The 143319-nt window shown below is 35.4% G+C and overlaps 14 protein-coding genes, 1 long non-coding RNA gene and 1 pseudogene across 42 annotated transcripts; 7 read left to right on the top strand and 9 right to left on the bottom strand.

The window, feature by feature from the left end:
- Nucleotides 1-6657: 6657 nt before the first annotated feature.
- LOC108212271 (G-type lectin S-receptor-like serine/threonine-protein kinase At4g27290) lies at nucleotides 6658-8243 on the bottom strand. The gene is made up of 4 exons (XM_064090706.1): nucleotides 8132-8243; nucleotides 7891-8048; nucleotides 7466-7676; nucleotides 6658-7361 (listed from the first exon to the last, which is right to left on the bottom strand). The coding sequence occupies exons 1-4, from the start codon at nucleotides 8199-8201 to the stop codon at nucleotides 7171-7173; spliced, it is 630 nt and encodes a 209-aa protein (XP_063946776.1). The 5' UTR covers nucleotides 8202-8243; the 3' UTR covers nucleotides 6658-7170.
- A 91-nt stretch (nucleotides 8244-8334) lies between these two features.
- On the bottom strand, nucleotides 8335-9654 carry LOC135151382 (G-type lectin S-receptor-like serine/threonine-protein kinase At4g27290). Its single transcript, XM_064089805.1, has one exon. The coding sequence runs from the start codon at nucleotides 9652-9654 to the stop codon at nucleotides 8335-8337; it is 1320 nt and encodes a 439-aa protein (XP_063945875.1).
- A 10956-nt stretch (nucleotides 9655-20610) lies between these two features.
- LOC108215223 (G-type lectin S-receptor-like serine/threonine-protein kinase At4g27290) lies at nucleotides 20611-23927 on the bottom strand. 2 transcript variants are annotated; one of them, XM_017387620.2, is made up of 6 exons: nucleotides 22318-23927; nucleotides 22075-22241; nucleotides 21642-21852; nucleotides 21283-21520; nucleotides 21058-21208; nucleotides 20611-20966 (listed from the first exon to the last, which is right to left on the bottom strand). In XM_017387620.2, exons 1-6 carry the CDS (start codon nucleotides 23753-23755, stop codon nucleotides 20670-20672), a joined length of 2502 nt encoding a protein of 833 aa, XP_017243109.2. In that variant the 5' UTR covers nucleotides 23756-23927; the 3' UTR covers nucleotides 20611-20669. The 2 variants fall into 2 exon arrangements, with proteins under 2 accessions (XP_017243109.2, XP_017243110.2); XM_017387621.2 differs by having other exon boundaries at nucleotides 22075-22232; nucleotides 22318-23926.
- Nucleotides 23928-39100: 15173 nt separating this feature from the next.
- On the bottom strand, nucleotides 39101-42161 carry LOC135151269 (uncharacterized). The gene has a single exon (XM_064089132.1). It carries the CDS (start codon nucleotides 41865-41867, stop codon nucleotides 39108-39110), a length of 2760 nt encoding a protein of 919 aa, XP_063945202.1. The 5' UTR covers nucleotides 41868-42161; the 3' UTR covers nucleotides 39101-39107.
- A 4343-nt stretch (nucleotides 42162-46504) lies between these two features.
- On the bottom strand, nucleotides 46505-54016 carry LOC108211345 (uncharacterized). The gene is made up of 14 exons (XM_017382919.2): nucleotides 52509-54016; nucleotides 52213-52347; nucleotides 51962-52119; nucleotides 51413-51623; nucleotides 51078-51315; nucleotides 50839-50989; nucleotides 50434-50738; nucleotides 48369-49672; nucleotides 48143-48268; nucleotides 47900-48057; nucleotides 47512-47722; nucleotides 47175-47412; nucleotides 46952-47102; nucleotides 46505-46860 (listed from the first exon to the last, which is right to left on the bottom strand). The coding sequence occupies exons 1-14, from the start codon at nucleotides 53788-53790 to the stop codon at nucleotides 46564-46566; spliced, it is 4965 nt and encodes a 1654-aa protein (XP_017238408.2). The 5' UTR covers nucleotides 53791-54016; the 3' UTR covers nucleotides 46505-46563.
- A 4216-nt stretch (nucleotides 54017-58232) lies between these two features.
- LOC108210687 (calcium-binding protein KRP1) lies at nucleotides 58233-58820 on the top strand. The gene has a single exon (XM_017382075.2). It carries the CDS (start codon nucleotides 58392-58394, stop codon nucleotides 58746-58748), a length of 357 nt encoding a protein of 118 aa, XP_017237564.1. The 5' UTR covers nucleotides 58233-58391; the 3' UTR covers nucleotides 58749-58820.
- A 3585-nt stretch (nucleotides 58821-62405) lies between these two features.
- LOC108210685 (receptor-like serine/threonine-protein kinase SD1-8) lies at nucleotides 62406-65793 on the bottom strand. 2 transcript variants are annotated; one of them, XM_017382072.2, is made up of 7 exons: nucleotides 65241-65792; nucleotides 64974-65108; nucleotides 64685-64839; nucleotides 63628-63693; nucleotides 63448-63513; nucleotides 63250-63297; nucleotides 62406-62755 (listed from the first exon to the last, which is right to left on the bottom strand). In XM_017382072.2, exons 1-7 carry the CDS (start codon nucleotides 65704-65706, stop codon nucleotides 62591-62593), a joined length of 1101 nt encoding a protein of 366 aa, XP_017237561.1. In that variant the 5' UTR covers nucleotides 65707-65792; the 3' UTR covers nucleotides 62406-62590. The 2 variants fall into 2 exon arrangements, with proteins under 2 accessions (XP_017237561.1, XP_063946630.1); XM_064090560.1 differs by lacking the exon at nucleotides 63628-63693 and having other exon boundaries at nucleotides 65241-65793.
- Nucleotides 65794-66290: 497 nt separating this feature from the next.
- LOC108210686 (mavicyanin-like) lies at nucleotides 66291-66885 on the bottom strand. The gene is made up of 2 exons (XM_017382074.2): nucleotides 66681-66885; nucleotides 66291-66565 (listed from the first exon to the last, which is right to left on the bottom strand). The coding sequence occupies exons 1-2, from the start codon at nucleotides 66883-66885 to the stop codon at nucleotides 66291-66293; spliced, it is 480 nt and encodes a 159-aa protein (XP_017237563.1).
- Nucleotides 66886-68467: 1582 nt separating this feature from the next.
- Nucleotides 68468-73029, top strand: LOC108215368 (LRR receptor-like serine/threonine-protein kinase ERECTA). 25 transcript variants are annotated; one of them, XM_064089586.1, is made up of 15 exons: nucleotides 68473-68755; nucleotides 68837-68871; nucleotides 69313-69396; nucleotides 70345-70421; nucleotides 70506-70550; nucleotides 70715-70821; nucleotides 71020-71091; nucleotides 71193-71264; nucleotides 71339-71410; nucleotides 71859-71930; nucleotides 72015-72086; nucleotides 72177-72248; nucleotides 72420-72490; nucleotides 72621-72689; nucleotides 72727-73029. In XM_064089586.1, the coding sequence occupies exons 1-15, from the start codon at nucleotides 68724-68726 to the stop codon at nucleotides 72756-72758; spliced, it is 984 nt and encodes a 327-aa protein (XP_063945656.1). In that variant the 5' UTR covers nucleotides 68473-68723; the 3' UTR covers nucleotides 72759-73029. The 25 variants fall into 25 exon arrangements, 24 of the variants coding, with proteins under 24 accessions (XP_063945658.1, XP_063945657.1, XP_063945656.1 ...); XR_010290134.1 differs by having other exon boundaries at nucleotides 68474-68755; nucleotides 72621-72889; nucleotides 72928-73029; XM_064089584.1 differs by having other exon boundaries at nucleotides 68474-68755; nucleotides 72621-73029.
- Nucleotides 73030-74235: 1206 nt separating this feature from the next.
- On the top strand, nucleotides 74236-78507 carry LOC108210644 (probable NAD(P)H dehydrogenase (quinone) FQR1-like 1). The gene is made up of 4 exons (XM_017382021.2): nucleotides 74236-74396; nucleotides 77456-77549; nucleotides 77789-78051; nucleotides 78124-78507. The coding sequence occupies exons 1-4, from the start codon at nucleotides 74374-74376 to the stop codon at nucleotides 78353-78355; spliced, it is 612 nt and encodes a 203-aa protein (XP_017237510.1). The 5' UTR covers nucleotides 74236-74373; the 3' UTR covers nucleotides 78356-78507.
- A 4008-nt stretch (nucleotides 78508-82515) lies between these two features.
- LOC108211138 (transcription factor bHLH123) lies at nucleotides 82516-85886 on the bottom strand. 2 transcript variants are annotated; one of them, XM_017382656.2, is made up of 7 exons: nucleotides 85380-85886; nucleotides 84623-85295; nucleotides 84415-84483; nucleotides 84233-84298; nucleotides 84021-84086; nucleotides 83824-83880; nucleotides 82516-83117 (listed from the first exon to the last, which is right to left on the bottom strand). In XM_017382656.2, exons 1-7 carry the CDS (start codon nucleotides 85661-85663, stop codon nucleotides 82968-82970), a joined length of 1365 nt encoding a protein of 454 aa, XP_017238145.1. In that variant the 5' UTR covers nucleotides 85664-85886; the 3' UTR covers nucleotides 82516-82967. The 2 variants fall into 2 exon arrangements, with proteins under 2 accessions (XP_017238145.1, XP_017238146.1); XM_017382657.2 differs by having other exon boundaries at nucleotides 82821-83117; nucleotides 84027-84086; nucleotides 85380-85816.
- A 10436-nt stretch (nucleotides 85887-96322) lies between these two features.
- Nucleotides 96323-98362, top strand: LOC108212272 (uncharacterized). Its single transcript, XM_064089806.1, has one exon. The coding sequence runs from the start codon at nucleotides 96323-96325 to the stop codon at nucleotides 98360-98362; it is 2040 nt and encodes a 679-aa protein (XP_063945876.1).
- Nucleotides 96444-96558, bottom strand: LOC135151816 (small nucleolar RNA R71; annotated as a pseudogene).
- A 5198-nt stretch (nucleotides 98363-103560) lies between the features above and the next one.
- Nucleotides 103561-106019, top strand: LOC135151084 (uncharacterized). Its single transcript, XR_010289555.1, has 3 exons — nucleotides 103561-103697; nucleotides 104172-105054; nucleotides 105680-106019. It is a non-coding gene; the product is annotated as an uncharacterized LOC135151084 (long non-coding RNA).
- A 383-nt stretch (nucleotides 106020-106402) lies between these two features.
- Nucleotides 106403-109196, top strand: LOC135151383 (uncharacterized). Its single transcript, XM_064089807.1, has 5 exons — nucleotides 106403-106472; nucleotides 106621-106995; nucleotides 108675-108728; nucleotides 108815-109062; nucleotides 109161-109196. The coding sequence occupies exons 1-5, from the start codon at nucleotides 106403-106405 to the stop codon at nucleotides 109194-109196; spliced, it is 783 nt and encodes a 260-aa protein (XP_063945877.1).
- A 31515-nt stretch (nucleotides 109197-140711) lies between these two features.
- On the top strand, nucleotides 140712-143022 carry LOC108211557 (indole-3-acetic acid-amido synthetase GH3.6). Its single transcript, XM_017383188.2, has 3 exons — nucleotides 140712-141150; nucleotides 141238-142166; nucleotides 142262-143022. Exons 1-3 carry the CDS (start codon nucleotides 140822-140824, stop codon nucleotides 142852-142854), a joined length of 1851 nt encoding a protein of 616 aa, XP_017238677.1. The 5' UTR covers nucleotides 140712-140821; the 3' UTR covers nucleotides 142855-143022.
- The last annotated feature ends 297 nt before the right edge of the window (nucleotides 143023-143319 follow it).

The raw sequence follows: 143319 nt of genomic DNA on the forward strand, positions 1-143319 counted from the left end.
GAGACATGCTTTACAATGAGTACAACTGGTAGCATGGCTCAAAAGTACTTCGAGCTGATGAAAGATGATGTATTAGAAACAGTGATTTCTCAAGGCATTGGTGTTAATCAGGAGGGGAATTCTCAAGCTCTTGAAGAGATTTCTATCATTCATATAGATGAAATTCTAGAGCAATGCAACACCTTGCAAGGAGCAGAGATTACAGGAGAACGGAAGTTTGTACTCCCTAAAACCTCTAGCGAAAAGCAGTTGCCGTCAGTTGTTCAAGCACCAAAATTGGACCTTAAGCCATTGCCTTCCCATCTCAAGTATGTCTTTCTTGGAAAAGACGAGACACTACCGATTATAATCTCATCAAAGCTCACATCTGTGCAAGAAGAAAAAGTGGTGGAGTTGGTTCGTAATCATATCAAGGCTATTGGTTGGAGTTTGGCAGATATAAGAGGAATCAGCCCCACACTATGTGTTCATAGAATTCACTTGGAAGAAGGTGCCAAACCTGTGAGGGTTCCTCAACGGCGACTCAATCCTCTTATGATGGAGGTTGTGAAAAAGGAAGTCATTAAGCTGCTAGACAATGGGATCATCTATCCTATTTCTGATTCTAAGTGGGTTTCTGCTGTTCATGTTGTTCCTAAGAAGTCTGGTATTACAGTGGTAGCAAATGAGGAGAATGAGTTGGTGCCTCAACGTACAGTGACTGGTCACCGTGTTTGTATTGATTACAGGCCTCTCAATAATGCTACAAGGAAAGATCATTTTCCCTTGCCGTTCATTGATCAAATGTTGGAAAGGTTAGCCGGTCATGAGTACTATTGTTTCTTAGATGGGTACTCTGGATATAATCAGATTGCTATAGCTCCAGAGGATCAAGAGAAGACAACATTCACTTGTCCTTTTGGTACTTTTGCCTTTAGACGCCTGTCTTTTGGTCAGTGCAATGCCCCTGGAACGTTCCAAAGATGCATGATGAGCATATTCTCTGATTATGTGGGAAAAATTATTGAGGTTTTCATGGATGATTTCAGTGTCTTTGGAGATAGTTTTGATGATTGCTTGAAGAATTTGGGGGTTGTTTTGAAAAGATGTGAAGAAACAAATTTAGTGCTCAACTGGGAAAAATGTCACTTCATGGTAACCCATGGGATTGTTCTTGGACATGTGATTTCTTCAAAAGGTATTGAGGTCGATAAATCTAAAATTGACTTGATACGGTACCTGCCCACTCCGTCAAGTGTAAAGGAGATTCGGTCTTTTCTTGGCCATGCTGGTTTCTATAGAAGATTTATTCAGGACTTCTCTAAAATAGCAAGGCCCTTAACTAATCTTCTTCAAAAGGATGTACTTTTTGAGTTCAACGATGAGTGCAAGGTGGCATTTGAGGAGTTAAAACTAAAGCTTACATCATCTCCTATCATACAGGCACCTGATTGGGGCTTACCTTTTGAAATAATGTGCGATGCCTCAGATTATGCTGTTGGAGCTGTACTTGGGCAACGTAAGGACAAGAAGGTGCATGCTATTTATTATGCTTCTAGAACTTTGAATGATGCACAACTCAACTATGCTACCACTGAGAAAGAATTGCTAGCTGTAGTCTTTGCTTTGGAAAAATTTCGATCATACTTGTTTGGTACAAAGGTGATTGTATTTACTGACCATGCAGCTCTTAAGTACTTGTTGGCCAAGAAGGAGGCAAAGCCACGACTTATCCGTTGGATCTTATTACTACAAGAGTTTGACATTGAAATCAAGGATAAGAAGGGATCCGAGAATGTTGTAGCTGATCATCTAAGTCGATTGGTGAGGGAGGAAGAAGATGTGCCCCTGACTGAGACATTTCCGGATGAACAACTTCTCCAGATTCAGGTAAGTGCTCTTAATGAGGTCACACCGTGGTATGCAGACATAGTGAACTATCTGTTTGACAAAAGTCTGCCTACTACACTGACTCGTGCACAAAAAGATAAGATTAAACATGATTCGAAATTTTATGTGTGGGATGATCCGTATCTCTGGAAGCATTGTCCAGATTTAATAATAAGGAGATGTGTGCCTGATAATGAATTTGAATCTGTGTTGAAGTTTTGTCATAATTATGCATGCGGAGGACATTTTGGAGGAAAAAGAACTGCACATAAGGTGTTAGAGTGTGGTTTTTATTGGCCTACAATGTTTAAAGATGCTCAAGAATTTTGTAGGACTTGCGACAGATGTCAGCGAGTAGGGAACATTACTGCTAGGAATGAGATGCCCATGAATCCGATGTTTAATGTTGAAATATTTGATGTTTGGGGTATCGATTTCATGGGTCCATTTCCGAAGTCTAATGGTTTTGAATATATACTTTTAGCTGTTGATTATGTGTCGAAGTGGGTGGAAGCTAAAGCCACCCGCACTAATGATTCGAAAGTGGTTTCAGATTTCTTGAGGACTAACATTTTTGCTAGGTTCGGGATGCCAAGAGTTGTTATCAGTGATGGAGGGTCCCATTTCTGTAATAGGACCATCGAGGCACTATTTCGCAAGTATAACATCTCACATAAAGTTTCTACACCTTATCATCCTCAAACCAATGGACAAGCAGAGGTGTCTAACAGAGAAATCAAGAAAATTCTTGAAAAGACTGTAGGATCTACACGGAAGGATTGGAGTCAACAGTTAGATGATGCACTTTGGGCTTATAGGACGGCATACAAGACACCCATCGGTATGTCTCCTTATCGCATTGTTTATGGTAAGCCTTGCCATTTGCCAGTGGAACTTGAACATAAGGCATATTGGGCTATTAAGAAATTCAATATGAGTCTTGATGAGGCGGGTTTGCATCGCAAGTTGCAATTGTCTGAATTGGAAGAACTACGCAATGAGGCTTATGAGAGTGCTCGTATTTACAAGGAAAAGACAAAAGTGTTCCATGACAAGATGATTCACAGGAAGAATTTTGAGGTTGGACAGAAAGTTCTTTTGTATCATTCTCGGTTACGTCTTTTTCCTGGAAAACTACGATCAAGGTGGATTGGCCCATTTGAAATTGTTGAAGTGTTTTCACACGGAGCTGTGAGTATTAAAAAAGATGATGGAAATGTGTTTAAGGTGAATGGACATCGTCTTAAACCGTATTTGGAGGATCCTTCTAATTATATCAAGGAGAGTGAGACTCTTAATGATGTGATTATCTCTGGTGCTTAAATTCCGCGGCATGATGTCTAGCCAAAGACGTTAAAGAAAAGCGCTTCTTGGGAGGCAACCCAAGCATTTTGTACGGTTAGTTATAATTTTATTTTAATTATTATAGTTCTTAGTAGTAAAATTATTAGTATTATATTTGTAGATTTGAACTTTTTATTCCCGCAAGGTGCCTTGATAATTTTTGTGAAGTGTTTCAGGAATTTTTAGTGATGGCTTGGTCTGGAAATATTCAGGAAAAGAAAAAAAAATTGAAGGCAGATTTTATTTGTTTCTGGAGCTCAGCTTCAAGTTTGTTTGAGGAACAGAATCTGAATACCGCCGTTTTCATTAACCAAGACGGGCGTTTTCATCAACTGTCCAGCTCTCGAAATTATATTTTTTTTCCTGACCACTTAAGTTTTTCTCGCGCGCATCCATTTCCAAGCAGATTGGCTGCACCGGCAATTATATTTAATAAATCGGGGGTTTTGAGCGTCTGTCCAGCGTGTTCAAATTCTTCTCCCAAGCGGAGGCATGTGCAGGCCCATCAAGCAAAGCCCAGCGTCTCTGAGCTTGGCCCATGTTTGAGCCCAGCGCCCACTTCAGCTTTCTTGTTACGATGCATCATTCTTCATGGCTTATCTTAATTCAGTACATGACATCCAACGGTCCGGCCCAACTTCTGGCCCATCAATCCAGAATCCAGCCCGGTCCAAATGGTGTTTTTGCTCCTTTCTTTTGAAGCAGCTCACGTGAATTCTGTCCAGTGTGTATGCATAATTCTTCATGGCTTATCTTAATTCAGTACATGACATCCAACGGTCCGGCCCAACTTCTGGCCCATCAATCCAGAATCCAGCCCGGTCCAAATGGTGTTTTTGCTCCTTTCTTTTGAAGCAGCTCACGTGAATTCTGTCCAGTGTGTATGCTTATGCAGGTAGAAATAAAAGAATTGTTACCGGAAGGATTTGAACCCTTGGCCTCAAGCCTGCAAAACAAGCTAATAACCACTCGGCCAACTACAACACTTGAAACATATGTCACTGCACTTCATTATAATTATTCAGGGCAGTTTTCTTAACTCTTCTTTTAGATATTAATTAATCTATTATATTATATTATATTATATTATATTATATATTATTCATCGAGGACAATGAACCATCCAAGTGTGGGGAGGTGTTCTCAAGAATATTATTATTATTATTATTTATATATATATTTTTAAAAATCTAAAAAAAAAATATGAAAATTTTAAAAAATTTTGTATATAATTATCTTGTCTCAAAGCATGTTTAGTGAGTACTTATACACATATTGTAGACTAATTTGCATGATTAATTCTGAGCATCATGTCCATGATAAAAATCATTCAATGCATGATAATTCCTTGTGTGTGCTTGCGAAAATTTTAAAACTTGAGATGCATCTTAGTCAATTTCTATGAGTAAAGCATGCTTTCACCTTGTGAGATTTTGAGCTTAATTTATGATTGATAATATTTTTATCAATCTAATTCTTTTGTTGAGTGGTGTTCATCATTTGGCTTGTTGCTCTAGAACTTGGTTTGAACCTTATTGAGATGAAATGTTATCTGTATGCATGAAAATGATAAAGGCACTAGGATTAACCTCATCTATCCAAACAGTACCCGAGAATTATATCCTTAGTGAACCCTCTTGAGCTTGTATCCGTTTTTTTTTTGTTTATCGCCAATCTATGAATTTTGAGCCTACTTGTTTATTCTTGTCTTGATGACTAGTAGAGCATTTTTTGATTCATTGGAGCAGTGGTTAACATTCAAGTGTGGGGATTTCTTTGTCAAAGGGTGAAAGTTTGATGGGAATCAAGAAAAAAAAAAAAGAGACATGGAAAAAAAAAACAAAGTATCAAGTACTCCTTTGAGATCAATGAGTGGCAATTGCAATGTCATATGAAAAGGACGATCCATGTGCACGTGCTGGTATTAAGCACAATTGTACTAGAAATTAAGGGGATCAAATTAATTCCTCTTATTTTTCTTGGTGACTTTTCACTGCCCTTGGTTACTGGAGAAAAACTTGACTTTGAAAAAAAAAAAGAAAAAAAAGAAAAAGAAAAAAAAATAGCAAGTGGAGAATGTGTTCATTGGTGTTACAATGTGAAAGAGGGGAAGTACGGAATATGTACTTGGGCTTTAATGCTTGTGAAAGCTTGATCACCTTTTACATGATTCAATTCTCATGTTGAGTGCTTAATCAAAAGTGAACATTTTGCTCTATTAGTTATCGAGTTAGCCACTTGTTAGCTTATTTCTTTGATATCCTACCCCCTACCTAAGCCTCGTTACAACCCTTAACAAAGTCCTTTTGATTTGTGCGTGCATATATACAGAGTAGTGGAGATTTGGTAGACAATCAAGTTTATGACAGTGCATGTCCATATTGATTGAATTTGAGTGAAACATTTACACCCAAACACTTGTGTGAATTGAGAGTAATGTGAGATTTTCTACCCATAGCATGCTTACTTATTGGATGCGACTTTGATGTCTATTTCATGATATTTTTGTCTATATAGACACTGTGTGCATACTTGGATTGTTGTGTATAAATGGTGCATAAGTGATAGTACTTGTACTTCCACACATGTTCAGATTGTTATGTAAGTGAGGTTTGCATATGTGGAGTACTATGATGATTTCTTTGCTTGAGACTTGGTGATTAAAAATATTTGATTTTGTGGGTATATCTTCTATAAACCCTCACGAGACAACACTCGTCCTACTAGGGCTGCCTAGGGGTTTAACGGCTTGTTGCATACGCTCAATGCAATCGTGTCATCTACGAAAGTGATGTTAGTAGTTAGTAATATTTTTATTCTTTGTTTGCCCGAGGACGTGCAATATGCTAAGTGTGGGGATATTTGATAAAGTATATATTTATATATATTTTAGATGATAATTGTTCTCATATTAGTTATATTTTGCATTCAATTGGACATATATTAATTATATTTTAATATCTTATTGTAGGGAGCAAGGAATTCTAAATTGGAGAGGATTTGGAGCAAATTAGAAGAAAATTCGCAACTATTGGGCTACCCGCATTCGGAATATTGTTTGGGCCATATCTTGAGTTTTAGAAGTCGGATTTGGGCGATTCAACAGCTCACGCGAAGATAATATAATTTTCTATCATTCTAGATGGGTCCAGATATCAAAAGCCCGCTGAAACAGCCCAGGAACAGGGGAGAAAGTCAACTGCGAATTTTGACCTTTTGGAAACCCATTCAGTTTCGGAATTGCCTTGTATATTCCTATTAGAATAAAAATACTTTTGTATTAGGTTTTATTAGATAGAGAATTACATACGTGCTACTGAGGAGAGCCACGGAGAAGAAGAGAAAGGATCGGTATTCTGTATCGATTTCTATTCTTTTTATGATTCTTATGTGTTTTACTATGATTATGATTGGCTAAACCTCGATTGTTGGAGGGCTGTTTTGAAGCCCTAAACTTTATGACAATGATATTTTGATTTTCCGAGATATGTTCTTGATTGCACTTATATATACGTCAATGCTTATAGATATTCTTGAATTAACTGTGGTATGTGGACATCCAATTCAGTTATGTGATTGATATATCTGTAAAGTCAATTAATCTTTCTATGTGGTCCATGGGATTAATTGTATCAGTGTGTAATCTGTTTAGCCTTTCTATGTGGTCCATGGGGTTATGCGGATAGCAGAGCTTGTTTCTATGTGGGCCATGACAAGTTCTCTATAAGTGTCTTTCAGTACATATCATAAGGGTTTCAGAGTATGTCATGGGTTTAGTGGTGGATTAATATGCTTTCCAACATGCTTCTTTAATTGTTAAAAACACATTTGCTTTAGTTTAATAATTAGTTTAATTAATAGATAAAACAAAATCCAATCGTTATTTCTTTGCAAAATATAAGTTAAGTGAGCCCTTGATTCCTGGCGTTGAACGATACCCTTACTTATTCTATATTATTATCGGCAGAAAAAGGGTTTAAATTGAGTCACATCATTCATCTCAAGATCGAGCAAAACATTGCTGGCTTTAAGATCCCTGTGTATGATCCGCAATCTAGAATCCTGATGAAGATAGAGAAGTCCCCTGGCGATGCCATTAATGATGTTATACCGAGTAGGCCAGTCAAGCGTGTATCTTTTCGTCTTATCTAATCAAAAGGTCATTAAAGTTAATCCAGTGTTGTGAAAACAAGGTGAAAATTATATGATTCAAAAATGAATACATGATCACTGTAACAGAGATGAAGTATACCAAATATGAACGAGTCCAGGCTTTTATGGGGCATGTATTCGTACACCAACATTCTTTCTCCCTCCTGCACAGAGCAGCCGAGAAGCTTTACAAGATTTCGGTGCTGAAGTCGAGCAATGCATGAAACTTCATTTTTAAACTCTTTCAGCCCTTGCCTCGAATCCTTTGAAAGCCTCTTTACAGCTATTTCTTTTCCATCGTCGAGCATACCCTAAAATAAATCAATGAGAAACTGTCATCTTCTGTAATGGGATAAAATGACATTTTCTTTCGTCAATTACTCTAATCAAGAAGCAAGATCATGGACCACGAGCTACACATCATATAATTTATGTTTCTGATTTCGTAAACAGTAATTTTATTTGTTGGGTTCTATACGATTAAGTTGACTTTTATCCTTGATCAGATGCTGGCATGACAATTACCTTATAGACAGGCCCAAAGCCACCTTCTCCAAGCATGGAGTATTTTGAGAAGCCATTGGTTGCAATATCTAAGGTTGTGAAGTCAAACAATGGCAACTCTAAATCCTCGGCACCCATCTCATTGCTCCCACCGTTTGCAAAATACGGGTTTTTTATCCCTGCAATTTCCATGTGCAAACTCATACAGTAAAGTAAAAGCATAAACTTGAAAATTCGAAAGAACACTGAATTATTGTAATACCTTCTCTGTGCTTCTTCTTCTTTTTGTTCCTGATTACCCACAGGCATACACACATCATTGTTACCGTCATCAGAATAGCTATCAAAACGAACCATACTTTGGATCTCCCTTTTTTAGCTTCACAATCAACCAGAAAGTATATCAATTTACTAGATTCAACAAAAGAGGGAAAGACATATATGTAATAAGTAGTGCTGAAACAGCTAGTAAATGAAAACACTCAGAATACCTAATTCAGATGCAGCCATTCTTATGTAAAGATCTTGACCATTCTCTTTCTGATATCTAATATCAATAAGCTCATTAAACCATAACAAGCATCCGCTTCCACTACCTCTAACATCTGAATTTGCATAAGCTGTGCATGAGCAATTGGTCAAGCACACTTTCTCGCACTCACCAAGGCTCATATTCTTATCAAACCAAGAACGCTGAGAATCTGGTAATTTCAAGCCTGAATGTTTAACAAATCCATCTCCATTCTGACAACTCAGTTTTTCTTTCCTTGCACAGCCACTAGACCAGTCTGCAGCATCCCATCCATTTTTATCTTTTGGCTGAAAACCATTGAAGCACATACACACAGGAGAAGTGTTAATGTTACAGCTCTCATAAGCCCCACATACGCTATAATAATCACAATCATCTATTGGTGCAGAAGAATAAGGCTGCCAAATTTGAGATTTTTCAATCCATACCCATCTTTGTATATGACCAGATGGATTCAACACCCTCCTTGTATAAACTGAACTATTAACAGCTTCGTAAATATAATATAAGTCCTTATCGTTAGAAACAAAATCATACTTGTAAATTGGGTTGGGGCTCAAGTTGGGCGTGCCAGAAAATCTAAGGCCATTCCAAGGCCCCGCACGTGAATCTATAGCAGAACCTTTCCTTATCATTTGCTGTGGAAATCCATTACGTTCAATATAATTTGTATATTCACCTGGAGATGGATCATCAAGACTCCTCCAAGAAGTGAGGTGTCTTTCTAGCCCAGTTTCCAAATTCCACCCGAGCTTAGCACCCGGTAATTCAGTGTCGCCAGGTTTATCAAAACTTTGCCACAGGTACTTGTCACTCTCACTTTCTTCTCTAATAACAAGATTCCCAGAATCCAGCAGCTGCACGACAGGATTATTCACAGATGCCGTGGAGTTTGATGACCAAACCACATCATCAGAAATATTGAGAATGACAAGATTTCCGTTGCTGTTAAGTCTCAAGAGATTTAATGAAGTATTAAGAGGAGCTTTCCTATTGGCAATCCACACAATTGTCTTTACGGCTATCTTCTTGTACCATATACCCACATACCGATTTGCAGAACTCCCTACAGTTACAAAGCCAAGCTCAAAATGACCACCAGATGAGACAATAGTGCTTCCATCATCTCTAAGGATTTGGTTGGGTCCTATTATGTCTCCGGCTGCTGCTACTTTACAGTTTAGTGAAACAGAAAATAACAAGATGCAGGATAAAAACAGCTTCAAAACTGTTGCAGAACTGCAGCCTTCCATTTACTTTGTACTCCCTCCGTCTCAATTTATAGGTCCACTTTGGGAAAAAAATTTGTCCCAAAATACTTGTCCCTCTCTTCTTTCAATACAAATTTATCTACATATTAATTGTGACTGTTTTGAAACTCAACATTATTCTCATTTTTCAATGCACTAAATCTCTATATTTATTGTGATTTTTTTGAAAATCAACTATATTCTCACTTTTCAATGCATTAATTAATGATACATGAGATAAGATTCTATCTAACCAACTTTTTTCTTAATATGCATGTTTATTCCAAAATGGACCTATAAATTGAGACGAAGGGAGTAATATTCTTTCACTTGTTGCTCAGAGAGATATAAAAAATCAACCGTTGTCTCCTTTATTAATGTCATTTATGTAATATAAACATTGAATTCTATCGTATGAAATTTCCAAGTGTTTCCTTTATTTAAGACTGCTATCTGTATGACTTGAATCCTACAGCTGACTGTGTAATATTATTGTGAAGTCACCATGCTGCACTCAGTAAAATAATACCTCTATCATTTCTCAGCACCAAAACTTAGACCAACAGATTAATGTCATATACTCCCTCTGTTTTTTTTATATGACGCTTTGACTTTTGGCACACATTTTTAAGTGCTTTGACCGGGTAGTTAAAAATATTATTTTTTGAATTTTTTTTTCTAAATAAAAATTTTGATTATATACTATTATTCAGAAAAAGAAATTTTAAAAAATAATATTTTTAACTACCCGGTCAAAGCAATTAAAAGTGTGTGCCAAAAGTCAAAGCGTCATATAAAAAAAAACAGAGGGAGCATGTAATATGAACATTGAATTCTATCTTATATCTTATGAAAATTCCAAGTATTTCCTTTACTTATGACTGTTATCTGCATGACTGAATCCTGCTGTTGACTGTGTAATATTGCATTCTGATTCGTCCAAAAACTTCAAGATCACTTATTACAAATTTGAATCAAACTAATTAATCATCAATTAACTTAATTTATTTATGCCGTTGAAGTCGAAGATTAAAATTATTGAAAAATTATAATATAGGAGGATGGAGCTCATCCTGGCTTCCATATGATTACTAAAATTTGCTATTTGGCTCATAGTATCATGGTAAAATATGATTTTGCTATAAACCAGTGATTCATGTAATTGTAAATAGTGATTTTGAAATAAGTTTTTTGTTCGCATGCTAATTTGGTTGGTATTTGAGTAAGACTATGGGGCCGTTTGGGTTAGTTTAAAAAAGTGACTTCTTGCTTAAATTAAAGAAGTGGAATAGAAGTGAGAAGTAAATAAGTTAATAAAGTGTTTGGAAAAGAAGTAGAAGCTCTGATAAAGAAGTTAGTATTCTTAATTTCTTAAAAGTGCTTCTACTTATATATTTACACAAACGGATCAAGAAAAGTAGAAGCCAGAAGCAGCTGCTTCTTCTTCCCAAACCGGCCCTATATATGTATATTTGAATAAGTCCTTATTTTCGTCGAATAACGCTTGCCAAACATGCCAAAAATATAAATAACTCACTTAGTGCCTTTTTTTCTTTGAAGTGCACAAAATATGGAAAATTTTTGCTACTAGGGATCTCAAACAAATAATTCGGATACAAATCTGTCTATGTCTGTATCCAGCTCCGAAAATTCATATCTGTATCTGGATCCGAATCTGAAATTCGTATTCATATCCGAATTTTTCAATGGGTAATATCCGATTCCGGATCCGATGGATACTATTCGGATATGGATAATGTTTGAATCTAAATTTGTTTTTCAATTAGAATTATTATGTTTATATTTAAAATTAAAAAATATAATAAATAATTAAAATTAAAATTTTTAAAATTGAGTTAATATTTAAATTCATTAAAGAATATTTATATTTGTTCAATGATTAATTTTATTTGTCTATAAATATAAATTTGTTATTTTTAAAATATTAAACTCAAATGATATTATGGTATGTGTCTATAATAGTTTTACAACTAAACAAAATTTGTATAAACATATTATTTTATAAGAGTTGAGTTATATGGAGTCCGCATTTAAGTTGGAGTATTAGAGTACCAATCATAATTTTTAATTTAGTTATATATAATATAATTGATTATCCAGATTTATATATAACTTATCATTTATGAGTAGTCATAAACACAATTATTAATTAATCATTAACATATTTTGATCTTAATAATAATTAAGATTATTATTCTGGTTATGAGTTATATTGCAGAATATTTGTGTCCTCCAATTTATAAAAGTACTTCTTCTACTTTTTAATTTATGGAATAAAAAAAATTAAAATTAAAATAACTAAATTATATTTTATCTAATTTTGAACTCCAATACTCTAATGTTTTGTGAACTCCATAAAACTTGAACCTGTTTTATAAATAATAGAAATATACACACTATAATTTCAGATATTATCAGATATGAAATGAATATGTCTATATTTATATTTGTATCCGGAATTATCGGATACGAATAATATCCACGTTGTCTCAATTACGGATAATATTCATTTTATCTCGAATACAAAATACATATGTTAGGGCAAATCCAGCAGTGATCCAAAGATCCAAATTTGGGGCAAATTACCCCAAATTCTCCTCCAGCAGTGATCCAAAAAGTAATCCAAATTTGGATCAGTGAAGAATACTGATCCAAATTTGGATCACCACTGTTCACTGATCCAAATTTGGATCACCTACTTTATAATCAAATAATGATTTTGTTATTTCAAAATAGTTTGTGATTATTATTATATAATTAATAATAGTTTATAATTAATAATTAATAAAATTAATGTTTTCGTAAAAACTTAGAATACTAGGAAAGCAAATTTCATTGAAATTAAAAAAAGAGTACATACATAAAGTAAAATTACAATAGAAATGACTAAAAAACAGTACGATAAATAAAATTTTGATTTAATCAAACAGATTATTTCTGTTTCCTCCGAGATTATCAAAATATTGTCCGTAGCTATCATTTTGGGATCCTTGAGTTTCATCTTTTCTATGAAATCAACAAGCACGTTATTTTGTTTAATAATATTAACAATTAAATATATAATTTAAATACTAAATAATTTGGATCAGAATTTGAGTCATGCTGGAGTTGGTTAGAAATTTGGATCCGAATTTGAATCTGAATCAATTGGTTTTGGATTTTTGGATCAGAACTGCTAGATATCGAATTATTTGGACTTATTACTATCCTTTTTTCCTGAAAACAGACTAGCATACGTAGAGGCTATTACTAGACCTTAATATTGGTAGACAGTGGTACTTTCAAACCTGTAAGCAAGAGTTGTATTCTTTTTGTCTAGTAGCAGACGTCTCTTCCTGAGTGTTACGGTGTTACCAAGTTCCACACATTTTTTCTCCCCAAAAATCAACCAAGGGGATGACTTGCATTTCTGCGTCCTCTATTGACCGGATCCTTGTTCACAAATCTGTATATCAACTTCGTCCGCCCAATATTCCTGTTTTGTTTTGCAAAATATCAAAACTTTTAAAGTGAAATTATAATTGTTGATGGAGGAATTTGGTAATCAACAAAGATGAGGTTCATGGCCGGAATCAAGATCTGTGACGATGGTTTTAGCTGCCGGAGTGTGGTGGTTGTGTGTTTTAAGGGGTGGTTGAGATTAGGGTTTTGAGTTGCCTTCTTGTGCTCTCAACTCATGATCCCCTAATGTGCCTACGTACCCCTATATTTATAGGGGATCAAGCCATACGTAGTTCTATTGAACCAAGACTCTTATTTTGATCAAGACTAGGCCTCTTGGGGATAAGACCAACCTTAAGCCGATGACTTATCACTTAGAGTTCTACTCCAGTTAGAATTAAGCCTTGAGGCCAACTACCTCAGACTCCTAGTCCAACTACATCACGGATACGGCATCATCTCCACTACGAGAGATGACACTAACCGCTACTTTTCGTAGCATGGAGGAGACGTCTGATAGAGCCGTGACCTATTCCTTGAGGTGTAGGGACGCGTCCTTACCCCTAGTGAAGGTTCTCACTAAGAGGTAAGACCATTGAGGAGCCAAGTTATACGATCTTCTCAATCCCCCAATGAGGGCTAACTCACCAGAATACAGGATCCAGACATATGATCGGCCTTCGTGTCACCCCTGAGGGCCCCCGCACGAGGACAACCCGGCAGATAGCAGGATTAAGGATTATAGATAACTCCCGGACGTAACCCGGAAACTACCAAATGAGCCTGATAACTACCAGATGAGCCCGGCACTAGTCTTCATATCCCTCGGAAGGGTAGGTCTTCGTATCTCTCGGAAGGGTCGTCATCGAGACTCACTCATCCTCACATACACAATATTTACTTGTGGGCACGTCCACGGAGGGCGCGCCCTAAGTCTTCGTTCTTTTGTCTCGCCTGATTCCCGTTGAAAGCGGTAGTCAAACGTCTCCGCGAACCAAGGCCGCGCCCTCCGGGTCACACCGAGAAGGGCGCGCCTCTCGCATAAATCCTATGGCCAAATTCGGCCATAACAATAATATTGAAATTACTTAAAGCCTGTAGCTGTAAGCTTGTGTTTAAGAGTAGTGAACTCCAAAAAGTATGGAGACTTTATGTTAGTAGTATAAACAGAGATTCAAGTTGTGACAGATGGCTTATAATTTTACTTGCTTGCTAGAAAAAACACACCACCCTTTTTACTTACTAGAAAAAAATATACCATCTTTTCTGTGCTCTAGACACATGTATCCGTTGCATTATAATTTTTTGCATTAAGAAATTTGGATTATAATCATATCAATGTATTAACTTATCAGGGTTTCTCTACTGTTTATCCAAAATCAAGAATTTTAATCAAGATAGAAAAGGGCAGTCAAGTAGTGTAGTTGCGTTTTATTAGTAGTGCAGCAGTGTAAATATCTATCCAGTGTATGATATATACAGTGGAGAAATTGTGAACTAATGTACGGCTAATGCACTGGAAAAACGATATACTCCCTCCGTCCCACCCAATTGTTTACCTTGGGTTTGGGCACGGAGGTTAAGAAATATGTATAAAGTAGTGAAAAAGAGGAAGAAAAGTGGGTGAAGTGGTGGGACCCATCGATTTTTAATATATAAAAGGGAGATAGTGGAGTAAAAGTAGTGTGAAAAGGAAGGAAAAGTGATAAAGTGGTGGGACCCATTAACTATTTTGGGAAAGTTTTGTAATGTAAAGAAATGGATGGGACGTCCAAAAGAGGTAACTGTAAAGAACCTGGTGGGACGGAGGGAGTAGATAATAAGCCATGCTTAGGGGCGGTGGACGAGAAATTTATGAGGGAAATTTGATTTGGATTTTAAAATTCATTCCATTCACATGAACTAGTAAATTTAATTTAGTATTCACTAAATCATTCCATTCATATGATCAAAAATCTCACTACTATCGCCATTCTCTCTCAAATTAGGGTTTTGAGAGTCGACTCCCAAAACTAGCCGTCACTTCTCCATTCTTCACCTTCATCCTCTTCATCCACCAAATCCTTTTCGCTCTCCCATCTTCTCCACTATTTACCAGTTTTTTGTTTTTCAATAAAATCGAGTGTTGCTTAAACCTCGAAGATTCCAATCGAGTTTTATTCTCGGATCTGTTTCGGATTTGAGTTTGGGCTTGATTGTTTTCTGAATAAATCAGATCTTTTGAAATCAAAGGTCCGATTGTGTTTTCCCGTCTCGCCTTTTGGCGTGTGTTAATTTAGTACCCAATTTTTGGTTGGTTCTGCGTTGTTATATTTGTGGTTGTTATGTCTTTCTGTGTTATCAATGAGAATGATTGTGATGGGGTTTTGGAAGATCTAGCATATCGCATCATTGATACTTTCGGCATGTCTATAGCTGGCTCCCGACATGTAGATAGCTGGGGTATGCTTGGAACAATGGCGATCGCATGTGCTCACCTTTCACAAATTATAGTTGTTCGTTATTCGAGGACTCTTGTTCCTCATTGCTTAGTTTTTACAACTAAGTCGACTGAACACCACAACAGCCATGGAACTATTGTGAAGGTCAATTGCGAAGCTATCATTTTCGAGATTGATGAAGGCTGGATTACTCGAGAAGCCTTTGTATTCATTTTCAGTTTCAAGAATCCTTGGATTCAGTGTGTTAAGCAGTCTAGAAACAATGCGGCTATTTGTTTAGTTCGTTTTATTGTTTATCAACCTGATTGCATTGTCAGTTGGGGATTGTCCCGACTAGACTTGTTTTAATTTAATGGAACGAATTTGCATTTTGTCAAAAAAAATCATTCCATTCATATGAACAACGAGAATTAATCTTCTGTTACTAAATAAATAAGAAATATTAGCATGAACCGGTCTTTGACCATCAATCCTGGAGCCATCAAGCTCTATTATATGCTGTAAATCTTTGGGGCACTCGGCTTCAGCTTGTCCAAAGGTCACTAGAATATGGAAGCAAAAGGATAAATCAGGGGTCCAGGAGGCCACTGCTGAGGATAAGGATCATGAATCTGAAGCTACTGATAAAGATAAAGGGGAGAATGTCAAGGGTGCAGGTGCTGTTGTTAGTAATAACTCTGAGAATCCTAGCATTGAAGTTGACTGTGACAGTCCTCTTGCTGCTTGGATTGAAATCAAACGGAAAAAATCTGGCAATATATCTGGAAACAAATCTGACAGTTATACCGATACTGAAGCATCACCATCCCCTCTTGTAACTTTCAAGCATTTAAAATTGGTAGATGAATTTGCAGCAATACAGGGTCCTAAATCTGCTAACTTTCAAGCATTTAAAATTGGTAGATGAATTTGCAGCAATACAGGGTCCTAAATCTGCTAATCCTGGTACGCAAACTAATTCAGTGAGACTTACTAAATCTCAAAAGAAGAAGCTTAAGGCTTCATTGGGGAATAACTCCCCCTCTCTATCTTAATTTTTATGATAGATTTTTGTTCCTACAATATCCGTGGGCTGCATAATAAAGTGTCTTTTGCAAAAGACTTTTTGAGCGTCAATAAATGTGGTCTTGCAGCCCTTTTGGAAACTCATGTGAAAAAGGAAGACGTTGGTTTCTACTCTTCTGTCATTGCTCCTAGATTTAAATGGTTGTTTAACTATGATTTTCACGATAATGGGAGAATTTGGTTTGGTTGGGATGAGAATCTGTGGAAAGTCACTTTAGTTGCATCATCTGCTCAACATATTACTTGTGAGGTTCTGCAAACGGATGGCCCTGTTCACTGTTTACTTACTATGGTATATGCTTTTAATGATGAAGTTTTGAGAAGATATCTTTGGGCTGATTTGGAGTCTTTGCAGCAGAATTATAGTGAGAATATGTTACCTTGGTGCTTGATGGGGGATTTTAACACCTTCATGTATTCTTTTGAAACTAATGGACCTATGCCTAGAAGGAGTAATCATATTGAGGAATTTAAGAGATGCACTACTGATCTGGGGCTTGTTGACCTGAGATATCAAGGCACTATCTTTACCTGGTGGGATGGAAATACTACTGTGCCTGTCATGAGGAAGTTGGATAGGGTTCTGGTCAACTCTGATTGGCTTGCTCGTTATGATCTCTCTCTAGCTGAATTCCTTCCCAGAGGTCTATCTGATCATAATCCGGCAGTTGTTCATCTGGGCATCACTAGAGATATCATCCGTAAACCTTTTCAACTGTTTAAGCATATTTTGGATCATGATTTATTTATGCAGGTTGTTCAACAGGCCTGGGATTCTCCTGTTCAGGGAAATCTGTGGCACATATTAATCACTAAGCTCAAGAGACTAAAAGATTCTCTTAAAACTCTCAATAGTGAAGGTGGCAATCTGCATGACAATGTGGTGGCTGCAAGAACTGAACTTCTTGATTTCCAGAATGGCCTCCCCTCCATTCCTTCACAGCCTCAGAGAATTGAGGAGGGTCTTAAGAGTAAAAAATTGCAGGAGGCTTTATTAATTGAAGAAAAATTTCTCAAGCAAAAATCAAAAGTGAGATGGTTGCAACATGGTGATGAGAATAATAAATTCTTTTTTAATTCTTGCAGAGGCAGGTGGAACTCCAATAAATTGTTACAAATTACTGATGATGAGGGCACTGTTCATATGGGGCACAGTAACATTGCTAATGTAGTAGTGTCTTATTTTCATAAGCTTCTTGGCAGCTCCTGCGATGTTCAGGAGTTCAGTGACTGGCCTGAAATGCAAGGGATTAATAAACTTTCTGAAGGAGAGCAACATGAGCTGATCAATCCATTTACTGCTGTTGATGTCTTGGCTACCTTTAAAGCAATGGCCAAGGGTAAAAGTCCAGGCCCTGATGGCTATTCTCCTGAATTTTTTGTGAAAGCCTGGAAGATTGTAGGACATGATACTACTGCTGCAATCCTTCACTTCTTTGAAACTGGTCAGTTGCCTCGTATGATTAACTCTTCTGCTATTTCTTTGATTCCCAAACAGTCAAATGCTTCGCACTTGAGTCATTATAGGCCTATATCTTGCTGCACAGCCATATACAAGTGTATTGGGAAATTGATTGCTCACAGAATGAGTAAGGTTATGTGTTCTCTTGTTTCCTTAAATCAGTGTGCATTTGTTCCTACAAGAAGTCTAGGTGACAATGTTTTCCTGGCCCAAGCTTTATGTAGAAATTATCATCTAAACTATGGATCTCCGCGTTTTGCTTGCAAGTTGGATATTCGTAAAGCTTTTGACACTCTTAATTGGGCATTTATTCTTCAACTTCTTGCTACTATGAATTTTCCTGAGAAATTTATCAAGTGGATAAAAGTATGCATTACTTCTTGTATGTATTCAATAAAAGTTAACGCAGCTTTAGAGGGTTATTTTGCTGCTGCTGCTGGTATTAGGCAAGGGGACCCTATCAGTCCTTATTTGTTTGTTTTGGCTATGGAAGCTCTTAATGTTTGCTTTACTAAAGTCATTGTGGGCTCTAAATTTTCTTATCATTGGCGTTGTGGGGATTTGAAGCTTACTCATCTTGTTTTTGCGGATGATTTACTTCTTTTCTGCAAAGGTAATCAGCCCTCTATTGCTTTGTTGCTTGAAGCCATAAATCTGTTCTCTAGCATTTCTGGCCTAAAGTTAAATACCGCCAAATGTGTGTGCTTCTTTGGAAATGTTTCTACTGAAGTCAAAAATTATGCATTGAATCAGTCTGGTTTCACAGAAGGTAATTTGCCAATCACTTATCTGGGCCTTCCTTTAACCTCTCGTAATCTGAATGCTAGAGACTGCATGCCGTTAATACACAAAATTTGCAAGCGTGTTGATTTATGGACCTGTAAATTTTTGAGCCAAGCTGGTAGGCTCCAACTGATCAAATCAATCTTGTTTGGTATTCAAGGTTTCTGGGTTAGATTTTTGTTTTTACCAACTCAAGTCGAAAAAAGAATCCAGAGCATCCTTGCTAGATTCTTTTGAAAGAGCGATTGTGGACCAGGGACCGTATGTTATCCTTTTGCATGAATATTGATCGTGGCTGCCTTCTTTGTACATGATTCTTTGAGACTCATTCTCACTTGTTTTGTGAATGTCATTATTCTAGAACTATTTTGAATGCATGTCCTATTGCTGTTAGCACTGTCTGGACAGATATTTGTGCCGGAGGAATTCTGGTGAACCAAGTGGATACTATTCGTGATAATATTGCATACCTGTATGTGGCAGTAGCTTATTATCACATTTGGGCTGAAAGGAATCTACGTCTTCATAGTCCTGGCCAATATAATCAGCCTATTATTCTAATCAGAAGAATCAAGGATGTTGTCAGAAGCAAGTTGGTTGTTAGTAAATTATTTACTCGGTTTGCTAGACAAGATTTTACTTTAAATAGTTTTCTCTAGTTCTTCTGTTATCTAGTCTTTGGCTATTTGAATCTAGGAGTGTTAGCTTTTATCTCTTTGTGACAGTTTGAGTTTCTCCCGCGGGGTATGCCCCTAGATTTGTAATCTGTTTGTTTCTTTAATATATTTAATTAGCAAAAAAAAAAGATTTAAAATACGGTTTTTCAAAAAAAAACGGTTTTTCTATGATGTGCCCATGGGCACATGCTAAGCGCGGAAATTTTTGTATTTGGAGCATTTTCATTGGCTCCTACTTCTTAATAATGGTGGACCCCCTGCAAATACACCAACCACACCAATAAAAATGCTCCAAATACAAAAATTTCCGCGCTTAGTATGTGCCCATGGGCACACACTAGACAAACCCTTTAAAATATAATCAAAGTTAATGCTAGAATCTAACAATGAACTTTGGGAAGGAAACAGTGCTTGGTTTGAGAGGGAAATCAGTTGCTTCAATCAAGAGTTTGTTGATACAATCAATTACAACCAGAATCTCATGAAAATCACTTGGAATAAGAAATTGATTTATTTGCTGTACTGTAAATATAAACATATAATAATGCTATAATAACCAGTGTTGTAAAAAGCGCATTAAGCGGCCGTCTAAGCGGGCGCTTAAGCGGAATCGGAGAGTAAAACGCTTCGATTTTACATTAAGCGGGAGATTAAGCGTTTTTTAACATTAAGCGGCCTGTTAAGCGGATTAAGCGGACATTAAGCGGATTAAGCGGTCAGAATGATTTTGACTTGCTAATTTTTTATATATAAATACAAATATTTTTTTATAAATATTATGAAAATTATAATAAAAAATTAAAAATATCTTTTTTATCAAAAACATTTTATGTTTAAATTTTTATTACTTAATTATTTTATAATTTTAATTATATATATAATATTATTATATATAAAATTTTAAATATATATTATTAATCCGCTTAATCACCCGCTTAAAATTCCGCTTAAGCGTCCGCTTATCCGCTTAAGCGCTACAAGGTCACCTCACCGCTTAGGACCGATTTGCGCTTTTTACAACACTGATAATAACACATTGTTTCTCTCTTTCGTTTTGGACTTTGAAATATTAAAAGCGGCAATCATAATTTATATTTTTTAATAGAATAAAAACGAGAAATAATATGTTTATCTAGGAGCTATAGCTGTCACACTGCAGTAGTTGGATGAACACGACGAAGAATCTCCTTCGTGCACATTCCTCTCGATGAAAAATCCAGGTTGCTTAGGTTGAGGCAGGGGAAGCTCACTGGTTAGCATTAGCACCACCGTTGCCATGGTTGGCCTATCCGCCGGACATTGTTGCACACATAATAACCCTATTTGAATAGCTCGAAACACTTCGTATTGATGTTCACGGCTTAAATCTTTAATAACCTCATCTACTAGGTCCAACACATTTCCATCTTTATAAGTTCTATATGCCTAAAACAATTAAAAAATTAGCGAAGAGTTCAATTAGTAAAACATAAGTAATGACAATTTAACTACTTTATATGATGGTCTAGAAACTTACATGTCCGAGAAGGTTAAGATTGTGATCTAGATGAGTAAAATTTTTGTTTCTTTTTCCATTCACCATCTCTAAAAGGAGTACCCCAAAGCTATAAACATCAGATTTCACCGAAAATATGCCATCCGTTGCATACTCAGGAGACATGTAACCACTGCAAGAAAACACCTGATGTATCACATTTTTGCTAATAGAAACATCATTCCTTAGAATGGTAGATATTCATACTATGTTCCAACTACTCTGGTTGTATTGGCTCCTGTTTCCGTCTCTCCGCAGATCCTTGCTGTGCCAAAATCTGAAATTTTTGGGTTCATCTCAAGATCGAGCAAAACATTGCTGGCTTTAAGATCCCTGTGTATGATCCGCAATCTAGAATCCTGATGAAGATAGAGAAGTCCCCTGGCGATGCCATTAATGATGTTATACCGAGTAGGCCAGTCAAGCGTGTATCTTTTCGTCTTATCTAATCAAAAGGTCATCAAAGTTAATCCAGTGGTGTTAGAAACAAGGTGAAAAATTTGCTAGTACACGTAAAAGATATGATTCAAAAATGAATACATCATTATTACAGAGAAAAAGAATACCAAATATGAACGAGTCCAGGCTTTTATTGGGCATGTATTCGTACACCAACATTCTTTCTCCCTCCTGCACAGAGCAGCCGAGAAGCTTCACAAGGTTTCGGTGCTGAAGTCGAGCAATGCATGATACTTCATTTTTAAACTCTTTCAACCCTTGCCTCGAATCCTTTGAAAGCCTCTTTACAGCTATTTCTTTTCCATCGTCGAGCATACCCTAAAATAAATCACTGAGAAACTTTAATCCTCTGTAATGGGATAAAATGACATTTTATTTCCTCAATTACTCTAATCAAGAAGCAAGACCATGAACCACAATGCGTTCAACTCATATAATTTATGTTACTGATTCAAGAGTAACTTTATTTTCTCTCAAAAAAAAAAAAAACAGTAACTTTATTTGTTGGGACTACGGATAAAATGCTGCCATGAGAATTACCTTATAGACAGGCCCAAAGCCACCTTCTCCAAGCATGGAGTACTTTGAGAAGCCATTGGTTGCAATATCTAAGGTTGTGAAGTCAAACAATGGCAACTCTAAATCCTCGGCACCCATCTCATTGCTCCCACAGTTTTCAAAATACGGGTTTGTTATCCCTGCATTTTCTATGTGCAAACTCATACAGAAAAGTAAAAGCATAAACTTGAAAATTTGAAAGAGAACATTGAATTGTTGTAATACCTTCTGCGTGCTTCTTCTTCTTCTTCTTTTTGTTCCTGATTACCCACAGGCATACACACATCATTGTTACCGTCATCAGTATAGGTATCCATACGAACCATACTTTTGATCTCCCCTTTTTAGCTTCATAATTAACACTCGGAATACCTAATTCAGATGCAGCCATTCTGAAGTAAAGATCTTGACCATTCTCTTTCTCATCTCTAATATCAATAAGCTCATTAAACCATAACAAGCATCCGCTTCCACTGCCTCTAACATCTGTATTTGCGTAAGCTGTGCATGAGCAATTGCTCAAGCACAGTTTCTCGCACTCACCAAGGCTCATATTCTTATCAAACCAAGAACGCTGAGTATCTGGTAATTTCAAGCCTGAATGTTTCACAAAACCATCTCCATTCACACAACTCAGATTTTCTTTCCTTGCACAGCCACTAGACCAGTCTGCAGCATCCCATCCTTTTTTATCTCTTGGCTGAAAACCATTGAAGCACATGCACACAGGAGACTTGTCAATGTTACAGCTCCCATAAGCTCCACATACCCTATAATGATCACAATCATCTGGTCCAGAATGATAAACCTGCCAAATTTGAGATTTTTCGATCCATACCCATCTTTGTATATGACCAGATGGATTCAACACCCTCCTTGTATAAACTGAACTATTAACAGCTTCGTAATGATAATATAAATCCTTATCATTAGAAACAAAAGCATACGTGTAAATTTGATTGGGGTTCAAGTTGGGCGTGCCAGAAAATCTAAGGCCATTCCAAGGCCCCGCACGTGAATCTATAGCAGAAGCTTTCCTTATCATTTGCTGTGGAAATCCATTACGGTCAATATAATTTGTATATTCACCTGGAGATGGATCATCAAGACTCTTCCAAGAAGTGAGGTATCTTTCAAGCCCAGTTTCCAAATTCCACCCAAGCTTAGCACCCGGTAATTGAGTGTCGCCTGGTTTATCAAAACTTTGCCACAGGTATTTATCACTCTCACTTTCATCTCTAATGACAAGATTCCCAGAATCCAGCAGCTGCACGACAGGATTATTCACAGATGCCGTGGAGTTTGATGACCAAACCACATCATCAGAAGCATTGAGAATGACAAGATTTCCATTGCTGTTAAGTCTCAAGAGATTTGATGAAGTATTAAGAGGAGCTTCTCTATTGGCAATCCACACAATTGTCTTTACGGCTATCTTCTTGTACCAGATACCCACGTACCGATTTGCAGAACTCCCAACAGTTACAAAGCCAAGCTCAAAATGACCACCAGATGAAACAATAGTGCTTCCATCATCTCTAAGGATTTGTTCTGGTCCTATAATGTCTCCGGCTGCTGCTACTTTACAGTTTAGCGAAACAGAAAATGACAAAATGCAGAATAAAAAAAACTTCAGAACTGTTGTAGAGCTGCAGCCTTCCATCAACTCTGTTATATTATTTCAGTTGTTGCTCAGAGAGATGTAAAAAATCAACAGTGTTCCCCTTCCTTAATGTCATGTATGCGAATTATGTACCACACACCTTTCCATCAAAATCTGTAATATGAACATGAATTCTATCTTATGAAATTTCCAAGTCTTTCCTTTATTTATGACTGCTATCTGCGTGACTTGTATCCTATATGTAATGTCCATTTTGAGATTAAAAACTTAAAATACTAGTATTATTATTAATTTAATATTATCCTTAATAATGTGTCAGTTTATTTAGAGGAAGCAAAGCTGCTTCTGTCTTTTGGTTTTCTTAACCCGTTTGTGTAAATATATAGAAACTCTTTTAACAAGTTAAGAATGTTAGCTTCTCTCTGGTTTCTATTTTTTTTTCCAAACACTTTATTAACTTATTTAGTTTTTACTTGTAATCCACTTCTTTACTTTAAACAAGATGTCACTTTTTTTAAACTTATCCAAACAGCCCTATTACATTGCATAATTTTGCGTAGGACTGAACATGATTTAGGCAAAACCTATTAACTAAGTTTATAAGTATTGTGTTAGAATATGATCCTGCTAAGCCCTCCTCCTAACACCTTCAGTTTTTAGGAGAATTGGTCACTTATCAGAGTTTAGGCTTGCGAGCAATATTCTCATAAATTATAAGGACACGAAGGCAAGTTTATGTCCCTTTCGAGTGAGGTTAGAATATGATCCTGCTAAACCCTCCTCCCTAACATCTTGAGTTTTTAGGAGAATTGGATTGATTACTAAACATGTTGTTTAAATATTATTCATTAATATCAACAGAGGATGTCTATAGAAGATTTCAGATGTGCCAGTGAGTATTCGAGGGCTGAGTTGCTTTTCTTGTCTACTGTACGCTTTATGTTATAAATATACCAACTTGAACAAATCATTGCAACTATGGCCAACCTAATTGTTCAGTTTTTGTCAACCTTTGATCCGAAGCATTACGTCAAAACACCATAAGGTTCCATGCACCCTCTGCATCAATTCCCTCTCCTTCTCTTCGTTCTTGCCGATTAGAAAGATTCCGGCAGCCTCTCCCCCACCTCTCTCCTTCCCCTATTTCTTTCCCCTCTCTCTCCCTCACGGTGCAATCACAGCCACTAACGAGGGCTCCCCCAGTCACTTTCAGAGGAAAACGAACTTCGTAAGTAAAAATGAAAATACAAATTTAAGTTGTGTTTTGGAGTTTTTATATAATGACCGTATAACATTAGAATTATCCAATATTAAAATATCAAAATTTGTTTATCATATATTTTTATTTCATTTCATTATTATTATACTGTTATAAAAACACTTTCATTTTAATCACGATTTGTAATATACTCCCATCATCTCAAAAAGATTGAATTTGTTTGATTTTCACCGAGATTAAGAAAAATATAATGAAAAAGAATAAATTTAGTTGAAGAGTAGGTAAAGTAGTGAGACCTATCAAAATTTAATAATAGATTTGAGATAGCGGAGGAAAATAGTGGTTGCAATAGTGTTTATTTAATTAATAAAAAGAGAGTATAAAATAGAGAAGTCAATGGTTGATAGTAAAAAGTAGTGTTTAAAAATATTAAATATAATAGATTCATTATTTTTGGGACATCACATAAAAGAATAAGGGTCAAATAAAATGGAACGGACTGCTGAACGCCGCTCTGTGTTTTCGCATCGAGAATTATTTGCACCGGTTTTGCTTGGTGGGCGGGGAATGCTCAGCTGATTCACCAACAAAATTACACGTAGCCACGTAGGTGGCTTATTAATATTAGCATGCACCTCCGCATCAATTCAATTGTAAATGTTGATAGAGGAATTTGGTAATCAACAAAGATGAGGTTCATGGCCGGAATCAAGATTTATGACGGTGGTTTTGGTCGTCGGAGTGCGGTGGTTGTGCGTTTTAGGGGGTGGCTGAGATTAGGGTTTTGAGTTGGTCTCACGTGCTCGCAACTCATGATCCCCTAATGTGCCTACGTACCCCTATATTTATAGGGGATCAAGCCGTACGTAGTTCTATTACCAAGACTCCTAGTTTGATCAGGACTAGGCCTCTTGGGGATAAGACCAACCCTGAGGTGGTGACTTATCTCTTAGACGTCCAACGCCTTCAGAGTCCTACTCCAGTTAGAATTAAGCCTTGAGGCCAACTACCTCAGACTCCTAGTCCAAGTACATCACGGATACGGCATCATCCCCACTACGAGAGATGACACTAACCGCTACTTTTCGTAGCATGGAGGAGACATCTTGGTAGAGCCGTGACCAATTCCCTGAGGTGTAGGGCGCGCCCTTCCCCCTTAGTGAAGGTTCTCACTAAGAGGTAAGACAAGTAAGGAGCCAAGTTACACGATCGTCTCAGTCCCCCAATGAGGGCTAACTCACCAGAATACAGGACCCAGACATATGATCGGCCTTCATGTCACCCCTGAGGGCCTTCTACAACCGTGATCACCCCAAGCCCCTGCACGAGGACAACCCGGCAGATAGCAGGATTGGGGATTATAGATCACGCCCGGTCGTAACCCGGGAACTACCAGATGAGCCTGATAACTTCCAGATGAGCCTGGCACTAGTCTTCATATCCCTCAGAAGGGTCGTCATATACCCCGGAGGGGTAGGTCTTCATATCCCCCGGAGGGGGGGGGGGTCTTCTTCTCCCTCGGAAAGGGTAAGTCTTCGTATCCCTCGGAAGGGTAAGTCTTCGTATCCCTCGGAAGGGTCATCACTGAGACTCACTCATCCTCTCACTCAATACATTTACATGTGGGTGCGACCCCTGAGGGCGCGCCCTTCATCTTCGTTGTCTTGTCCCATGAGTCGTCCCAACAACAGGTCAGACCTGTCTTCCAATATCCGAAGGCCGCGCCCAGGGGATCGTCCCGCTAAGGGCGCGCCCTTGGTCTTCATCTTATGGTCCATTTCTTACAAGGACCGTGACCCTCGGTCACCTCCGAAGAGGGCGCGCCCTCCTCCAACACCATGACCAATTTTGGTCATAACAGGGTGGACGGAGGGTCGGTCGCGTCTTTCCATCAACATTCTCAAGTGAGGCGTCCCTCCTTGTGACTCGGAGGACGCGTCTTCTTCACACAACATCGGCGGATTAGTCACGCCACGGAGGGCTGCGCCCTTCCGTTCAGACTAGTCTCTTCAAGGGTCGGTCGCGTCCTTCCTTTGTATGCAGAAGGGCGCGTCCCGATACCTCATATAGGACTCTTAGTCCAATTCATGTCTTACTTAGTTAAACCAAGTACATACCCGGCCCAATAAGGACCTAGCCAAATTTGGCTATAACAAGTACTCCCCAAATTTTCTTGATATTGGAGATATCAGGGGAATTTTTACTCCATACCACACATACTCTTCCGAGAGCGCGTCCGCGCATAGAGGCGCGACGTAAGCCACTTCTATTCCTCGACATTTCAAGTTGCAGGCTGTGCACAAGCCTTGCAAGTATATAATGTCGGTGTCTTTGATCATTTAGCAAAGTTGCTAAGAATGAGGCTGGCGCATCTTTATGACGTGTTCATAAGTAATGAGCAATCTTTATGTAGATAAAAGAAAACAGGGGGCGCGGCCTATCTGTCGTTGATAGTGGCGCAGCTTCGCTTATTCCTTCCAAAGGACACATTCAACCATAACATTCGCGCCAATGAACTTCAACAAAAGAAGGGCGCGTCTTCGCGATGCGAAGGTTGGTGGCTGTTTTTCAGCCTTAGTGTGTCCATGGTACCTAGGAACAGTAAATATAAGGCACGACTTACAGAATGGCGCCGCCTTGTTATAACATGACCCCTTTTCTATCTTTTTTAAAGAATTGCCTAAGCAGAGGGCGCGGCTGAAGGCGCTACCTTGCAATATTTCTTTTCTTCCAAGGACTGTATAAGCAGAGGGCGCAGCCTTACTTGTGATGTGGGCTCTTTTGATCTTTTCCAAGGATTAAGTAGAGGGCGCGGCCTTTGGCGCAGCCTTACTTTTTCACGCGTGAATCACTTGTTTAAGAAATTCAAAAGAACCACTCCCCAGTCCATACATCATCCCATATGGGGCATCACGAATCTTATCGTGGTTTAAGAAACTCCGGTGCATCGCACGGGTCCCAGAGCTCATAGCTCAATGGGGAATTAATAGTATAAACTGTTATCTGGAGCATATCATGGATATGTAAGATCCAGAGCGTATCATGGATGCGCAAGTATAATGTCCAGAGCGTATCATGGATGCGCAAATATAGTATCCAGAGCGTATCGTGGATATGTAAATAATCATAGCATCCAGAGTAGATCGTGGATGACATCCAGAGTGTATCATGGATGGTTAAAATTCATAGTACCCAGAGCTGGTCATGGATAATTAGGCAACCTTTGAAAGGTCTTAAGTGTATCATGATTCAGAGACCTTGCAGGTATCATGCCACGTTCCTGTAGAATGGAGGGCGCGCCCTCATCAAGATGGACAACTCCTTTAGCATGTTGGACTTGACCTGCACTTTATCATGTATACGACTTAATACTGATGGTCAGTGTTACCTCACGACGCGCCCTGTTAGGGGAAGACGCGTCCTCCCAAATTATCAACCCTGGAAACATGACTTTGGAACTCGGGGTGCGTCCAACTAGGAGGAGGCGCGTCTTTGAAGCATCTCCCTTCTCAACCTTATTATCCTGGGGGCGCGTCCTCATGCGCTTCCTCAAGTGACGAGTACTCCCGAGAGGGCGCGCCCTAGGGAGGGACGTGACCTCTTCAAGACTAGTGAGCTCCTTCCTGAGTATGTTTGTCTTCACAAAATATCATATGAAGCAATTAATGCATCAGACATACCAGAGGGCGCGCCCTGTCAGAGGGAGGCGCGCAATTCGTTCTCTGACAGAATACCAGTAGGATATGGCGCACGCCTTGCTAGAGGAAGGCGCGACTATTCCTCACGGCGAAGAGGTGTATTCCTCATACAGGTAACACCATATTACCTGTGACTTTATACATGCAGTAGTCTTAGGGAACCAAATACTGAGGGGGTTTAGGATTTACCTGAGGGAGCGCCCGGTCAGGGGAAGGCGCGCACCCTCACGCCTTTTCGAGCTAGGTTCCATCTGAATAGCTCGCCCCCAGTAACTGTCCCTAGAGGCGCGCCCTGACAAGGGAAGGCGCGACTCCTTTGAAAATGTTAAAGGGTGCATCCCTCATGGTGCTAGTCGAACACCACGTTACCTGTAGTTTTCAATGTGCCATACTTCTAGAGAATGCAGTAACGAGGAGGTTTAGAGTAGAGTTTACCTGGAGGCGCGCTCTGTCGGGGGGAGGCGCGCCCTTTGCAACTTTTCAAGGTTCGCTCCATTTGAATAACTCCCCGCTCATAACTTTCCCTTTCATATCATCATCTGCGGTCAGGCCTTCAACACGTGCCTCTCGGGAACCTCGAATCATTTGCTTTGGAGAGGGTACGCTCCTTCAGAAAACCTTTTTGGCTTCCAAGGAGGCGATCTCCTTCCCGCAAAGGCTCAAACAACAACAGACTCGTTAGTAATAACATGTGAGAACGTTGTGGGAATCTTACCTGGAAGTGCGCCCTGTCAGGGGGAGGCGCGACTTCTTCGGAGGTGTCAGGGAATGCATTCCTCACGGTGGTAGTCGGACACCAGATCTCCTGGAGGTGTACCCTGTCAGGGGGAGGCGTACCCTTCGAACGCGCCGGGTCTCCAAAAATTGCATCCTTCGACGACTCCCCGGTCCAGAAAACCTTGCTCGCAAATTTATTTACCTCCTAGAATTTCGTTGATGATCGTCCTCCTTCAAACTCCTGATGGAGATATCATCCTCTTCTGGAGAATTAGATCAGGGTCTCCTCCTCTCCTGTGCTCTAGCCATCGCCCTGCCGGAAAACGCTCCTCCTCTACGTGCGAATCTCCGTCGTGTGACATCTCTTCCTCCTAAGATGAAGATCTTGAATAGCCCCTCCTTCTAGCGCCAATTTGTTGATAGAGGAATTTGGTAATCAACAAAGATGAGGTTCATGGCCGGAATCAAGATCTATGACGGTGGTTTTGGTCGTCGGAGTGCGGTGGTTGTGCGTTTTAGGGGGTGGCTGAGATTAGGGTTTTGAGTTGGTCTCACGTGCTCGCAACTCATGATCCCCTAATGTGCCTACGTACCCCTATATTTATAGGGGATCAAGCCGTACGTAGTTCTATTACCAAGACTCCTAGTTTGATCAGGACTAGGCCTCTTGGGGATAAGACCAACCCTGAGGTGGTGACTTATCTCTTAGACGTCCAACGCCTTCAGAGTCCTACTCCAGTTAGAATTAAGCCTTGAGGCCAACTACCTCAGACTCCTAGTCCAAGTACATCACGGATACGGCATCATCCCCACTACGAGAGATGACACTAACCGCTACTTTTCGTAGCATGGAGGAGACATCTTGGTAGAGTCGTGACCAATTTCCTGAGGTGTAGGGCGCGCCCTTCCCCCTTAGTGAAGGTTCTCACTAAGAGGTAAGACAAGTAAGGAGCCAAGTTACACGATCGTCTCAGTCCCCCAATGAGGGCTAACTCACCAGAATACAGGACCCAGACATATGATCGGCCTTCATGTCACCCCTGAGGGCCTTCTACAACCGTGATCACCCCAAGCCCCCGCACGAGGACAACCCGGCAGATAGCAGGATTGGGGATTATAGATCACGCCCGGTCGTAACCCGGGAACTACCAGATGAGCCTGATAACTTCCAGATGAGCCTGGCACTAGTCTTCATATCCCTCAGAAGGGTCGTCATATACCCCGGAGGGGTAGGTCTTCATATCCCCCGGAGGGGGGGGGTCTTCTTCTCCCTCGGAAAGGGTAAGTCTTCGTATCCCTCGGAAGGGTAAGTCTTCGTATCCCTCGGAAGGGTCATCACTGAGACTCACTCATCCTCTCACTCAATACATTTACATGTGGGTGCGACCCCTGAGGGCGCGCCCTTCATCTTCGTTGTCTTGTCCCATGAGTCGTCCCAACAACAGGTCAGACCTGTCTTCCAATATCCGAAGGCCGCGCCCAGGGGATCGTCCCGCTAAGGGCGCGCCCTTGGTCTTCATCTTATGGTCCATTTCTTACAAGGACCGTGACCCTCGGTCACCTCCGAAGAGGGCGCGCCCTCCTCCAACACCATGACCAATTTTGGTCATAACAGGGTGGACGGAGGGTCGGTCGCGTCTTTCCATCAACATTCTCAAGTGAGGCGTCCCTCCTTGTGACTCGGAGGACGCGTCTTCTTCACACAACATCGGCGGATTAGTCACGCCACGGAGGGCTGCGCCCTTCCGTTCAGACTAGTCTCTTCAAGGGTCGGTCGCGTCCTTCCTTTGTATGCAGAAGGGCGCGTCCCGATACCTCATATAGGACTCTTAGTCCAATTCATGTCTTACTTAGTTAAACCAAGTACATACCCGGCCCAATAAGGACCTAGCCAAATTTGGCTATAACAGTAAATTTGCAACATCTTGGTGACTTTGAATTTCAAAGTCTTTTACATGATGATATATGGACATTGCCATAGCGTTAAGCTTACAATGAACTCGTTTGGTTTATCTTAATTTCTTAAATAAGTCCATATATTCATCAAATAATGTTGGCCAAATATGAAATCTGAATAAATCACATACTGCAACTTTTTCATTGAAGCGTCCAGAACAGGCAAAAGTTTGCCAGAAAAGAGAATTGCGCATGCTTTTATTTACTTCAATATGTATTCAGTTACTCCCTCCTTCCCATTTTAATTGTCCACTTTGCTCAAATCACACATATTAAGTGTTGATAGAGGAATTTGGTGAATCAACAAACGTGAGGTTCGTTGCCGGAATAAGGTGTTTCACGGTGATTATATGACGGAAATCCGCCGTGGGCGGTAGATTTAGGTGTTTGAGGGTGGCTGAGATCAAGGGAATATATTTCTGCTCTCGTTCTCACAACTCTCGATATATCCCCCTGATGTGCCTACGTACCCCTTTATATAGGGGATCAAGCCGTACGTAGTTCTATGAAACCAGGAGTCCTAGTTTGATCAGGACTAGGCCTCTTGGCGATAAGGTCGGAGATAGGCCGAAGGCCCATCCTGGAGGGTCCTACTCCTGTTAGAGTTAGTCTTGAGTATGACCACCTCAGACTCCTAATCCAAATAGATCACGGATTCAACGATATCTCCACTACGAGAGATAGCATCTACCACGACTCTTATGGAGAAGTTATCTGGGCAAGCCATGACCAACCCCTCAAGGTGCAGGGACATGTCCTCACCTCCCGGTGAGGTCTTTATCTTCAGACAAGGTGGACAAGGAGCCAAATTACACGATCGTCTCAATCCCCCGATGAGGGCTAACTCACCAGAATACAGGATTCAGACATATGATCGGCCTTCAGATTACCCCGGAGGGCCTTCGAGAACCATGATCACCTCAAGCCCCAACACGAGGGTTAACTCGGCAGATAGCAGGATTGAGGATTGTAGATCATGTCCGGATGAGCCCGAGAACTATCAGATGAGCCTGATAACTACCAAATGAGCTTGGTAACTGGTCTTCATATCCCTCGGAAGGGTCGTCACGGAGACTCACTCATCCTCTCTCTTTCATCATATATTTCATAATTATGTCTCTTTTTAGGTCAAGGGATGCGCCTCTCTCGGGAGGACGCGTCCTTCCCTTCCCTTATCTTCATGTTCTTCCTCCTGGACAAGAGACCGCACCTCCCGGACCATGTTTGGGGAGGGCGCGTCCTCTCCTTTACCTGGTATACAAAAATGGCTACAACAAGTACTCCCCAGATTCTCCTATTATTGAAAATGTTAGGGGAATCTTCACATCCTCTGTCGCTTTGCTGTTCATCCAGTTCTTTTGCACTTCTTCCTTTGATAAGACGCGTCCTTCGTAGTGGGCGCGTCCTTCCTCGTCCAACATTCCACCTGTTATTTAATTTGAAATTCAAACTGACAGCTGTCCCTTCCTTTCCTATAAATACCCCTTCACACATTCGTCTTCTTCATTTCACGCAACTGCCATTCTCTCTCCGGCGATTTGAGCTTTCCGAGCACGACATCGTATTTTCCGGCCACTATTTGCGATTTCAACCCAGCCAATTGCTTCCCCATCTACCAAGGTACGATCTCCATCCATTTTCGTCAGATTTCGCTGAGTTAATTAGTAGATCTAAGCATATGTCCTTTCGACTACCTCCATGTTCTTCGCGTTCTTCAAATATGCATATGTATATATATTTGCATCTTCTCGTCTTTGATCCGTTTGATCCGCTGTAGCTTTATATAAAAGTGTTTGTAGAATGTAAATTCGCATCTCTAGGCCCAAGGCGCGTCCTCTCTTTTTGGACGCGCCTCCTGTAATTTAGGCTAATGTATCTTAAACTGAACACTCCCCTGTGTCTCCCTTTATTGAGAATCCTTCCAACTAATAGGAGGACGCGCCCTGCTTACCCAACGCGTCTTCCCTTATACCCCAAACCTACACCCTTCTTTTTTCCTCCACCTCTTTCTAATTCATTTTCTCAATCTTATTACCAAGAGGGCGCGCCCTGACTCCTTTCTTATTTTTTTTCAGCTGGCAGGCGAGGGCGCGTCCCCACCCTTCCATCCATTCAGAAACTTCCTAGAAAGACGAGGCATCTCCCTCTCTCCTCCAGAGGTGTTTTCTCCAACTCCACCACGCCCCTCTTACATTCTTTCTGAAGACGAGAAGGAGAGAATTATCCGTAACCTTGCACGAGATATGGAGTCTTCGCATTCCTCAACCCCCCATATGACTACTCCACCCCCTCCGGCTGACGAGGCCACCAGCACTCCTCCCTTGACTAACCGCCCTGTAGATTATGATTCCGAGTTCGAAAATTGGCTGGAGGAACCACAAGGCGCATCCATCCCTACCCGTAAAGGGAAGGGAAAATATTACCAAATCATTTCATCCTCGGAACATGACACCTCCCCCTCTTCACCTAGTGACAAGGATGATCCAAACTACGAGCTCTCTGACAAGGGGGGCGAGGGCGCGTCCTCCCACCAAGCTAGCGAGGATAATGATAACCAAGAGAGCTCTCAGGGCGCGTCCTCAAGCAAGGTGCCCAGGGTTCACCCATCTCCTCCACCCTCTCCTGAGCCATACTCACATCCAAAGGTGGAAGAATGGGAAGAAGATGTGGATTGGACTGAGTACGAGGATATGGAGCTCTCTTTCAAAATGGTCGAAGAAATAAAGAAGAATAAGGGGAAGTTAAGCTGTGTAGACTAACCCTCTTCACTTTCCTGGGAGGAGTTGGAATGGACAATGGCCTATTACGAGCAAAAGGGGACTGCTGTGGTACCCCTCGAGGAAATGAGGGCTCATCGATTTGACATAGGAAATTACAGAATTCCTCGCCTCGTCCTGACCCCTCGACATGTGAGCTTAGGAGTGGGCGCGCCTTTACATGAGTATTTCGAGGCTATTTGTGAATGGTTTGATATCGCACCCATCCAGCTGTCACCAAACTCCTATAAGTTGGCAGCAGGCCTGTACATCCTATATAGAGACGAGGGGTATGGCGCGCCCTCTATGGAAGAGTTGAGTTATTTCTTCCGGCTCACAAGAAGTTCTTTGGGCTACTTCTTCCTTGTTGTCAGGAAGCAACACAACAACAAAGGATTTAGTGAAGGGCGCGCCTCCCACATCAAGAAATGGAAAGAACCTTTCTTTTACGTCTATGACGTTAAGAGGGTTAGGACGCAGTTCAACATTTCTCCAGGTTAGCACATCTTTTCTTAGGACGCGTCCTTTCATTTGTTGAGACCCTTTTTGTTGACTTGTCCTTTACCTTCTTTAGTTGAACGAGGGATGCCCTCTCTAGAGGATGAGGCTCTGGAAAGAGCGCAACACATTCTGAATCTTCCTCACGAGAGGAAGAACATGACACTTCTCGTCACCACCCCAAATCTTGTTAGGGCTGGTTTCCTTCCCCCCAACATAGGCACCAAGGTGGGGTTCAAAGTGTTTAGGGACGGTAAACCCCTCACAGATAGGAAGCATAGGTTTTCTAGGAAAGAGTCCAGGGAGCCAAGTCCCGAAAATTTATCCGACCAAGGTATGACTGGGCGCGCCCTCCCTATATTTTGAGGGCGCGTCTTACACTTTTCATATATTTGCATGACCTCACTTGTTTACTTCTGAAGCACATCTTATATCCATATCTTTGGTTTATCAATTTATGTATGTGACTGACGTGTCTTTATCATTGCTTGGCAGATATGACAAACGTTCCTGCTTTCTTCAACCGGACAAAGCTCAACACTGGGGAGGGCGCGTCTGCACAACCCTCAGGATCAAAACGGGGCGCGCCTGCCCTCGACACCCAGAAGCTGGGCGACAAGGCCAATCCCACGCTAGAGGACTCTAGGGTCCCGAAAAAACAGAGGGTGTTAAAGAAGCAGTCCTCCTCTGGCCTCTCAACCAGGGCTCTGGGCGAGATAGGCGCGTCCAACGCCTCGGACGATGAATTAAGGGCATGGCGCGCCAAGTCTGAGGCTGACAAGGATGCATGGATCCTTAAGGCCAGCTGTGAGATGTTGGTCCACAATATGGACCGAGAAAATGCTAAAGTGGCTCAAGAGACGCGCCTTTCGAACCTGGAGAAGGAGGTTTCTCAGCTTAAGAAGGATGCGAAGAGGCAGGAGAAGGCGCTGCAGGCAGCTGAGAGCGCCAAAAAAGCAGCCGAGGAGAGCTTAACTTCTGAGAGGGCGCACCTTGAGAAGGAAATTGCTGATTTAAAGAAGGCAAACTCCACCCTCGAGTCTTCCAACCGGAGTCTGGTGGAGGAGAAAGATAAGGTTGAGGGCGCGTCCTTCTTTGAGGGTGTTTGCAGCTATATTGCTACGTTCCTCTCTGGGGAGCCTAACTATGATTGGCTTCCTAAATTTGGGAAGACCGCAGCCGATTTCATGGCTAAGTTCCCTGAGGAGCACCCTGAACTGATGGTGGCCAAACGAGCTGAGCTGGAGGCCACCTTAGCCAAGGAGGCGGCTGAAGGGACGGCGCGCCAAGAAGGCAACTTTCAAGGGGAGGACGCGTCTGCCTAGTAAATCACATTTTAATCATATTGTTGTGTTAAACATTGAATGGTTTGAATATTTTTGAGGAGTGGGTCCTCTGTAAAACCCTGCAACTTGTAGTATATTTGTCTTGCGTACAGGGCGCGCCCTGTGCGCCTTTAATTTATAGCACTCGCATCTTTCTGTTGCTTTAATAACTATTGTCACCAAGTCGTTTCTTGTTTTGCATATTCATCTTATATTTATGACGTGCAATAGTTTGTCGTTGTTATATTTCGGAGAGCGCGCCCTGCCATACCAACTCAAAGATTTGCTAGCAACTGTCCCACCGAGGGCGCGCCCTCTAATAAGGAGTCTCAATTCACTCCTTATGCGCAACATACATTATACAAAGATTGATGTAGTATAGTGGGGGGTCCTTCTCATTCAAAGAAGATGAGTTGGATACTTATCTTTGGTGGACGCGTCCCCTTGTAGTGGACATCCTTTGACCTGAACTTGGGGAGGATTACTCCACTCCCCGAGTTATTCTTTCCGATGGGGGTGGTGTCTGAGTCGTTCCTATCAACTCGTGTCGTTGGTGAGGTATCAGTATTTTTAACTATGGAGGGGGGCGCGTCCTTTCTCGTTAACCGAGGGCGCGCCTCCTAGTTTTTCACCCTTGATGTTTTTCACTGTATTCGTGAGTTAAATGTCCTTAATAAGTTGCCACGCTTTTTTGCCTCGTTTATCTGAGGGGAGGGCGCGCCCAAGGTGCGGCTGCCATCCCTTGCCCAAGTGTCAACAAACACTTTGCTTATATTCGTCTATAGACACATACTGCACGCATTGCACACATTTCTTTGTGGGAAAGGAGTGGCTCTTGGCCTTTATTAAGGAAAACTGAATTATATCACGGCCTCTGGCCCATAGTAAATCTGATAACTAATGCGCTCAAGTACGAAACCGCACCCGTCCCAAGGAGCTGTTAACTCCAAGGGGATATAAACAGACTGGCAAGAGCCTTAGTCTAAAGAAGAGCATATGTACACTACTCCCCTAGACTAGGTATGATGATTATTCATTGCTAGTCTACGTAGCCTGTGGCTACTGATAGTACTTCTTTAGATGTTCCGCGTTCCAAGGTCTTGGAACGGGTTTTCCATCTAAGTCTTTTAATCTATATGTACCCTTCCATAATATGACCTTGACTTTGTAGGGTCCTTCCCAGTTGGCTCCGAAAACTCCATGTTAGGGATTTTTATTATTGAGCACAACCTTCCTGAGGACTAGGTCGCCAACTTGGAAGGGATGAGCCTTCACCTTGCTGTTATAATATCTGGCCGTCCTCCGTTGGTAAGCGGCTAAGCGCAGCTGGGATGTGGCTCTGATTTCTTCAATCATGTCCAAGTATAGCCTTTGACCCACATCGTTGTCAAGTTGGTCGAAGTAATCTCTCCTGAAGGATCCTGCTCCTATCTCGATTGGGACCATGGCCTCGCACCCATAAGATAGGACGAAGGGCGACTCCCCAGTCGTTGTCCTGGGAGTGGTGTTGTAGGACCATAGGACCATCGGGAGTTCTTCCGGCCAATTCCCCTTGCTATCTTCCAACTTTGTCTTCAAAGTATGCTTGATGATTTTGTTGACCGCCTCCGTCTGGCCGTTGCTTTGGGGATGGTACACTGCCGCAAAGTCTTTCTTGATTCCTAGATTTTCACATAAGCCTCTTAGTTCCTTGCTGTCGAACTGCTTCCCATTATCCGAGATTAGCTTGTAAGGGACTCCGAACCTGCAAACAATAGAGTTAAAAACAAAATCTGTTATTTTCTTGGCTGTGATGGTGGCTAAGGGTGCGGCTTCTGCCCACTTAGTGAAGTAGTCGACCGCAACTACTGCATACTTCACTCCTCCCTTGGCTTTCGGGAGTTCCCCGATCAAGTCTATCCCCCACATAGCGAAGGGCCAAGGACTAGTCATGCTGGTGAGAGAGGTGGCTGGGCTATTGGTGAAGTTGGCGAATCGTTGGCACTTGTCGCATGCTTTGGCGAAATTGAAAGCATCGCTCCTCAAGGTTGGCCAGTAGAACCCTTGTCTCAAGATTTTCATGGCGAGGGAGTTGCCTCCCGAATGATTTCCACATATTCCTTCATGGATTTCCCTCATCACGTAGGTGCATTCCTCTCCATCGATGCATTTGAGCAATGGTTGGTTGAAGCCTCTCTTGTATAGCTTCCCATCATACTCTACGTACCTGGCGGCCTTGTACTTCAATTTTCGGGCCTCGGCTTTGTCCTCGGGCAGCCTACCCTCCTTGATGAAATTCCAAATTGGAGTCATCCATGTGGGGCTCTCATCTTTATCTTTGATTTCGGTTACCTCAAGTTCGGGGATGCTAGGTATCTCCTGTATTTCTAAGCGGATGACTCCCAACAAGGCTGCGTCCTTCTGGGATGCTAGTTTTGCGAGGGCGTCCGCATCTCCATTAAATTCTCGGGGTACCCTGTTCACTTGGACTTCTCCGAATTGATCCAATAACTTTTGGACGCATCTAAGGTACATGGCTGTTTTGGGTCCTTTTGCCTGGTATCCCCCTTTGATGTGTTCAACAACTAACATGGAGTCGACCTTTATAACAAGCTTTCTCACTTTCATTTCAAGGGCAAGCCTGAGCCCTCCGATCAGGGCTTCATATTCTGCATCGTTGTTTGAGAGCTGGAAGGTAAAGTGAGTTGCGTTCAAGAGTCTATGTCCTTCCGGACTTACGAGCACTATCCCAGCTCCCGCTCCTTCATTATTTACTGCTCCATCTGTATGCAATATCCACCAGAGTTCGGGTATGCTTTCCTTGGGGCATGCCTGCTGCGGTGGTAGGTCGGGATCATATTTGATCAGGAGACCAGACTCCTCTCCATCTTCAGGGAATTCCAAGATAAAATCTGCTAGGGCCTGTCCTTTGATGGCGGTTCTTGGTTTGTAATCTAGGTCAAACTGCCCCAACTCGACTGCCCACTTCATCATCCTACCGGTTACTTCTGGTTTATGCATGATTTGTCAGAGGGGGTACGCCGTCCTAACCTCTACTTTATGAGCCTGGAAGTATGGTCGCAATTTCCTAGTTGCATGTACCAGGGCATATACCAGCTTCTCCATACTTGTGTAGCGAGTCTCTGCGTCTAGCAACCTCTTGCTCACGTAGTAGATTGGGGACTGCCCCTCCTCATCTTCTTTCACCAATACAGCGCTTATGGAGTAGTCTGAAACGGCTAACTAAAGGACAAGCGTCTCTCCTTCCTGAGGTTTGGCTAAGAGGGGTGGCTCGCCCAAATGTTTCTTAATTTTTATGAAGGCGTCCTCGCACTCCTCCGTCCACTCGAAATCTTTGGATGCACCTTTGATGGCCTTGAAAAACTCCTTGCATTTCTCCGAGGATTTTGACACGAACCTATTTAAGGCGGCTATCCTTCCTGTCAGACTTTGCACTTGCTTAACGTTGGCTGGGGACTTCATGTCCAGTAATGCTTTGATCTTTGCTGGGTTGGCCTCTATGCCCCTGTGGTTAACCATAAAACCAAGGAACTTTCCCGACTCCACTCCGAACACACATTTCTGCGGGTTGAGTTTCATTCTAAATTTCCTTAGGATTTCGAACATCTCAGACAGGTGGGCAACGTGGTCATCGTCCTTTTTGGATTTAACCAGCATGTCGTCTACATACACTTCCATTGTCTTCCCAATCTGATCTTTAAACATCATGTTCACCAACCTTTGATAAGTCGCCCCTGCGTTGATGAGCCCAAAGGGCATGCCGATGTAGCAATATAGACCCCTGTCGGTGATGAAGGAGGTGTGCTCCTGGTCGAGTTCATACATGGGAATCTGATTGTACCCCGAGTAGGCATCCATAAAGCTGAGGAGGGCGTGTCCTGCCGTCGAATCTACCAGCTGATCAATACGAGGGAGTGGGAAGCTATCCTTTGGACACGCCTTGTTGAGATCCGTGAAGTCTATGCATGTGCGCCACTTCCCATTGGGTTTCTTGACAAGTACGGGGTTTGCTAGCCATTTCGGGTAGAACGACTCCTTCACTAATCCTGCTTTCAAGAGGCGATCGACTTCCTCCTGCAGGGCCTCGGCTCTTTCTCCGCTGATGGGTCTTCTCTTTTGTCTAGCACCTTTTTTAGAGGGGTCGACATTCAGGTGATGGCACATAACTGCCGGGTCTATCCCCACCATATCCTCGTGGCTCCAAGCAAATACGTCGAGGCTATTTGTAAGGAATTCTATCAGCTTGCTCCTTACCTCTGGACCTAGTTTGGATCCTATCTTCAGGATCTTGCCATCACTCCCCGGTGTAACTTGCACGTCGATCGTATCTTCAGCTGGCCCCGTGTTCTGCACTTGCATGGGTAATCTTGGGTCTAAGTCGAAGTCGAACTGGTGCAAGGTTTCCTTTGGTTCTGAGGGCACGTCCTTAAAGACCTCTTTGGGAGGAGAGGGCTCCTCTAACTCCATGACGATCTCCCGTTGATCCATCCTCCTGACTTTCTTTGGAGGTGCCTCTTCCATTTCGATAACCAATTCTTCACATTCTTCGGACGTTGATTCATCGACAGGAGTGGGCTCGCCCTTGTGAGGGACGCGTCCTCCGAGTGGTGGGGGGCTGGGCGCGTCTTCACTGTCGCTTTCTGGATACTGAACGAGGTAGAGAGCATGGACCGAATGAAGTTCTTCATGGAGTGGCACTCCCCTTCTGTCTCGAAAATTCTTGAGTGACCGGCCATAGCAATCGCGAGATTCATATTGGGATCCCTTCACACAACCAACTCCTCCAGGAGTGGGGAACTTCAAAGTAAGATGATAAATGGAGGTGATTATCCTCATGTCCTTCAAGAGGGGGCGTCCCATAAGTGCATTATGCGCTGAGGGATGGTCGATGACCACAAACTCGGCAATTTGAGTGGCCGCTCGTGGAGCCTCTCCTAAGGTGACTGGCAAGCGTATGGTTCCTTTGGCTTTAATGGCCTCCCCTCCGAAGCCATATATGTAGAGATTCTCTACGGTCATGTCTTTATCTGGTAATCCCATCTTCTTGTAGGTGTCGAAGTAGAGAATGTTGACCGAACTACCATTGTCGACAAATACTCGATGAACATTTAAGGCAGCGATGCGGATGGCGATCACCAAAGCATCATTATGAGGATGGTGTACCCACCTCGCATCGTCCTCCGTAAAGGTGATGTCCATGGTTTCTCCCTTAAATACTCGTGGGGCTCTGGCCGATAGGTGGTTCACGTTGGTAAGAGGGTAGTCCTTCGCTTCCTTAGCATATTTCTCCATTGCCTTTCGACTGCCTCCCCCTATGTAAGGTCCCCCGAATATGCTCCTGATGCTGCCTTCTCTTACAAATTGAGTATCGTTCTGCTTTTCATCAGCCCTGTCATTCTGTAAAGCACCGAGGCCGCGTCTTTCCGGAGGATGGTCTGTCCTGTACTTTTTTACCCATTCCGTTAGGTATCCTTCTTTGAGTAGATATTCGATTTCCTCTTTCAGATGCCGACACTCGGAGGTGCTATGTCCTGCTGACTCGTGGAAGTCGCAATACTTCTTTTTGTCTTTGGCTATGTGTTGCGGAATAGGTTGAGGTTTCTGGAACGGCACCTTATCCTTGGTCATCGCATAGACATGTTCAGCTGAGGCTGTTAACGGGGTATATACTCCTGACTGTCTTGGAGGAGGACTCCAAGTTCTTTTGCTCGAAGTCATATTTACCCTACCCGGAGAGCGGGCGCGTCCTCTTGGTTCTGGACTGGGAGTGCGATCTTTTCTTTTGTATTTAGATTTGGCGATCTCCTTTTGATTCTCGGCCAACGACTGCTCTACCTTTTTGAAGGATTCGGCTACGGAATATAGCTCGGACAGAGAGGCCGGGTCCTTCCCTTGGAGGTGCTTCCAGAAGTCGGTACCAACCTTGAGTCCAGCGATAAGGAAGTTCTTCAGGGTTTCGTCTGAGGCTCCTTTCACTCCCATGGATTCCTGGTTAAACCTCTTGAAATATGCGGTCAAAGTTTAACTGTCGCGCTGCTTGACATTGGCAAGCGTAGTAACGGGTGGAGCGTATTTGGTTGCGGCTTGGAATTGCGTCATGAACATCTGCTGCATACCTTCCCAAGAGGAGATGACTCCTCCTCCCAACTTTTGAAACCATTGTTGAGCACTGTCCCTCAGGGTTGCTGCTAGGAACCTACACCTGACTAGGTCGGGAATCTGATATAGGTCCATTTCAATGTTGAACCTGATCAGGAATTTGCGGGGGTCGGCATTCCCGTGATAGCGGAGATCTGCATGCAGGTTTCTGAAACCGGTTGGTAGTTGGGCCTCGCGGATCATAGCTAAACTGTTTGGGGTGATACCTAGCCTTTCAGCCAGGGGTCGGGCGTCTGCGTTTTGGTTGACCGTCTCTTGTCCTGTCCTTCCCGTTTGCGCGGGAGGCGTGGTCACGTCCAGGGGCGCGCCGTTTGTGTCGTAAACTCCCTGGCTTATTATGGCTCCTGGTGGGAGGTTAGCGTCGGGGGGCGCATCTCCGTATTCCAACATTCGGGGGGTTGGTCGTCTGAAACGTCTACGTCCTCTCCTGCCCTGGCTTTTGGAATGGCGCGAGCGTCTAGGGACGAGTTCTTCGAGTACAGACTCCATGGTGTCTAACCTTGCATCATACCTCGCTTGACTTTGTTCCATCCGGTGGAGGGCACTAAGGAGCTCCGTGTTACTGACTACAACCGGGGGTGGGTTGTTTGGCAAGGTGCGGGGGTCCTGTATGTGCTCGGGTGAGTACGGTTCTATCGGTTCGTCTTCAACATAATAGTCTCCTTCATATGGGTCATCATCGTGGTTGGCCATCTCTTCCTCTTCGAGATTTCACCTAGGCCCCTCCTTCTAGCGCCAATTTGTTGATAGAGGAATTTGGTGAATCAACAAACGTGAGGTTCGTTGCCGGAATAAGGTGTTTCACGGTGATTATATGACGGAAATCCGCCGTGGGCGGTAGATTTAGGTGTTTGAGGGTGGCTGAGATCAAGGGAATATATTTCTGCTCTCGTTCTCACAACTCTCGATATATCCCCCTGATGTGCCTACGTACCCCTTTATATAGGGGATCAAGCCGTACGTAGTTCTATGAAACCAGGAGTCCTAGTTTGATCAGGACTAGGCCTCTTGGCGATAAGGTCGGAGATAGGCCGAAGGCCCATCCTGGAGAGTCCTACTCCTGTTAGAGTTAGTCTTGAGTATGACCACCTCAGACTCCTAATCCAAATAGATCACGGATTCAACGATATCTCCACTACGAGAGATAGCATCTACCACGACTCTTATGGAGAAGTTATCTGGGCAAGCCATGACCAACCCCTCAAGGTGCAGGGACATGTCCTCACCTCCCGGTGAGGTCTTTATCTTCAGACAAGGTGGACAAGGAGCCAAATTACACGATCGTCTCAATCCCCCGATGAGGGCTAACTCACCAGAATACAGGATTCAGACATATGATCGGCCTTCAGATTACCCCGGAGGGCCTTCGAGAACAATGATCACCTCAAGCCCCCACACGAGAGTTAACTCGGCAGATAGCAGGATTGAGGATTGTAGATCATGCCCGGATGAGCCCGAGAACTATCAGATGAGCCTGATAACTACCAAATGAGCTTGGTAACTGGTCTTCATATCCCTCGGAAGGGTCGTCACGGAAACTCACTCATCCTCTCTCTTTCATCATATATTTCATAATTATGTCTCTTTTTAGGTCAAGGGATGCGCCTCTCTCGGGAGGACGCGTCCTTCCCTTCCCTTATCTTCATGTTCTTCCTCCTGGACAAGAGACCGCACCTCCCGGACCATGTCTGGGGAGGGCGCGTCCTCTCCTTTACCTGGTATACAAAAATGGCTACAACATTAAGAAAAATTAAATATGATATGTTGTTATCATTGTTATGCATTAATTATACAAAAACACTACTAAATTTTCATTCATTTTGTTGAAAGTCAACATAGTTTGCATTGTAAATCATGAAAATTGTACATGCTAATAAATGTTAACATTGAAACTTGTATAAAATTGTATTGGACAAAGAAATAGGACAAATAATATGAGAAATTTTTTCTTTGCAAAGTGGACTATTAAAATGGGAAGGAAGGAGTACTTTCTAAACTCTAAGCAAGAGGTATATTCTTTTTGTTTGGCTTTGATTCTAATAATGTTAGGGAAAACAATACTACGCCCTCGTTTGATAACCCCTTAACCAAACTATTTTAACTGGACGAGTAAAACTTTATGATTAAGATTATTTGTTTACTGCATCCCGTGGCTGGACGAAACCAAAAACCTTCTGGACGACTGGATCTTAAAAATGTAGCTTAACCGTTGAGAATACAGACCAAGTGAAATTCCTCTGTTTAGCTTACAGAAAGTTGTTTTTCTTTTTATTTTTAAAAATGGAAAGTTGTTTTTCTTATGCATTAAAAAAATTGTCATATTATACAATTTGATATTATGTTTATATCAAAATTTTAAAATAATAATATAATAATAATTATCTATAATAATTCTACAATTAGATGTAGAGCATTATATTAATTTTATATTTTTATTATGATTATTAATATTTTCATTAAGTTTTATTTAACGGTCCAATGTCACTATAATAAATTGAATATATATTTTTTGAATGCATAAGTTGTAAAATCATATGATTATTCAATAATGAAAAGAAAGTTTATATATATTTTATATGTATTATTTTATAATTTTAAAATGAGATTTATTTTCAGAAAAGTAGAAGTCTAAAACAAGATTTAATGACAATTTCATTTTCGTTCAAAAATTCATGTCATTCAAATTTGTTGTCGTCTAGAGAATATCATCCAGATTTATCAAATCAACTATGTGTCTACATATGTAAAACCAGGTCAAATTTGATTTTGCAAGAACCGAAGACTTTTTGGTCTGCAGTGTAGTAGCACACGTCTCTTTACCAAGTTCCACACATTGTCGACCAAATTTTCTCCCCAAAAATCAGTGAGGGGGTGACTTGCATTTCTTCGCCCTCTATTGACCGGAACCTTGTTGACAAACTTGCATATCAACTTAGTCCGCCCCATATTCCTGTTTCGTTTTGCAATATATCAAAACTTAAAAAGTGAAATAGTTTAGTATTCCCTCCGTCTTAATTTATAAATCTCTTTTGCTTTTTCAGAGTCAAACTGACAAATTTTTGATCAATTATTAAAAAATATTTATTTGTTGTTTTACAAAATGAAAAGTTACATATTAAAATTGATTTGATTTATCTTTTGATGATATTTTTTTAAATTCTTTTTTCAATTATATAATATCTATTAATTTCAGTCAAAAGTATAGTCAATTAATCAAAAGTCAAAATGGACTTATATATTGAGACGAAAGAAGTATTCACTAAATCATTCCGTTAAGATGAACGACAATTAGACTTGTGTTATTAAATAAAGAGTTAATTACACTTTATAATCTCTAGGTTTGCTCCAAACGCATTTTAGTACCTGAACTTTAAAACGTGACAATATGCACCCTACACTTAATATTCATGTGCAAGTTGTAACCCCTAGTCATTATTCCATCCAAATCTGTCGTCAACTTTAACGGTTTAAGAGATAAGAATGTGTATATTAGTTTGTAACAGCTACTTTACCCCCTGTGACTCCTCAAAAATTATGTATTATATTTTGAAATTAATTCTGAACACACACAATGATGTAAAAAAATTTAAAATAATTTTTAAAATTTGTATCTGGATTTAGATCTGAATTTTTTTTCAATAAACAATGTAACTTATTTTAAAATTTTAAAATAAATACATATTTTAAAATAAGTTACATCGTTTATGTAAAAAAAATAATTTTTTTAAAAATTTAAAATAATTTTTAAAATATGTATCTTGATTTAGAATCTGAATTTTTTTTAAAATTTTAAAATAAATACATATTTTAAAATAAGTTGCATCGTTTATGTAAAAAAAAATCAAATTCTAAATCTAGATACATATTTTAAAATTTATCTTAAATTTTTTTATATCGTTGTGTGTGTTTAAAATAATTTCAAAATATAATACATAATTTTTGAGGGGTCACAAGGGGATAAAGTAGCCGTTAGAAATTAATATACACACTGTTAGCTCTCAAACAGTTAAGATTAACGGCAGATTTGGACGGAATAGTGAACGGGAATGTTAAGTTTAGGATACATATTGCCACGTTTTAAAGTTCAGGTACTAAACTGCGTTTGTAGCAAACTTAGGGGTGACAAAGTGTAATTAACTCTTAAATAAATAAAACATTAGCCTGAACAGGTCCTATGCGATTGATAATGGAGTCATCAAGCTCTGTTATATGATAGATTTAAAACAGGAATCGAAGTTAATGCTAAAATCTATCAATGAACTTTGGGAGGGAAATTGATAGCAGTGGTTCGGTCTGAGAGGGGAATCAGTTGCTTCACTCAAAGAGTTTGCTGATACAGTCAATTACCACCAGAATCTAATGAAAATCACTTGGAATAAGAAATAGATTTATTTGCTGTATAATTATAATGATGCTATAATAACACATTTCGTTTTTCTTTCGTTTTGGACAAAGAAATATTAAAAGCTGCAATCATAATTTATATTTTTGAATAGAATAAAAACGAGAGATAATATGTTTATCTAGGAGCTATAGCTGTCACACTGCAGTAGTTGGATGAACACGATGAAGAGTCTCCTTCGTGCACATTCCTCTCGATGAAAAATCCAGGTTGCTTAGGTTGAGGCAGGGGAAGTTCACTGGTCAGCATTAGCACCACCGTTGCCATGGTTGGCCTATCTGCCGGATATTGTTGCACACATAATAACCCTATTTGAATAGCTCGAAACACTTCATATTGATGTTCAGGGCTTAAATCTTCAATAACCTCATCTACTAGGTCCAACACATTTCCGTCTATATAGGTTCTCCATGCCTAAAACATTTGGAAAATTAGCGATGAGTTCAATTAGTAAAAAATAAGTAATGACAATATAACTACTTTATATGATGGTCTAGAAACTTACATGTCCGAGAAGGTTCAGATTGTGATCTAGATGAGCAAAATTTTTGTTTCTTTTTCCATTAACCGTCTCCAAAACCAGTACCCCAAAGCTATAAACATCAGATTTCACCGAAAATATGCCATCCGTTGCATACTCAGGAGACATGTAACCACTGCAAGAACATCTGATCTATCACATTTTTGCTAATAGAAACATTATTTCTTAGAATGGTAGATATTCTTACTATGTTCCAACTACTCTGGTTGTATTGGATCCTGTTTCCGTCTCTCCGCAGATCCTTGCTGTGCCAAAATCTGAAATTTTTGGGTTCATCTCAAGATCGAGCAAAACATTGCTGGCTTTAAGATCCCTGTGTATGATCCGCAATCTAGAATCCTGATGAAGATAGAGAAGTCCCCTGGCGATGCCATTAATCATGTTATACCGAGTAGGCCAGTCAAGCGTGTATCCTTTCATCTTATCTGATCAAAAGGTCATTAAAGTTAATCCACTAGTGTGAACAAGGTGAAAAATTTGCTAGTAGAAGTAGAATATATCATTATTACAGAGAAAAAGAATACCAAATATGAACGAGTCCAGGCTTTTATTGGGCATGTATTCGTACACCAATATTCTTTCTCCCTCCTGCACAGAGCACCCGAGAAGCTTCACAAGATTTCGGTGCTGAAGTCGAGCAATGCATGAAACTTCATTTTTAAACTCTTTCAACCCTTGCCTCGAATCCTTTGAAAGCCTCTTTACAGCTATTTCTTTTCCATCGTCGAGCATACCCTGAATCATATCAATGAGAAACTGTCATCTTCTGTAATGGGATAAAATAAAATTTTCTTTCATCAATTACTCTAATAAAAAAGCAAGACCATGGACCACGAGTCACACATGCATTCAACTCATATAATTTCATTTGTTGAGGCCACGGATCAAATGCTGGCATGACAATTGCAGTACCTTATAGACAGGCCCAAAGCCACCTTCTCCAAGCATGGAGTATTTGGAGAAGCCATTGGTTGCATTTGCTAAGGTTGTGAAGTCAAACAATGGCAACTCTAAATCCTCGGCACCCATCTCAATGCTCCCACCATTTTCAAAATACGGGTTTGTTATCCCTGCAATTTCCATGTGCAAACTCATACAGTAAAGTAAAAGCATAAACTTGAAAATTCGAAAGAAAACATTGAATTATTGTAATACCTTCTGTTTGCTTCTTCTTCTTATTCCTCTTTTTGTTCCTGATTACCCACAGGCACACACACATCATTGTTACCGTCATCAGAATAGGTATCCATACGAACCATACTTTTGATCTCCCTTTTTTAGCTTCATAATTAACCAGAAAGTAAATCAATTTACTAGATTCACAAAAGAGGGAAAGACATATATGTAATAAACAGGTAGTAAATGAAAACACTCAGAATACCTAATTCAGATGCAGCCATTCTTATGTAAAGAACTTGACCATTCTCTTTCTCCTCTCTAATATCAATAAGCTCATTAAACCATAACAAGCATCCGCTTCCACTGCCTCGAACATCTGTATTTGCATAAGCTGTGCATGAGCAATTGCTCAAACACACTTTCTCGCACTCACCAAGGCTCATATTCTTATCAAACCAAGAACGCTGGGTATCTGGTAATTTCAAGCCTGAATGTTTCACAAATCCCTCTCCATTCACACAACTCAGATTTTCTTTCCTTGCACAGCCACTGGACCAGTCTGCAGCATCCCATCCTTTTTTATCTTTTGGCTGAAAACCATTGAAGCACGTGCACACAGGAGACTTGTCAATGTTACAGCTCCCATAAGCTCCACATACCCTATAATGATCACAATCATCTATTGGTCCAGAATGATAAACCTGCCAAATTTGAGTGTTTTCGACCCATACCCATCTTTGTTTTTGACCAAATGGATTCAATACCCTCCTTGTATAAACTGAACTATTAACAGCTTCGTAATGATAATATAATTCCTTATCATTAGAAACAATACCGTATGTGTAAATTTTATTGGGGTTCAAGTTGGGCGTGCCAGAAAATCTAATGCCATTCCAAGGCCCCGCACGTGATGCTATAGCAGAACCTTTCCTCGTCATTAGCTGAGGAAATCCATTACGGTCAATATGATCTGTATATTGACCTGGAGATGGATCATCAAGACTCTTCCAGGAAGTGAGATATCTTTCTAGCCCAGTTTCAAAATTCCACCCGAGCTTAGCACCCGGTAATTGAGTGTCGCCAAGGTTATCAAAACTTTGCCACAGGTAATTATCCTTCTCACTTTCATCTCTAATAACAAGATTCCCAGAATCCAGCAGCTGCACGACAGGATTATTCACAGATGCCGTGGAGTTTGATGACCAAACCACATCATCAGAAGCATTGAGAATGACAAGATTTCCGTTGCTGTTAAGTCTCAAGAGATTTGATGAAGTATTAAGAGGAGCTTCTCTATTGGCAATCCACACAATTGTCTTTTCCGCTATCTTCTTGTACCATATACCCACATACCGATTTGCGGAACTCCCAACAGTAACAAATCCAAGCTCGAAATGAGCACCAGATGAAACAATAGTGCTTCCATTATCTCTAAGGATTTGGTTGGATCCTATAATGTCTCCGGCTGCTGCTACTTTACAGTTTAGTAAAACAGAAAATAACAAAATGCAGGGTAACAAAACTGTCGCAGAGCTGCAACCTTCCATTAGCTTTGTTATGTTATTTCAGTTGTTGCTCAGAGAGAAATGAAAAATCCGAACAGTTGTCCCCGGCTCTTAATTGTGAATTCTTCTTAATGACATGTATGTGAATTATGTACCACACACTTTTCCATCACAATCTGTAGTATGAACATCAAGTCTAATTTCCAAGTCTTTCCTCTATTTATGACTAATTGACTGCTAGTGCTGTCTGCATGACTTGAACCCTACGGTTGACTATGTAATGTCCATTCTGAGATTAAAAACTGTAGATTCTAGTATTATTTATTAATTTAATAAAATATGCTTAATAATACATTGCATAAGTTTGTGCCGGATTAATCATGGTTTAAGCAAACTTATTAAGTTTATAAGTCTTTTAATTGAATAACATTCTGTAATATCTCTATAGAGCCTGTCCATAGATCATTTCAGATGTGAGATGGCTCACATACATGCCAGTGAGCACTACGTCCAAGTCCAGAACACTCCTTAAGGTTCTGCACTTGACATACTGCTAGTACTCGCTTTTTTGTCTAATGTGGCCAACGAAGCAGCTGGGAAACGACATGGCATTGTGCGCGACTTAAGTTTACCACTGTATTCACTTTATGCTGTACATCACTGGGAAAATATATACATGTTGCTCCAGAATTTAAGAAAAAGAGAGAAAGAACAAAGAGTATGGAACAAAAAAGTATGAGTACTGCCCTAAATACGTTGAATATCAAGTTTCCTTCTCTATACCTTCGAGCCATTAGTTAAGTTTCAATCATTATGTTCTACCGACCTTGTAACAGTGTGCTGGTGGTGGCTTCAGCTGAATAATGTGGATGTGTACTGGAGAAATATTCACTTTCAGCTATATTTCTTTCTGTAAAGAAACCAGGTTGCGTAGGTTCTGGTAGCTCCCCCTCACTGCCGAGCATTAAAACCACTGATGACATGTTTGGCCTATCATCTGGAGATTGTTGCACACACAAAAGACCAATATGAATTGATCGTAGGACTTCTTGTATATAGCATGAGTCTTGGATTATTTCCCCTTTGATAAGTTCAATAGACCTGCCTTCTTGATGTAATCTCCATGCCTGAATACAGCATTGGGAGTCAAATATTGTCAAACAAAATCTTCAGTAAAACACTGGATGTACAAACAGAGTCAATGATTTTAAACATAGCATAACTTACATGCCCAAGTAGATTATGACGGTGGTCTCTATGAATGAATCCTCTATTTCTGCTGCCACTGACAATTTCTAACACTAAAACACCGAAGCTGAAGACATCTGATTTCACAGAAAAAAGTCCATCTACTGCATACTCTGGGGGCATGTAGCCACTGCAACATAACGTTGTCCATGCATCACAAAATCATCACCAATAACTTAAAAAATGTTAAAGTAAGATATCTACTTTGTTTCTCTTACTATGTACCGACGACTCTGTTTGTGTTAGCCTCGTTCTCATTTTCTATAAAACTCCTAGCCAGGCCAAAATCTGAAATTTTTGGGTTCATGTCTTTGTCTAGCAATATATTGCCTGCTTTGAGATCTCTGTGGATAATTCTCAGTCTGGAATCTTGATGAAGATAGAGAAGGCCACGAGCAATTCCATCAATAATATGGAAACGTTGAGGCCAGTCAAGAAACGTGCTTTGTTTTTCATCTGTCAAGATTAAGATTTGATGTCAGAGGATTATAGATACGACATGCTGTTTTTGCATTATTGTAGGCAAGGGAAATAAAGTTTTATAGAGCCAAACCAAATATGTGCCAGTCCAAGCTTTTGTTAGGCATGTATTCATAGATTAACATCTTTTCTTCCCCTTGAACACAATATCCTAGCAGCCTTACTAGATTCCGATGTTGAAGTTTGGCAATACATTTTACTTCATTCATAAACTCATTGATTCCTTGCTTGGACGTTTCTGAAAGGCACTTCACAGCTATTTCTTGACCGTCTTTCAATACTCCCTGAGGATCACAGCGAATAAAATTTCAATGATGCTTCTATGGATCCTCCAATAAAAAATTTACAATGTATTTCTTTCAACCTATATATATGGGTTGATATGGCTTGAAGTCGTGTAGTGACTATCAAAATATTCTCACTTGTAAAATCAACACTCTCTTCTGAGCACAAGTTACAAGTACTATAACACCATACATCCTGTCTATGTATAAAAGTCTACAATAATAGAAAAGGAAGTCATTGCTTATCTAGCTAAATAATTGAAAAGCATATTCATGTTAAAACACATTACATGGATAAGTAACAGGGCAGTGCAGTTAAGGGAACAACTTGAAGTTACCTTAAAAACTGGCCCGAATCCACCTTGTCCGAGTTTGTTACTGATTGCAAAGTGGTCTGTAGCCTCAGCTAGGGTGGATAAGCGAAAGAATGGTAGATCCAGGTCTTCTTTGTGGCTCTCGGAGTTGAATTCTTTCATGGAATTGCTTTCAAGACTCCCTAAAATACAATATTTATTAGGGGATTCCTGTGGATGATATGGATATGCATATACCTATACAACTTGACCGGGGAACTAATTGATTCATTTACCATCTGGTCTCGTCAACAATTTGTTTGTTCTCTTCTTCCACAGATAAAATGCCAACACTAGAACCAGTAAAACTGATGCCACCAACACCACTAAGATAATAAGCAGTTTACTTCCATCTTTCCCTTTCGATTCATCTAACAAATTTCGGTCAAAATAACCATTAGAAGCCTAAGGAGTTGCCAGGATCATAGCAAACCAGAGAGAACTTAATTTCAAAAATCGTATATAGCACATTATATTACTATTTCGTGTTCATTATGTTTAATACGGAACATATATGTCTAAAAATTGTTACCTGAGTCAGAAAGCGCTACCCTCACATATAAATCTTGACCACCTCCAGAGAGTTCCCTAATATCAACCAAGTCACCATACCATTGCAAACACCCTCTTCCATCACCTGCTATGTCCAGAATTGAATAAGCCATACAAGAGCAGTTTTTCAAGCACGCTGTATGGCATTCCTGAAGACTCATGCTGTCATTAAACAAGGACGAATCTGTGTCTGGTACTTTAACGCGAGAATACTTTTTAAATCCATCACCCTTTCTGCAATTCAATAGTTTCCCCCTAACACATCCACTAGACCAATCTGCTTTCCCCCAATCATCTTCATTTTTAGGCACAAATTTATCCAAACAACCACATATAGGACCCCTATCAATGTTACAGCTACCATAAGCACCACAGCGTTTAAACGTATCACAACTATCAGTTGGTAGTTTCAGGAAAAGCTCCCATTTATGGTTCCGATCAACCCATGTCCAACGCTGCCCTTCCCCACTCTGATTCAACACAAATCTTGAAAAAACCGAGCTATTGAGCAACTCAAACGTATAATAAACCTCCTGTTTAGTATAAACCAAACTGTGATTATAAATCCCATTGTTGCTTATCTTCGGCCTCCCAGTGAACCGAAAACCATCCCAGGGGCCCGTCTGATACGTCTCGGCCTCACCATTCCTCAAAACAAGATGCGGATATCCAGCAGGATCCAAGTGATAATTAAAAACCCCAGGTGCTGGATCATCATTACTCTTCCAAGAAGACAAATACCTCTCAAAACCAGTCACAAGATTCAATCCAAGTTTCATTTCAGGCAAATGTGTGTCAGTTGGGTAATCAAAACTCTGCCACAAATAATGATCCGGGCTATTATCATCTTTCTCCCTAATAACTAAATTCCCATTATCGAAAAGCTGCAAAATTGGATTGCCACCTAGCCTTTTGCTATTAGAAGACCATATGATGAAGCCATTAGTACTGTTGTGAAGATTAAGAGTTCCTGAGCTAGTCAACTTCAATACACTAGTAGTACCGTTGACCCCGGCCTCTCTATTGGCCACCCACACCACAGTTTTTACAGATACCGTCTTGTACCAAATACCCAGATAATGTTTATTTGATTCGCCTGGTTTGAAAAATCCCAACTCGAAAATTCCACCGGACGAGACAATAGTGTCACCATCTGTTAAATTCTGCGTCGAATTCATGGTGTCGAGCAGTGGCGTAACCAGGATTCCGAAACATAGCATGACCAGAAATGAAACGAATAGAATAGCGGTGAGCATCTTCATATTGCTATAAATCAGTTGTGTTTGTGTCTAGATTGGATGTGTGTTTATGTTGGATTTTGTTTGTGACAGCTCTGGATATGAACTAGTATGACAAGTTGAGTACGAAAACAAGGAATAGGTGCTTTATGTCAAAGGTACAAGGGAAGGTGAAAAAGGTCTGTAGTTACTGTGTGAAATAGATGATTAGAGGGAAAAAAGTTGTGGACGCCTGGACGGTGTGGGAGTAAATTAATGTTTTTTCTTCCCGTTGAATAGATAGATCCCCTTGTTGATCATGTGGGTTTATTAAACTATGGGAGTGGTAGTTAACTAATTTAATACAAGTGATTACTGCGTTTTGAGTTTCTGGCGGCTGTATTCGTATACTCCCTCTGTCCCTCGGAATTGTATTGGGCACAAATACTAAAAAAAAATGTATAAAATAATGTAAAGCAGGAAGAAAGAGAAAGAAAAGTGAGTAAAATAATGAGATCCATTAATAGATTTGGAAAAGTAGTTGAAAGTAGTGGGTGTGTGAGATTTTTATATTATAAAATTTGACTATTTTGGGAAAGTTTTGAAATGTATAGAAGTGATTGGGGCATCCAAAAAAAGAAAGTGTATAGAATTAAATGGGACGGAATGAGTAATTTAGAGGAGTTATAGAGTAAAGTTTAGATACATATAGGCATCCGCTAAATCGTGTCAGAGGTCAGATCAAGAATTCAGATTTCGTAGTGGGGTGTGAGCTAATGTCTGTGTTTTGGTCTCTTTGATTTTTAGTCCGTCCGTCCCATCAGTTTTTTGGGTTATTTTTTGAAATATAAGAGCATCTACAATGAGAGGTGCCAAGAAGGGTGTCAATGCATGTGGCATGAATGTTGGCATCCTCATTGAAGATGTTGGAGTGCTATTGGAGTGCTATTGTGAGTTGGCTTTAAGGTGTCAAAAGTTGGCAGCTCATAAAGTAGGGTGCCAATTTCATTTGTGGTTCTAATAATACATAAAAGTAGGGTGCCAACTTCATTTGTGGTTCTAATAATACATAAAATATAGATTTGTGGTCCCAATAATACATAAAATATTATTTCTCTATTAATAAAGTTGGCATCTTGGAGTACCAACCATTAGAGTGTATTTTGAAAGAAGGGTGCTAAAAATGATTTGGAAGAGTGTGAATATAAAAAATAATATTTTGAGTTATGTGTCAAAATTGGCACCGGTTGAAGAGTGCCAACCATTGGAGATGCTCTAAGACTCCTCTAAACTATACTTATATTATATATATATATATATATATATATATATATATATATATATATATATAGGGCATAGTTCAATGAGGAACTTATTAATCTGGGTAACTGGGTAACTCAACTTCAGCCGCACGATAAATTTTTTTATAGTGTACCTTAGATGTATCCAATAAAACTGTTAAACACGTGGCCCAGCCCCTCATAATTCTCCCCACGTCTGTATCAATCCTTGATACTTCAGGTACATTCATTTTATAAAATAATACTGTTAATCTTATGTTTTAGTTTATAATATTTTTTATTAATTAAAAGTATTCTATTTTAAATTTTCTTCTCTATTATTTAAATATTCAAATATTTTTATGCGGCATTTTTTTTTACAAGATTCTATATTCTAGTTTTTTTATTTTGATGGTCATAATTTTTTATAGTTTATATTTATGGCTTTATCTTGTATTTGCACTTTCAATTCAGTATATTCATTTTGTGTGTATGATGTTTTTCATTTATTAAATAAATAAAATACTGAACATGTGAGAAAAATATAAAATAAAATACAGTACATATAAAAAATTTTCTAAACATAATTTTAAACAAATTTTCTAGTTTAGATTTATAAAAAAAAATTCACATAATTTTAATTAATATAAATTTTTGTAAAATGTATAACCTCTTTATAAAAGACATATTTACATTAGAATAAAAAATTCACAAAATACATAACATAATATACAGCACATATATAAAAAAAATTGTAAAATAAATAATATTAAAATTTACAGAACACTTGAAAAAATCATGAAACTTAAAATATAACACAATTAGTATGAAAAACACTTGTTTGCACGTATAAAAAGCAGTTATAAATGTTGTATGTGCACGTATGAGAAAGAATAACTATGATTTAGGGCAACAGATGGAATCCTGTACCATGCGTAACACATAAGTCGTGTGTATCTAATAATCTAAAGGTTGAGATTGGAAGTTACTCAGTTACTAATTAAACCGGTTACCCGCTGAGAAGCCCCCTATATATATATATATATATATATATATATATATATATATATATATATATATATATATATATATTTTAAATTCCTAAAAAAAGTTTAAAGCTTAAACTTTTATTAAAAAAAGAAAAAATTAAAAACAATGTACATAAACTTCCTGATGGGAAGGAGGGAGTATCCATGTTTTGTATTGTGTTCTCCAATGAGATATATCAACTCAAATTTAGCTTTCTTTTTCAATTTTTACTCAATTGAATATGTTTTTTATATGTAGTGATATAGAGGAGTCGTTTAGGTGAGTTTAAAATAAATGTTTATTAATTTTTTTTCTAATTTCTAGATTTAGCCATTACGTTGGTTTGTTCACACTCTACGTACCTGGAACAATGAACATGATGAATTACTTTATTTGGTTATCACAGTTTGGAATCTTATACTTTCCACGTGTTGGAGTGCAGATTTCGGTTACATTTCTACGCATGATATTTTATGGTTACATAATGTTTAATATTTTAATTTCTTTTATTATGTATTTTCTGTTAACTATTATCTTCTTATTATCATGTTTTATTTCTTTTTCATGATTAACTTTATTTTCTTGCAAAATCTAAATTTGAAATTTTGTTTGTTTATTTATGAAATATTCCAACTTTTTGAAATATTAATACTGAATTCAAAACTAACACACACCGTAATTTATTAATTTGAAAATTTATTATTAAAATAACTATTACAAAGACATAATTAACAATTTATAATCCGCGTGTTAACCTTCTCCAAATCTAATATCCTCAAACTACAGTACACGTCAACTTATTCTTAAATCAAAACTGAATTGAAAAAAGAATGAGTTACACAGCTTAATAAGTAACAATTTGACTTATGGTTAATCTCGAAATTAAGTGGGCCTGTTTAAGAAAACATTATTCTTGAAAATAATAATAATAATAATAATAATTGAAACACCTATAAAAGCGAACCCAATCCATAAATTTATTTTTAGAAAAATTCAGAATTTAAAACATAAACAAAAATCGTATAAATATCACAATTTTTACTTTGTCACCACATTTTGACGATAATCGATACACTTTTTTAGTAACCGAGATCTAAAGCTCAATTATTACATGTCTTTGTAATTGCACACTTGTGCGTCTAATAAAACCGGTTTTGATATATAGAAACTGGGTCTTCAAAAATTCTCATATCTTGTATCTTAATAAATTTTGAAACGAAATTCTTATTCCTAAATCTCGTACAAAAAACCAAAGTTTATATAATCAATATTCTTTTTGAAGATAAAAGTTCCCAAAAATACTTATCTAATTAACGTAAACTCAAAAATTCGCATCATATTCGAGCGTCTCCAACAATAGAAAACTTTTAGTTAAAAAATAAGTTGACATATCAAAAATAAAAAAATATCGCCAACTTCTTGAAAAAATCATGGTTAACCATACTCATCCCTTGTATATATTTGAGCCAACCTTTGTTGGGGTGCCCAACATCTCTCCGATTCGAACTGTGATGTTGGCTACTATTTTTTGCGCCATCTCCAACAAGTAACTGCTTTTGATGCAGTGGTTCATAAAATTTGGTAGCATGTCACATAACCAATATCATTGGAGCATAATGTTTTACAGATTCGACAAAATTTACATAATATTTTACAGGCCAACTGTTGATGACAGAAATGGTGACAAGTGAATAAACGATAAAGAAGGAGAAGATTCACTTTATATATGTATTTGAGATATAAGAAAAGAAATATAAATATAAATTTAAATTTAAAATTTTATAATAAATTATCCAAATCAGATTTGACTTGTTTCATGTGAAAAAAATTCTACTAAGATCCATCAGAATTTCACCGGAAGGGCCAGAAGTGAAATGTTCTAAAAATTAAATGATTCAAAATACTAAATCTTTATTGAAAATAGTAAACAATAAATCCCGGATCGTTTGGATATCTTTCGATTAATTTTTCCACACAAAACAAAAAAAAGTAGCCCACGCGTCAAACGGAATAGAACAGGTCGACTAATCTAGTCTATGACAAATATAACCTCGACGCCCTTTACCTGAAAACGAAGTACAAACGCACCCACCTCTTACTTTCCTTGCACAACGACGATTATACCCCTGGAACACTTCTAAGCTTCTTCGAAACAAACAATACTCTGCTTCCAATTTCTACAGTTGTCTTTCCCTATGCTCACCTCTTTCCCGGAAGCCCATTACCACTTTCCTTTTCTACAAATCCCCTATATATACATGTATCTATCTCCTACAATAATCATTCAGTCTCACTTCTATCTGCAATACATACAAGTCTTCTTATTCTATATATATAATGGCAGCAACAAACAGTGCATTCCAGTTTGAAGATTCGTTGCCGATCATGGCTGAGAAGCTCGGTGGGGATGGTTTGATTGGCGAATTATGTAATGGGTTTCAGTTATTAATGGACGTTGACAAAAGGGTCATCACTTTCGACAGCCTCAAGCGAAACGCCGCCGTTTTGGGCTTACAAGACTTCAAGGATGAGGATTTGATGAGTATGTTGAAAGAAGGTGATTTTGACGGGGATGGTGCTTTGAATCAGATGGAGTTTTGTGTTCTTATGTTTAGATTAAGCCCTGAGTTGATGGAGCAGTCTCAGTTTTTATTAGAAGATGCTCTTCAACAAGAATTTAATCAATTTGTTTGAGCTTGTAAGATTCTTTGTATTTCATGTTCATAATATTGTAATTTATATAAAAAATTCTTGAGGTTTATGGAATGTTATGCGCACAAAGCTTTGCATCTCTTTTCGTTGCTTAGAGCAAGTCCAACAGCTGCCTCAAATGATGTCCTAAGTCATTATTTAAGGCATTTGATCAAAAATATTGCTCCAACAGTGTCCTAGTGATGCCTTATATCACTAGGACAAGCTCTTCAAGCCCTATTAATAGGGCACCTCTCTCCTTGTCCTATCCAATATTTTAATATAAAATCTTCTACCCACTCTCTTTCTCTCTCTAGTTTATATTGGCCCTGTTTGGAAGTTAGAGGATTGAGCAAAAATTAGAGGTTTGGGCTAAATTAGAGGTTTGACCAAAAGAATCATCTAATTTGGGTGTTTGGTTGTTAGCGGATTGTAATAGCGGTTTGAGCTCAATAAGCTAATTTTCAAAAAGCTAAGTGGAGGAGCTTTTTGGATTAGAGGTTTGTGATTGTGTCTAAAAAAATACAAACAGTTAGTTCAAACAGCTAACTACCAAACAGATTTAGACAAAACAGCTAATCTAAATCCGCTAGTCAAAACAGCTAATTAAATCCGCTAGTCAAAACAGCTAATGAATCCGCTATCAGCTAACCGCTAACAGCTAATTCCCAAACAGGGCCATTGTGTTTAGTGATGAAAGAGAATCTTTAATAATAAAATATTAAACATATATTAAAAGTAAGGCATATTTTATATTACATTTGAGGCTCCAACAAGGACACTGTTGGACTTGCTCTTACGAGCTTTTGCTGCTTTTATTTGACTTTAAGGTACCAGAATTAAGTATCAAACTGATCTGTACATCTGTTACATGAAGAAGCTTTGTTATTATTTTCTGAGGAAAAAATCGCAAGTGGGGTGGCAAGATTGTCAATTGTTATATCTCTTTTATAGTTGCGATATCTGTACTGTATCTAGATTGATTCTATTACGTTCATATGAGAAATTTTGTAGCTGCAAAATCAGGTGTGCCTGTTAAGCAATAAGGTTTGGAATATGTTCTTTCTACAAGAGTATTAGGAATGCCCTTACATTTGTTGCCAGTGATACACTGTCATTACTGGTGTATGTATTACAGATTTATGGTCTTCACCTGCATTCCTTTAACTAACTCGTGTAGCTGATATTTTTACAGTTTTCAACAATATTGGCATCACCTTAAGTATCTGACATATGGAAGCATTGAAGCACACATCAGGTATCGATTGATTATTGCATCCTTGTGTATACTTTTTCGAACATGTCTTGATCATATAGTGAAAGCATTTTAAGATACAGGCTTTTAGATTTTAGGTACAAAAGATAGGTAGCCTGCCGGGCATGACCATAACAATTCTGAGCTTTGTTGGTTGATTGTGGCAATATCTAGAAGACTAGAACTTTTAAATATGAGTTACATTGCTGAACTTTAAAACGGAAGAGTGTACGTATTAGAGAGATTTGGAGTAGTTTAGACAATATAGCAAACACTGTATGTGTATTACTTCTAACCTACATGTAGATATTGGTGTTGCTATTTTTTTCATTATAGCTCATTTGGTTGCATTAGAGTGCTTGGTTAGCTTATCTCTTATGTTCACCCTCCTTTTGGAAAAGTATACAGGACTTATTTGTTGAGTAATTATTGTGATTTTTTATCACTTGGACCATGTTTGTTTCAGGGGATTGTAATCCCGGACTATTAATTTATTTATCTCAAATTTAAAGGATTAATTTTCCATAAATTTATGTTTTGATTCATTTCTATGGGATTTATAATACCCGGTGAGAGGAGGTACTAAAATATTACAGAAATGAATCATAAGATGGTTGAAATCTAGCATAGACACCAGTCCTTGAAATTTCAAAAATTAAATAAGGTATAGTCTTTTTTTCTTTTACTTTATGATGCATGTAAAATAACTTCACCTAGCTTGCTAAAAAATCCAACACGGACATAAAAATAAAACCATAACAATTATTGAGAACATCTACAGTTTTATATGTGTTGATAAACTGATCCGTGTCTTGTACGGATTCATAGGAGGATAACTGACATGTCATTTATCAATACTTGGCTCTGATTAAGTTTTTAATGAGATCTTGCACTTTAACAAAATTTTGGTTGGTTAGGGTGAAAGTTAAAAACTTGAAGGTTAAACCGTAACATAAAAACACATTATATGGTTAAGAATTCAGCTAATAACTGTAATATTATAAGATATACGATAGATTAACACCGGTGAAACATTAAAAAGGAAACACATTATATAGTTAGGATTTTAGCTAATAACTCTTAGTTTTTCAGTATATAAGATTTAGGTAGAAGATAAAGGATAGATTAACACCTGTGAAACATAAAAAAGATTGGGATACGAACTTAAGTAACACTACATATTAGGTTATTATCCTCTGTAGTCGGGTGATCCCTGTCTCTTTGATCAATTTGTGAACTTAATGACTCTTTCGTACATTAGTGTTCCACACCCACTTGCTGTCCTACTACTTTCACTTTCACGCTGTGCTCATGTGATTTTTAGGGAGAGAAGTGAAATAAAGAGAAGAAAAGGGGGGGGGGGGATTAAAAATTAAATCATCCGCGGGCTTACAAGTCTGGAGAGAAAAGAAAAGAAGTTTTGTGCTACTCTTATCTTCTGCCTGGATCTTTTCCATTTTGGAGAGAAATTTGTCCTCGAAATCTATCAAATCTTCTCATCCATTCTTTCCCTTCTCTTCCTCAAAAAAACTCTGCAGCATGGGTAGGGGAGAAAATTTCAAAATTTTCTTCCTGGACCTCCTCTCTTCTTTGTTTTGCTAAATAAATCCGCTCTTTCCACTCATTTTCAACTCGGGTAAAAATTTTACAATTCAGTTAAACTTATTGCATATGTAGTGATTCAAGTTGAAAAGAAATTAATTATTAAATTTTTATCAGGTTTTTTTATGAAAGTGTAGCCTGAGTTATGTGATCCAGAGGCAAATCACCATTGCCTTGAACACAATTAACCAAACTGCACAATACCAATCACTAATCATTTATGCACTTGTATAAGGTCTACACTTAATGACTCTAATCAGCCAGCTCTCTAATGCAAATCACCTAATCTTTATATAAGGAATTACTTAAATTACCTAACTAGAATACATAGATCAACACTTATATAAGCAGGAAAGACTATCAATTTGAGGTTGCAGGACATTATACTTGGCGGCATATAGTCTCAACAAAACCAAGGGGTAGTTAAAAAACCAGCTAGTGCTACAGATTTTCGTTCATATTGTTTTCTAACCTTTACTCTTTCTCCTCAAATCCCCCTTGAAGTATGCAATAATTCAAACTGAATTTGTCACTTTAGATTGTTTGGAATGAAGGATAGATTTGAATAATGACGAGGGAAGAGAAGCTGTTTTATTTGTTTGTTTTAAAGAAAGTTTTTAATTTAAACCCAACTTCTTAATTATGTAGTTGGGTGTAAAAAGCTGTAGCACTGTTCGAATTTGTACGACTGAAATTAAAGCCGAACTTTATATTTTACCTTGAATTTGGTTTATAGGGGCATTGCACTATGTATGCAGGCAAATAATTAACGTATTTATATGCTTACAATAGAGATAACTATATATTTCAACTAAACATCTTAAAATATGAAGTATACACACTGAAGGGAAATAACTGAATAAGGCTATACCATATATGACCCTGGGCCACCATACTCTGACTTGCACCAATGCACACACAAACAAAGATCGAAACATAAATAAGCATATCAAAAGTGTTCTTTTAAAAGGCCGGCCAGTTGAACTAGTTAATCATACTGGTTAATAAAATTCATCATAAGCTCCTCTGAATGCAGGCTCGGGTCCCAGGAAGCAATGGTTGTTTTGTGGGTGCTTGAAACTGGAACTAGACATAGCCCTCTACTTCTAAGATCTTGTTTTTGCCCTTGCGAATCCTTTGAATTATCACAATTCTGCATACATGCATAGCGAATAAAATGTCCAACTTGCATTTAGGAGCAATACTATTTAGAGTTACATATGTTATTTAAATATATATCATGTTCCTGGTAACAATACAGTTTCCATTTATCCTTATCATTCTGTTTCTCTATTTCTCCTTTTAGATAGTGAACAAGTCCTAGGCAGTGTGGTATATGTACTGGTATATTTGATTTGGTTCGAGTAGTTACCAAGTAAAAGATAATATAATCTATAACTTGGAATCAGCATCATGCCTTTTGCTAATACAGTTTTTAGAATAATGTATTTCTTTTTGACGGATTCAACTAATAGTGAGCATCAAAGAAACAAATTAGGTGCCCTTGGGTCTGGATAATGTGATTTATCCTCGAGAATTAAAATAAAATTTTAAGACAATTTTATTATAATCTCATTCTTATTCCTATTGGCGGGGTTGAATCCCGATATTTTAAGGACATAACAATTCTGTTTGAAAATTAGGTACCTGTGGTCGAATGGAAGCTCCACTTTCCATTGCCGCATTAGTTAATATCTGTCAAATTGCATAAGAATAATGTATTAAATGATATCTCGGCTGGAAATTATATATGTATATTAAATTGTTTACTATTCAATATCAGTCCTTAAGGTATATATATTATGTCAATATTATCAAATAATAAAGTGAATTTCTGGAACTTACACTGACTTGTTCATGGAGAAATTTAATGTGTACAATGGTTTCCGATAGCACTGATGCCACATCAGTCTGAAATGATAATGTACAAATGCAAAAATATGATAAAATTTCTCTATACTCTAGTGTAAATTAAATTGAAAGTATGAATTAATGAACGGATAATTCACAAGCAAGTTTAATCACCTTTCCGAAAGGTGACACTATTTGTTGAAGCGGAGCGATTACTTTCCCAAGTTTTGCTTTCCTGGCCTAAAATTTATGTCAAACAACCCCTTAAAATTTGGATGCGTACCAAGTAAAATGGAACTTAGAGCAACTCCAAAGGGCTCTCTAAACAAGCTCGTAAGTCTAAAATTTAGGAGCAAATCAAAAATTAGTGCTCCAATGGGCTCCTAGATGCTCTTTAGAAATTTAGGAGCCCACTCTCTCTCCTTTCTTTTAAAGAGCATCTAGTAGCTCTTAACTCAATATTATATTAATTTCCATTCAATCTTTTCTCTCTTTTAGTTAACTTTTTCCTCTCATTTATATAAAATAAATATAAAATGTGAATAAGGAGCCAAGTATAAAGAGTAGCATTGGAGTTCTCACGTTTTCCAGTGTATTAACTTACTAGGAGCCACATTTTATATTATTGTTTAAGGAATGATTTAGGAGCACCATTGGAGATGCTCTTAAAAGTTTAGCTAGCTACAACATCTCCAACAGTGTCTTAAATATACTCAAAAATTAATACAATATAAACTCTTAGCTATTTAAGACGTTCTAATACTCGTCATTTGCAACAATCTCTGTATAAATATCTCCTAAATCATGTTCTCATATATCATTAGTAAATTTACTAATAGTAGTTGGATAAAGAAAATCAATATTATTAGAAAGTTAAAAGGAAGCAATGTATATTAGTAAAGAATGGAATAAGGAGAGGAGAGACTCATAAACTTGAGGAGGATAGAAGAACTCTTAAAATTTTAAGGAAGAGTTAGGAGTCTTTTGGAGCTTGGTTTTAGAAAATTCTCCTCAAAATTTAGGTTAAGAGCTTGATTAGAGAGGTTGTTTAATACTATCTTATAGCAGTTTTTATATGTATATCTGTACTCCGGGATCATCATCCTGTCTGCATGGATTCAATAGAAAAGGAAATTAATGGAAATTTTACTTAAGGGAGAAGCATATTTTTTTTGGAACACATCAATGGGGCAAATGATCAGTTCACTTGAGAAAGCAACTGGATATTTACCTTGAAAACTTCCCCAACTTCAACTTTTCTGAGCTTATTACTGATTGTTAAATCGTTACTAGCAGCAGCTGGGATGGTTAAGGGTAATAGGGGTTTCTCTACATCTTCTTTGTGGCGCTTGGAGTTGAATTCTGTAAATTTTCTTTCAAGACTCCCTACAATACAATATTTATTAGAAACTTCATGTAACATGTAGATAATTTGCAGTGAAAAGAATAATTATATTTGTAGATAGTATGGGTATGAATGTACCTATGTAGGTTGACAGCAAAACTATGGATTCATTTACCTTCGAATCTCATCAATAGTATGTGCTTTCTCTTCTTCCATATACAAAATCCCAAAATTTGAACTAGTAAAACCAATGCTACTAACATTGTCAACATCATCAGTAGTTTACTCCTATCTTTCCTCTTAGCTTGATCTAACAAATTCAAACAGAATTGAACATGAGAAGCCTGAAGGAGGAGTTGTTATACTATTAAAAGACAAAAGATTTCCAGATAAATATCTTTAGAAGGCATCGAACATTCGTTACATTCCTATAAATTGTTACCTGACTCAGAGAAAGATACCCTCACATATAAATCTTGATCTCCTCTAGGAAGTTGTTGAATGTCAAAGAAACTCCCATACCATTGCAAACACTCTTTTTCATCACCCTTGATGTCTAGAATTGTAAAAGCCATGCAGGAGCAGTTTGCTAAGCAAACTGTTTTACAGTCCGGAAGCCTGATGCTGTCATTAAACTTGGATGAATTTATATCCGGCACTTTGACGCTAGAAAACTTATAAAATCCATCTCCCTTTTCACACATCAGTGGTTTTTCCATAACACATCCATGAGACGCCGAATATGGACTCTTGGAGTCACCCTGGCCGAAGATTCCCAAGTCAAATATCCGAGCAGACGAAAAAATGGTGACTCTATCTTTCAAAATTTGAGTTGAAGTCATGGTGTCAAGTGCGGAACATATGGTAGCTACACATGATAGGAATACAATAGCAGGGAACCTCTTCATATCTGTTGTTGAGTTTGTACAGATTCTCGCTTAGAATAGATAGACTAGTAAAGAAGCTGCTCTGATGATTTAAGTAACTTTAGCAAGTATGATGCATCAGCAAATATATTAATAATTCAACTTCTATGATTGGGGTCTGACTGTGTATGCTAATAATCAAATATTTAAAAATTGGAAATTGAGGTTATAGCTGTGTAGGCATAATTTTGTTTTGTCTTGATAGTCTTTTTAAATCTCGAGATCATCCACTTTTAGTGTGGGTCTTTAAAAAGTATCTTAATTAAAAAAGATCAGATATTATAAAACAATGAAGTAGACAATCGAACTGGTAAAAAGATGATAAAAATTAAAGCCCTTGAAAGTAACCTATAAAACTTAAGATTTTCTGGGGAAGATGATCGATAAGCATCTATGAAACACTAGGATAAAAGGCTAGAGATTTTCCTCATTATCTTAAATTTTGTTAATGTTTGAGAAAAACATAAATGTAACTACACTGACACAAAATATTTTGTTTGTGCAGTATGAGAAACCAGCATAACAGAAGAGGCCAAGCGAACCAAGATGAAGGCTCTGATGGCTGATTAATTCAGCAGCAGCACAGAGGCAGCTGGCGCTGGAGAGCCTGGAGAAGCAGCCGGTGGAGGTGAAGGTCGACGTTCTTCAACAGCAACCATAAGCTTTTGGCCAAGGGAACAATAGTTTAAAATGGTACAGACATAATAAAAGACACCTTCCTCCATTAGAAGAACATTTGCTGGACCAGTGTAAACACTGAAAGGTTGATCTGCAGTGCAGGCTTTAAACTCACGCCCCGATACTTGGAACAAGTTGTGAAGCTCTGGATCATAGTCAAACACTGCACTTACAGTTTTTTCATAAAAGCCAGTCAGCATATATGATTGCATACAAGTATAACATATTAACATCTCATTTGATCTATAAACATGATGTCGAAGAAAGGAAGAACGTACACAGAGTGTCGCCGACGACGAAAGAGTGAGAGGAAGACCAATTAGTGTAGAAGTCATTGGTTAGAGGGATAGACCACTTGTAGTTCTCCCCTCCTACCAAGTACTGAGCACCATTTGAATGATCTGGATTATACACTAAAACTGTTCCTGCAACTACTACTATGTACGCACACATTTGAAATGAATTCCTTATTTTCATGGCCATTTGAATGATGTTTAGCCGTTTCTGCTTTGAATGAAAATTTCAGGATACAGATGGTGAGACGACGGTTAATAAAATACACGGAAAGGAGGAGATGATGGGCTATTTAATTCATCGAAGTGTAACTGATAGAAAGGTAGTTGAGTATTTCAGATCATTCTCTCGGATATTACATTACATTTTTTTCTCCATTATTTGGCTGTGAATTTTTTTTTCTCTGACTTTGGTATATTTTCTCTTTGCGATAATTGGTTTGTATGTTCTTTCTGGTTCTGGCCAACATTCCACACAGGGACTCCTTATGGAGTTACATAGTGCGCTAGTATAAATCATCAATTTTATTATAAATTCTATTATAGAATACATATAAAACGTGATTCTAATATAAAATACTATAAAATAAATCTAATTTAAGTAATTTAGCACTTAAAATTTGATTAAAAATATTTTCAAAACTGATTCTACAACAGAATAATTCTGCATGATTATTATTCTGTTAAAGAATCATGTTGAGATCTTGCATAATTTTAGATGATCTTTGGAATAAAAAAATTGTATAACTTCATTTTTGGTTTAATAATCAAAATTTGCAATTATATTTCATAAAAAATATAATAAAATATATATTATATATATATTTATAATGGTGTGCTATGGAGTTATCGAGTGCTACCTGTTCTCTTCTTCGATTAGTTACTTATTTAACATTTTTTTTATAAATAAACACGCTGCACCCATTTTAACAAGTTCGAAACACTCACGTGTATTTCCAAAATTTTTATTTTACTTCTTCTAAAATTAAAACTTTTATATGATAAATATATAAATTAATTTAATTATATTAATATATTTATAAAATAATATAAAATTTTATAATTATCAACTTACTTAGCGTGGCCGAATAAAAGTTGGATGTCTTGTGATGGACTGACCAATCACTCACAGTGGGTAGCATTTTCCATGGACTTTGATAGGCTGAGCAAAAAACCGATTTGAAACCGAAACCGGAAAAAACCGAGAAAAATCGATCCGAAATCAAAAAATTAAAAACCGATCCGATTTAAATGGTTGGGTTCCAGTTATACCTTCCAACCGAACCGATAAAAACCGAACCGAACCATTTATTAAAATCATAATTAAATTATATATCTAATATCTAAAATATATAATCTATATCATATTTAATAAGCTTGTTTGAGTATCAATTTGTAAATTACCCTGCAATTCATACAAGATTAGGTGAACAGAGTCCAATGTTCACAACATAAAGACATAGTTACGTTGAGTATTTCATTTGGCCATTCAGGACATATGCACGTAGATAATATAAATCATCCCAGCCTCACTATAAAGATTTTGTTTACCAATCTCACTAATAACTTAGGTTTCTTATACTAAAGTTTAAAGTATACTTTCAAGTCTTTGTTATGGTTAAGTCAGGTATCAGATCATAGTAACAGAAGCATTCTGTATCAAAATTCTACAGAAGCCTAATTTTATATTCCCACTTACAAATTTGAACCATCAAATGCAATATTTTTATTTTTTTAACCTCCAATCTACTTCTATATATTAAAGGAGAACCAGGGGCAAAAAGAGCCAGAAAAATGGCTGTGAAAAGACCTATCTACCCTCAATTAATATTGAATTCCAAAATTATCCCTAGCCCAAAGACGTTTTGCAAAGACCGCAGATATCCCCCAACCCCCAGATCATTTTCATGGACTATACACACATGTACAGGCGAGCGTTGATAGAGTCAGTAGCAACTTATTAGTGGTGGTGATTCCTCAGAAAATTGGCAGCAATTCATCTCCTGATATCCTCCTCTCTCGCCGCCGATGTCGAGTATTCCTTTCGTGAGATTATGCAGGTATCCTTCTCCTCTCTGTCCCAAAACCCCCAATTCAGTCATATTAATTTAAATTGTATGTATGTATTGGTTTGGGTGCAGGAAGTTATTAATTGTATGCGCAATTCCAATATCAGGTAATACATTTGATTTCAGTTGAGAATATGACCAAAAAATATCCCCTGTGTGGACACATAGTAGCCGAGGCGAGGAGAACGCTTATTAAGGAAACTCTTGATCTATAGTAGCTGAATTTAGGAAAAATGATTTATATTTATCTTGTCAGATTCTAATCTTCCATCTCGTTTCATTTGTGCATAGTGCATTTCCATGGTTATGCAATCCTTGAATTTTGGCTTTTCATTTGCACCATTTTTTGCTTTCCATGCCTTAATATATATATAGTCCGGGCCATTGAAAGATTATTTGTGTGTCCTGTCAAAATTTGAGGATGTTTCACTGGAAATAATATACTCGTGTTGTATGTATATTCAGAGACCAGACTTCTCTCTCAATCACTTTTATTGCCACAATCATCACCTTTATTCTAAGGGTTTTCAATTCATTTTGTAAATTAGGACAAAAAAGTGTTAATGGTCGGTGCCGGTGGATGTCAGCTTTTCAAGACTTTTGCTCTCTTGGGCTTTCAAGATATTCGTATAGTAAATTTCTCTCCCTTTTATCACGCTTATGTATTGTTTTTTGATAGAGTCGATGCTTCTTGTCTGCTTTGCCAATGATGCATTTATCTGCACATATTATCAGAGAAAATTATGATGATGTATGCTATATTGTCACTACCTCTGACGCAAGCTTCAGGAAACTGAATATGAGTTTGATTAATCTGAATTTGGTTGATTATTATGGCTTTTTGTTGGTCTGGCCTTTCAAGCCAGCCTTGTAATCGTTTCTTAAGAATGGTTCCGATTTTAATGGTGCTCGTTGTTGAAGTCTGAAGTTTCAACTCGGGCTCTAGAGGCGTAAATGTAATTAACATATCTTTATAGAATATGAAGGCCTTCTTTACTTGAATTTAAATTATCTATATTACTGTATTCTTATTCTTATGTTTGTGATTGTCGTTTCTTTGCAATATTTGTTCGTCATCTCCTGTATGAGGTTTCTATAATTGAGGAAAGAGATTTATCAAGCCTGCAGAGTCAAATTAAGACAAATAGAGGGATCGGCTTTGCAGAAGGATGTAGTTGGACAGCAGCTAACTGTGAGAATGTTAAAATTTCTATACATTCCAAATTCGCTCAATATTAAAATGAAGATACTAATTTGTAAGGTATATTAAGCTAATTTGCAAATGTACGATCTACAACAAGATGCAAAATATACGTAGCTTCATTGGCAATTTTCTTACTCTTTTTGCCCCTGGTCCTCTTTAAATATATAGAAGTAGATGATAAATTGAATCAAATTGTTGATGGAGTCTGTCCTGGGAAGTTTGTTCTGCTCATATAAATTTCATTCATTTAGCTTATTATATTAATCCTAAATAAACAAATTATTTCATGCCACATGCTGCCAACACAAAGGATATACATATCAGCAAGCAACTCGAAAAAATTATCAGGGATTCTGATTGCCTGTCGATTTAACAGCAGGATCCTTGGCTGTAGCCAAAACCAGCATTAGAGGGAGAGTTGAGATTATAGAGATAGTCAAGAAGACAGTTGGGGTGAAATTGGATTGTACTTCAACTCTTGTCATAGCTGATCAGACTGTTCGAGATTAGAAGTGTACTAAATCTGTTTATTTATAGTTTGCAGGGGAGGATTTTGGACACTGTTGCTATTATTTTCCTGAGGTGGTTGCTACATCTGATTTGTGTAAAATATATAATATGTTATTGGATCTTTGGTGATAATAAGTGATATTATATCTGTGAACTAGCCATCATAGTTGCCTAATTATATATTATGTGCTTTACACCATGTGCAATTGGTACTTATTCAAGTCTTTAACTGTTAGGTTGTTCTTGGTTTTTCGCCGAAGGACTATAAAAAAAAATGGGTTATGATATATTTGTTGGGAGTTCAAAGGAAAAAAAAGAAGACACACACACATATCAATTACTGGTAGAGACATTCTTTTTTAGCTAGAATTCTTATCGTATGCTTATACAAAGTATTATATATAATTTCTGGCAAAAAAGAAAGTTTTATATATATCAATAATTTAAGTGTGATGAGTACAACATTATTCTTAGGCTCAGTCATATTTTGATGGTTTGGTTCCTCAACAGACTACTTGAAGTTGTATTTATGTCAATGCAGGGAATTGAATGATAATCAGCTCTCTGGCCATATTCCACCAGCACTCGAGGAGCTCACAGATTTGTTTGACCTGTAATATTTCTATTTCTATTTCTATTTTATGTTGTTAGTTGGGCGATCTGGTTTATTTAATCGAGTAACTTACTCATTGTGATTGTACTATATGGATGCAGAAATGTTGCCAAGAACCATCTTGAGGGGCCTATACCTGATAATCTTAGCTCTTGCACTAATCTTAATAGCTTGTGAGTGTATTCTCTTGCATTTCTCTTACTATACCCTGCAATAGACCTGACTATATTGATCTCTCTAATGGCAGAAATGTATTTGGGGACAAGCTAAATAGGACCATACCCTCTGCATTTAAAAGGCTTGAAAGTATAACATATCTGTGAGTTACTAACTGATCTCATACCTTTTGACCAATTTGCATTGTAGAGATTCTTTCCAAGGAATTGAACTGAGAGAATGATTGAAAAAAATGTTTGTTATATAGCAAGTAATAAGTATAAGTTATACTCTTCTACATTATATTGTTGATGATTCTGGAGTTGATACTTCAGGAACGCAGACTTATAATTGTTAATTATATTTAGGAAATGTCAGTAATCAACTCTAATAAATTTATTCTTCATCTCTAGGAATCTTTCGTCCAACAATCTTAAGGGCCCAATTCCAATTGAGCTATCCCGTATTGGTAATTTGGCTACATTGAGTAAGAAGTTCATATATGTTCCTCAATTTTCTCTCTATATTCTTTTTTGGGATATAATGTCCTTGCTGCATCACTGGTTATGAGTTTCAAACTGTTTATCAGTGGTATATGATCTTTTGTGCAGGGACCTCTCAAACAAAAGTATCGCTGTTGCAACTCCTTGGCCAATTGGTGATTTGGAACATCTTCTTAAACTGTGAGTTTGCTGGGTTGCAATTATTGAAATCTTTTAAACAACGACAAGATATTTTACACTAACCACACTTATCTATTACGATAGGAATTTGAGCAAGAACAATCTAACTGGACTAATAACTATGGAGTTCAGTAATCTAAGAAGCGTTATAGAAATGTAAGAGATTATTATATGGCATGATTGTGAATATCATATATCTTGCTGATTTAGATTGTTTGATTGAACTTGTTATGTTCTATATTTTAGAGATCTTTCGCACAATAACCTGTCTGGTCCTATTTCTAAAGAGCTTAGCCAGCTGCAGAATATATTTAGTCTGTAAGTCTTTTGTGTCTAATTTAACTGCTAACTTTTCTGGAACAGTGCAATCATAAAGTTAAAATTTATAATATAACTCCGACAATATATTTAAATTTATTTATACCCTTGTTTTGAATGCTGCTAAGACCATTGTGCTGTTTTTGATTTCTGATTCAAAATATTTTGCAGAAATGTTTCTTACAATAACCTAGCCGGGGTATTTCTCAAGGAAAGAACTTCTTGGGCTTTTCACCAGATAGGTAACTTAAATTTGGTTTTGTAATTGTGTCACACTAGACATGAGAAGCATCAAAAAGGAGTAGTCATATTAGACATTTTTCAACATTAAAGGTGTTCTGAAATTTGATTGTTATGTACTATTGATTGCAGTTTCTTGGGAAATTCACAAATCTGTGGCTATTCAACGAGCCGAGACTATTACTGATTTATGTGAAGTTATACTTCTCCTTCACTTCCCCTTGCTTAACCTAAGGGCAAGGAGAGTTGAAAGAGAGAAGCATTGGGTAAGATAAAATTATATGGAATAATTATTAATGAGAGCTTGACATATAAGATTGGATGATATCAGCAGACTTTTGTTTTAGTATAGAGAAAGATTAGCTTTACACATTTTTGTATCAGTAATATACTCATATTATGTTTAGATCACGCAAATCTTATAAGACTTGATGTGAAGTCTCAGATATGAATATTCTATATCTGAGAAGTTTGTTTTGAAAGACAAGTTTGAAATGTTTTTGGCAAATAACATGTCTTTGTAGAGCAAATTTTTTTTTTACAGGATCCGTTCACTTTCATTAAACATCATATATAATAGCTCAATGTTGATTTATTTTTATTAAAAAAAATTAGATCGACTACATACATTTCAATAATCTTTCAATCATATTTTCATAGCAGACTTGTAAAAATTTTAATATATTTAAATAGCACACTTGTAAAAATTTTGATATCATGAAAATCATGAGTTGAAATAGAGGCCCGTGCCTTACACGGGCTTTTACGCTAGTATCATATTAATTATCATATCTAAATTACGCGTATTAATGTGTCTCGTTCATATATTATTTTCATATTTATATTTGTCGGTTTTGTAACCGAGCCGATTAAAATCGAACCGGGGTTTTTTTAACCGAAACTGAATACGAACCGGCGGTTGCGGTTTTCGATTTTAAAAACCGAAAATATATGGTTGCGATTCCGGTTTTACCCCAAAACCGAGCCGAACCGGCCCACGCTCTCCCCTAGACTTTGATCGAGGTTAAGTTTTATTCAAATTTTCGCCCATTTTATCGAAAGTGATAGAGTAAATTAATTAGGCAAGTAGCATAAATTAGTCGGGATTGCGATCGGAATTTATAACAGCGAGTGATAAATTAGACCCCATCCTATATTTTTACACGAATTTGTTACACGAAATAAGAATTTATATTGGAGTTTTCAGATTCTAATAAGTTTAAAGTGCACCAAAATCAACCCGAAAAATCTGATCATTCCAATTTTGAGTTCGGATTTGATCGATCCGCATTTGTACCGTGCCTGACCCAATCCCAGTTCACAGCTAATAAATCATCATTAACGAAAACCAGCAAGTGCGATCCCCCAGCTCAATTGCAATTGTTTGGGTCCTTTTAACCTTTTCATTACTATAAAACTCCTACTTAAAATTCTATTTTCTATTTCAAAAATAAAATTTACAGATGATATTTATATATTTCATTATTTTATGATACAAAATTAATATTTATAATTATAATTAACTTCTTAATGTTGACTGATATTTGAATAATTTTTATAATTTTAACAAGATTCCATATCATCTATCTATATTAAAATAATATAATTTTTCCATAAAATTATAAAACATTAATAATATAATATTTTCATAAATATATCAATCAATATAAAAAAAATATGTTACAAATACAGTAAAATTTAAGTGATTTCTTGTGGGCTGATATTACCTACTGTAATGATTTTTAGCCTTGCCATACCACGTCTAATTAAAACAGCAGTAACACTAAAGAGTAACGATTGTTCCTCAAGCGTCACAACGGATTCGCTTCTCCCTCCTCGCTTCTCGCATTCCGTTACATTCCAGTAAACTCAACACTCTGTATTCATGGCGACCAAAGTATATATCGTGTTAGTAATCTCTCTCTTATTCTATCTATTTCTTTCTTATTTATGCTTCTATTCTTTTCTGTTTAGCTTTTTTACAGAATCACCTCAGCGAAAATCGAACGCAAACCCCTTTATAATTGACGTATTTCACGCTCTCTTTGTATTTAGGGATGTGCATTTGTCATACTGTACTAACTAGAAGCATCGATTAGCATCATTTATGTCTATATACTTAAATTATGTGTGATCTCATGTCTCAGTTGTTTAGTTTTCAATACATCTTGTAGATAGACATAATTAGCAAATTGGGATGCGTTAGGGGGACGTAATATGATGGATAAGGCTTAGTCGCTTAGATATCTTTACTTCACTGTTTATGTTCTCAAAACTTCTGTCGGAAGAATTATCACTCATTTTCTGCGGGCACGCGTATTGTGTAATGTATGACCTAATTTATGTAATTTGGGATCTATCTGTTATTAAGTTGTATTTGGTTTACTGAGATGATTTTGATACTCTTGATTGTCTAGTTTTTCACATTTAAGGTTCAGACTGTAAGACTGAAGCAAATATTTTGAGGTATTGTTAGTTTTTATGTAAAACATTTTGGAAGTAGGATTTTGCAGCTTACTACGATATGATAGTCACATCACATGGCTGGCATCAGCATTCCCTTCCAAGGTTGTAAAAATCAGAAATCGGATCGACTTGGTTTTATTATGAAAAAATGAGTACTCGGAAATCGGAGAGTACTCAGAAATGAGTAATCGGATAGCTACTCGGATATTAATATTTTTTCATGTTCTAAATTCATTTTCAATCAAATTTTAGTATACAAATTACAAGTGTTTAAACGTGAAACTTAAGTATAACAGTTTTTTGTTATTAATATATAAGAATATGTTATATATTAATAGTAATTATCTAATATTATTAATAATTTTTTAATAAATAAATAATATTATTGACAACACATTAACAATAATTGAGTTTACAGTTTAAGTATATATTATCATCTTGATACTGTCTAACAATATAACAATTTTTTTTTAAATAATTGCTACACCTATGTTTCTAGTTATTGTCCATACTTTACGGAAAAAGTCAAACCCGAGTATTCGGAGTCAAACCGAATTTTGACTGATTTTTTACAAAATCGTTTTTGGATGCGAGTGCTCAGAATTCGGATCGGGCGAGAGGTTAAAAACGAGTACTCGGATGAGCACTCGGCCGAGTTAACCGATTTTTAGAATACTGTTCCCTTCACACCAGAACACCACAGCTTGATTTTTTTTTCTATATCTAAGATAAATGGAGTACAATATCTGGCATCAGCATTCCCTTCACACCAAAGGTTGATTGGTTTTTTTGTTTTATATCTAAGACTAACGGAGCACAATACCTTGCATCAGCATTCCCTTCACACCAAAGGTTGATTAGTTTAATTTTTTCTTTGTATTTTGTCTTAAGATCAACCATTCTTTGAGTTGGGTAACCTTGTGATCATAAGGGTGCTATCCTCTAGTAGCCTTGTAATTAAACTTAATGTGTTGGTTACATTTAATATTGTTCTTTCCTTGATATGTTCTTATGGATTGTTGGAGTTGTAATTCAAAATTGTGATTGAAGATTTAACTATTTGTCTTTAATCAGTAGAGATTTGCAACTTATGTTCCTATTTACATGGGATCAAGAGTAGGGATGGCAAACGGGTCGGTCGAAACGGGTTTTGTAAAAACCAAACCCGAACCCGAATTTATATTGTAAACCCGAACCCGAACCCGAACCCGAAAAAACCCGAACTATGTAAACCCGAACCCGAACCCGTCGGGTTCTCTTCGGGTTCGGGTTAACCCGAAACCCGAAATAAATAATTTTTTTGCAAAAATAAGATTTTAAAAATTCAGTAGTTTAACATAAAAATATTGCAAATTCTGAAAATTTGAAAGGAAATTATAATTTAAACATTACAAAACTATATGGTCCATTTTATTTATTTAGTCTGCTAATATGGGGAAAAAAGCACTAAAAGCAAGGCACTAAAATCATCCTGATAGTTTACCTTGTGGGTGACAAACAAAGTCAATAAGAACTGAACAGAGAACTCATGTACCGCACTGCCGCTGATGTGCCGCTGAATCGCAACTCTCAAAAGTGAGAACCGAGAAGCAGGAGGCCCGAAGCTAATTAGGTTTGGGGTCAAAGTCACAATGACTTAATAAGACTACGCACCACGTATGTACATATTAGTATATTACTAATTACTAATTACTAATATATTAATATTAATAATTTATATATATATATATATATGGGTTTCGGGTCGGGGTCGGGTTCGGGTTCGGTTTGAAATGGGTTTCGGGTTTTCGGGTCGGGTTCGAAACGGTATGCCATAAACCCGAACCCGACCCGAAAATAGTTCGGGTTTAAAAATTAAACCCGAACCCGAACCCAAACCCGAAATATTCGGGTTCGGTAAAACCCAATCGGGTCGGTACGGTTCGGGTATCCATCGGTTCGGTACAAATTGCCATCTCTAATCAAGAGCTTAGATCTTCCGGCCTATGTTACTCGGATTCTTCATTTTGTCTCGAGTACCAGTGTCGGACACTCGACACTCGGACATCGGTATGGACACTTCAACACTTATTTTAAGCCAAAAACATGTTGAATTTTCAAATTATTGCGCATTCCGACACTCGGACATGTATCCATGTTGGACACTTTTAGCCAAGTCTGGGTAACATAGTTTCCACCCAATAATATATCTCTTACTTATCTGGCATATACGCTTGTTCTCGTGATCTCGTCATTTGTAGGAGCAAGTGAATAAAGAACCTACGTAGATACTTTAATTGGTGCTTATACGAGATGCTGATTATGCATTTATCCTTTATATCTTATATAAAACTGTAAATTTCTTTTGCCTTTAATCATAACCACGTTACACCTGATTATGCATGTATAGTTTCTTATCACATAAAATGCATTATATACCTCTAGTGACAGAAGTTATGGCCTTATTCTTATAAATATGTAAGATTGATTATCTATTACTCAAAGTTTTCCCCTTCTGATAGATACTATTCCATGTATGGACATGTTGAGAAGCTCGCTGAAGAGATAAAAAAAGGAGCTGCGTCTGTTGAGGGAGTTGAGGCTGCACTTTGGCAGGTATGAATTCTTTTTATCAGCATTGTTTAATCCAGTACACATCTAAATCAGAGTGGTAAAGCAGGACTGTCAGCAATATGTTCTCCTGAATTCTTCTGATGCCTTCTCGTCATGTTTCATGTTTCATTTAATTTGAGCCGTTTCTTGGTGCCTTTCTTTCCTGGATAACTGGACAGACATTATTATGTAGTACAAACTCCAACCTTCTATAACTTCCGTCAATATGTTTTTGATGATAGGTCCCAGAGACATTGCCAGATGAAGTGCTTGCGAAAATGAGTGCACCTCCAAAAAGTGATGTACCACACATTACACCCGATCAACTTGCTGAGGCTGATGGGTTTATTTTTGGCTTCCCCACGAGATACGGAATGATGGCTGCCCAATTTAAAGCATTTCTTGATGCAACTGGAGGGCTATGGAGGACTCAGCAGCTTGCTGGAAAGCCTGCGGGGATCTTCTATAGCACAGGATCCCAAGGAGGTGGACAAGAAACTACGGCGTAAGTTTATAGTTCATTGTTAACAAGGACCTAATGTCTGAAACCTAAGTAAAGGATCTTTTTTTCCTACAGCTTAACTGCCATTACTCAGCTGGTTCATCATGGAATGATTTTTGTACCCATTGGATACACCTTTGGGGCTGGCATGTTTGAAATGGAGAAAGTGAAAGGCGGAAGTCCTTATGGTGCTGGTACTTTTGCTGGTGATGGTTCCAGACAGCCATCGGAGCTCGAGTTGGAGCAGGCTTTCCACCAAGGCAAATACATTGCAGCAATCACCAAGAAGCTCAAGAAAGCTGCTTAATTTTCCATTCAATTTACGATGTTTATGCATTTAATTGTGGTATAGTCTCAGTATATACTGTTTGTCTGCCTATGCAAGAATCTAAACTTTCTTTATTGGATACAAATAAGAGTGATTTCTCTTACAGTAATATGGTATTGGTTTTCTATTTCCCTTTATGTTTATAATAGTTTTATATGTACATTCCATATACTGATTTCCAAGTATTTTTGATTGTATGGTGATGTTTACTAATGTTGTGTGTAAACATATGCTCTCTGTTCTGTCTTCACTACATGTCTTGGGTTGAGTCGCACCTTGTTCTCTATGATGATCGATACTGAGTATATTTGTTTTGGTTTTTCTTCCATAAGTGGTTTATGCATATTTGTCTGCATATACCGGATCAGATTTGAATCAAGAAAAACTAGCTATAACAGCCCAAAAGTAAAATATATGATGGTGAATCTAACAAGTTATTCTGGCACACTTTAAAAGAGTGAATGGATATAAACATGGATCTGACCACCGTCCCATGTTTATGTGGTCCAGTGGGTATCAACACAGCCTTTTGGTGCTAGTGACGTGCTGTGAAGAACCCTTGCACAAACTTATCTAGCAAAGCAGAGTGGGAAGGGCAGTGCCATAGGCCTCTGGTTCAGTGTACGAGTACTAAAAAAAGAAACATAAAGAAAAGAAAACTGTACTCCTCTTTTTCCTTATGGATTTATTCTGATAATTACATGATGTTTTGTTTGCAAAAGCGACCCCGTTTATCTGGAAAATTAATCAAGGCCCTAAAAGCCTAAGCAGTTTTAAAGCAAAACTTTGCACCTTTTCTTTTTCGGCTTTAAGAAAGTAAGGGTCTACTTGTGCCCAAGAAATAAACAAGGAATGGCAAAGGGAAAAAAAGAAGCTATAAAGGGTGCTCAAAAAGACTTTTTCCTTCACAAGTAAACTTCCTTGTAAAGATTTTACTTCGAGTTATTGAGCCCTGAGCTTATAATTGACAAACGACAACTAACACTAATATCTCAAGATAACTAATAATATCCCAACATAGTATGAAATCTAATATCCCAAGATAGTATGGAATTTATGTTGCTCTGAGAAGCTAAATAATTTTAAGCACAATATCGAATTCCCGTTTGCCGAATCATATTTTACAGGGGAAACATATTTTTGTTACAGCCTTGTAAATCAGAAAAAACATTCTACATGCCTCAAGGACAAATAGAACTGTCAATTGTAAGTCCAGATTATAATTATATTATTATGTTAAATAAACATTAGACATTCGTGATTAAATAACGTCACAAAAGCTAGTGAAAAATCTTAAAACTCTGACAATATAGCAAATTTTTTATGCCAGAAACCCTCGTGCTTTGAAGTTGGCAGAGTCTGCTGTTCAGCTAAACGGCTCCCTTGTATTTCTGGGGCTCAATCATATTTGTTGCCATCCTGAACTCCGAGTTCACCCTTGTGGTCACCGCAGTTGTAGTTTCATTTTATTTTGGCCTTGATAATTTGCAAACACGACGAAAATAGATGCACGCAAATTAGAGTAATTTTCTGTATGTGATCGACCCCAACAAAGACGAAGACAACATTAAATCAGTGTGTTCGACCCCGAACCTATTGTGCGAATACAGGGAGAATCAAGGAAGCCACCATGCTCGACCCTTGTCCACCGTGGACGAACATAACTAAGTTGTAGTTTGGTTACGTGCAATAATACGACTTTTTGACTTAATTTTAATTTTAATTTATTTATTTAGGTACAAAACATATCTATCTCTAATATTATAATTAATTGAAATGATTAGTAAAAAATAATCATTATTTAAAATTGAATATAATAAGTAATATTAAATGGAATAATAATTAATTATATTTTGATAATTTAATAAAATTTAATCCTGAAATAAATAGTTAAACTTACATCACAACTTCAAATTTCAAAATAACAGAAACTTAAAATATAAATCTTTATTTAAAAATTAAAACATAAAATAAGTGGTAATATAAAACATAACCTTTTTAATCTTGACTTAATTACCAAAAAAATTATTAAACTTATGTAATTTTTTCATTTTAATCATAAAACTAATTTTGTTGCAGAATAATGCAACTAACTAATATAAAATCTATTTGAGCGAACCCCATTTTAATAAATCTCTAACCATGGTTAATTCAAAGTTGACATGGATGTCACATGCCGTACAAGTCATCAAATTTTTTAATTTAATTTTAAAAATTTACTTTATCCATTATACATACATCAAAAAGTCAGCTATATTTACATTATTAATATTTATAACAATAAAATTTTAAATTATTGTTAAGTAAAAAATTAATTTAATTTAATTTATAATTTGTTTTGACTCGTAAGAATTTACTGTCATTTAAAATTTATATATTACATATTAATATTATTATGGAATTTTATTTATTATCAAAAATATAGAATATAAATTGATTTTTTTAGATGAATACTAATTGAATGAAATTTTATATTTCAAAAAATTACTAACAAAATGTATAAAGAATCGTTATAGTTTTGAGATTACTGAAGGGTATTTGCATAATATTTAATAAAAACTATAATGATTCTTTATACATTTTGTTACTAATTTTTTGAAATATTAAATTTCATTCAACTAGTAGTCATCTAAAAAAATCAATTTATATTCTATATTTTTTGATAATAAATAAAATTTCATAATAATATTAATATATAATATATAAATTTTAAAATGACAGTAAGTTCTTGTAAGTCAAAAAAAATTATAAATGAAATTAATTTTTTACTTGACAATAATCTAAAATTTTATTGTTATAAATATTAATAATGTAAATATAGCTGATTTTTGATGTATGTATAATGGATTAAGTAAATTTTTAAAATTAAATCAAAAATTTTGATGTCTTGTACTGCATGTGACATACATGTCAACTTTGAATTAACCATGGTTAGAGATTCATTAAAATGGGGTTCCCTTAAATAAATTTTATATTATTTAGTTGCATTATTCTGCAACAAATTTAGTTTTATGCTTAAAATGAAAAACTTACATAAGTTTAATAGTTTTTTTTGGTAATTAAGTCTTTAATCTTATATAAGGTCAATAACATAGTTTTCGTCAATATCTTCATCTTCATCCTCCATGATAATATGTTTCGTAGGAATATGTCAAGTTTTGTTTGTAATTTTTACACTTTACCTTTAATGCAACCAGTTGTTCAACTAACTGGTCATATGAAACTTTCTTCGCTCTACATATCTGACCATGTCTTTGATTATAAAATTTACAAGGATTGCAGGATGTCGTTAGGCCCCTTCTTCAACCTCATGTTTTGATTACACCTGAATTTTATATTATATTTTTTTTAGCAACATACTTGCATAATTTGGGACAGAACACCGGCCTCCCCCTCTCTTGAGCACGTTCGTTCATAATTCTGTTGTAAGTATTCGTCCTTAAGGCTCGGTTTAGTTTCCACGGTAAACTTGGTACATGAGCATTCTAAGATGTAGTTAGTCATGAATAACGAACTTGACAGCATATGCAGTTGCAGGGTGTACAAATTCAGAAAGGGGTACGATTACATGAAATTCCAAAAAGGAATGGGAGCTAGTCAGCACCTAAATCCTCCCCCGATACATATTATATCTAAACAGAAAATGTGTAGAGGCATCCAGTAGAGAACTAGAGATAGATCATTTTTGAATGTATCACAAAAACATGGGACTACGGCCCACACCGTACACTCTGACTTCCACTATCGCATACACCAATATACAATACATACATATATTCCCAACATATATATAAACATTTCAAAAGTATTTTCTTTTAAAAGGTTGGAAAGAAACTAGTTATTAACAAAGTAAGATTTCCAATCTAATGATATATATTGGTGCCCACACACGTACACTAGCTCGCTTCCTCACTCTTATTCTATACTTCAATTATTCCCTTCGTCTCTTGTCCTTTCTCTTTCAAATTAAAGCACAACTGTTTCAATACACGAGAGAACTTGTTAAATGATCAATTCTCGTATTTATTGTCTATAACGAAATGAGAATATTGAGGATTAATTCCAGTGACCCAATGGATAGCAAGTAGCATTGGATCTGTGATGAGTTCTTTCATTAAAGAAGAAAGGATTCTCTGAGCTACATGTAAAATACGGTACCTTTATGTGTTATATAAAAACAGCACTTGATTACATTCCTAATCAATCTGTTTTAATTAAAATTAATCATCAGTAATTATTACAATACAATACTAAACACCATATATTCTGTAGCTCCAATTGATGGTCCCTATAATCTGCCAAAGCTAGCTGCATCATATCACCTGTGGATGGCCCAACATTATTTCACCAGTCGTTTAAAGCTTCATATCCTTGTGTTTCTCCTTTTCCTTCATCTGGACCCTTGAACATGAATTACTTGGCTCCAGCACTACTGTCTTCTATGCCTTATCTTTACACAATTTCACTAGGGCTCATAAGCATGCATATGTAATAAAATTAGTAGCTAGTACTTAAGAAGTGCATATTATGATCAGACCAGATGCTGCAGACTGGCCACTGCATCTAATTACTTGATATATGTTACTCAAATTCATCTAAAAGTTCCTCCAAATGTAGGGTTCCAGAAATCGACCGTCGTTTCGTGGGTGACTGGGAATGTGCTTGAAACTGGGACTAGACATAACCCTCGACTTCTAAGATCTTGTTTTTGCCCTTCTGAATCCTTTGATTTATCACATTTCTGCATGCATGAGAAGGGAAGTTAATGTTGTACTAACATGCACATAATTCCAAATATTAGTATATAACTAGAATCGAATTTCCAAATTGCAGAATTGCAGAATATAATAGGAACAATAACTTAAATTACCTTATATTTAGAAGTACTATTATTTTGTAAGGAAAATGGTAGATGCACAAAATTGGGTACAAAAATATTTACATAAATAATGAGTATGTGTTAACTTTTGATTGGAATGGGCCCTCTGTATATGGATTAATAGCATCAATTTAAACTTTCCGCCTCACCTCATTTTGTGCAAAATTCTGTACCCAATTTTGTGCATGCAGCAGTAATCATTTTGTAAACTTACATGTTATTCGAGTATAAATCATGTGCATGGTAACAGTAATTTAAATTATTTAATTTTTTCTGAATGAAAATATAAATCTAAAATTGAAATCAGAAAATAAAATTTCAAAAATATTAGATTGAGTTAACTTTTTAATCACCTACAATTGCATGTAAAATTAAAAATATATAACAACTAAGAAAGACGGATTTATTAGTAATCTACCAGTGAAAAGAGCATAATTAAAAACCCTAAAAAGCATCCTGCATTTTACTAAGAACACAGTTTATGATATAATCTAAAAGCTTTCCACCTATACATCAAATAATTAGCACGAAAGAAACAAACTAAGAATTCTTTTAGTAAATTAAGTACCTGTTGCTGTTGTTGTTGAATGGGAGCTCCACTTTTCATGTATGCGTTACTCAAAACCTGTGAAATTATACATGATAATATTTATGTATTAATTAGTTATCATCCGAAGTTCATATGTTAATCACACCCCATGTAGCATATCTGAGAACTGATCCTCATTTACAGCATTATATCTGAATCACAATTCCGGAACTTACACTGACTTGTTCATGGAGGAACTTGATGTATTCAATGGCCTCCGATAGCACCGATGCCGTATCCGTCTGAAAAATAATAATGGATCATGATACACAATCAAAGACTTTTACGAATTCAGAAATACAATGATAGATCTTTATACTCTAGTGTAAATTAAAGTGAAAGTATGTATTAATTAATGAATGGAAAATTGAGAAGCAAGTTTAATTACCTTTCCAAAAGGCGAGACTAATTGTTGAAGCGCAGTGATTCTGTCCCCCATTTTCTCTTTCCTCGCCTATCAAATTTAAGCGAAATTTGGATAAAACATCGAAAAAGGATACTCAAAAGCTTGATAGCGTAAAGCAGGTTGTTTCGAGATATGTTTTTAGTAGTGTATATGTGATTTTGTACCTTAGCTGGCATAGCTGACGGTGTTTCATTCCTAGGCCTTTTGTTTGATGTTTCGCTGCTACTACTTTTCTGTCAATAACGTACATATGTGAAATTATTTAGTTACGAATCTGTTAATTATTAATTATACTTATTGAGCCCTAATTAAGTTGTGATTTGATACATAAAATATGGACGAGAAATATTAATTAGGTGGTTATGTATGTACCTTTGGCTTTTCATCGAAAGTCGATGAGGCTGATTGCATTTGCAAAGACGGGAAAAAGTTGGATCGTACGTCGTGATTTATGATTGGAGCGGCCGCTGATGCGTTCCAGAAGGGAGCGTTGTTGGAGAGGTGTAACTGGTTTTGAGGTTTGTTATTCGGTGCCTGCCAGGAATTCGGCTGCATAATTAGCTGCTGAGGATCGTGATCGGATGTCGAGGATGAGTTCATTCCGTAGCTTGTGGGAAAGGAATTGAAGTTAGTCATGGGGGACCGAGTGTCAAAAGGCGCGGACTGTTGTTGCTGTTGTTGTTGTTGAGGTTGATGATTGATTTCGTATCCTAACAACCCGGGTAACATCGAAGTTGTGGAAGGGCTGTTGTGATACTGCATAGATAAAGACGAATCCAAGTGATGATCAATTGTGTTCGGATTGAGATGATGATGATGATGATGTCCGGTGCTCATTAGCTGAGACGGATTTAGAGAAGGGAAAGCTCCTTCAGAATCGGTTCCTGCTGACGAGGACGAATACATCATCATTTTCTGTGTTCTCGGCGGCCACGGCTGCTCGGCTTGTTGAAAATTCGGAGCGTTCGAACTTAACTGATCGTGATCATCTTGCAGCATCGACCGAAAGCTGGAATTCTCATCACTTTTCTCGATACCACGACGGCTGTGCATACCATATCAATTCATAAAATTAAGAACAAAATTTATAATTCGAAGTATATAAATTTCTATAACCGAACAGACTTACAAATGTTGGTTCCAGTCCAAGGGTTGAGTAGAGAGTCCTAGTCCCATCAAATGTAAATTAGGATTGTCTTGATGAAGCGGCTGCTTGTGAGAATCTTGGAATAAATTAGCCGAGACGGAGTTAGACGAATCATTCGTATTAAGAAGCAGTGCCGGTGACTTCATAACGTTGCCGACTTGTGTCGGCCAGGCGTAAGTGGAAGTCGATGACGGCGAAGAACACCGGCTGCTTCTGCTTCGCTGCGACCAGCTTCCGCTCCCGATTTGAAACTCCTCGTCTCCCATGCCTACTTAATCCGATTCGATTGTATAATATTCTTGAACTCCTTGATGGCAGCAAAGCATGGAAACGCTCTCGCTATGATGTATTGTTGAAGGACTTGCAAATTTGAATGAAGATGGAGTGGTGTTAATTAAAGGCAATCGATTCGCTGCATCTCACCACTGGACTTGTATTTATATCGAGTGAGAGACGAGCGTAGGAGAGAAAGGAAAGTGATTCACCACGGCCAATCAAATGAGGCACCAACACTTGTATATATATTCAACTAGTTAAGAAGCCGCGCGTTGCGGCGGTCTATAAAAATTATATTAATGATTTAATATTAATATTTTAGAATAAAATAATTTTGTGACTGTCTATAAAAACTATATTAACGTTTCAAAATTAATATTTGTAGGATAAAATCAATTTATATTATAAAAAAATTTGATGTAATACCAATACTAACATATAAAATTACAAAATTGAACTATAATTCATGGTGAAAAAATGAAAATAAATTTATACACGTAATTAACAATTTAAAGCACGACGAATCTTAATTTTATATGTGTTTTTTTTTTATGAAAAGTAATCATGTTCTTACATTGTCACCTTCCTTCAATTTTTTTGAATTGACTGTGCACAAAAATATCTAATTTAAATCCGTGAGGTTGTAGTATTGAGAGAGAAGAGGTCGTGTCTAGATGATCTAAAACCTTACCACCTACACACCCCTCGCTTCTTCATCATATTTTCCTCTATACAAAGTAAATCATATAAAAATTAATAACGACAAACATATCCGATAAAAAAAATATTATAAAAGAATAACCAATAAATATACATCATTAATAGTTAATTTATTGATATCATCCCCCAATATCATGTCAAGGCTATATTCTTTTCCCGTGTTTGAATTCTTCGACTCTCACAAAACGATCTATAACCCTTTGCTTGCAACAACCTTTATTTTTCTAATAGTATATAAACAGCCTTCACTTATCATTGCAGAAGAACGGCACCACCAAATTAGAAATCAAGTTTGAGAACTATCATCAGAGAGAGGTAGGGTTGTGGTATTGAGATAGAGAAAGTTGTGTTTAGATGATCCAAAACCCTACGATCTATAGGGGTATTTATAGGTGCATAGAGACTTGTGTGCTATTCTTTCCCATAATTAAATAATCTGAAACAAAATCAGATTACTATATTCCATAAATAATGTGAAACAAAATCTTTATTGTTTCACCAACATAGTTTTAATTGTAGTTTTTTTAAATAAAAAGGAAAAATATATATTTTTCAATATAATGACAAAATTCAGGATTTTTTCAAGAAAGAAATTATTAATTTCCCTATTCCAAAAGCTGGTCAATTTCAGGTTTATTCGCTTGCCCGTTGTTTATTGTGTAGTTGAATTATGATAATATCTTTACAAACATTTTTTATATAACTTATTTTCTAGATTCTTTAAAAATATATATATATGAAGCAGCAGGAGTGAAAAAGGGGCTTGAGGTAGCTTCAATTTTAGTTACACACTTTCGGATTAATTTATCGCAGTGTAAGAAAGAGGGATTTTGAATTTAGTAATTAACTGGAGTATAAAATGAATACGGGTTAACATAGAGATGAAAATCCCACAGAAGAAACAGAGAATTTGGTTGACTTTTCAGAGAGTTTTGAGTGAGTGAATGAGTGATTGATTGGTGATTAGACAAAGAAAGTAAAGCTGATCCTGAAAATCAGATACCCCTTTGCTTACCTCACTTTTTCTTCTAATCTGATTTAAAATATCAGCTTTGTTTTCCCTGTAATAACAGTGATATACCTACATCTCTACATATGCTCCTCTACATTTCTTTCTTTCATTCTTATTCTCTTATTGTTATTACTTAATTCTTATTATCTACTTTCATTCATTTTCATCTCCTGAGTGCTAATTAGTGATTAGTATATAATTAATCACCACCTTTATCTTTATTCCTTCCTAAAGCTAGCTTGAGCATCCAAATAATAATTGTACAGTAACACTTAAGTCTTCTCCCTTAGTATTGTCGTCTGTCCAGTCAATTTGTGTATCAATATATGACAATATAAGACAGGTCATTGGTCCTTATATGGGGCAACCTACAACTCTACATTTGTTCTCCAGTTATGCATATTTAAAGGTATATACTTTTTATTACATATATTATTCATAGCTTTCGGTTGGAATTATTTTTCATGTAAATTTAATTGAAGAAACATTTCCACTTTATTAACAAACTTAAAATTGTTAAAATAATATTTACTTGATGTAACTCGACCATGTGGAATGACAGACTTGAGCTGTAACTGGAAAGGCCAAAGGGTATAAATACTGTAAAAGTTTATAGGACCATCAGTGCATATAGTATAAGACATGCTCGAACAGTTGAGGATCACAAACAAACCTAATAAAGAGGATCAAATTTCAGTACTGGAGCTATATTTTTCTCAACTCAAAAAGAATGAAAAGCTGTGCTGTCCCTTCACTTCTCTGATTCCTTCAGTCTAGCACAGACACGCATATGTTTACATTGGCACCGACTGAACTTCGAAAATCAGTAAAGTATTATCGTACATTTATGATACAAATATTTTAGTTGTAGAACTTCAATTCCATTGTGTTTAAAATTAGCCACCATCTAAATGACATGCAATGAACTCCTGATGATGGTGGTTCAAAAAAGAACAGCATGTGCAACAAAGTGAACAACACACACACGGAATTCTCAAACGATCATTTACCAACCAAGTTGGGCCAAGAAGCAGCCCTCATCTTGTAGGACCACAACTCCATTACAGCTCTACACAATTTTCGCAATCAGTTATCGGCAAAACATGATGTCTCAGGCTCGATCTGCTGGCTTTTTCAGTTATTGCAAGGTTTCTAATTACCCAATGCATAAGCTGTGTATATAATTAGTGTGATTTAGCCAATGATTAGATGATGGGAAGATGTATATATTCTAATTGTTGGTTATTCCCCAAACACACAAGACATAACAATATGATCCTGACTTTGCAATACTTAGTAGCTAGCATTATTGATGAGAGAATATTAAAGATGCTGGACCTGCATGGCTGCATGCAATCAACTCATTTATGAACCAGAGTATAATGCTTCTCCTTTAGTCCAGAGTCATGAATAAGTTTGTGCTCAAATGATACCAGCTTAATTGCCAGTATAAAAATGGTGATTTCCGTAGTCTTTTAACTGCACAAATACTCATCTTAAAATAAGAGACGTTCTAATTCTATGAACTAATAAAATAAGCGAAACATTCCATCATGTTTATTATGTGTACGTGTGAAATTGAAGAGGAGAGTCGGCCTATTTTCCACCACCCAAGGAACAAAATGATCATTCTAGCAAATGTGTAATAGCATATATTATCAACTTGTGTAAGTCAATTGTTAAATTAATTAAAGGATTTTCTGGATTCCATTCTATTCGTTTTCTTTCAATGCTCGACACGCATTTTAATATTTTTATAAGAATTTAAAGATTAATTTTTCTTTTATAATATTAGTTACAAAATTATATTTTACATGATCATTAAATGCATGCCGCAATCCCTGTCCTCTAATATATATTATTGACTATGAAGTGTAATTTGTAATTTCTAATAAGACTTATCATTTTTATTGGTGGAGATTTTTGTATGTATAGAAGATCAATCATAATAATATTGAAAATAATAAATAAAAAAAAATGTTACCTGATTAAAAATGATTGTAGGTTGACGAACACTTCCTTAAAAATCTGTTAATTAAAAAGATATTACAATGTGGACCAAGAGGAGGCGGCAGCCGGCAGTCTTTCATGGAAATCGAAATTCACTTCTTCCTTTTCATTTTTTATTTTTTAAATCTAGATATTCTCTTAATTTATTACTCTGTAATAGTAGTAAAATTGAAGAAAGATATTATTCTTTACATAATTTATTAGCTAGAGGGTAGAGCAGAGAATATTTTACGTTATTAACGGTTGAGAGAAGAAAAAGAAAAAGCTTGAGACGTGACAGTCAACTAGCGGGTCCTACACGGCATGCGGGTACAAAATGGGGCCCGCCCGCAATTTATAAGAGTCAGAGCCATGAGAATGACCCAGCAGCTTTCGTTTCTTACTTCTATTCATTCCCCTTGCCTTCAATTCCTTTCTCAATCATTTCATATTTTTCAGTTTCGTGTTTTAATGCGCCTCGCTGACGCATTACACAAGTACGAGATCTAATAACAATGTAACCGCCAACAGCTACGGTTGTGTGAGCTTCACTAACTGTCTACGCGCTGCTTGGTCACTCACTTAGTCACTTGAACATGATGCTGCTGGTCAGATTATATTAGAGGTTCAATTCATCGTCTGATTAAGAGGTTAGAGGAAGTTGAATAAGATCTGTAGTGGATACTCAAAAGGTCATCAAACCTAAAACATAAAATTAACTAAAAATATATAGAGAGAGGCCGTTTCACCTAAATAAAAAAGTGTTTATTTTTTATAAATATTTTTTTTGTGTTGAGATAATTTTTTGACGCTTGCATCGTAATGAGTATATAAGTTATTAATATAATAACAAATTATCTTTCACAAGGATCCTCTACATATTTGTAAAAATCAAATTTCAAAACAAGATAAGTAATAAAAAAAATATATTTCAACTTATCATATTATGACTTATAAGTCGAAAATTGATTTATATGATTGTTACACAAACGATACGAAATAAACTGCTTTTGGGCTTATAAGTCCAGCCACACAGTCCTTTAGTGACATAAATAGATATTTAATTGTTTTATATTTCGTGTATATAAAATGTAATTTTTACTCTCTTAGTATGTTTGCGATTATAAAATTAATTTTATGCAAATATAAAAACAAAGTTTAAAAGAATACTTTACTTATGTGCTTAGGATCCTTTTCTTTCATGTATTTTGCATTTTTCCTACCCTGCTCTACTCACTAATTACAATAATTTTTCGAATAAATATCTATAAATTTGAAAAGAAACACACATGTCAATAAAGATCACTTTAAAAATCATTAAAACGAAATACATGCTCCTACTTCTTATATCATGTCTTTAAATATATCATAATTCATATGTATTCCGTGGGAGTGATAGTTTGTAACAAATGAACAGTCACAGTTATGCATCACAGTGAAGCGAGCATGACGCGCACAAGCTGACAAACAAAATAGAAACAGAAAAATAAAAACCAAAAGTAATAGAACAAAAAAGCGAGAATTGGCCCCAGCTCCTACAGAGACCACTGTGTGAATATAGTATACATAAATAATCAGAAACATAAGGGGACTAGTACACAAGTTGACCTACCAAGGGAGATGGTCCAAATGAGTCCCGATATTCTTTCCAGGTGAAAGATTTAAAATAGAAAGAAGCATGTAAATGGTTTATTTGGTCCACTCATAATATATATTTATTCATCTACACAATTCATTTTTTAATTGTCCTTCTTTTTGTTAGTCAATTGAACGTGCTAGTATAATCATTCACCATTGCCCATCATCTTCAAAGAAAGTCAATTGGGACATAGAGTACATGGTCCTGATGTACCGCGTAAAACTCTGGTTGGTTTCGATAATTCTCCAGATATGACATTCAACAAACATGATACATACGTTCGACTTTTCATATTTATTTCAAATAATCAGACTGTCTTTTACTCACTCAGCTTTACCTATAAACTACAGTAGTAATTAATTATATATTCATTTGTCGTTTATCATTACAATGTCCTACTCTCTAGCTGTTAAATAAGCCTAGCAAAATTTCCTGGACAATATCTATGTAGTGTTTGGAGTTGCTGTTGTAGACAGCAACAACAGCTTTTTACTGAAAATCAGGTGAAAAATTATTTGGTAAATCTAAAAACAGCTTTTAGGTGAAAAGCTGCTGTTAGAAAAAACAGGTCCTATCATGCTTTTGGAAAAAGCTGCTTTTTAGCTTTTATAGAATCTTGTTATAGATTTCATTATAAAACCTCACCAAAAATATTATTTTTTTATATTATAATTCAAAATAAGTAAATATCAGAAAATTACCAAACAGTTATCTGATTTCTATAACATCACTTATTTTACCAGCACTTTTTCTGACAGTCCAGCAATTTTTAACAGCACGCCAAGTACATGCTTCAGTTGGTAGGTAGAGTTTTTGCGTGTAATTTGGACTACCCTTTAATATAAATTCCCAAAGTAGATGATTAATTATTTTATGCCTGTTTAAACTGTGTTTGTGAGCAATTCTTTTTAGTATTTGCTTTTAGAAAACCTGATATGAGATTTTTTTTTTACAATTAAGTTTATATTAATTTTTTGAATATTCTGAATTTCAAATTAACTTTTTTCTATATATTTAAAAATTGTATTTGATAAATTAAGAATTTCAAATAAAATCTAAGTTCATAACTGAACCAAAATAAATTATTAAGAAGTTTCTTTTTGTTTCTTTGTCAGAAATAATCAATTACATAATTAATTATTAATGAGGCATATTATATTTTTTATTTGCATAATTATATACTTATTCTCATAAATAGCTATACAAAAGCAAAAATTACTTCATAAAAATATTTTATTTATTTTCAAAAAATAAGATAAGGCCAGGGAGATGCAAATATTAATTTATCGACATGTTAAGCACTACTAATTAACTAATGATATATTAAAAAATATAATAGTCAAAATTTCTGAAACATAAATCATCAAAATAATTGGAATATAATTTGGCCAGTAAATTGTTTAAGACGGTGGACCATATATCAATATTCCACGGGATAATATCTTTCGGTGCACTGTTTGTTTGTCAATACTTAGATTTAAGAAGCAAGGTACCTGTCCGAGTGTCTGCTGTGCAGCTAGGTTTTTCAACTGAAATCATACTTAGATTTTGACTTCGATTAAATACTATCCGCGCGCTGATATTATTTTGGCAGCAGATATAAGGCTGCCGTTTGCTTTCCGAACCCGTATTAATTACTTTAACTAGGAGCTTTTTAGGCCAACTTGAAATCAAGATTCATCCATGATACTAGTAGCTATTTAACCCATTTGCCCGGGTTAGCTTTAAATTAATATTTTGATATATCTTATATTTAATTGTTCTTCTTTTTTAAATTAAGATTATTTATATTATAGAAATAATTTAAATTTAATATATATATTTGTTATTTTTAAATCTTCCAAGAAACATGACCGGCATAAACCAGCATTTTGATGGTTTTTTTCTTAGATACTTCAAAATTAAGAAAATTTCCGAAAAAGGATCTAATAATTGTGGAGATGGTTGGAATACTTTTATCAGATTTTCATTCTTATGAGCGGCATATATTGTGTATAAATATTTATTTAAAAAAAATAAAATAAGAAAGTTGCATGCCGCATATCAGCATTGCAATTGGGATCTCCTTACAGGAAAAAAAAAACATTGCAATTGGGATCTAAACTCTTATTTTCCCATAACCCATAAACTAATAAGTACTGTTTTCATTACCACACTAAGAATTAATTTTTTGATTTGTTAAAATTTAGATGAAATTCAAATCTAAATTCTTATTATTATCCAATCATTTCATTTGATAAATAAAAAATTTCAAATAAAATCTAAATTCACGAACTAACAGACCATAAGATTAAAATAATAATCTTTCACCAGATGCGAATCATAAATTGCAAATAGAATGCGGGATCTGTGTGTGTTACTACGTTGACTATAATCTCTAGCCTCCTGCCATTGACCTCGAATAGAAGCCAGAGTTGACGATGTGAATTTTATGATGGCGATTCTAGAATTCAAAGAGCATTAGTAATTTATCAGTAAGACAAGAATTTGACTAAGCTAGTGACAAATCGAATGGCCATTACTTGTTACGTTTATGTCCCATCTTTTCACTAAACTTGTTTTCCAACACTAGTGGGGGTTGACATGTATATGTATCTAGGATATTTTAGTTTGACTTTTTCCTAAAAACATTCTTGCTGCGTTTATTTATAGGAAAATACGTAACATTTTTACAAAATTTTGTACATAATAATATGTAATAAATTTTAATTAACATACTAGCCTTTAACCCGTGCGAAACACGGGCGGATATATAGTTCGTAATTTATTATTTATAATTTAAAATTTAACATCATTTTATTAGTATTTTAGTATTAATGGATTGAATTTTAATTAAATTATATTATTCAACTGACTATATTTTCTCCCGTTTCTCTGAAAATAGACAAACCCGAATAAATAAATATGTATATATATATATATATATATATATATATATATATATATATATATATATGCAAGTGATCAAATAGAAACTAATTTTATTCTAGAAACTAGAAACCACTCACATGATCACTGTTTATAACTACTAATATCACTCTTTTAACGCTATTTATCACTATTTTATGCAGTTAAATTAGCAAATTTTATTGTTGATAATTGAGAAAATTTACTTATGTTTGCTATTGGTTATCGATTATTGATGATCAATTATAGTTGTAGGAGGTCTATGAAGGTAAAAAATGATGAGATGAGGTGTGTGGTGGTGGTAAATAATCACTAGTAATGACAAGTTATGGTGACAAGCGGTGGTAGGTTAATCGTGGGTATAGGTGACCGCGGTAGCGGTAAAATGGGTTGATAATGATGCTCGGAGGTTCATCAATGTGGTATGAGTGAAGATGATGATGATATATGTTGTATATATGTATATTTATATTTTTTAGATTTCTTGTATAGGAAATAGTGATTTGTGATGTACAAACGAGTGATATTTGCAGTTATAAATAGTGATAAAAAATTGGTCAGATACTAGTTTCTAGTTTCCAGCTAATTTAGTTTCTAGTGGAGTAAGCCCATATATATATATATATATATATATATATATATATATATATATGGGTGACAATCTAGAGAGTGCACCTTATATGAAGTTATATAGTACACCCGATCTGAACTGTTGATATTAAAAAAAAAGTAACGGCTGTAATTAAACATATTAATTAACTCTTAAAACAGTTGCAGCTAACTTGTTTTTGGCAACTATACACACAGAAGCTATACACACAACACAACCACCGAGACTCTACTACGCACAGCGGAGCTTGAGAGATTCAAACCACGAAGCTAAAAAAGAAGCTCGAAACAAGAAATCGAGCTCCCTTGTCTAGCAAATCGAAGGTAATCGAAGCTAATCGAACGTAATCGAAGCTTATCGAGATTCAATTTTGTTTTAATAAATTAGGGTTTCAAATTAATCGAAGGTAATCGAAGCTAATCGAAGCTCTTTTTATTTGTTTCAGGTGATTTAGAGGAGTATTAACAGCTTAGAAGATGCTCCGCCGAATAGGTCAGTAAAACTCCGGAGAATTGTTCAAAATTTTATATTCTACAATAGAATGTTGTGCTTTAGCAAAGTTCGAAACACAGATGTTCCACAATAGAAGTAATTTTGATTGTTCTACATTAGAATAATATCATTCTTTATAAAACAGAGCATGTTTATAAAGTTTATAGAGCATTATTCATTATTTTGCATCTGTAGTAGAGTATATTACAATTTAATAAAGTTTGTGCTACATTAGAATAAAATCATTATTTATACTACGTAGCTTTTTATCTTCCACAGTAGAATATATTAGAAGTTTGTCAAATATGTTGTATATTAGAATAAATTCATTGTTTATAGTATAGATTATTTTGCTTCTTTGGTAGAATATGTTACTAGTTTATGAAGTTTGTTCTACATTAGAATAATATCCTTGTTTGTAGAATAATGAAAAGGCTTATATATTACTTGTATTCATCAGAATAATTAGTCGTAGAATATTTTTTAGGAAATAGTCACCTTAAGTTTTACAGGTTATTGTTTGGTGTTTGCTTAAGGTAACATCGGTTGATCCCACTGATCATGGATTCACTTTGGTGATTGGTATACTGGTCGCTGAATTTTTTTTTCCCTTAACAGGCTCAAAAAACTGTCAAACTGGTATAATATATCAAGAATAGCATGGGCATTCATAATCCTTATCACAGGAATATGTGTACATGTGTGCGTCGTGGAAGTTTTATGGTCATATATATTAGTCATCAGCACTTGCTCTGTACATGATTTTGGCGCCACTGCCGGGGAAGGCATCAATATTAAGTTTAGTTTAATTATTTCTTATTGTTTAGATTTTATAATATTTGTTTCCAAGATTTATCTCATTGGTGTTTCGTTTCAGGTACACCTAATATATGCGAAGATCGAAAAGTGTTGGAAATTTCGAACCAGATCCAGAAATTGAATGCACTTTTCGAATTAGAAGGGAAGAAGCAAGGAGAAAGCAAGAGGAGGCCAGGATGGGTGATAACAATAATGTAAACGAAAATCTCCATGTTATTGTTCCTGATGAGTCATCCATTCAGGATCATGAGACTCCTAATCCTGCTAATTGCATGTACAAGACTCCTGAGATTGGTGGAGCTCAATATAACATCAATCCCAGTCTTATTCAGATGGTGAACAATTCAGCTTTTGAAGGAGACATTGAACGAGAGGATCCACACTGCCATCTAGAGTGCTTTGTGCAAATGTGTGGTTCATTCAGAATCAATGGTGTTACAGCAGATTAGATTCGTTTCCACATGTTCCCTTATTCTATAAAGGGAAAAGCTTTGGAATGGTTTCAACAACTGTCAGATACTGCTCTGGATACTTGGGATAATATTTCTACTGAGTTCTTATCCAAATATTATCCTTCTGACAAGACTCAGCAAATGAGAGCAATTATTCTTACTTTCAAAGCACAACCAGGTGAAGGCTTGTATCAAGCATGGGAAAGATACAAGGCATTGTTGAGAAAATGTCCACATCATGGTTATGAGGAGTGGATGGTTCTGAGTACTTTCTTTGGAGCTTTGAATTCTGATATTCGGCTGAGTTTGAATGTTGCAGCTGGAGGAAATTTTAAGAAAGCACATGTTCATCAAGCAAAGGCACTTCTCGAGGAATTGGCCTCAAATAACTATGCTTGGGCACCCAGTGGTACAAGCTCAGTGAAATCAGCACAAGACACCGAGATGATGAACTTACTCACTTTGAAATTGGATGCTCTTACTCAAGAGGTCCGTGGACAAAAGGCAAGTGTCAATGCTATCTCTTCTCCGATGGAAGGATATATGGATCCTAATGTTAATCAGCACTCTTATACACAACAGTTTTCGGATGAAGCATCTTTTATCCAAGGAAGACAATCATGGTATGTTCAGAACAATTCCTATTATAATCCAAATCAGAGGCCCAACAACAATCTTTCCTACAACAATAATCATGTTGTTAATCCATCATATGCAGCTCCAAAGCAAAATCCGCCTCCTGGTTTTCAACCACGTCAGCAGTATCAAAGTCAACAACAGTTTCAACCTCCACCTAATGACAAAAAAGAGCCTGCTGATTGGGAAGTTGCACTCGGCAAGATGATACAAGGAACTACTAGGGCTTTTGCTAATATCAAGACTAGATTCGAGAAGGTTGAGTCAAGGATTGATCAGATAGCTTCATCACAGAAGATGTTGAAAATGCAGATTGGCCAAATTGCTAATAAAGTTGGTGTTCGAGAGCAGGGATCACTGCCTAGTCAACCAGATGTGAATGTCAATGAACATTGCAAGGCTATCACGCTGAGAAGTGGAAGAGAGTTACCAGAAGTTAAAGCTCCTCAACTGAATGATGCAACTCTTCCTCCTAAAAAGAGAAAGTCATATCAAACTACTGTGAAAATTGCTGAAAAGATTGAGGATGAGCCAAAAGATGAGACTCCACCGAAAGCTAAAGTGAAACAATATGTGCCTCCACTCACTTTTCCACAAAGCCTGACAAACCAGAAGTTAGAGAAGCAATATGAGGAATTTTTAAAGATGTTTCGGGAGATACATATTAGCATTCCTTTTGCTAATGCTTTGGCTCAAATGCCCCTATATGCGAAATTCATGAAACAAGTATTATCTAATCGCCAGAAGTTAAAGGCGGTGGACACCATCAGTCTTAATGAAGAGTGTAGTGCGGTTATCCAACGCAAGATTCCTCCTAAGCTCAAGGATCCTGGGAGCTTTTCTTTGCCATGCTCTATTGGGAAAGTCGGAGTTAAAAGAGCATTGTGTGATCTTGGAGCTAGTGTGAGTTTGATGCCATATTCAATCTACAAAAGACTTGGTTTGGGAGAACTAAGGAAAACAAGGATATCACTTCAACTTGCAGATCGAACTATAAAATATCCATTGGGTGTACTCGAAGATGTTTTGGTGAATGTTGATAAATTTGTTATTCCTTGTGATTTCATTATTTTGGAGATGAATGAGGATGTTGAGATTCCGATTATCTTGGGAAGACCATTCTTGGCGACTGCTGGAGCAAGTATTGATGTGAAGGCTGGTAAGCTTGCACTAAATGTGGGTGAAGAAAAAGTTGAGTTTGATCTGGATCAAATAATGAAGGCTCCGTCACTTGAAACTGAAAGTTTTGCTGTGAATATTGTTGAAGAAGTTGTGAAGGAAGTCACTGATGATATTCGCGAGAATAAAGTTGAAGGTGATGAAAACAATTCTTTGAAATTCCGAGAAGATGAATTAAACGAAATGGATTTGACACGTGGACCATTTGAGATGGTTTTGAAAGAGCCACCATGAAAAAAATGAGGTAATTGGCGTCCGGCTAAATGACGTTAACGACAGCGCTTCTTGGGAGGCAACCCAATTTCTTTGTAGGTTAATATATTATATAATATAAGATAATTTTTGTATTTTTTTTAGGAATATAATTTTTTTTTACTCTCTCGTGATGCCTTGATGAATTTTTTCTTTGAAGTGTTTCAGGTAAACAGATGCGTGAATAATTTATTTAGAACATTTTTAATATTTTATTTAAATTTTGAGAGACGTGTCGTAAAAAAAAAGCCAGAAAAAAGCTCATAAATTATGATTCATTGTTAGCTTCGTTTCAGAAACAGAAGATATTGCACGGGCGGCTGTCTTTCCTACTCGCGGTGCAAATATTTGTGCCGAGCTGATTTATGTGCGCGCTTCGTCTGCTGCCGGTGCGTATTGATGCCTTCCGTGCGAAAGCTACTGGAGTCATGCACCTAATTTCTTCAGCTTTGTTGATAATACAAACAACAGTCCTCTAAATTCTTGGCCAAGGCCATGTGAGCCCCTTTGATAATGTTTTCATGCGCGTGCGTTGGTTTAAGTTGTGCCACAGAATTTACAAAAATAATTACTTCTTGGAAGAGTTGAACCCATGACCTGTTGAGTTTTCAAGGTAACCATGCCAACCGGCTAGGCTACTTAAACGATGTGTTATATTCTGCACAAGAATTCTATAAAGTGATCATATGGTCAGCACTTTAATCAATTCCAGAGCATCGAACGAGGGAGTATTCTTAACTTATATATATATATATATATATATATATATATATATATATATTTATATATATATAATATATATATATATATTTAATTATTATTTTATATTATTTTAATATTACATATATATAATATTATATTATATATTATTCATTGAGGACAATGAACCATTTAAGTGTGGGGATGTGTTCTTACGAATAATAATATTAATATTAAAAAAAAATAGAATAAAAATTATATGTTGCCTTGTCTTAAATTTAGGAAATTCCTGATAGTTGCATTTAAATTAGAGCATATAGTTATTTAATTTGACATGCATCTTTTAGTAGAGTTTTTTTTTAAAAAAAAATTATTTTCTTTTTTAGTTTGCATTTGCATAATTTCATGAAAATTTGTAAACTAGGTTAATTTCCTATGATGAGTTTATTTGCATAATTTCTTGGTTAGTAGTCTTGATCATATGTGATGTTTTGTTTACTTGGAAATTGCTTGTGCGGAACTTGTAATTACACTATAACTGTTCTAGAGGCGAGATTTAGACTAGCTTATTTCTTGAGTCTTAACTATGAGCCGGGCGTAGAATTTTGACTATTTCCTTTTGAACTTGGAGTCTATAATTCTTAAGTGAGGGAGAGCTTTGGGATATACATGCCTTTCTAAAAACAAAAAACAAAAAAAAAAAAATATACATGTATTAGCAATAAAGTTCACAAAAAAAAAAATTGGTGATAGAATTGATTAAGTTGGGCTCATTAATACTCGGGTAATTAAGTCTGAGGGGAATTTGTGCCTAGTAACCTAAAGCCTTTCATGGTTTGGGATTGCTAATTAACCTAACACTCGCTAAATGGGTATTAATGCATAAATCTTTAGGGATCTCAACCATTGCACGGTCAAATAAGCCACCTAAAGCATGTGTGAACAATTTGGTTGGCGAAGTCTTATCGTGGTCGTAACTCACTTACCCTGAGGAGCGTCCCAACCTTAGACCGAGCATGTACACACCAAATCATAGATATTGAAAAAGAAAAAACCAAAGCATATATTTAGGAGAGGCATGGAAGTTCCTTGGTGACCCTAAACTGTAGTTGGCTCTAATGTAACGAAGTGTTTAAGCATTATTCTGATTAATTACTCATGGCTAAGATTCTGTTGAAGTTTGTTGGTCTCTATTTTGTTTCAGTAGAGAGCATGTTGAGGACACACGATGCACTCTGTACTTGCAGTGAAAGAGTTGCATGACTAATATGTGTGATAGATGAAATCCTTGATTGTTGCAAATTCTGAGGATTATATGTTGACAAGGTTGACACTGTCATGATTGGAATCTATGCATATTCATTTAGTTTGCATTCATGTTAGTTGCATTGTTGAGACAAGGCAGAGAAAAAATGAATTTTGTGGGTACATTCACTATACGCCCTCACGAGACCTTACTCGTCCACTAGGGCTGCCTAGGGGTTTAAACTTTAAAGGGCTTGTTGCATATGTCAAATGCAACCGTGATCACCTACGGAAGTGGTATATATCTATTAGGTTTTAGCTTAAGTTTATTTTATTTGCCCGAGGACATGCAAAACACTAAGTGTGGGGATATTTGATAGAGCATATATTTATATATGCTTTTATATGATTTTATTCCCATAATTGTAGTATTTTGTAAATAATCGGGTTATTACTAATTGATTTTAAGTGTTTAATGGCAGGATTATAATTATTCCTAAAGTTGGATTAAATCAAACTTAATTGGGCCCAAACAAGATTTTCTGCGCAGGTAGCCCATAAAGTCCGAATTTTCATCTGATTAAGCCCAATTAAGTTTGATTTAATCCAACTTTAGGAATATTTATAATCCTGCCATTAAACACTTAAAATCAATTAGTAATAACCCGATTATTTACAAAATACTACAATTATGGGAATAAAATCATATAAAAGCATATATAAATATATGCTCTATCAGATTTTGTTTAGTATCTATTAGCATAAATTTTTTTCTATCTAATGCAATTTTAACGGTGTTTTGTTTATATGTATAAGGGATATAGTTAATTATATCTTGCAACATTCTTCCAAGTCTAAGATCTAACAGATAGATGACTTCTCTAGATAAGAAAAGATATTAATGTCGTTTATATATTTTGGTATGGGGACTCTTTTCTTAAATCATTATAATTAATAGTAGGAAATTGGTGTATAATCTTTAAAATAACAAGTTCAAAATGAAGGTATTGTTTGGATGCTTCCCTTGGTGTAGCAATAACTTCTACCAAATTATATATTTTTGGAATTAGTTAAGTAGGGTTATTTTAACTTAATTGTCTTGGTTATACAAAACCTACATTCTGTTTCCACTATTTGGATTAGCATACAGAAGACTATTGTCAGATCAATATCATTGTTGTCATTGCTGGAGTAATGTAGACCAATATGACATTTAGTCATTGTTTCCTGTTATAATGGTATGGAACATTGTTTACAGGCACATTGAACATATTTAGAGTACGACTTTAAAACTATTTGCTCTTTCCATATTTTAATTCAAAGTGTATCTCTTACTTGTTCTGTGGAATAACTCAAAGTGTATCATATAAAATTACTCTGACTCTGCCTCTGGCTCATATGAAAGCACAATATAAGCCTCAAATAATTCAAAGTGTATCATATGAAACTGAATCCTACTTGTTTATTCAAACTGTAGTTCTCCTTTCATTAATTAAAGCGTTTTAGGGCGTCTCGGTGGTGTAAGCTTTCATTTATTTGCACAAATGAAATACTTGGTTTTGATTTTCCTATTTAATTATTCTAATATCTTCACTACTTTTATCTAAACATGGCAGGTACAAGGTCAGGAGGAAAGAAATATAAATTCAAAAGTTCAGGATCTGCCAAACATGGCAAGTCGCAAAAGAGACCTAAGCAAGATTCTGATGATGAAGTAGAAGAACAGTTGAGCACAACAGTCTTTGATAATTATTGGAGGTAATATATTCTTGCCAAATTATACAAGTGTTTTCATAACATTTTTTCTATATTATTTTCTCTGGTCATGCAAATAATTTTTTACTATGTAGTTTACTCTGGAAAAGAATACCTTCAGAGAGAATACAAGGATGTGTGTATTTCCATCTTTTATCTTTTCGAAGATATTTGACTGAAAAATCAGCTAACAAACTGAAAAAATGGGTATCAAGACAAAAAATGTTCTCAAGCAGATATGTCTTCTTTCCAATGTGCCAATCGTAAGTAAATTAAAAACATGATGTTAGATATGTACTAAACATTCTTCAAACCAATTCTAAGAAATTTATATTTGTTCATGACAAAAATCACTGGAACTTGCTCATTATCTGTAACATTGGTGAGGATATGAATTCTGAAACAAAGAGTCCATGCATGTTCTTATTGGACTCGCTGCAACTCGGAGAAGCTACAAGACTTGAAACAAAATTAAGAGAGTAAGATCTTATATTAACTATTAATTATAGTTTAATTATTTCTTATATATAAATATTATATCGTAACATAAAATTTGATATGATGCAAACTTCAGGTTTGTATTTCATTTATATAAATCTGGAAATCGAAAAGAATCTGTTGAGGAAATCTTCAATATACCATACAACATACCATCAATTCCACAACAAGAAGATGGGACTAAATGTGGTTATTACATGTTGTTTTAACATGTTCAAATTCCTCACTGCTTGTCCCTATCATTTTGACATGTCTAAGGATTATCCAGGATTTGTAAGTTCTTATTTATTGCTTTTCTCTAATCTATATGTTCCTAATTTGTGTTATGATTTATAAAATAAAATGATGTATTTAAAACTTCTCTGTTGTAACAGATGAATGAAGATTGGTTTGATTTGGATGAATTCCAAAATTTTTACGAAGACTTGACATCAGTAAAAGAAAAGGAGTTTAGTTTATCTGACACAACTATAGATAAAAACAAAGATGGTGAAGGAAATAGCATTCAAATGATTAAGAATGTGAATCATGATATGCTGCAAACACCGCCATCACATGATCTATTCAAATCTAATGATGCCCTCCCTGCACTGGTATCATACACCCCAGAAAGTTCACAAGAAGGACAGAAAATAAGTCAATGTAAGAAATTCTCTACTCACTATACCATAGATTGCATTTCGCAACCACTCAAAAGAAAATTTCCACAAAATTGTTGCAATTGAATAATTGAAAATAGTCTATTGCAATGCGGGAAAAAACGTTACAATAGAATCAAATTTTCGTTAAATAGTTTGAAAGGGCTATAAAAAGAAAGGTATTTTGCAACGTTAGTACCAGGCGTTGCGGTAGATTAGATTTTTGGGGCCAAAAATATTGGCGGGCGTAGTGGCGGGATGTGAAAATTAGAATTGCCCGGGTTAAATGAAAAAAACAAACTAAAAAAAAGAGAAAGTATATTACACTTGTTACTTACAGAGAAACACACACTAACACTACAAGTCGATCGAAGAGAGATCAAGAGCGAAAGAGAAGAAGATCGAGAGGAAGAAAGAGAAGAACAGAGGCGTGTGGGCGTGTGAGAGAGAGAGAAGTCGAAGGCAAGGGTCTGTCTAGTTAGGTACACAACCCTGTGTCTCTGTTTGTCTCTCATCAATTAGGTATATGTGTTTAATTGAGTGTCTATATATGTTTAATTGATTGTGTATATGTGTGTAATGTTGTATATGCTTGTTGTTAATTAGGGGTTTAAATGGGTTTAGGTCTATGTTCTTGCATATTCTTATTTTCTTAATTTAGAGGGTTCGTATTATGTTGATATTGTTATATGATCTTGTGATGTTCTTGTGCTGCGTTTTTGTGATAAAATTGGTTTAGGGTTCATATTAATTTAGGGTTTAAACGGGTCTACTGTGCTCTGAACAGTGAGAGAGAGGAAGGGAGGGAGAGAGGGAAAGGGGGAGAGAGAGGGAGAGAGAGAGAGAGAAAAGGGGGACAGGGGGAGAGAAAGACAGAGAGAGGGATGGAGGGGGGAAGAGAGGTTTTAACAAGGTAAAATTTTCAAGAAGCTATTAACAAAAAAAATTGTGTGTAGGATATAATGTTATCATCAAATTCTGGAAGAACACACCTGGGCAAGAGGCCAGCATCAAAAGCTCAAAAGAATGGAGGCAAGAAACAAGCCACAGAACAGATGGAAGAACCACGTGAAATTACTGTCAAGGTCAAGAGTCAAGTAATCTCTCTATTTTTAGCACCAACAAATGTTAAAGACTCTTTCTATTAGTTCTAGTTTCTTCTGTGCCTCTTGTTAATACGATTTTGGAATTTGATTGCAATTGTTCTAGTCTTCTTGTAAATGTGTATCTAATCAACTTCTAGCTCCATGTAGCCCGATTCTACGATATCACATTGCATTTGGTTCTAAAATATCACCATTGCATTCAGTTCTGCGATATCATGTCCATTCTATATGAATTTTACTGCAATCTCATATCATATCATATCGTAACATATGTAACATACACACACATACGTTTTTTGTGAAGCTAATGTCTTAGGCTCTAGCACAGATCTATAGAATTCTTAAAATTTAAAATGATTGTATCCAAACAGATTAAACTGAATCCCTTGAGCCTTGAACATACTAATATGTATGTCCCAACTTTGTTCATTAATACAACATAGTCAAACTGATATGCATATTTCAACAAGTGATTCATGTTTCAGAGGCACAAGTAGCACAAGTGCAAGAAGCACCACACTTGCAGAAGGCCTTGCCGGAACATAGACCTAAATAGTGAGGTTATCGATTATATTTCTGTTCTTTAACTTGTGAACTAGGTATGTTGTGATGGTTGTGATGTCTGGGTTCATGCCGAATGTGCCGATTTTTCTGGCAAGCAGTTAGAGGTGGTGTGGCATTCATGCCCAATCTGTTTAATCCTTTAAAATCTGCAAAATCTGGTGCAGCTCAGGTAAATTGTATATGATCTCACTGAGTTTTCTTATTTCAGTTCTAATCTGTTTTTACATGTGCCAAGCAATAATACTTGTGATGTATGTTAGGGTCTGGCATGAGACAGTTGTATAATCTTGTACCTATGGGTGTTTTAACTTTTAGTAGAGGCAAATTAAGCAGGACGTAGATATGGAAATAACATTGAATAATTTAGTTTCCTTAATCTTTTTCTTCATGGCATCGTGTTTGTTTTTCCTGTCTTATCCATGTTTAATTTTCCTTAATTTGTCTTTACTCTTTCGTGAAATAAATTTAGGGACACATTGCAGTTTCACATATCTTCAGCTTACCTCTAACTGTTATTTAATGATCTTACTTATAATTGATAATGTTACAAAATAAATATGTAAACTAACATAGCCACAGTTTTATAATAGAAACATTTTCCAGAGTCGAAGATTATAAATAATTACTCTGCTATTTGCCAAAGTCGGATATTAAAAAATTTAATTTGTCACCGGACATCATGTACTGTACTAGACTCGTAGTCAGGAACTGATCATTCATGTATATGTATAAATTGTTAATTACAGATGCATTTTGTTGTCATCTTGATGCAGAGAGTTGGAATTGATTTTCAGGTAGCATGGACTATTCTTGCACACACACAAAAGCCCCGGCTCCTGCCCCTGTTCAGGATAAAGACAAACCAACTAATGCATCAATTTTTGATCGTAATATTGAGGATGCTTTGCTGGTTTCCACAAATGCCCCAAAAGATGTTCTCTTGGAATAATCGATGACGATGTGCCTGATATCAAAAGTCTTTTGTTACGGAATTTTTGTTGATAAAAAATTTGGTGTAATAATATATTGATGTATTTTATTTACCATTCTAGATTTAGGATTTTTTTTTTTACTAATGTCAGTAACAATGGTACCGCTCTTGGCGGTGGTGGTGTAGGCATCGTTAGATTTGTGGTGGGTAACATTCTTAGTTGTTTTTTGCGATTTTCTTGTATTGAACCTTTAATGGTGGAATAATATATTTATGAAATGGTCATGTCCATTTTTTTTAATTCATATTGTTGCAATATGTCATTATAATGTTGCCTTAGAGGTTACTTTTTCTATTATAAATCACTTCAATAACATTACATAAGGACCAAAATTTGTTGCCATAGGTGCTATATGGCAATGTTTAAATCAAAATAAAGTGTTGCAAATTTTGTTGCAATAAAAGAACAAACTACAGCAATGATTTAATAGCATTGCTATAGAGAAAAAGTTGTTGCAATATCTGGCTCTGGCAATGAATTGAACTTGTTGCAATACATATGTTAATTCATTGCAAAAAGGGCCTTATGGCAACGAGGGCAAACTTAACGGTCGATTTTCTGAAAATTGTTGCAATAGACGCTATTGCAATGTTTTGTTATCATATAGCAACTATTTTTAGGGGTTGCTAAATGCAATCTATGGTATAGTGACTTTCTTAAGTTTCTATTCTTCATAACTTTGTTTCTTTAAAATTGCTTTAAAGAAACATAATGATGTTCTTTAAAAATATGTCTCCTTGTAGGCAAGAAGTCATCCCCTTTGCCAGCATTTGAAGAATCAAAGATTGAGGGTGACGGTGTCAAAAAGAAAAAGACCATCAAATTCAAATTCAAACAAGGGGAACAACGAAAATCACCTAGGCTCATTGAAGCAAAGAAAAATCCTAATGACTACGCCAAGCATGATACAAAAGTTGCTGCAGAAGAAGGTGAAAGAAATTCTACAGAAGATATCAGTTTTGAACCAGTTGTGATTGTTGTAGTTGATAAGAATGAGGATGAAAGAAATCTGGATAGTAATAATGAAGACAAGGATGATGAAGATGATTTTATTGAAGATGGTAAAAGCAAAAAAACAACTAAGCCTAAGAAAAAAAAAGAGAAAAGCTTCAAGTCCGGTAAATAAATTTATTATTTAACATTCTATTTCTTCTTTCACTTCATATATTAGGAACACTCTTTCATATATGTGTAATTCAAATACTAAATCTTTTCCTTTAATCTGGATGATATTAGGTCAAAATGAAAAGAGCCAAGAAACGAAAAAATGTCAAACAAGAAGAAGAAGAAACAGAAGAAGAGGTTCCAACTAAGAACATAAGAAAGCCTGAAACAGAAATGTCAAATAAGATATTGTTACGTGCCTACCCAAAAACCTTCACCGATGCTATCCAGGCGGACAGAAGATCAGAAAAAATGGGTGACAGAAGCGGGATTTGGCCCTCTTTTATCATTTGCAATGAGAAAAGTTCCGCACTCAATGTGTGTGAATATAATTTGGTGGTATGATTTGACCAAGGATGAGATGGTCTTCTATGATCAAAGGCTGAAGATCACAGAGCAATATCCTTGGGCTGCCAAAGGGAGAAAAAGAAATTTATTTCAAAAAAAGCAAAGTTAATAGACAAATTCTCTAGATGGAATAGACATCGCACTTTTAACATCGGTTACTGGTGAGACCGATGTTAAAAGGTTTTATTACATCGCCTATTATATTTACGATGTCTTTGTGCTGTTTAGACATCATTTCCCAAAACTAAGCGATGTCTTAACCACCTTTTTAAATATAAAATGCGCGCCTCTCACTTTTTTCCCCCGTACTTCACCAAATATATTTCCCCCCCACTTCTTAAACAATTCCCCCGCCCCTAATACTTTTCAGCTAAAAAAAACAAAAACTGTAACCTAAAACTAAACTCTCACTCTCAACTCTCTCCCACCTCAGACTCTCTCCACCTCGACTCTCTCTCACCTTGACTCTCTCCGGCCGCAGCAAGGATTCACGACAGCTCTCATCTCTCCGCAGCTCTCATCTCCACGGCTCTCAATCTCTCCGCAGCTCTCAATCTCCGAAGCTCCGTCTCTCTACAGAAGCTCGAGCTCAAGCTTCTCTCTCGGTGCACAAATTTAGGGCGGTCTATCTTCTCTCTCTAAGCTCGAAAGCTCAGTGAGGTATGATGCTCAGTCTCTCTCTATGAATTTCATCCGCATTAGCTTTTCATAGATTTTAATTTAGGGTTCTTATTTGGGGGTTTCAATTAGGAGTTTTAATCTACATTTGGTAAGTTTCAAACTGAAACCCTAATTTTTAACTTGAAAATTATTTATTTCATATAATTAATCTGATTTTAATTTGGGGGTTTCAATTTGGGGGTTCTAATTTGGGGGTTTAGATTTGGAGTTTTCATCTGCATTTGATTAGTTTGAAAATGGTAGGTTTGAAATTGGGGGACTGAAATCCTAATTTTTAGTTTTAATTTTAAATCTGAACAGTACAGAGTCTATGTTGTATATGCTGTTTGTTCTTTAATTAGGTGGTACATTGACTTGAATTCCATGTTAATTGGCAGTAAAATTCATTTTTGTTCTATATATATATATATATATGCATGTGTGTTTGTTAGTACACCTCTGCCTTGTGTTTTACACCTCTGCCTTGTGTTATTGCTTTTATTTGTGAGTAAAATTAAATTGTTGTACTATAACACATTATATTATGATAATATTATATGGGAGTTTAATTCACTGTAGTATATGATGATATATGTATGTAATACATTATACTATAATAATATAGGTATAATTGATTATATAACTGAAAATATTGATAATTGTAATGATATATCAGCAGGTAGGTTCAAAATGGATAAGTCATGGATTAGAGAAGATAGGGATTCATTACAATATGAGATTGGTGTCGAAAATGTTCCCTCTCAGTTGGCACCATAGACAACAAGGTGGCATTTGGTGTTGTTATTCCATCCGAAGATGGTTTGTGTAATAAGATACATGGGAGGGATATGCCAATTGGTTGTCTTCGAGTTTCTGTTGATGGACTGCTCCCCGATAGTAACAAAGATGCATTGCTTCCCGTGCCGGTGCCGGGTGAAATGGAGTTGGTGACTGAATATGTTGGCTCTCACGTAGCATGGCCAGAAAATCTAATCACTTTTCCATCGGTTGTGGTCTCCAATTATCTAATATTATTTTTTTAGAGTGTGTAAAGAGTGATAATGAACATTTACATGCGTTGACCGTTTTGTGGTTGATTATTTTTGTGCAGGGTGAAGAAAAAGAATTGTGCCGGCCACAACCATAGAAAGATGAGTTGAAGGCATTGCAGATAAAGTTTACCGAAGCAGCGCCACCTGAAAATGTGCCAAAGAGGTGGAGATTATTATATAAGCATGCGATGACCATAATGAAGGAAACTGGAGTCTGTCAAAATTCCTTGTGATAGGCAAGTTTTTGGATGTGATAAGAAAATATGTTTGCTGCAAGAGGAGTTGTTGGCATTGTTGCAGTTTAATATGGTGGGCCAATCTGCTATATCAGCCTATATGATGTTAGTATTTTTTCCTCTTTTCCTTATTCGCATATATATGTTTGTGTATATCTAAATATATTCTAGTTTAATATGTACATTTTATAAAATATATAGGAACTTGTATAATGAGCTATGTGAGGCCAAGGAACTGGACACATTTGGTTTTTTCAATCCGGGTCTCACTTACAACATAAATGAAGATTTCAAATCTTATGTTGTGAAACATCTGCGTGAGGGTCCTGATCGCATATACTTCATACCACATAATACTAAGTAAGTATATCGACACTGACTTATAAATATTTATGGTAATTATGCTTATAATTCTGACTTTAGTTTTTTTTTGTTTTAACAGTCAGCATTGGATTTTGGCTATAATTTGGGATGGTGAAATTTATATTCTCAATTCATTGTCTCATCCGACCCAATTTCCCAAACTGGAAAAAGCCCTGATAGAGTAATCTTTTATTTACTATCATAATATATATATATATATATATATATATATATATATAAAATATATTCACATGTCTTGGGCTCTGACATGATAAATTAACAGGGCGGTCAAGAGTTTCAATGCCCAGACAGGCAGGACCAGCACAATGCCTAAAGTAAAAAATCTTCTTGTAAGTATCTTCTTTTTTTTACAATTTAAATTAATGGTCATTTTATGTCTGAGAAAATGTACCTTTTTTTATTGGCATAGGGAATTCTGAAACAGCCATCGGGCTATGAATGTGCGTATGCAGTAATGCGGTACATGAAGGAGATAATTGAGGATAAGGATTTTTCATTTCACAAAAAGGTATATATCTATATATATATATATATATATATATATATATATATATAGATAAATTGGTAGGAGGGTGTATTTTATTTTTGGTTAACATAAATGTGTGTTAATTTTGGTTTATTTGTTGAACTTTGTAGTGGATGTCAAAGAGTCGAAAGTGCTATGAAATGGACGAGCTGGATGAGGTGCGGAATGAGGCTCTTGGTTTTATTGAACAATACATCTAGCACCTTTGCTTTAACAGTTTGACAAACTTTGCTTTAACTCTTTGTGGTTCATCAGACTTTAGACCTAGACTTTTAGCACCTTTATGGTGATCGATCTAGCCTTAATTATGCAAAATTTATAATGTTATGGCCTCATGGCATTGGTTGGAGATTTTTGGTTGACTTGTTATTATGCATAATTTATATATGGCAGTATTGTTGGGTGAAATGAAAAGGTGTTTTGGTCATTATATTGCTTGGTTTGTGTAGATGATCAGGATGGTAGTGCTCAAAAAAGGCATATCACATATTGTGCAAGAATTGAAATTACATCAGGCATTAAGTAAAAACTGATGTCTGAAATTTTAATAAAAATCAGCTATTTTGTTAAAAATGATGTCTAAAGTGTATTTTCACATTGGCTAATCTGTACAGATTGATGTGTATGCCTATATATTACATTAGACAAAATAATATAAATGATGTCTGAAAACCTTTTAACATCACCTAATACTAAAAATGCATATGTCTACAAAGCAAATAAATATCACCTCTGTGACAACAATCGATGTCTAAAGTGCATTTTGACATTGGCTAATCTAAACAGATTGATGTGTTTTGCCTATATTTTACATTAGACAAAAAACATAAATGATGTCTGAAAAACTTTTAACATCACCTAATACTAAAAACCAAGATGTCTCAAATTCTTTCAACATCACCGCCTGAAAAGTGAGTGATGTTAAACTAGCTTATTGACATAGTGTGCAAAATATGAGATGATGTCATATGGGTTTTTAACATCACACCGAGTAGAAGAGCTGATGTCTTAATCCCGTTTGCACATCGATTTAGTTTTAATAAATGATGTCAATAATTAACAAGACATCGATTACTTTTCTAAAGAAGATGTCTATGCTGTTTAAGACATTGTTTTCTAGGCGATGTCTAATATTGTACAACAGACATCACCGACAAAGACATCGCCTAAAATAAACCGGGACATCGGTTTTTAGGCGATGTCTAATCCAATATTTCTAGTAGTGAAGATGTGGCTGATACCCTTGGGCTGCCAAAGGGAGAAAAAAAAATTTATTTCAAAAAAGGCAAAGTTAATAGAGACAAATTCTCTAGATGGAGAGCACAATTTCCTGACAAAGATGGAAATAGAATCACAGAGTTGACCGTGTATGAGGTGATAACTAGATCAAGAGTAGTGGATCTTCATTTCAAACAAAACTTCATGATTCTAATGACGAATCTGTTCGTATACATAAACAACAACTCTTTCCTTTGTCAAGATGTTTTGGGATTTGAAGACGAGTTTGAAAACGCGATCCAGTACAATTGGTGCAAGCTTGTCATTGAATCTCTTCGATCTACTCATGAGGAATGATGGGATGATCCTCAGAAGAAATACTACACTGGTTCACTAGTGTTCCTCCTTGTAAGTAAACATAAAATATTAATAATTCATACTTGTCCTTAATATCTATTGTGCATTGATTTTAACTAACAATGTTTTCAGTTCTTCTACCTTGACCGAAGCGTCCATACTGAATATAGAGCAGAATGGACAAGGCCTGTTTTTATTGGTTGGAGGGACTCACTCATTGAGAATAGAAACAGAAGTGAATCCATTGATGGAACCTTTATGAAAGGAGAAATTGTAAGTTCATTTGTCCAATTAATATAATTCTCACCTAATTTCTTTGAAAAATTGTGATTAAATTTTGTTTTTAAAATACATTTCAGGTTGGACCATTGCACAACGAAAACACTGGAGAGAGAGAGAGAGAGAGAGAGTACTAAAAATGTATCACCTGAACAAAAAAAGCACCAGGTCAGAATAACAAACATATCATAAACTACATTCTCAATATAAACATATGTGATAAGTAAACTACAGTTCTCACTTGTTATTGAACTTGGAAAATTTAGGATGTAAATCAGGATGATGAGGAGGCTGCAATTTTGAAATTGCGTAAAACAAAGGAAAGTTACGAGCTGAAGATTTTGTGGATGTAAGCTTCTCAATTATATTCTCTAAACATGATTGTAATTTATTTGGATTTCATGTTCTATATTAAAATAAAGTTTATGTTCTATAGTATAATAATAATTTTGTGCTTCCAAAGTACGCTGAATTTAATTGATAATTAAACTACATCAATCTTATAGTACGCTAAATTTAATTGATATGTCTTCTCATACAGATATTTCAAGAAGGTGACAATTGTAAAACACCAAAAGAAACCTTAAGGGGAGTAGAATTAAGTCCACAACTATTCAAGGAAGGTGAAATTAATACTGGAATCATGTCTGTGGCGAGAGATATTAACTTCATGTATGAAGATAATAAATTATCACCGAAGAGGTACAAACCATTTTTTTATATTTCTATAAAATCTAGTTTCTGTCCTGTAATTATATAAAGTTTTTCATGATGTTATTATGTCTATGAAACTAGGAAATGATGTCACAAGTTGATAAAGACATCAAAGAATTTGAATTTGTGTATAAGAAATGCAAAAACAACTTGAAGATGGCAAATGACCTCTTCCCAAACCACCCTAGCCTGAAGCTGTATGAAGACACATTTGCAAAAATTTATCAACCACCAAATCAGGAAGAAGAAGAAGAGCACCAAAGGTATTATAACAACACTTAGAATATAATGTAATTTTTGTGATTGTTTACTTTGATAATCGTCATTCTCTTCTATTCTAGTAATCATTAAAAAACAATTCAAGTGACAATAATATATTTTGAAAAACAGACTCGAACCAGAGAATGACCGAGACACAGAGTGGCCTTACTACACGAACAAAGACTGGAAAACAATTGATATTTTAGCGCTTCCAAAATTTGATAGAGCATATAACAAAATGATTAACATCGATGATTTTCTAGGTGATCTAACATTAGGTGGTGAACGTATTGATTTTGATAGATTTGCAAGAGAAGAAGACAATGAATATATTCCTGGAAGATTGAGGAGAGAGGTAAAGGTTGGAGACTCCCAAAAATCACCATATCTTGATCGCACAATTGACTTCAACAGGCAAAAGATTACAAAAGCAGAGGAGGAGGTGTGGAATTGGATCACAGGAGATACATCAGATCCAACGTATGTTTCATTAACATATTTGATTAAATTTAAAAACACATCATTATTTAATCTAGGTAGTACTTTTAAGTATGAATAATATTATATTAATGCAGCCAAGTTATTTTCTTCTGGGAGGATGTAATTTGCATGAAGTACCAAATTAAAACTTTTCAATTCAATGAAAGAATATAAACTGTTGTCGTTGATGTATATGCGAGCATCCTGAATGAAGACAAAAAATACAGATCCCAAGACTCTCCGCACCGGTTCTTTTGCAACACTAGTATCACGGTATGCTACTAGACGAAATATTTTAGACACAACGAAGGTCTTAATAATATATAATTTGCACTGATTTCTATTAACTTCTATAGTTTATATTAACTTGAGATTGTTTCTACAATACAGGGGTTGTCATTGACAAAAAGGAACCATGTTGAAACTCCTGAAGAGGCTAAAGCAAAGTATAGAAGGTTTTGTTCAAGATTAAATATATGACTTCTGAAACATGATTCAAAAATTGATGATATCGATCTGGTACATTCGAAGAATTTAATAAATACTTTCAATTTCACACAAAAACACGAACATAGATAGACTAAATTATATATTTCACATTTATTTATGCAGATATTTTTCCCCATCCATGATGTAGACCACTATTATGTTGTCTGTTTCAACATTAAAAATCCATCAATAGATATCCTTGACAACAATAGAATTGGAGATGGCAGCAATGCAGTCTATGATGGATTACCGGAATGCTTGGTATTTTTCTACTTTTATTTGTAACTATAAATTGTGTTATATGTAATTATGGTTAGCTTAACGGACGTTAGCCACATCGATATCATTCCTACCACGTAAGTAATTTCTGTGTATAGATTTTTACTCAATTGACGAAATGTACACCTGATTTAAGAAAGTGAGTAAGTGACCTGATTGAGATGGGTTTTAGTGACCAATTTCATTCTACTCCGTTGAACTCAAACCAGAGACTCTTCTAGTTCTGGATAATGACCTGCTTGTAATTATAAAATCTTAATTGTAACTATAATACTTGTTTACTCTTCTAGTTCTGGATTATGCTTGCTATTTTTCTACTTTTATTTGTAACTATAAATTGTGTTATATGTATTCATCAAAAATTTATTTTCAGCAACAACATTTTGTGACCTACTTGGAAATAAGCAGTCCGGTCAAGAGTAAACAGTTGGGCAGCGTTTCAATTGTTCGACTAGATATGAAATGGCGAGCAATGTATAATAAGGTGGATTCTGGAGTGTTTGCCATTAACCATATGGAAACCTACAAAGGCAATGGATTGCGGAACTGGGAATGCAAATTTGCATGTGAAAAGGTAAGACCATTCCATGTCTGATTTGAGTTAAATAGTAATTAAATTATAGTCTCACCAAAATGCTATGTAGATACTTTACTCTATTACTGTTGGTATTCAATGTTCTACTATCTATATTCACCAAGATTTACGCCTCAAAGATTATATATTCACCAATAAATCTGTACAAATGAATGAGATCAACTCGCTGTGTCAACCAAGATGAATAGTACTTGTCTTTGAAAGTACTTGTCTTAGAAAATACTTGTCTTTGAAAGTGATGTGAATAGTGAGATGAAGCAAGTACTTATTTTTGAAAGTGATGTGAATAGTGATCAACTGCTAGTAAAAATGTTGCAGATTTTCATTTGCTACGTATAAGAATATGATGCTAGAAATTTTAAAAGAAATACTCTCTTGTAATGTCTGTTTTGCTATCTATCATTCTATCTATAAAAGAATCATTGTTATGTATTAACTTGTGTTAATTTTCATATGGATTGTAAGTTATTAAAAATGAATAGTAGTTAATAATAGTAAGTTAATAATGGTATTCTTTAGTGGAATCATTATATTTTACCTAAACCAAAAAACCTACAATGTTCACATCAATATTCAATAGTAGAATAATTTAATTTATTAAAAAGAATTTTGGTTTTCAGTGTAATACATTTAGATTTTAGTAAGCTAATAATAGTAAGTTAATAATAGTATTCTTTAGTGGAATCATTATATTTTACCTAAACCAAAAAACCTACAATGTTCACATCAATATTCAATAGTAGAATAATTTAATTTATTACAAAGAATTTTAGTTTTCAGTGTAATACATTTAGATTTTAGTAAACTAATAATAGTAAGTTAATAATAGTATTCTTTAGTGGAATCATTATATTTTACCTAAATTAAAAAACCTACAATGTTCACATCAGTATTCAATAGTAGAATAATTTAATTTATTAAAAAGAATTTGGGTTTTCACTGTAATACACTTAGATTTTTATAATGTTCTACACTAGAATCATAGTTTTTCATGTACAATAGATCTGTTTTTAGTATTCTATAAAAAAAAAAACTCATTACATTCCTCATCATATGACTTAGGTTTATCATAGGAATAATATATCACTTACAAAACTAAATGAAAGCCTAAAAGATTAGCTCAACTAATCCACCACTTTCCGAAAGCGCAAGCAGGCCAAGCCTCAAGGGATGGTACATTAAGCCGAATAATTTACATCATCTCTACTCCTGCACTGAAATACCATGGGAATTCACAAGGTATCCTCCAAGTCATCTGGTACATGCAGCTTCTCTATGGCAGCCTGCCAAAAGATTACAACCTGGACTTTAGGTTGTGCATTCAAGTACATATATAGAATCTGTATAGCCTAGCAAGTTTGGTCAAGCAAATTCATATCTATGCCAATAAAGCCAATTGAAAAATAATCCATAGTTACATCTCCACCGTTGAGAACACATTGGTCTAAAATCCAAATGTCAGACTTTCAGACAATCATTCTTGCTTAGTAAAATTTGTAATTTAATCTCAAGAACAAAGTAAAATTTGTTCATTTACAATGCAAAATAATCCAAGAACTATAAACTTGACAAATCCACATTTTTGCTTCAATCCTTGTTTCTTCTTGTCCGCTGATCCATGCAAACTAGCTTAATATTCCTTAAAAGAGATATATGGAAATAAGTTATAAATTGGAATCAATCTGCTTCAATTACCATTAGATAAAAATATTTAACAAGCATAATTGCAGAGAACTTTAACTTGCAGAATACCTGTATTGATGGTTTCGTTAGTGCTAATATTGTCAACACAAATATTAGCAGCTTGCATGATTGGATTTTGCATCTTCTTCTTCGGGCAAGTACGTGAATCATGATATCCTTCCAGCATACAGAATTTGCACACCCTTAATTTCCTCTTCTTTCCATCACAACTTTTTTCTGCAGGACCAACAAGTCTTTTTCGGCTACCTTTATTATTACTTTGGAATGGTGGATGAACAGTAGTTATAGTTGAAGGCCTCACTTCGAAACATTCTTCTAGCATATCTTCTTTTGTAGCTCTGGAACTTTCAAATTTTTCTTCAACCCTTATTTTCAAACTATTCATCTCATCAAACAAAAACTGCATACCATTAGCATTATTTGAAACATATTCAACGCATCCTTGGAACACAGTCCATACTTTTTTTGACATATCCCTAATGTTCTGTACATTAGTACTTTCCATCACATTTGAAAATTTTGATTTGCAAAATCCGTCCTCTGCATTTCTTATCCAGCGACTACACAAATACTGATGTGGAATTCGTTCAAAACCCCATAGACCCAAACAGTAGAAACAATACCGACAAAGGTATCCCACTCTAGTAAAATGCTTGCAAGAACACTCCACATTGTTTGTCAAGAATGAAAACTGAACCTCGAAATACTTCTCATCATAAGTTTTATCACGTACAATATACTTACTACAACCATCAACCACAATTGGTTGTCCAGCCAAACTAATATGAAAACAACCAGCTTTAATCTGTTTTTGAACCTTGTAAAACATTGTGCGAGTGTAAAGCTGGGCTGCTTCCTTTTCAATTTCTTTTTCAGTGATAGTTTTAGAAATACATCTATCTCCATCATTAAGTTTTTTATTTTCATAAATCTGTTTCTCAATGGCACTCTCATAGCATATATAGAACTCTGACAGTGTGTCTCCCCTCTGCACAAAATGATTAAAGAAAAAGTTACTACTTTCTGACCTTGATGTCGTTTTGAGCAACGCTCCCATGGGCTTGTCCCGAAAAAAGGCAGGAATCCACGATTCTCTCATAAGGTACATTTCATTCAACCATACATGTTCACTCAATCCAAACTCATTCAACACAGAATTCCAACCTTCTTCAGATTCAGATATCGTCAAATGTGATGACCAAACAAATTTATTAAGTCTCTCCATAAAACCAGATTCCGCACCAAAAACAGGACCAACCTATAATAAAAATATTATTTTTAATGGATTTAGACAAATGAGAAGGTATTTCCAACACACAACAGATAATCGAATTAAGTAGATAATCTACAACTAATCTATTCCTCTAATAGAATAAAAGATAAAATATAATAACTCAAATAATACTAATGAGTATCTATATTACCATCAAACATATAACAGATACAAGTAAATCAAAATCATTTAATTTGCATAAGGCAGATGTATTTGATTACCTTAGCTGTAAACTTTTGCATTATATGCCACATGCAATATCGATGAATTGAATTAGGGAATATCTTGTTGATGGCAACTTTCATAGCCGGGCATTGATCAGTGATAATACATTTTGGTGCCTGCTGAAAGACTTTCAAAAATATCTCGCACACCCATGTAAAATTTGTCGAATCTTCGTGATTAAGCAAATCAGATGCGAAGGTAACACTTTTCCAATGATTGTCAACACCTATAAATGGTACAAAAACCATGCCATACCTACAATTACACAATATAAATTGTACAAAAGCAGAGGTGAAAAAATAAAACAAAGAGTATAAACTTATACACATATAAGAGTAACATACTTATTTGTGCGATAAGTTGCATCAAAAGACACCACATCACCAAACACTTCATAACTTTGGCGTCCTGGAATATCAGCCCAAAATAGACGAGTAGGATGACCATCCGAATATGTTTCATACTCATAAGCAAATCCAGCATCTGATGTCTCTCGCCTATTTTGGAATTTTTGAAGCAACATATCCACATCATGCTTTCCAATATACAACTTAATATCCCTTACCCAATTCTGAAAATCTGTAACAGTTGCTCCTACATCAGTGTCAGAACCGGCTATAGATTTATAGAGGCTATGTGCTCTATGAGCACCAATATTTGATTTAGCAGCATCTAAAATGAATCGGCGTTGAAGTGAGGAAATAGTTCGATTGATACGAAGAAATTGCTTTCCAGATGTGGATGCTAAAGGATGATTGTGACCTTCAACAAAACAAGATATTATATATTGATTAAAACCACCATATTTCAGTTGAACCTTTGCTTCACATTGACATTTTTTTGTAACTGTCCTTCTTCACCTTCTTACATCAACTCCTGCAGTGCTTGAGACAAGAGACAAATCTGAATTACTATCAGAGTCTTTCGACATAGAAGTTTCATGATTACCTCCCTTCGAACAAACAAAATACTTGTAAACTACAATACCATCTCTGACTTTTTGTGATGACTTGCGAATATCGAAACCACCTTGCCTCCCATATTCAGCATAAAACTTAAAACATGTTTCAATATCTCTAAAAATCTGACCAGAATAAGGTTTCACTTTGTTGTCATCAACCTTTAGTATCCATGATCCACTACTACTACTAAACGAATCATCTAAACCTTCAATAAAATTCTCAACCTCATCATCACGAGCGCACTCAACAGTGAAATCATTGTTATTAGCAGTGGAATCAACTTGTAAATCAGTGTATCTATTGCAACTGTTATGTAAATTTCCTGGACATAAGAAAACTATATTTCAATAAAAAAATAGAATAAAATTACATTCAAAATAAAATGAAAACTTAATTTCTACTATCTATGATTCTCTAGTAGCATAAAAAAATTATATGTTAAAAATGATGTACTATCTGCTATAGTTTAGCTGTACAACTCAAACATGTAATATGAAATCAAGTAAATCAGCACTTAAAAGAAATCTCACAGTTGTCAGAATGCACAACACAAATAAAAATAAAAATAAACTTTCAAAAACAACTACTAGTGCAAGTAGAATCACAGATTTTAAGAAGTACAAAATCTACTAATTACATTAGCTAAACACAATGAAATTGAAGATAAATACCGGATGATAATTGGATCTCAAATTTTGATTTAATGATATTATCTTGATTCGAAGAAGACGCCATTGTTGCTTTACTGTGTTTGAGAGAGAGAGAGAGAGAGAGAGAGAGAGAGAGAGGGAGAGAGAGAGAGAGGGGAGAGTGCAGAGGGGGACAGTAGGGAGGCGAGGGAGGGGGTTTGGTGCACTGAGACTGACGGAGGAAGGGGGTTTGGTTTGGGGAGGAAGAGTGCAGTTGGTTATGAATCAACTGTATCCATTAAGTTTGGGCATTTATTATTTTTTTAATATAATATTGTTTTATTTATCAATGTCTATTATTGATAAAAATATTTTATAATATTTATGATATTCCATAATAGAATAATCTTCAATTTTCAGATTGTATGTCTTCTTCTGGTTTCAAAACAAAACTATATGTCCTCTTTTAACAGCAAGATTATTTAAATAATCTTTATTTTAAATTATTAATTATCAATCATTTATAAACTACTATATCAGTAGTTTATAAATTATTGATAATTTAAGTATCAATAATTTAAGTATCAGTATTCTTAACAACTATATTGCTTTTGTGCTTAAGTAGAAGATTTTTTGCTGTTCTAGCAAAAGAATCTTTTGCACTAGAAAAGTACATATAAAATCAAAATTTACATTTGCTTGGAACACAAATTACACAATTTCTTTTTTTCAACTTTTTCTATACATAATTTGATATAAAAGTAGATTGTATAGTATTGCTTCTATACATAATTTGATTCAAGATACTACATCGAAATCTAGTGTCTTTTTCTCAACTTTTTCGGCAAATTTTACAGCTTCCAACCACCAACCATCTTTTAAGCAGCTATCCACACTGTCTATCGTCTTGTTATCGACATTATGCTCATAAATTTCATGACGCTTAACACCCTAAAAAAATGGTTGTATCAGGTACAATTTCTTCAGGAACTGTACTTAGTGGAGAACGATAACCTGTTATAACATTAACAAGAATATTTAAAATTGATTATATTTTTCAAACATTTCTTTGTATAACTAATAGTGACACATAATTTAATAATGCAGTGACTCATACCTCTGCAATCTGGATCATGACATTTTTGATAATAACTAGCTCTTCTTAGATCAACAACATATATAACTACAATGTACAAGTCAACTTCCAATCAAAATAAAATAACCAAACTCAAAGCTACAATATTAAATCAAAAATAGATACTACTAAGTGGGATAAAATGTACTATGATTGCTTTTGTGTTGTCTACCAATTCTCTCACAGTATCTATTTTTTGACATATTATACACCATTATACCATACTCTGAAAACCAATACCAACTGTGAATTTTTCCTGAAAAGAACACGTAATATCCAACCTACTAATCATACAAACGATTATATATTCAAGTATCAATAAATATATATTCTTCTTATGTTTCTAATATTCAATTATACATAAATCATAATCACTTAATGGATACCTGATATATTTCCTAAGGAGCCAACAGATTCTACAAACATATCCAAACGTGAAAATGGTGATCTACTGATCTCCCTGTCTGCAATATTCTTGACGAATCAATCATGCAAGAATTTGACAGAAGATTTCTTGGGACTCCATAATCTTTATGGAAGTTGACATGAATCTGAATCGAAATACACTTTATTTTAATTCATAATAAAATTAGCCAATATGAAAATTACAATGATTATAAGGGGCATGGATACATTCTATCAAACAAAAGACTTTCAGAGGTGATAATAGTTACCTGTGTAGCAAATTGGAGAGTGTTTGAACAACCAATATCCATTCCACATATAAGAATGTTTTGAACATCAACATCCACTTTGCAGAGCAAAGATGCCATAAACATATCTTCCTCACTCTGTTTTTGGAATATTTCATTTCATTTAGTTGAGTAACAAATATAAGCATCAGAGAAATAACAACTCAGAGTCTTACTCAAGTATTTTACCATGAACCTGCACTTAAAACGTCCAGTAGGTACAAGTATAGAAGTCTTTCGTGCTTTTGAAGACAATGGTAGGCGAAAGCATCGGTTTCTAGAATACACTGCTCTATCAATAAAAACTTCTTTATTCACATGAGATGAGTTCCTATCTTTTAATATGAACAATTTTTCAAATCTTCCATCTCTTCCTCTTTCATTTTGTATCCTTGAGCAAATCTGAAATTTAAAAAAAATATGAAAGCTTCATCTGTTTTGCGATGAAACAATACAAATCCCAAGAACCTAAACCTTCATAAATAATATCTGATTTAAATCTGAATTACACCTCACCAACAAATGCACCGGCATGTTAGTTGTTCTTAAAAGCAGTGTTAGGGAAACAAATGATTATATGACGAGAAAATTGTTCTGCCAATAATAGTATAAATACAGAATCAGAATTCAACTTATAATTTGTTAAAAAAGACTGTTTATGTCAAAATAATACCTTTTGTTGACGAATCAAGTTCAACAACACATAATAGAATACTTCTCATTCATGGAATAAAAAACAAGTGATAACAGTATATCAACCATTTCCTCACCATTGTTGTTTGAGTTTTCTATCTTATTGAATTCCAAATCAAAATAAAGGTGGCATGGTAATCCCTAATCACAAAATGAAACTTTAAAACACATTAGATAAACAAGAACTCACTAATTACACTGTTTATTACTCTAATACTACATATTGCAATGGAACATAATTACCTCCTGATAACTTCGTAATGATGACGATATTTGGGATTCATGTTCTTGTACCTATGATTACATGACAAATTTATAAGTTATAGCAACAATAAACATCAAAATTACGTAGATATATTAAAGCAAATAAACAAAGATTATAAGAACCTTCGCCAAAACTCCTTATAGCTTGAAATAACAAACCTCCTCTGACCATTAACATGATCTTGATAGCTAAAAATAAAAACATTGCTATGTTCTTTTTGATAACTAATAGCTTGCTCTTGTCTAGGAAATGTTACCCATACTTCATTCCTGACAAATATCATATGCAACAATAAAGCTTAATAATACTTCATTGACAATTGTAAAAACAAAACTAACTAAAAGCACAGCATAACATTTATCCAATGTACCTTACTGCATTTTGTTCACTAATATCATCACGAATCTCGTGTAATAATCGCAGCACTCTATCTGGCAATGATTAGGACCATGAAATGGACTATATTAATTTTAAGTTTAACACATTCAACTATACATCAATAATTTTATTCCACACTAGAATGAATATTAAAGACATTGCAGATAACAATACCTAATCTGATTCTATAGTAGAAGCATAAATTAAACAGTATCCATAAACTATTAAATCACCAAATCAATTTTACAGTAGAATCCAAATCCAAATTAATTATAAGATACAAGAACATACAAATCTCATGTATAATGTTATTCTACGATACAACATAAACAACAATACAATCAATCCAGTATACAAGTTCAACAATAGAATCACAAATTGCATTCAAAATAACTAAACAACAATTATGACTATAAAATTTTAACTTTACACAATCTCCAAATATATGCAACTTGAAAAAATGAAAATCAATTAGAATAAACAATACACCTGATAAACTTGGAACATCACCGACTGATTTCATGCTCTCAGATCCGTTGTAAAAAGTATCTATATTTCGTTTGCACAGATATACAGGATAAAGAAAGAGAAAGAGTAGAGAGAGAAAGTGCGAGAGAGAAAGAAAGAGCGTTGAGAGAGAAAGAGAGAGGGTAGAGAGAGAAAGTGAGAGAAAGAGAGAGCGTTAAGAGAGAGAGGAAGAGAGAGTAGAGAGAAAGTGCGAGAAAGAAGACTGTGTTTGGCACAACGGTCGACTACCGAAATTTCTGTTTTTATTCAAAATGTTACCAGCCGTTGGATAAGATACAAATGAACGCTGGAGATTGAATTAAAGGTTTACTATGTAACTCTATATAAGATGTCCCTCCCAAGAATTTTAGCCTATATATATATATATATATATATATATATATATATATATATATATACACACACATTAAGATTTTAGTATATTTAATCCGAATTTAGTACACGTAGATTTAAAAATAAAAAAATTCAAATCTTTTCCAAACATAGCTGATCGTGTAATACCTTTGAAAGATTCAGTAATCTAATCAATTGAATTTCAACGTAATTTTGTAATTAGAAAGGGTTATGTAATGGTTCGTGTTTATATTGAAATAGAACACGTTAAAATTAAAAGGTTCTTATTAAAAAAAGATACTCAAAATTGTATATTTATAATTTTATTTATAACATCATTATAATTTTTTTAATGAAATATTATATGATAATGTATTGTTATGATGAATTTAGTATTTGAAACTGTATAACAATGTAAGACTAATAGACTCCACATTTGTAGACTTGTGGTACCAAAAGGAGATTACCAAACCAAAAAATATAACTTACAAATTATACTCATGTTAGCTTATTATAGTATAGTATAGATAGTATAGATATCGTTTCTATCTACATCAACAATCTCAATTAAAACCTATCATGTCAATTAACTTCAATTAAAACTCATCACATCATTATGTACAATTCTCTGTACACAATTTTGTGCACCTAACACTACTCTTGCAAATAATTTGCAAATATATTATTACTGTATATTAAGTATAATTTGGTGGTCTACCGCTGCAAGATTATTTGCTACAGTACTAAAATAGAAATATAAATAAACAAGATATTCATTGCCCTATTTTCATGTAAGTAAATAGTTTCTAATGCAAAATTATTTATGAATTATTTATGAAATCGAGCATATAATTATGGGCTTTTTTTATTCATAACTACGTTTTCAATCTTATTTCTAAAAATATTACCTTATCCAATCTTATTTTCAAAAATACTACCTTTTTGAAAATATTTTTAAAAATACTGTGGTTGCATATGCAACCATATATGCAACTACAAATCCTGATTTCAAGTTTCAGATTTCAAATGTCATTTTCGACCTCATCGTTGGAGTCGATATATATATATATATATATATATATATATATATATATATATATATATATATATATATATATATATGCACGCAACCTCATATGCAACCTCATTCATATGCAACTAAATGAAACTGAAAACTGTAAGTTCCAACTGAAGTATGGGTGCCCCTGGCGGGGCCATTAGATTGCAATAGAATCAACTGAATGCAACCTCATATGCAATTAAATGCAACCTCATATGCAACTAAATGCAACTGAAAACTGTAAGTTCCAACTGAAGTATGGGTGCCCCTGACGGGGCCATTAGATTGCAATAGAATCAACTGAATGCAACCTCATATGCAACTAAATGCAACTGAAAACTGTAAGTTGCAACGGATGTATGGTGTGCCCCTGGCGGGGCCATTAGATTGCAATAGAATCAACTGAATACAACTGAATACAACCATATGCAACTATATATGCAACTGAATTCCTGATTTCGAGTTCCAGTTTTCAAATGTCATTTTCGACCTCATATTTGGAGTCCATATATATATATATATATATATATATATATATATATATATATATATATCGACTCCAATGATGAGGTCGAAAATGACATTTGAAAACTGAAACTTGAAATCATGATTTGTAGTTGCATATATGGTTGCATATGCAACCACCGTATTTTTGGAAAATATTTTCAAAAAGGTAGTATTTTTGAAAATATTTTAGAGATTTGAAAATAAGATTGGATAAGGTAGTATTTTTGAAAATAAGATTGAAAAAACAATATACAAGATAATTCCCCTATAATTATCCCTCCATTCTATTTCAAGTAAATAATTTTAAATAAACTTTATTTATAATAATTATTTATAACCACAGATTTATATAATATAATATATTTATAAGTCTACTACTATCCCATTTTTGTGATTTAAAGTTTAAACTGAATTTAAAAATTATTTTTTAATAAACTCAAACAAACTCATATGAAACAAGTTATTCAAAAAAAAAAAAAACTCAGATGAAATGAGGCCGAAGAAGTATGCCAAAATTTAACTTCACTAATAATAATAACCAAATTTCCAAATTCTGCGAGGGAAAAACAATTCAACCATGTCTGACTCTTTTCCATTTATCTTGAAAATTTTATTTTATAATTAGAAATACCTATTAAAAATAATTTATTTTTGAGAAATGGAAGTAGCCCGGACATAGCATCCGATTATGAATAGTCTTGTTTTCTAGAGTGTATTCTTCTAATGTGTTGGGCCTTATCTGGGCCGTGTCTATATATCCCAATGGGTATTAAAATACATTGATCGAGCCCGACAAGTTTTTTGTCAGGTTCTGGCTTGACATTTAATAAATATACTTTTCTTTGACAACTTATAAATATAGTTGAGAGCTGCAACCTTTTCAAGATTTTTAAAATAGAATTAAAAATTGATTTTTGCCGAAATCTATTCATAAAAGTTGAATATAGTTCAAAATTGCTTTACACGCGTGTTTGAACAATTTTTTACGTGAACAGTGTTCAGTCGGACCAGTAAGAAGAGGAATGTGAGCGATGATTCGTTCAATTTATTTTCGTTGCGAGATTAAGTTAAATTGGATTGGTAGGGGCTAATCGATAATGACGATGATTCGTTCAATTTATTTTCGTTGTGAGATTAAGTTAAATTGGATTAGTAGTGGCTAATCGATAATGTACAAGTGCAGTTGTAAGCACATATAATCAAACCTGAACCATCTTATATGGATGCATTCTCTACTTCGTCCGGCTGGTGCCAAGGTGTCGGGGTAGGGTTCATGTCACAGCGGCACGGGCATGCCAGATTGGGCATTCCCTAAGCATGCTTTTTGTCAATTTGACATGCTTTTTTACTCATTTTTTATATAAATAATAAAATTTATGTAAATATTATATCTTATAAATATTTAAAATTTTAAATATAGTCTAACTTCATAGTTAAATATTAGATAAACTACTAATATAAGTTAGTACTGTACTAAGTTCTGTTATTAATATTTACTAGAGTAAAATGCAAAGTGTGTACCTGTGGTTAGGGGAGAGCGGATCCGGTTTCGGTGCGGTTTTTGGATAAAACCGCAACCGGAACCGCATGTCCTCGGTTTTAAAAATCAAAAACCTCAACCGCAACCTCATCGGCGGTTTCGGATTCGGTTTCAAAACTTCGGATTCGGTTTCTATCGGTTCGGTTTCGGTTAAAAAACCGCATGAAAAAAAAATAATTATACGTGTAGCACCCATTTTTCATTGAAGTAATTGCTTAATTTTCAGCTCTTTGCAAAATTCTGATACTAACGTCCAAGACAATATGCTTATATATGTAGTATATGTGGTCTCTGGAATTGCAGATGTGTTTCTGGACAAGTAAAATTTGTAAAGAGAAAAAAACAAACAGAAGCAATTTACATGGATGTAAGATTTAATAACCTTGATTATGATTTACACTGCTTCACATTAAATAACATTATCATAACGAAAATATAAATAAAAACTGAATCATATAAATTAACTTAATGACATCATGCTTATAATAACTAAATATTTGTTTGTACTTTATATTCTCTTAGATTATACTTATATATGTTTAAACTTATGAGATTTATACTCGGTGTTCCACTACTATTACACTACTCTACCACATATAGTTAACATGTTATTTGATAACTAGTAACTATGAGATATTAATTTAATCTATATATTTTTCTTATAAAATTAAATAAATAAATAATAATATTATTTTTTAATAATCGGTTCGGTTCGGATTATTTCGGTTCGGTTTTCACTTAAAACCGGAACCGCATCCATTAGAATCGGTTCGGTTTTATAATTTTCGGTTTCGGATCGGTTCGGTTTTATGCGGTTCGGTTTTAGTCGGTTTTTACCGGTTTCGGGTTCGGTTTCGGTTTTTTGCTCACCCCTACCTGTGGTTACACACTTGTGCACTTTGTGTACTTCTATTTTCATATCTAGCAATGTGTGTATTTCATGTTTCAACATTCTAACATATTGTGTATTTCCGTTAAGAACTATTTAACAGCGTTAGTGTTGGAGGGCAGCAGGGTAATTGTGTGGCTAAGAGTTATATTCGTGTGTGTGTGCTGACTGCTGCATGCTCTTTGTTCTTGTTTCAGCCATATGCAAAACTAGTGTTACTGGAAGAACGTAATGGCCGTGATGCTTACAATTAATATAATTTTCTCCTAATATTTATATTGTTTTAATTTTCATGCACTAACGAAGGTTTTAAGCTTAAACATGGCCAAAACACAAGTTCTATTCATTGATAATAATTGAAAGAATTCCTTACAAACCAAGCAAATTAATATCTTTTCTTAATAAACAAAACCTCATTCTAATAAAACATCAAAATATCAAATATCAAATTACTAAAATTAGACCTCATATATTATTATTATTATTATTATTATTATTATTATTATTATTATTATTATTATTATTATTATTATTATTATTATACTCCTATTAAAAATAATATACTCCTATTAAAAACATATAGATTGGTGAGGATTTTATAACCGAACGATTATTCATGAAATGTAATTGTATCCCAAAAGAACTAAACATTTTAAATTTCAAAATAAATACTTTAACTTACGAATTAATTTTATGAAATTCCTTTAATTAAATATTTATTTTTTATTCAAAAATTTAAAATAATCCATAAAAATATATTTTATAAAAATATTATAATGTGTGTCAAGTCCACTTTCCCAAGATAAACTACATGGGGACAGAGGGAGGGAATATTCGGTCCTTTGATTATATATATTAGGAAACATGCGACACGCTTTTTAGTACTCATGACAACTATGGTTCTATAATTTATTATTTAAATTTTTTTGAATAAAATTTAAATATATTTTTATTTGTTATATATATTTAATTATTTAAATATTGTAAAAATGATTATACTTAATTTTATTCAATAATTTTTTTTTTGCAAATTGTCTCATAAATATAATAGGTATTTATATACATTATCATCATACAATTTACAAAAAAATAATAATTGTATTTAGAAATTGGGACACAAAAATATAATACATAATTACTACTCCATCCCTAATTATTTATCTAGGGGCACGGATTTAGCGCGTTTTTTAAGATATCTATAAAAACTAATATCATAAATTATGTTTAACCTTTTTTTTAATAAATATTTATGTCTTAAATATTTATAACAAAAGGGAAGCTTGATTGTTTTAATTTCTTACTTAGATTGACATAGCATAGCAGAACATGCATCCAGGCAGAACATAAGGCTCTCATCTCTCAGTCACACAATTACCACTACTGCCCTTGTGATACTAACACCGTTAAATGATTTTAACGGAAGTACACATGTTGCAAGAATCTTAAAACTTAAAGTACACAGTTTGTTAGATTTGAAAATTGAGGTACACAAAGTGCATAAATGTGTAATTGTAGGTACACACTTTGTACTTTACTCTATTTACTAACTTTTGTTATATTTGTAAGCGCATTTTAGTATCAATTCTGTAATGATGCAGCAATTTTTGCTATATTTAATGGAAATAGCATGCCATTTGGGCATGTTTTTTTGTAAAATACATGTCTATAGGCATGCCAATGAGAACTGCCGTGACATGTAGCCTATGTCGGGGACGTGGAGTGAAAACGAACAAAATCATTGTTGTACTTCCTAACCTTTAGTTTGACTCATTTTCTGGGTTTTCTTCTAACAATTTTCTGGACGACTCTGGCCTTGGACCTTGTGACTTCTCCCGAATGGATATTAGTTCGTAATAGTCAAAAATTACGGACTTATCAAAATAGGCCTTCAACATTTTTCTGGGATGCGGTTCGATTATGTACATACAAAGCGCATCTTTCTAGCCTGTCTTCAGGATAGTCCTCTGCCCTAGACAAGTATCATTTTCGCTGAAAAGTTCAAAATTTCTGGTTCCGTCCCTGATTCTAAACACATTTACATTCTTCCAAACTTTCTCAAACCAGCAGTCAAGCAACAATGATATGCTCTTAAATTTCGTGGCCTACATCTCCCAATAATCTTCACAAATCACAATAGTACATTCTACGAAAACCTTTCTACGAAAATAATACTCCCTCCTTCCCATTTTAATTGTCCACTTTGCTCAAATCACACATATTAAGAAAAATTAAATATGATATGTTGTTAATTGTTGTTATGTATTAATTATACAAAAACACTACTAAATTTTCATTCATTTTGTTAAAAGTCAACATAGTTTGCATTGTAAATCATGAAAATTGTAAATGCTAATAAATGTTAACATTGAAACTTGTATAAAATTGTATTGGACAAAGAAGTAGGACAAATAATATGGGAAATTTTTTCTTTGCAAAGTGGACTATTAAAATGGGAAGGAGGGAGTACCAATTTCTGGTAATATATTTTAAAATTGAATTCTACGAAAACCTTTCACTGGAGTAATGAAGTATTTGTGCCATGCATATAATGGAGTAAAGGTCTGATAAGCAATATCCCACAACTGAGGGCTGTTATATTTAAAAAATATTCATCCAGTCATTTTAATCAAAACGAGCAATATAGAGAGATAATGATAACGAGTTTGAATACAAGGATATTCTTGATTAATTTGCATAAGAGAGTTGAATTTTTTCTTAGAATTACAGAACACTTGCGACGAATGGTGATTTGTTTACTGTCTTTAAACGATATTTGCAGGATAACATGGTTTGACATGAGTTAAGTTCTATGGAAACCATTTTTTCTGGAGACCGTTTATGTTCTGCAAGTAAAATATGCATAAAAACACTGCAAAACTCATAATTTTGCAAATCATGTTGTACAAAGATCATTATATCATATAAAATCTTGAATATCATGTATCTTTTGCATGTAGAATATTATAAAATATTTTATCCTGCGGAATATGTTTAATTTGCAGAATATTTGTTCAATATGCTGAACATAGATGTTCTTCAATAATTTTAATGAATTGATGATATTTATAAAGCTTACTTCACAAAATAATGTATTTGATTTGCAAAATTATGTGTTTTGCAATATTTTTATGCAATATTTTACTTGCAGAACATAAGTGGTCTCCACGGTCTCAAAAAAAGTGGTCTCCATAGAACTTTACTAATATAATATAAAGATTATCAAATAATATAGACTACTATTAAATTGTAAAACATGGTGATGAGGATTATGTACCCAAAATTTCAGTATTTTTATGTCCATAAACCTTTTCTCAAATAAAATATAAATTTTGATATGATGACAAGAAAATCAGAACGAGTGTATTGTTTACTCATTTAATAAAAGATTATTATTTGTGAGGACTTTGTAATATTATTTTAGAAAATTAGATTTCTAGGAGAGAAAATTTTGATCCCACGTGAAAATAAAAAACCTAAAATTTCTATATTGAATTTTGAATATTAAATCAGATGTAAATCCATGGGTCGTCAACACATGAATAAAGGAAGCACCGACAACCAATAAGTTAAATAATGATGATCTTTCATCTTTTTCTACAACTGTTTGCACTCAGAAAATATGGCAATTTCCTTATCCAGAACCAGGGATTAGCTAGGAACATATTTATAGTAGTCGTTCACAAGTCTTTTTGCCTAGCCATTTCTTTCAAGCTGTGCATGAATGTGTTCCCCACATTGTTCGGTCTCATGCCTACCCAACTTTCCTTTTGCATCCATATATATATCTGTGGTTAAATAGTACTCTTTCCGTCCCCCTGAGTAGTATACATTGGGGGACGGGGACGCAACACGGACTTTAATGCTCCTGTAAAGTGTAGTTGTGTAATTTATTTTTAAAATTTTCTTTTTCTGAATTAAAGTTTGGATGTTATATTTTTATTCAGAAAAAGAAAATCTTAAAAATAAGTTACGGAACTATATTTTATAAAAGCATTGAAATGCGTGTCGAGCAGTTGAAGAAAAACGTATACAATTAAATGGGACAGAGGGAGTAGCTCGCAGATTTGTTTTGATAAACAAATAAAAGGTTTGTTACATGAGCTTTACTATGCCCCCACTTCCCATATGGCTTGAATCATCCTGTTAAAAAGTGAGATTTAATCTTTAGACAAGTACGTTGGTGGTGATCAACACATTCAGTCCCCACCGGCTGCCATGATCGGCGACACGAAACGATGGGCTAAAAGATTTCAACTACATGCACCAATAATCACTTGGAATATTGCCCTTGGTGTAATCCCCACAAATGTATCTAGTATTCGTGTGTGTACACTTGATTATGTTTTAAGCGAACCTTTTGTTATCGAAGCATAGCCTTTCGGCAAAGAGTAGTGCTAGATGCACGTACATAAAATTTGTAAATAATGACATGGTAATTTATGTGTAATATTTTAATTAAAGTGGTTGATGTGATTACAGGAAACTGATTTCAATTAAAACCCGTTATATTACAAAATTTTCTACACTTGCACCAAACATTTTCCTTGGGCAAAAGCACGTCAAGTACCCAGCGTTAGGGGTGTGCATTCGGTTCGGTTAACCGAAAACCGAACCGAATAACCGAAAAAAATTCGGTTCGGTTAACCAAATTACAAATTTCGGTTCGGTTTTCGGTAGGAAAATTTCTGAAATTCGGTTATTCGGTATTTCGGTTTTTAACCGCGGTTAACCGAAAAACCGAAATAATAACCGAACTTTTCTGTATTTTATAAAATATTGATTCCCTGGTTGAATTAATATACTCCTGCTAGCATGTGCTTGGCTGTTCATATATAACTGGACTCTCTACTTCTCCGGCCCCGGATTCAATTCAAGGAATTCATCAGTCAACTCACTCATCCCATGCGATTCATTAACCCATTTGATTCACTGAAGGCTGAAGCACTGCATCACTCCAGAACTGGATGCTGGAGTCTGGAGCAACATACCAGCTGGAATAGACATTCAAGAAGCAGAAATCCAAGCATTTGAGCACCCAAAAACTTGAATTTCTTAATTTATTAAATTGCTGATCAAACTAAACTTAAACTTTTTGAATGTTTTTTTGCAATTTTGATATTTTTCTTAAAATTCGGTTTCAAATTTCGGTTTTCGGTAAAAACCGAATTATTTATTTCGGTTTCGGTTTAAAACCGAATATATTTCGGTTCGGTTTTCGGTAGAGATTTTTCATAATTTCGGTTTCGGTTAACCGAAAAAAAATTCGGTTTCGGTTTCGGTTAACCGAATGCACACCCCTACCCAGCGTAGCCAGAAAATTATGTGAAGTAGCTGGAATATGATGCTGGTTGGAACTATCTTAGCATATGAATATTATTAATTTTTATGATGTCAAAGAGTTGAATAATAAAAATATACAGACGGTACCTGACCCGAGTCGGGGTTGCGAATGTACAAAGTTGAAGTCTATCATCCGAAGCTGCATACATCATTAAAATTTCATTCTACGTTTAGGGCCGGTTGATTCATGATAATTAACGAGTCCACTTAAATAGAATCGAAACCTCAATTTAAACCGCATTTTCTTTTGGAGAATAAATCATTCCCTCCACATCTCTTGGATTACCATTTTCAATACCCCAATTACTGTTTCTCGTTTCCACCAACCATCCAAACAACCTCTTAAACAGAGATCGATAGGTTTAAGGCTTTGTCAAATTTCTGATTCCTCAGCTTCATAGGTCAATTTACTTCTGACACCTGTGATAATGATAAACTGATAATTGCACTATTGTATAGTCAACCAAGTCAAACAACAGTATTACGGAGGGAGTATTGAAACATTATACTAGGTTTTCATGTGTGCGTTAAAGCGGCAGACAGCGTCTCCCACAACACAAGATAAATTTTTTACATTACGCTCCATGACGTTATTCTGTTGCGATGCCATTTGACATCTGCCAAACCAAAGACGAGGCTTCGTTCTTTGCCCCAAGGTCTATATAGTAAATTATGGATATGAACCACACCAAAGCTTTCCAGTTTAGGATGGATTGCCCTATTGGATTGTAGGACATGCATGTACATGTATCCAGTATATTCTAGCTAGTGCTGGCATTATTGTGTGTAATCTAAGATTTGAGTGTGTAGGTCTAACTATTTATGATCATGTTCTTCTGTTCTCCAGAAAGTTGACACACATTATTACATTCTGCATCCAGATTTTACAAGTCATAATCTTCCCAAGCCTTTAACAAATTTGCACAACTCATCTAGTCGGTGATCAATGCATTTTTAAATGCATGTTAATAATGTAATCTCTTCTAATTAAGTAGTATGTTAAACTAAATGTACTTAATACATGAAGTTCTTGCTAGTTAAGTGAATGAATTAGATTCTTAAGATGAAAATACTACTACCTAGCTAGCTATCAGTCACTTTAAAAAAAAATTAGACTATGAATATCAAAGTTATACGTTAAATTAATCGTTCATTTGAAAATTAACTTAATTTACTCACTAATTTAAATTTTTTAACAAGTATATCATCTAGTAACAATTAAATTAACATAAAATTTTAACTTTTTATTGTCTAAATTGATATAAATTTTCAAATCGGTAAACAAATGAGTAATTTGAATTGAGTGATTTGTTTGATATATTTCAACCTAAATCTGATATTTATCCCTTTAATTTTATATAACTTTATACTTGGGATATTAATTTGGTAACTAGACTGTGATAATTAAGTTATTAGATAATGCTTCATTTTCAAAAGAAGAAATACAATTAATTTAATCTGCGAAGCACTGACCATAATAACAAGTTGCTAGGAGAACATTTCCGAATGAATTATTCGAGTTTTTTTAGGGGAGTACATGCTGTAAAGGCTGGTAAAAGGAAAATTGTAGATGAAATTGTCTCAGACAATAGTTACTGTAGACTTCTGATCTTGATCATCAGGAGCTGTGTGTACAGAAGTACTCCCTCGCCTCATCTGCAAAAGTTGTTTTTCCTTGCACTGTTTCATTCTGCGGACAAGATTTCTTGCTTGACTTGTGTTTCCATTTATCGATATACGATTGTATAGTCAGTGGTTCAAATACAAATCATTAAAATACAAATTAAAATGAAAAACTATAAATAAACTACATCACCGATCTCTTATATGTCATCATCTACTCCCTATTTGTCATCACTCACGAGCATGTCCAGGAGCCTCTTAGTTGTTCTTAAATACAATAAACAATGTGACTTCAAACAATTTAGTACAAAATTAAAAGTGTAAATTTCAACAATACTCTTTATATATCTTCTATATTTCATATTTTATTGTTATTGTGCTCCATTATAACAAAGCTAAGTGGAGGTGAATTGGAGGGAATAAATTTTTTATTATGAAAAAATAAGTTAAAAACTATGTGATGACTCTTAACTTCGAGAAGAGAGAAGAGAGAAATAAGAGGTTTTGTGATGACTCTTAACTTCGAGAAGAGAGAAGAGAGAAATAAGAGGTTTTTAGCTGTTTCCGGATCGACGTCTCCTCTGTTTACATGTGCTTACGAATAATTCTCAATTAAATTAGAGATTCAACTCTTTACTTCAGGTTCCAAAGATAATTCTTCTTAATTCTTATTTTAAGTGAGAGAGAAATTTCTATAATCTAAGGTTGTTAATACTTTCTTGTGATTAAACATATATCTATTTCAACTCTCTCGCTGTTACATATATTATCTAAAATATTGATTTATATATTTTTAAAATTGTAGATAATAAGTGTTAATAATATTATAAAGCAATATAATTTTCTCGGTTCTTGAAAACCTTTTTTTATTAAGATATTGATTTCATTTCTGGGACTCAAAACATGAGTGATAGTAGGTATCACTATATATGAAGTATAAAAGAATTAGATAATCTAATGTTAACTCCAAATCTAAAGTCCTTTTAGTAATTGCAAGAACTCTCATCGGCCACCTTTTTATAGAACAGTATTATCATGATGAAGTTAGTTAATTCTAAAGCAAAAAGTTGCATGTGATGAATGAATAACAGTGAATATTCTCCTTAATTAGGACACATTAACACAAAAGCAAATCCTTTAGTACGAAATGAACCAATCAAAAGTCAACAAAATCTTATCAACAGATGTTAATTAATCATGATAACCGGAAGCTTAATGCCTCCTGTAGGCAAGATCCTGCCTTAACGACGCAGCAATTACTGCTTTAAGATTATAAAATTATTTTTGTAACGTAATAATATTGTCACTGTCACCTTCTTGCTACACTCGAGTGGTAACAAAAATATGGGACCACTTAATTGGTCTCCAGAAAATTAACAATGCTTTAATTAAGAACTTAATTATTCTCTTAATTGTGGGATTCCTGTGTAGTCCATGGAAAGTAGGAGTAGTAACTAAGAGTCAGTTTGAAGAGTTTATAACATGTGATTTAATGGATTTATGATTTAACGTGATCTGATGTGATAAGTTGGAAGTTTAAAATATATGTTTGGATAATTTTGATTTATTAATGACTTTTGAGTTCTTAAAATTATAAAAATGAAAATAAAAATGATTTATGAGTAACTTATGTCTGATGGATAATTTTTATAAAAAAAGTTCAAAAAAATTAAGTTAATGAAAAATATATATCAAACTAATTTCTGATTTTAAATCAGATTCTGACTTATTTTTAAATTTAAGCCGACTCTAATTTATTATACAAATAAATATTTTTTAATTTATAATTAAAAATATCTTAAATCTTGGATTTTAAACCAAAACAAACATACTTGAAAGAGGGCGAAAGAGTTTTCCCATATCTCACCAACATGCAAATTCAATAGTTAAATGCCAAGTGCATGTCATGTATCTTGACATCTAGCGACTCTTATTTTCTAAAAACAAAAGAAATAGGGTTTACATCAAAGTTTTCACTATCCTCATTAAAATATTCATTATTTAATATTATTTGGTTACCTGAAATTTACGGGACTTGTTCAAGACTCGATCATTAATTCCTCTAGATTTGACTCTCTTTTTTAATCTGAGGAATTTTTCCTAATAAATTAGTTTTACACATAGGTAATTTGTGTCTTTTTTATCAGTATAAATCAAATATAAAAACAAATTTGAAGGTGTTCAGAATAGATTATTAAAAGTATATTATTCATATGTTTTGATGTGCCTCTACATTTATAAATGTGTTTGGTGGGTACATAGATTTTAAAAGTTTTCAGTAATTTCCCATATTTTGTAAGTATCATATATTTATGAAAGTTATACATTTTTTTTATCAAATGAAGATTTTAATTTTACATATTTTTTATGAAACTGAACTTCCTAAATATTTACGTGTCAACCAAACGATCTCTAAATTTCGATTATATTTTCTTGTCAATATACTTTCTAAATTTAGACTAATGATATTTTGAAATAGATATTTATATATGAAGATCAGATAGCTATATTTTAACGAAAATGATTATTATTTTGATACAAAATCATGAAAGAAAATGAAAATGTTAACATCACATTTGTTCAGTGTGTTGGAGAAAAAAGTGAGAGAACAAAACAAAAGAGACGATGAAAATAAGTGCTTGTTTGGTTGTCATTTAAAGATTTTGAAAGTCGAACTTAATTATTTGGTTGACATCACGAGGAAGTGTAAGTTTCTTGAAATTTTAAATATCTTCAAATTATGCGAAGTTAAGATCTCTTGGTATCATGGTAGGAAGTTAAAACCTATCGATCAATAAAATACAAATATTAATTTCTATCATTAAACACAAATATTAATTTCTTATTTAGTAGTATAATTTTCATTATGATTTTTAGTTACATAATTATTATCTTTATATATGTTTGATAATTAAACAAGCACTAAATCTAAATCTGTGCATGTAGTCGCAACAATGGTAGCTGAGAATGGTCCTACGTGAGTGGGTGCATTAGTGATCCCCGAAATTCTCGTCTCCCACTCCCAGCAAACAAGTTGTATGTCCCATTCTCACATGATATAGATCAGTCAGCCGACGGGTCTTTAGGATCATATACATGTACTCATACATATATCTTATTATTATTGTTTTATTATAAATATCACTTGCTCTCCCAGGGGTGTTGCCCGATCAAGACAACCACAGCCTGTCTATGCGACACGTGGCTTCAACACTTCCCAGGCATAATTAGTGACAGCCCAGGGGCATCGACACTTGTTCATCTCTTCCTGATCGTAGCCTCAATTGCTGGCTCTATTTGAGTTTTATGCTCTACTCCAAAAATATTTTAGAATATTTTCTGTTGAATATAACTAATCCTCTGTTTTTAGGTGTTTTAGTTATATAACAAATATTAATATTTTCATAAATTTTATGCTAAAATTATAAAATAAATATTTCTATTTAATATTAGATGTGGTCGAAAACAAAGTCACTTGTATCCGTAAAAAGCGTAAGAAAATACTCGGACTACTCATAAATCTGTTACACTTGTAAAACAAGTGGATTATTATAATTTGATTGTCATTTTAAAAATAATATATCACAAAGCTATAATTAACTAAGATAGCACTTCATACCCTACCTTCTTATATGAAATTCCATAACACACAATTATAAATATATACATAATTTTATGTTTTTTACAAATATCATTGTTGATTTCAATTAATAAATCAAAAAAATAATAGTACAATTTTTTTATTTCAAAAGTCATTGAAAATTATACAATAGTCTAACATGATTCTAACACTAGATATAATAATTATCAAGAATTATTTTACAATAAATCAGTTTTGAAATTTTTTATTTAAATTTTAAATGTTAAATTATTTATATTATAATTTCCTTAGTATTCTATAATAGAATCATATTTTATATACTTTATAATAAAATTTATAATAAAATTAAAAATTTATAGTCATATACTACCGGATAACTCCGTATCAGCAGGTGCTAGGCCAATTAATAAAATATCTTGAAGTTTAAGAGCAAGTCCAACAGTGTCCTAGTTGAAGCCCTAAATATAATATAAAAAATTATGTCCTAGTAGTTTAGGACATATTCAACCAACTTCAACTCCAACAATGTGCCTTATTTTCTCTATTTGTTTAATATTTTATTATTAAAAGTTCACTTTCATCATTAAAACATAATATAAAGTAGAGAGAGAAAGAGGGTGTAGATAGAAATTTATTATAAAATATGGGATAGGGCAGGGAGAGAGAGTGCCTCAAAAATAGGGCTTGAAGGAGTTGTCCTAGTGATATAAGGCATCACTAGGACATTGTTGGAGCAGTCTTTTTTATCAAATGCCTTAAATTTTAACTTAGGACAACAATTTGAGGCACTCTTGGACTTGCTCTAAGTAATACCAGTACTTGCACAGATAAGTGATGTTGTGAACATAGTTTAGTGGTACTTGCTTTTTACACACATGCCCTGTTTTCGCTTTCTTCTCCTACTACGCAGATCATCGAGAATGAGACGAATGCATGCACGTCTACATAGTCATGTAATTTTACACATTTTAAGTGCAGGGATTAATTACATTGATTATTTACTGCATGCAACTCTAAGCACTGAAGTTCTTATCCATATATCAGAAATTTACAAAGCAAGAAAAGAAAGAAAAAGCTTCTTCGACTTTTAGTGTACATCAGTCCTTTTAATCCTTGACATCTTTTCAACTTTATTGTCTCCATTTACAAACCATGAGATAAGCCAGAGTCACTTCATCTAATTGCGCCATGTTGTCTTAACCTTGGATTACGACTCAGACCGCATTTGGAAGACACTTTAAACTTATAACTTGATTCCGTTTATGCTTTGAATTTAGCGTATTAATTTCAGTTTATATCCTTATTATTCGCTAAAGGTAGATAATTAATCATACGACAGAAAAACAAAGAGGGGAAGAAGGGTTCCTCCTTGTACGACAAGTACACTAGAATAGCCAGCTGGCACCGACTGCCTAGGATTGTTCTATGGTGGTTATTAAAAAACAAATTTAAGTTGAACTAAATTGTGTAAGAAACTCAAAGTGGATATGTGGACAAAATGGGGTCTGTGAGAATTTTGGGGCCCTGTGCTAAAATATGAATTAGGCCCCAATAATAAAAAAAATATGTATATTATAAAAGTAAATAAATAATAAAAATTTTATTTTTTTATAAAATTAAAACAATAAATAATGTTATTAAATAATCAGTAATTCTAGTATTTTAAACAAAATTTATATATAAATTTATTTGAGATATATCTATATTTCATTGAAAAGAATGAAATTTATAGTACATACGAAAAAATATCATATGTAAAAAACATTATGAAAACATTTAATAAAAGAGTAATTATTATAAAAAAAGTAAAGATACAACACAAAAGAATTTAAAATGCAAATAGACATAATAAACTAATCTATCAGATTATGTAATTATTTATCTATAAATAAATAGAATGAAAATAAATATAAAATTTTTAATTTTCAATTTCATTCTTTAAATTTTTTTATTAAATAAAATATTAATTTCTAAATTTTGAGGCCCCTGTAATTTTGGGGCCATGTGCCGTCGCCCACCTTGCACGTCTCAAAAACCGGCCATGTGTGGTAATGTGAAGCTATAGCAAATCATGCATTGTTGGTACACTATTTGCTGGTCAAAATTAGAGAAGTTGGTGTAACAGGCTTGAGAATTGAATCACATACCCAAAAACTATATTAACTTCCGAAATTGAACTGTTATTTTAACATATTTTTAATTGCTTTAATCACTTGCTTTATTCCTGATCTCATCTCATTTTAGTTAAGTTTTAGGAAAACTTAAGAGTACAAGCGTGATATAGCTTATTCCGGATTTTGTTTTGGATTATGAGTTTATTCTCTGTTGTATTTTTGTTGTCCCGGGTCGTCCAAATATTTAACAGTTTTCTTCCAGATAAAAGCTCAAAGGCTGGACCACAGGGCACCCTGCACTGGGCTTATATAAACCCCTCGTCCCTCTTCGATTCTCCCCACAACCACCATCTTTCTCCTTCAACACAACATTTTACATTTTCTTGTCTGATTTTTCACTTAGACACCACCATGCCTGAAGCACCCAAGAAATCTGCACACAAATTTCCATCCAACTTGAGTGTCTCTGAGAAGAACAAAAAGGCTCTTCACTTGATTGAAGATGTCACCTCTAGACCTGATGAAATTCAGGAGCTTGTTCTTTCAGAAATACTCTCTCGCAACGCCCATGTCGAATATCTTCGACGTCACGGCCTTGCTGGTCAGACTGACAGAGACACTTTCAAGAAAATCATTCCCGTTATCAAATACGAAGATATTCAGCCAGATATCAATCGTATTGCCAATGGTGATAAGTCTCCAATCCTCTGCTCTCACCCCATTTCTGAGTTCTTAACAAGGTATAATTGTACTTTGTGTTGCTTTCACGGTTAAGATTAATTACAGAAATTTAAATGGATGATTATATGTTTTGCTTTTTTGTACAGCTCGGGGACATCTGGAGGTGAAAGAAAACTAATGCCCACAATCGAAGAGGAGCTGGAGAGGAGATCATTTTTGTACAGTCTTTTGATGCCTGTGATAAACCAGTTTGTTCCTGGTTTAGACAAAGGCAAAGGAATGTATTTCTTGTTCATCAAATCAGAAGCTAAAACTCCTAGTGGCCTTTTGGCTCGTCCTGTTTTAACTAGTTACTACAAAAGTTCCCATTTCAAAAACAGGCCTTATGACCCCTACACAAACTACACTAGCCCAAATGAAACCATTCTTTGCTCCGACTCCTACCAGAGCATGTACTCCCAAATGCTCTGTGGTTTATGCCTCCACAGTGAAGTCCTTCGTGTCGGAGCTGTCTTCGCCTCTGGTTTCATCAGGGCCATCAGGTTCCTTGAAAAGCACTGGCCTATGTTGTGTCATGACATCCGAACTGGGACCCTTAACCGTGAAATCACTGACCCGTCTGTGAGAGAAGCAGTGCTTAAAATCCTCAAGCCAGACCAAAAATTAGCCAATTTTATTGAAACTGAGTGTAGCAAAAAGTCCTGGCAAGGAATCTTGACTAGGTTGTGGCCTAATACCAAATATGTTGATGTTATTGTAACAGGGACCATGTCACAGTATATACCAACACTTGATTACTATAGTAATGGCCTCCCACTTGTTTGCACCATGTATGCTTCTTCTGAATGCTACTTTGGTGTCAATCTTAACCCCCTTTGTAAGCCTAGTGATGTCTCTTACACACTCATTCCAACCATGGCTTACTTTGAGTTCTTGCCTGTTAACAAAAATAATGTGGTCACAAATTCAGTTACTGTCCGTGATTCTCTGAATGAGAAAGAGCGACAAGAATTGGTTGATTTGGCTGACGTTAAGCTCGGACATGAGTATGAGCTTGTTGTCACCACCTATGCTGGTAAAATTCAAACAACAAATACACATTTATTTCTTGTTTTATGAGTTTTTTTATTCGGTCCAAGATTCTTACGTTATATGTTTTATGTTTTGCAGGACTCTATCGATACAGGGTTGGAGATGTACTCAGAGTTGCAGGATTCAAGAATAAGGCCCCACAATTCAACTTCATTTGCCGCAAAAACGTTGTTCTAAGCATTGATTCTGATAAAACTGATGAGGTTGAGCTACAAAATGCAGTAAAAAATGCTGTCACGCATTTGATGCCATTTGATGCAACTTTAACCGAGTACACAAGCTATGCAGACACGACAACAATTCCAGGACACTATGTTCTGTTCTGGGAGCTTAGTGTTAACGGCACAATCCCAATTCCTCCATCTGTTTTTGAGGATTGTTGCTTAGCAACTGAAGAATCATTTAACAGTGTATACCGTCAAGGTCGTGCCTCGGACAAGTCCATCGGACCCCTTGAAATCAAGATTGTGGAATCAGGAACTTTTGATAAACTTATGGATTATGCCATTAGCTTAGGTGCTTCAATCAACCAGTACAAGACACCCCGCTGTGTGAAATTTGCACCCATTGTTGAGCTATTAAACTCAAAAGTCGTGTCAAGTTACTTCAGTCCAAAATGCCCCAAGTGGTCTCCAGGGCATAAGCAATGGATGAACATCAAGTCAAGCTAGTGTTCTGCTCTTTCATCTCAAGGTCCAAAATCTAGTTTTTTGTGATCAACTTGGAAATTTTAAAAGGCTTGATGTTTTACTTATCTTAAGCTGTTGTTGTAGTAGGAACTTCTGAATTAGCCGTGTATAAAATTGGGTACCATTTCAATCTTATTTCTGATCTAGCTAGTTTTTTCTGTCTTTTCATGTGCTTTGTTAAGTATTTTAGTCATGAAATTATAATCGTAACACTGACGGGAATTCTGCAAGCACATTCAAAAAGGCAATCTGCCGAGCTAAAATGATGTTGTAAATAAATTTTATTTTTGTACCGAGTCCTCAACAAAAAAAATTAAAAAAGAGGATGAAGTTTATGAGGTTACCCTGAAAATTCATACGAAGCAACTAGGGGGAAAACTTCATATATAATTTATTATTTGTTTTCTTCCGGTATTACTACAGTATTTACTAGCACGCATGATAATA

The sequence above is a fragment of the Daucus carota genome, chromosome 3 (assembly GCF_001625215.2).
Source record: "Daucus carota subsp. sativus chromosome 3, DH1 v3.0, whole genome shotgun sequence".
NCBI classification, from domain to species: Eukaryota; Viridiplantae; Streptophyta; class Magnoliopsida; order Apiales; family Apiaceae; genus Daucus; species Daucus carota.

What these genes read in the sequence shown, in the direction of transcription:
- LOC108212271 (XM_064090706.1), bottom strand. Translation starts at nt 8,201, where the DNA reads ATGACGGTAACAATGATGTGTGTATGCCTGTGGGTAATCAGGAACAAA. An exon ending in GAAGAAGAAGCACAGAGAAG is followed by an intron (nt 8,049 to 8,131) that starts GTATTACAATAA and finishes TGGAAATTGCAG; the next exon opens with GGATAAAAAACCCGTATTTT. An exon ending in CCTGGACTCGTTCATATTTG is followed by an intron (nt 7,362 to 7,465) that starts GTATACTTCATC and finishes CCTTTTGATTAG; the next exon opens with ATAAGACGAAAAGATACACG.
- LOC135151382 (XM_064089805.1), bottom strand. Translation starts at nt 9,654, where the DNA reads ATGGAAGGCTGCAGTTCTGCAACAGTTTTGAAGCTGTTTTTATCCTGC.
- LOC108215223 (XM_017387620.2), bottom strand. Translation starts at nt 23,755, where the DNA reads ATGGAAGGCTGCAGCTCTACAACAGTTCTGAAGTTTTTTTTATTCTGC. An exon ending in GAAGAAGAAGCACGCAGAAG is followed by an intron (nt 22,242 to 22,317) that starts GTATTACAACAA and finishes GTTTGCACATAG; the next exon opens with AAAATGCAGGGATAACAAAC. An exon ending in ACCAGAGTAGTTGGAACATA is followed by an intron (nt 21,209 to 21,282) that starts GTATGAATATCT and finishes GTTTTCTTGCAG; the next exon opens with TGGTTACATGTCTCCTGAGT.
- LOC135151269 (XM_064089132.1), bottom strand. Translation starts at nt 41,867, where the DNA reads ATGGGAGTGAAAGGAGCCTCAGACGAAACCCTGAAGAACTTCCTTATC.
- LOC108211345 (XM_017382919.2), bottom strand. Translation starts at nt 53,790, where the DNA reads ATGAAGATGCTCACCGCTATTCTATTCGTTTCATTTCTGGTCATGCTA. An exon ending in AATGGCTGCATCTGAATTAG is followed by an intron (nt 48,269 to 48,368) that starts GTATTCTGAGTG and finishes TTAATTATGAAG; the next exon opens with CTAAAAAAGGGAGATCAAAA. An exon ending in GCTTTGGGCCTGTCTATAAG is followed by an intron (nt 47,723 to 47,899) that starts GTACTGCAATTG and finishes GATATGATTCAG; the next exon opens with GGTATGCTCGACGATGGAAA.
- LOC108210687 (XM_017382075.2), top strand. Translation starts at nt 58,392, where the DNA reads ATGGCAGCAACAAACAGTGCATTCCAGTTTGAAGATTCGTTGCCGATC.
- LOC108210685 (XM_017382072.2), bottom strand. Translation starts at nt 65,706, where the DNA reads ATGAAGAGGTTCCCTGCTATTGTATTCCTATCATGTGTAGCTACCATA. An exon ending in GGTATCTTTCTCTGAGTCAG is followed by an intron (nt 65,109 to 65,240) that starts GTAACAATTTAT and finishes TGAATTTGTTAG; the next exon opens with ATCAAGCTAAGAGGAAAGAT. An exon ending in TAGTGTCACCTTTCGGAAAG is followed by an intron (nt 63,514 to 63,627) that starts GTGATTAAACTT and finishes TTATCATTTCAG; the next exon opens with ACTGATGTGGCATCAGTGCT.
- LOC108210686 (XM_017382074.2), bottom strand. Translation starts at nt 66,885, where the DNA reads ATGGCCATGAAAATAAGGAATTCATTTCAAATGTGTGCGTACATAGTA. An exon ending in CGTCGTCGGCGACACTCTGT is followed by an intron (nt 66,566 to 66,680) that starts GTACGTTCTTCC and finishes CTGTAAGTGCAG; the next exon opens with TGTTTGACTATGATCCAGAG.
- LOC108215368 (XM_064089584.1), top strand. Translation starts at nt 68,724, where the DNA reads ATGTCGAGTATTCCTTTCGTGAGATTATGCAG. An exon ending in TGCACTAATCTTAATAGCTT is followed by an intron (nt 71,265 to 71,338) that starts GTGAGTGTATTC and finishes CTCTAATGGCAG; the next exon opens with AAATGTATTTGGGGACAAGC. An exon ending in TTGGGCTTTTCACCAGATAG is followed by an intron (nt 72,491 to 72,620) that starts GTAACTTAAATT and finishes TATTGATTGCAG; the next exon opens with TTTCTTGGGAAATTCACAAA.
- LOC108210644 (XM_017382021.2), top strand. Translation starts at nt 74,374, where the DNA reads ATGGCGACCAAAGTATATATCGT. An exon ending in GCGACCAAAGTATATATCGT is followed by an intron (nt 74,397 to 77,455) that starts GTTAGTAATCTC and finishes CCCTTCTGATAG; the next exon opens with ATACTATTCCATGTATGGAC. An exon ending in GGTGGACAAGAAACTACGGC is followed by an intron (nt 78,052 to 78,123) that starts GTAAGTTTATAG and finishes TTTTTCCTACAG; the next exon opens with CTTAACTGCCATTACTCAGC.
- LOC108211138 (XM_017382656.2), bottom strand. Translation starts at nt 85,663, where the DNA reads ATGGGAGACGAGGAGTTTCAAATCGGGAGCGGAAGCTGGTCGCAGCGA. An exon ending in CGTCAGCTATGCCAGCTAAG is followed by an intron (nt 84,299 to 84,414) that starts GTACAAAATCAC and finishes TAAATTTGATAG; the next exon opens with GCGAGGAAAGAGAAAATGGG. An exon ending in TCCTCCATGAACAAGTCAGT is followed by an intron (nt 83,881 to 84,020) that starts GTAAGTTCCGGA and finishes ATAATTTCACAG; the next exon opens with GTTTTGAGTAACGCATACAT.
- LOC108212272 (XM_064089806.1), top strand. Translation starts at nt 96,323, where the DNA reads ATGTTCCCTTATTCTATAAAGGGAAAAGCTTTGGAATGGTTTCAACAA.
- LOC135151383 (XM_064089807.1), top strand. Translation starts at nt 106,403, where the DNA reads ATGGCAACGAGGGCAAACTTAACGGTCGATTTTCTGAAAATTGTTGCA. An exon ending in AGACGCTATTGCAATGTTTT is followed by an intron (nt 106,473 to 106,620) that starts GTTATCATATAG and finishes GTCTCCTTGTAG; the next exon opens with GCAAGAAGTCATCCCCTTTG. An exon ending in AGAGAAAAGCTTCAAGTCCG is followed by an intron (nt 106,996 to 108,674) that starts GTAAATAAATTT and finishes ATAATAATATAG; the next exon opens with GTATAATTGATTATATAACT.
- LOC108211557 (XM_017383188.2), top strand. Translation starts at nt 140,822, where the DNA reads ATGCCTGAAGCACCCAAGAAATCTGCACACAAATTTCCATCCAACTTG. An exon ending in ATTTCTGAGTTCTTAACAAG is followed by an intron (nt 141,151 to 141,237) that starts GTATAATTGTAC and finishes TTTTTTGTACAG; the next exon opens with CTCGGGGACATCTGGAGGTG. An exon ending in TGTTGTCACCACCTATGCTG is followed by an intron (nt 142,167 to 142,261) that starts GTAAAATTCAAA and finishes TATGTTTTGCAG; the next exon opens with GACTCTATCGATACAGGGTT.